The sequence below is a fragment of the Besnoitia besnoiti genome, chromosome VIII (genome assembly GCF_002563875.1).
Source record: "Besnoitia besnoiti strain Bb-Ger1 chromosome VIII, whole genome shotgun sequence".
NCBI classification, from domain to species: domain Eukaryota; phylum Apicomplexa; class Conoidasida; order Eucoccidiorida; family Sarcocystidae; genus Besnoitia; species Besnoitia besnoiti.
In genome coordinates this window covers 1,797,142-1,898,894 of record NC_042363.1, presented here as the reverse complement: position 1 = coordinate 1,898,894, position 101,753 = coordinate 1,797,142, and the positions used below count along the sequence as shown (strand labels likewise).

The window sequence follows — 101,753 nt, the reverse complement described above, 5'->3', positions numbered from 1 at the left end:
GTTGCGAGGCCGTTGAGCTGATTAGACGCACATCAACAGGCCGATGGCTATGTATGTTCCAATGCAAGACGGTTTTTGCCCCGTGTCACTGTGCTGTGGATGGAAGGTTGCGGCGTTTCACGATACTTGTTCGGCCCAGCATGTTGGTGCTTAGATAGGGAAACAGAGCAGCATGGCTACGGATGGCTATTAGCACATGCTGCAACACAACGGCACCTCCCAGTTGCGTCTGATGGGGGTTGACGCGCCCCATGAAGGATGCTGGGCTGAATACGCCTGGCGAACATCACATAATCCTCTTGCGCCTTCGCAACGTTACTTAGAAAAGTGGCACGCTCTTACAGGAAGTAGGTACCACCGGGATTTGAACTTGGGTTTATGGATTCAAACTCCCGGGTGCTAACCACTACACTATGCAACCGTCTGTTGCCTTCAGAAAGACGGCTCTTTGGGGGTTCTACAAATACTCACGTGTTCGGAATGGATAGCCAGCAATGCGTAATTCAAGAAGACTATCGGCTTGATACTGAGCCAAACAGTCTCTGTTTCACAATGGTCTAACATCTGTGCATGCGCTCTCTGGCAGCGAACTGTAGCCACGTCCGAAGCAGCGCAGCGGGCAGCTGGCAAAAGTTACACAATCCCATCTAGTTGTATAGCTACTTACTATAGCCGCTGCTTCCTCGGTAATGTACTAACACGGAGACAGATGCGTTTCTGGGGCCATTTCATGCGGGTTTGATGGGACAGCTTCTATACACCCAGGTTCCGAAGTCGCTGCGACAGATGTTCACATTCAACCTGCGTCGTAGCTTCCCGTCCCAGTCATACTCGCGTAGTGATACACGACTACGGTCACAATATCGCATTTCTTTCGGTGAAATAAAGGACGCAGTGTGTCTACAAAGGTGGCTTGCACGGCGGCGCGCAAGTGGGCTACATCGAAGCAGCGCTGAACGAAGAGCACCTAGATGAGCCTGTGCGTCACGACGGAGTTGGGGACTCTGGGCGGACACCGCTGAAGTACGAGTATTTCTTGCGATTCTCATCGTCCAACCCTATTTTCTTTGCGAACTTAGCTGCGCCACGAGCCAAATCAGTGCTCTTCGGCTCATGCTGCATTTTCACTACGACGGAAGATTTTTCTAATCAGATGGTGGTTCTCGTTTTCGGATACTCGTTCACAGCCGTCTTCCTGATATGGAACATCGCTCGATATGCAGACACTAGTAGGATGTTGTTGCGCGGAAGCCGAATCGTTATCGATGCCCGGCGCAGCGCCGCCCGGTTCGCAAACCTGGGTATTCACCATAGGGTAAAGAAAGCACCGAGGTCGTTTTTCGTCGGCAGACGTTTCGCTATGAGGACCTGGCAGCTGTTTCCTGCGAGTCAGTTGTATGATACTGGGGACAACAAGGGACACATGCGTCAAGTTGGGCGGGTGATGGTGAACGAGCGCGCGGTTGCGCGGAGGAGGGGAAGGTCACCTGAGGGTCGAAGGGGGTGTTTGGGCGTCGGGATGTGCGGGTTGTACTGTCACAACGACCGGTGAGGGTAACGCCTCGCTGTCACTCGAGTGGGGGTCGTCCGTCAGTGGTTGGAGAGGCACTGGCCTGGTTGCCGTCGGGAAACTGTCGTTGGCAGCTTGCCCCGTGCAAGGCCGCAGTCGCTAGAGGGGTGCGAACGGAGGTTTGCCCCTCTCGGGTGATGGTGAGGAGCGTACCGCCTGAGGCTGGAAACAGAGCAGGGAAAAGCTCCCGCTGTGGCACAGTGCCGGGATCACAGGTCGTCAAACCTGAGCGGTTGCAGCAGGTGAAGGCTCGCCTCACACTGTCGTCGTTCGTATTATTTATTGTCTTTCTTTTTGTTGTTTGCGTCGTTCTTTCTTTTCTCTCGTCTCATCTTCACGACCCCTTGGGTCTGGAGTTACGTAAGGAAATTGCTGGCGTTAGGTTTCTCTCTCTCGTCTAGCTTCCTACCGCTGAGGAATGGCAGACACATCCCGTCTTGGGGGAACGGTGTGTCTGTCCGTGCGTGGCGTTCCATCCCAATGAAGGCAACCGTCAAGCCCCCCATGGAAATCGTGCGCCATCTGGTCTGCGCCCTGCTATAACACCAAATCCAGCCGCCTTACCAATACAGTTGCAGGTGTCTTAGATTTCGTGTCATTTCTGGATCGGGTAATGTGGCAGGCACGGTGAACACGGCCACGCATATACGCGGAATACGGTCCTCCCTCTTCTGCGATAGCCCCGCCCCGGTGCTGCGAACGGTGCAGCTGGCTGCGCTTTTGGAAGTTTTCGGCTGCAGCTCCACTTCGGAAGCTTGCGTGCCCATGTAGTGTCGCAAACACACATGTCAGCCCGCAGCAGTGTCTTGGCTTCTTAGCTTGTGCTTTGCTAAGATACTGGTTTTCCCGCGTAGTTACGCGAACATATCGATATTGGTTCTCCATGGTGGCCTAGCCGTCATCTCTTGCCTCGTAAAACAGTGGGTTTTACAGGAATGGGAACCAAAGCCGTCCACGGGTGAGGCGTCCACCTCATGTTGCGCAGATCTCACCAGTAATGACTGTACCTCTATCTTGTAAAGCGTGGAAGGAACGAGTCCTAGCAACGGTAGTATACACAGCGGATGACTGGGGTCAGTGCCAGCCTTGCCTGGACTGCATGGCATGGACTACTAACAAGATAGTGGATACGCAATTTCCTGCTGAAAGCTCCGCTGCCGGAGCAGCAAAGCGGTGGCCGTATTCTCAGCAGACAAGACCCATAACGTCCATCAAACACCTGCCGTCACAGCGTAGCAAGGCCATACTGTCATATAGTAGCAGGGTGTCCTTCAAAACTGAGGAAATGGTTACTTTTTGACACACGGCCGGCTGCCTTTCCCTGGTGCCATGAAAACCGACCAAGGACGTCTGCTGTCACCTCTCGCTGATTAAAAAAAGACCTTATTGGATCACACGGAAGCGGGCACCACAAAACACATTAGGACTAGCATACTCTCTCGACATGACATGCAACCCCGCCACATTAGCCGTATGACATCTCCCGGTCTCAACTACTTTTTCATGTCAGTTGCCTCTCCACCCTTGATGAAGGTGTGAGTCCTGCGCAGGAGCACCTTGGCACCTTCGCCGGTCTTTTTGATGGCTTTGTACGCCTCCTGGAGGGCGGGGAGAACGCCAAAGACTGGCTCATGCGTGAAGGCAAAGCCCTTGTATTCGTCGTCGCGGCCTGCGCCGGACCTAGTCTCCTCGCCTTCTGCCTGAGGGGCTTCCACAGCGACGTAGGCTACGCCGCTTGCGCGGCGACCGCGTTTCGCCTCGACAGGCTTGTAAGTTCCCTGCCTGAGCTGCTCGAGTAGGACTTGTTCGAGGGTTGGCTGGCGAGCCATTTGCCACGCCATGGGCAATAGGAGCGGAAGAAAGCAGGCGACGATGGTGATGGTGAGTCCCAAGTAGTAAGGGGCGCACAGGGAAGTGAGAACGAAGGTTCCGTGCAGCATCTCGGCTCCGACGACGGACAAAAACACTTTCCAGTATGAGATGATCACCCAGAAAATAAGCGCCGCGACTAGCTCCCCCACGTGGACGATCACGCCTATCACCGTCCACGTGTTGGTCATCAACGCCACCACGCCGTTGGTAGTGATGACGTAAGCCAGCTCGACAACGTGTGAAAACGAGTCGAACTGAAGCGAGGTGAAGCCGTGAGACAGATTGGCGTAAGGCGTCCACGCTCCGACCACACTATAAATGGTGAAGGTCAGCTGGACGACAGCCACCCAGAAGGCGAAGGCCAGCCAGACCAGCAGACAGTGTGTGCCGTAGCACCTGTCGTTTTCCGGTTTCTTGCGATGCTGGAACCAGTCGTTCAGCACTGAAAAATCTAGCCGGTCACAACAGCACGCGAAAGGGCACATGAGGAGCCTGCCGAGTGCGAACCCCATACGAGACACGGGGTCAAGAATCAGGTAGTTGATCCACGTCCGCGCCTCCAGAATCCTTCGACTGGTGTAATACGGCCAAAACGTGGACGGTGTGATTTCGTACAGCACCGGATTTTCTAAGAGGAGTTTCTGCGGGACCTGCCGGTCCAGGGTCACGAATGCCAGCAGAGGCAGACAGTTGAACGCGAGCGAAACGATTTGCTTCGTCCACTGATTCCAGACGTCCTGGCCGCTGAAGCCACAGAGGTGGTTCATCGCCAACGTGCACCAGCACATGACGGCGTTGCGGAAAATGCACGAATACACCAGAAAACAGTTGCGCCGCAGCGCCTCGCGCCCGTGAACAAACAGCAGATTTCGCAGGAACCGGAACTCCCCGATGGCAAAGTCTGCCGACCGCGCAGCTTGGAGACCTTCTTTGCCCGCGATGCCCACTCCGACGCAAGCGGCCAGGATCATCGCCACATCGTTCGCTCCGTCGCCAATCGCTAGCGACGTTCCCCTCGGGTTGAATGCGGAGTTCTGCCGCAGAAGCAAGGCCTTCTGCTTGGGGGTGACGCGGGAAGCTATCAGCGTGGACGCGTGCCGCGCCAGCGAATAGAACTTCACTTTCAAGAGGCGGTCCCCCATGATCTCCGCCAGCGCCGCACCTGTGACGGTTATACAAAACTCGCTATACTCGCGAAACCGCACGTCGGTCCCGAAGCCAGAGAGATTCGACAGCCCTTCAGGCATCCCGGGTTTCCCCGGCGTGAACGAGGCGAGGCTCTCAGCCTCCAAGAAGGCTTCCAAGTCCCGCACCTGCGACTTGTGGCTGCGGAACCCACCGTCCTCCGCCAGGCGCTTCGCCGGGTTCCAGAGTCGCGACCTGGCCGTGAACCGCCTTCTGCCCTTCCGCCGCGAGCCCACCCGCAGCGCAGGGGGAGCGCTCGGCGACGACTCCGGAATCATCTCGCCCGCGTCGCCCGCCGACCGAGCCACTCGCACCTTGTTGCGCTGCTTCTCCCTCTCTTGCAGGCGCCCGCGGTGGCCTCCGGGGCGAAGTGGCTGACTCGCGGAAGCTCGAGAGGAGACGCATGGATCCGCGCCAGGCGCCGAGCCTGCCGGCGCCAACGGGCACGATGAGGCCGCACTCGGAGAGCGCACCATCCCCGCGCGCGGCTGCAGACGTTCAGACGCAAAAGCGAAACGCACAGACAAGACGAAATGCCGTCGGAAGGCATCTGCAGCTCCTGTCGATCTCATCCGACGCACCGCACCGCACGAGATGTAGTTCATCTTCATTACGCTTGACTAAGGCGGCGCGCATGCTGCACGACGCTAACGAAGCGATGCCGCGTCACTGCCACGCTTGCCTCCACCAGCAACACGGGACAACAGGCCTTCCAGCGCATTTGGCATCGACGGCGGGACACAGACTCCGACGACTGTGGTCTGAACCCGCAATCGCCTACGCTTTTGGCGCGGCTGCGGCGGGAGTGCCCGCGAGGAGAGATGCGGCGTCGATCCCAGTCGAGGAACGCCGAGCCCGCGCGGCTGGACGCTCTTGACGCGTCCCACGGCCGCGGCGTGCCAACTTCGGGGTCTTTCATGAGAAGCCGCGCCTAAAGAAAACGCAGAAAACAACTAGCCTGCGATATGCCACGCGGTTTCACTCCATGTCGTTTTTGCAGCTCTGGCGCTCCCTTCTTGCCTACTTTGCTCATCCCGCAGTCGCCTCGCCGTGTTACGATGTGCTGTGACGTCCACAGTATGGCAAGCGCTGAGCGTCACCCACGGCTGCTTGCGACTTCATTTTGCTCATGCCAAAGCGGACAGCAAGTCGCCACAAGACGCCCGTCCGTCTCGCGCGCGCCGGCTTCACTCGTCTGAGCGTGCGAGGGCTCCGAAGTCTTCGATGCTATCACATCCCAGTGGCGCACTGCGCCTCTACTACATCAAGCTGCATCGTGTAAGCCCTTTGGCGTGCGCAGCAGAAATGAAGACTGCCGATCCTCTGAGACTCAGAACATGTCAAAAATCGAGCTCCAACGTCGCCGTACCCTTTCAGCCGTGGCGTTTTGCTGGCTGCCCACGTCGCTCGGCGCGGTCGGCTCGCCCGCCGGAGATACCTGCCCTTGAGTGCCTGGCGCCGAGTGCACCACGTCGCCTGCGAGGCTGCCGGTTGGAAGCGGCTGGGTCAGGACGTTCACGACGGTCGCTGCGGGCGTTGGATCTTCGCCTGGCACCTTGTCTTTGCTGGAGCTTGGAGGCGCAGGTAGATGCGGCGAGAGCTCTTCGCGAGATGTCTTTGACCGCGCTTTCTCGTTCAGAAGCTCTTTGATCTAAAGACAAAGAGACCGCAGACGAATAAACCAGAAATGCGATGGCACGCCTGCGCCGTCGCCGAGCTTAGAGGTCGACCCAAATGCGCAGACATGCACATTCTAAGAGGATAAAAATGACGATACGCTCTCCCTCGTTCTTCGCTCAACTGGCAGTATTTGTAGTATAGTATATATGGTATATATGTGTATATATAATATATATACAATATATTCTGCGCCCAGTGCACCTGATGTACGCCTCTACTACACTAACGCCGCGAAAGGACATACCTATATATATACACGCATATAGATGTGTATATATACGTATGTATCTACGTATGCGTGCATAGATGCGCAAGATTATGCACGCCTGTGAATATGTCTAAGTGCAGGCATGCGTGAGATACAAGTTCCCCTCCTTCACCTGCGAGGCAGTGCCCCTCTGCCCCGATCCTGCCCTCTGTGACAGCGTGCACCCATGCAGCGGGTCGCTCACCTCTTCGTCTTCGTCCGGATTCATCCCGAGGTCTCCCCAGTCGATTTCCGCCCACCACTGGCTGTCACGAACGTCCTCGCCTCGGTAGCCCAGGAGGTTCGCCATGCGGCAGTGACGCTGCCGAAAAAGAAAGAAGAGAATCCGAACTCACCGCACAAAAGCGTGTGCCTCCAGACGGGCTCCCGCTTCGGCCTTCATGCCGACTCCAACGCCCCCCCGGGCAGTGGACGTCCTCCAGACAGACAGTACTCACAGAATACGTGCGGCAAGCGCTCACCCGACGGGCATGCTACACAAAGCTACTCTTCTACAAGCGCATATGTGAACAATATACGCTGATGGCGAAAGGCATGCAGGCGCAGGTATTGATACAGACAAAGGCACCCATGGGCGTGTATAGAGAGCGACGCGTAAATTGTATTTTTAGTGTTCCACTTCCCGCTAGCGAAGATTCCCCTGACGCCTGCGGACGTACTTCGTGCTTCGAAAGTTGGTCTAGGATCTCGGCTTTGCTTTTAGCGTCGATGATTGCGTTATACGCCGCCTCGGTAATCAGATTTGTGCTGTGCCCAATGTTGATGGCCGTCTCCAGTTTGTCGCCTGCCGATTCGTTGCACAAAAAGATGGCAGACACTAGTGGGAAGCACACGCCCAGCAGAACCTACCTCTACGGGCTGAGCACCCACGCCCTGCTGTCGATGTACCACACATGCGGAGAACGCAGAGCGCTGCCAAACGAGCCTCAGTAATTTCCTACATCTTACTCCTCTTATAGAAATGTTTCGACAATTTGAACAGAAAACGTTTGGTTCGCGAGAGCATCCGGCGAACCACGACACACGTCTTCGGCCTGCGGAGAATGAACGCAGCTGTCACAGGTGCCCGCTGGTAGTCAGCGACCTCACCTGTTAGCACCCACACCTTCATTCCCGCGGTCTTCAGATCCTTAATTGTCTGCAGCACACCAAGACGACCGGAAAAAACTAATTAGGACTTCGCTCGCAAAACGCTACGACATGCTGTGTTTCAATGGACATATTCGCCACCTCTCCGCCGCGGTCAGGCGCAGAGTTGATCGAAAATCGCTACTCATCTGCGGATCCAAGTTTTCTGGCAGTTTTCATGACCACCATGGAAAGTGCACCGAGTCACGAGACCTGGCAGACGGATGCCCATACAACACATCCGGCGCAACGCGTGCCCTCAACCGAAGACTGGGTTCCTGTCCTCAATTCGTGTCTTGGAGAAGAGTCAACGTCGTGACTCTATTGGCGAGTCGGGGGGGACGAAAGCACAGGCCACGGCGACCAGCCTACGGCGAAGGGGCGCCGAAGCGACTCACGCCCTGAACGTCGTCCTGGAGCTTGTCCTCGATGCCTGAGCAGCCCACGAGGCGCAGGTCCTTCTCTACCATCGCGATGCAGTCTGCCACGGCTCGCTCCTGCTCGTCGCCTAAACAGAGAGGGAAAAACGGGTCATAACCAGGCGCGGTCTCCCCAAGTTGGCACGGCCTCGTGAGGCCGCATGCACCTACGCCTTCTGCGGGCCAGTTGGCTGTAGGCGATGTGTAGACAGTCCTGGGGGAGTCGTGTGTACTCCCAGCCTAAAGTCAACACCTGGTGCGACGCGACGATTCGGCGTGCATTCGTGGGCGCAGACAGGCAGAAGCAGGCGTTCACTACTCTCGATGCTGCAGACTCCGCGGCCGCTTCGCGACCCCCCTTTCAACTCAAACCACTCTGCCCGTGGCGGGCGCGAATGTTCACTTTCAACAACGCAAATAGAGGCGTGTGCGGGTGCACAAAAATGCTTAAACGCCGTTCGGAGCAAAAACTGCACTCCCGCATGCAAATGCTGCTGCAGCATTCAAATCGCGCATGTCCGCCTGCGCACGTATGTACATATACACAAATATATATATATATATATATGGGACTGTATTTGTATGCACACGTATGTGAGACTACGCACGCAAGGGCGCAGGCAGATCGGCGTGGGCGGAGTCCGCCCAGCCGCGGATCGGCTCCACGGAATTCCCGTACACTGCGAGCCCGTCTGCTTGCTCACGTGTTCTTTTCCGGCGCGGACGAGCCCGCAGGCCTCATTTACAGCTCATTTCTTAAACGCACTACTGCCTAGAGTTTTTCCAAAAACTCCCCGTCTTTTTGTGCGGCTTTCGGTCCTACCGAGGAGTTGCTGCGCTGCAGTGAATTTCTTGTGGAAGTCCTCGTAGAGCCCCGGCGGCAGGTAGCGGTAGCCGAAGACCAGCGTGCGCAAGCCGGAGCAAGCAAAGCCATGCAGCTGCGCGTTGATGGCGGCCAGGTGATCATCTTGTCCAGGCTCCGCGACCTGTTGGTAGCGAAACAGAGTTTCGTGCAGACATTCGAGACCCGTGGAAAGACAAGACCACCATGGAGATGCAGAGTCGTCGCCCGCACAGTCCCAGGGCCAGATGCGGAGGACGACGCTCTGCGTCGCTTTCACAGCATAGGGAGCGGACGCGCAGAGTCCACATGTACGCGCCGGCACTCCGCATCTGTGCAGAATTGGTCGCTCTTCCATGTTCCGAATTTAGCCCGCGAGCCCTCGCCTGCGACGGAGAAAACTGCGTCTTGCGGACAGGCGATGTCCACCCGCGCAGTTTTCCTCGTTGGCTTACCGCGATCATCTGGGTGTCGGCGCCTTTGCAGAGGAGAAGGTGGCGACCATCGAAGCCGCGCGTGATGACGCTCATGCGCTTTCGGTCGTTGTCGAACTCGAGCACGTCCAAGATGTTGAAGGACAGGAACGGCACGGCCGCGTGAGAGACGCATCGGCGTCCCTGCGAGACCCCGACCCCATAGCCGCCCGCTCCACCGTCCTCCCGCCACCAAGCCTCGGTCGGCGCTGCACTGGTAGGCGATGCGCCGACCGCGCCATGGCTGCCCGTCTTCCTGTCGTGCCTGTCCCCCGGCGCGCCCTCCGCTGCGTCCCCAGCCATCGCCGGCCGTGAGGTCTCTTGACCGCTCTTTTGACCGTCGGGCACGTCGAACTCGAACGACGGCGAGGCACCCTGCGCCGGCGCCCGCGCCGCTTGGTGTCGCTCTCCAGCGATGAGGCGCTGCGCGCGCTCCAGCTGCTTCACAATGAGCTGCTCAGTCATCTCTGTGAAGTCGGGACTGCGCTGCCGCCAGCTGCCAGACGCCTGGCTGGGGGATGCAGGGGTGCCTGTTGGCGGCTCTGCGACGTTTGGTGCACTCGCACGGGCCTCGCGCGCGTCACCCGGCGAGCTCTGCTGCCGCATCTCCGCCTCGCGTTTCCAGCCCAGAAGCAACTCAACCATGAAGGACGAGGTGAGCTCGAGCTCCATGTCCAAGAGCGAGGGGCGCGCGGCGAACTCCAAGCCGAAATAATTGCACGCACTGATGAGGCACAGCTCGTCCGGCGAGCTAGCGTCGTACTCGGGGGGCTCGGGTTCGAAGTCGCGGAAGGCGAAGCCCGAGGCCTCGTCGAACCACGCGGTGCGTCTCGGCGAGGGCGTAAAGTCGTCGTCGCTTTCCAGCCGCGAATACTCAGTGTATGACGCGACCATCCGGCCGTCGCCTGGATGCACGCCTGACAGGCTCTGGCTCCTCCGCATGTGGCGGAGCGTCGACCTGCGTCTCGTCCCCGTCTCCGCGTCCACACTCCCTGCGCTGCTGCAAATCGAGAAGGCCGCCAGCGTCGCCAGTTTCGCACCCTGCCGCTTCTGGCGGGGTTGTTCGCTCGTGGTTCGCAGCTGCGTCTTACCGCGGCTCAGGCCGCGGCCGCGGCGCGCCTCCTCCTCGCGTGCTGCGGGCGCTTCGCTGCGCGGCAGCACAGTCGTGGTAATGCGCTCCATGAACCCCCGCGGGCTCGGGGCCTTCGCGGCCTCCTTCTGCTCAGCCTTCTTCTCGCGAATCAAAACTGTGTGGCATATGCCCATGATGAGGAAGAGGTGTCTCGCACGGTCCAGCACCGGCGGCGGGGCCTGCGAGAGGCGCCGCGAGAGCATGCTGCGCCGGTGGGCGTCCGCCTTGAGCTTAAACAGCATACACAGACGCGCAACTCGACACGCGTAAGCCAGCCCGAGGAGTCTCAAAAGGACAGCCGGAAATGCACTCGCCCAAGACCAGAATGGTCGCTAGGCATGTCTACGAACGCCACTGGAACCGGCCGCCGCACGTGGAGCCTAGATGGCCACCGGCGCTCGCCTGCGCGCAGAGAGTTTCGGGCACGTCTCAGCCTGTTCACGGCGGGATCTCACAGAGGAGTGGGACAGACTGTGTGTGAAAAAGGCAGCAGCAATCTTGGGAGCCCGCGCTCCCGCATGCGCAGCCGTGTCTCCTTCGCCTATAGTTGTATGTTCGACCTCATGCATGCATGCGAGAACAGTGACCTCCTGGCAGGCACTTGGGGGCGAGGCGCTCGCGCGCACCGCTGCAGTGGGAAACGCGCATGCGTGGCCTCCTCCGCACCTGTCGCATTTGTTTCTGAAACGCGCGGTCGGTCACGTTCATGCTGGCGCGTTCGTCACACCATTTGTCCATGCCGTATTCGAAGCTGTGACCCAGACCGACGCACTTGAGCTGCATCAGGTTCTTCGTCAAAGTTCCCGTCTTGTCGCTGTACACGTGGGTCACGTTGCCCATCTCCTCAATCAGCTGAGGGCACATGCGCAGGCCAGCATGCAACAGACACGCCGCTCCATGGCTTCCCTCAGCGCAGAGCTCCCTGGGGGCGAGAGGACGGCGCCAACCTCAAGCGAAAATGTCCAAGGGGCGCGGCGGCGGGAGGAGGGCGGAGGCGGCCCCAGCGAGCTGCCCAGAGCCCGCTGGGCTACCGCGCGGCACCTTATCACGCATGTGCCGGCGCGCACAGAGCTCGAGACACCTATGCATGCATCTGCCTGTTTGCGGACAGGGTGCATGCTCACCTGTTCATGTCCGCATATATCACCAGGCCTACGCGTCTACAGAAATGCCCACGTCTCTACGCACACAGCTATACATGCCGGCAGACGCCGCCACGCGTCGATGCAAAGAAAGGGTGCGCCCCCTTCAAACGCCAAGTGCGGGTGTGAACGACGCCAGTCGCTGCGGCACACCTGCGAAGCCTGGCTGAGGGCGTGGCGTCCCGTCTCAGCACTCTTCATCTGGTCGTCGAAGTTGATAAAGAGGCCCTGAACGAATCTGCAGATTTCCCAGAGCATGAAGAGGTCGATGGGGACGAAGGAGGCGAAGACGAGGAAGGTGGCCCCAAAGGTGATGCCGAAGTTTTCCAGGGTTGACACGTAGTGGCGCAGATCTAAGTAGGTCGCGCGGTACCCCTGCGTCTCAATCCAGTAGATCGACATGAACGAGAGAAGCAGCACAGAGAGGACTTGGACGAGAATCATCACCACGACGTGCGAGCTGTAGTTCAACTCCAGGCGCGACCACTTCTGCATCGACCCCACGCGTCCGTTCATCATCAGCCGCGTCTGCTTGCCTGAAGGAGTAACACGCAGCAACCCACACTCCACAGAGGCGAGTCACAGAATGCAGCACCGAAGCAGAGCACGCCGGCCGGACAGACCCACGCTGCTGTCGGGTCGCTGACTGAGGCAAAGAAGCGAAGCAGAGGAACCCCTCTGTAAGTCTGGGGAGTCTACGATTCAGTCTTTTCTGGGCCGTAGCTACGAGCAGACCTCCCATACACAGACGCCAAACGGCAGCACGCGCAGCCGGAAACGAGTCCGCTAACGGCATGACGAAGAACAAAAAACGCAGCAGACGGGAGATCCTTCTGGAATAGACGAGAAGCGCGAGTATGAGAAGTCAAGCAGACTATGCGCGAAAAAATGCGGATAGTTTAATCCCGAGAACGGGGCGTGGGCTCCACTCGGCAGGGGCCAGGCGCGCCCCGCAGAGAGGCGGGGACTGTAAAACGCGTAAAGAAGCGCCAGTGGCAGGCGAGATGGCACAGCCGCTCGCGTAAGAATTCAAAGTCTCTCGAGCCCTAGAGGGTGGAGTCGAGCGAGCGAACGAAGGAGGGAGGGGCGCCAGCGGCGCACGATGGCCCTCGTCTGCATCGAGTACATGCAGACCCGGCGCTAGCTTTCACCCGAGATCCACGTGCAGAAAGTCGTGGAGAGAAGCCCGCTGCATCCGTCCACCTTCCACCCTCAGCTCCGCGCTAGTGCCTGGTCTCCTCGCTCACCTGCATAGACGACAGCGCCGTACGCCCACTTTGTTTCGACCATGGAGGTGCCTCTGAGGAGGAGTTGTTTGAAGCTGAGCGCCGCTTCTTCCTCCTCCTCTTCGCGGTCGACCGGGGCCTCGGGTTTCCTGCTGCGCGAGCGCCACTTCTTCGCCTCCTTTTTCCACTTTCCCACGCGGTTCCGTTCGCGGAACTCCGCACTCGGGTCCTCGCCCCGGTCCACGACTCGCGCGCCGTCGAAGCTGACGGCCTGCGCTGGCCTCTCGTCTGCGCTCTCCGCTGAGGAGCTGTCGGCGCTGCCGCTTGCTGCGACGGCCGCAGGCCCTTCGAGGCTGGAGCGCCTGTCGTCCTCCGCACCCAAGCCCCCCGACGCAGACGAGGGCCGCTGGGGGAGCACGACGTTGAAGGCGACGCGCCGCCCGGCGCCACCGCTTGTGTCGTCGGCATGGAAGCTCGTTGCAGCTGCCTTGTGCGTGTTGCTCTCCTTGCGGTCGACCGCCGTCATGTCGCGGCTCTCGCGACCTGCGCCTCTGGAGCTGCGCCGCCGGCGCCTGCTCCCTCTGGCCGCTTGCTCTTCGCTCTCGCAGTTCCTCAAGGCGGGTAGAATGACCTTGCCTGTGAAGCTCGTGAGGTTGTCGCACACGGGTTCGCAGAGGAAGCGGACTTTCGCTTTTCCAGCCGTCTCGTCGTCGGCGAAGATGCGCGTGAGTTTCGGCAGACAGAATCGACTCTTTACGTTGCTTTCGCCGTCCACGTTCTTGGTCTCCACGTTGCAAATGCCAAAGTCGTGGGCGCAGTTAAGCAAGACGAGATCCGCCGGGAACTGCTCCCCCGCAGTGATTTTCACCACGTCGCCGACGCGCACGTGGCGCCACTGCTTCTCAACGAGTTCGCCTTTTTCGAAGACCAGCACGCGCTTCGAGTTTTCTTCCTCGTCGCTTCGGTGCCGGCCGTAGTCCTCAAAGAACTCTTTCACAACCGAGAGCCCAATGATGATGGAGATGGGGATCAGGTACGTCGGCACGCCGCCCGAGTGACTGATGGCGGGCACCAGCTGAAGCATTGCAATGCAGATGAAGTAAAAGTTCGAAAAACGCGTGAGCTGGTAAAAGAGCACGAGCGGAAAAAACGACAGCAGCGAGTACTTGGCCGTGTGAATTTCGTTGTCTGACCGAATGCCCTGCAGGAACGCCCCCCCGGGGCTCTCCGGCAGAAACGCCTCCCGTGGTTTCTCGCCGGTGTCGGCGCCGAGGAGCTGCCGCTCAGCCCCAGGCGTTGAAGAGGCCTCAGCCGCGGCGCCCTCCTCCCCGTAGGCGCCCGCCGACTTGGCCAGGAGTCTGTCGCGAATGAACCCGTCTTCGTGTGCATCGTAATTGGTTACGAAAAACACGTGCTGATTTCGACGCGCTTGACGCCGACTCCACCACCTGCTAAACCGCGGAAAGAGCCGAGCCAGAATCCCCGAGGCCCCGCGCTCGGACGCGTCCTCCGCCACCGAAGAAGCCATCCTCCGCGGCAGCGAAAACACGAAACGGCCTCACAGTCGCGCGAACGACCTGCGGCGCAACGCGAAATGCGGAGACGGTAGCCAAGAGATATGCATACGCGCATCACAGAAGAGGAGGAGGAGAGCAAGCGAGCGGAAGACACCGACCTCTGGTGGTCACCGACCGTGGGTGGTAAGAGAAGTCCGGGGCAAATCAGAAAGCTGCCCTGGCGCCGCAGCGCACAGCGGGAAACAAATCAAGCGAAGCAACTGGCAGTGACACCTGCATGCATCTTCCCCACTCTGGACTATGCAGAGGGAACAAAGATCGAATACACGCCGTGAACTATCAGTTGGCGGCCGCCGCCATCGCGTGACCGCACCGGTCGTTTACGGGTGAGCGTGGGCACAGACACAACGAGGGAGTCAAGAAGCGAAGGAGACAGGATAGAAACCCCGAAAACCCTGAATACCTCGAGCATCAGCTCCCTGTCTTCCTCTCAGATCCAGACGCTGTGGAAGGCGTCCAGCGCTGTCGGGATAGCAGAATGAAACGCATGTGGCCTCGACTGCGTAAGGGGAAATCGTTTTTTTCCAACGGAAACCTTCACCAAAATAAAAGGAGGAAAAGAGTGCTCGCCACACCGGCCGCTGTGTCCTCGGGAAACAAAATCGCCTGCTAGAGCTTCGCCTTGGACAGGAAAAGTGAGAGAGAGTCTACACACCCTCCACAACGACTTCCACGAGGCAAGCGGCACGCGGAGAAGACAACGAAATGACACAGGCAATACCGAACCGGGCACGGAAAAAAAAAAACACTGTCACACGTTTATTTTCGCATATAAATCCGAGTGGACACCACTGCTGTAGTATCCACTGAAAGATGTGCATACGCGTGTTTCCACGTCACCCGTCACGGATAAGTTTCCGCCTTTGCAGAGAGGCGGTTGGTGCGAACACAAATGCTGGCACCACGCTCAGGCAGCAGTGTACGAGCTTATGCGCAGGTATCACATACATTCATGCGGCTACGTCCGCAAAAAGAAAATTGTCTGCACATTCGTGTGCGAAGACGGCTAAATCCTAGAGTGTGTCAAAGACTATGTTGGGGACTGGGCACACTATGCTGCATATGCACAGGGCACGCGTTGAAGCCAGTTTGCAGCACGTCGCTCCCTGGAAAAAACATGTCTAGCTCGAAGACGAGAGCTTGAAGCGCTCTTGAACTGCAGTAAACACGCCGGATCGGAACCGTCGCTGTCGTACGGCCTTTCCTGCGCATTCGGTGTGGTTCACCCTCTGTAGAAATGACCAGGGGGAAGCGGAGCTGCGACGCCCTCTGCGGCATATGTGGTTGAAGTGAAGATTCGAGGGAAACGCGGATAAACAATTGTGTGAAAACCTCAAGCACTCTCAGCCATGACGGAAAGCGGGACAAAATGAGGTATAGGACAATCCCTCTCTACAAAGAAGAAAGCGAGAGCTCGTGCGGATCATCAAGCCGGAACACTGCGCTTGCAGCAACAGATGCGGCGGGAGAAAGGGCGCCACTGCAGGGCAAGAATTACCTCTTTCCTGTCAGACAGGTAAACAAAATCCTGCCGCACTCTTCCAAAACCAAAAAAAAACAAACTTCCATGAAGTACAGTGCGAAACTACACGCGTTGAATGGCAAAAGTGTGAACAAAGCGGTATCACATGGAAGAATAGTGTACATGCTAGTGTGTCCGAATAAGCGTTGAGGCGGGCTGCCGGCGACTTTGCCGGCGAGGATAAGATACGGCACATGTGTCTGCACAACTCCAACAGCAGTAAACACGGGGAAGGGACGTCATCATTAGAAAAGTTCTGGCTTTCTCATGAGAGCAGAGGTTTGTCAGAATCATAAAGGCTGCTCCTTGCTACAGAAATTCGAGGGCGATGGGTGACAGCGGGTAACGAATGCCTTGGTCCCCGGTACGCATTGGGGCCCCTTCCGTGACAGTTCATTTGCTTCGTTGTGCAAAACCGTGGTGCAGCTAGTAAACGTCTTGATGGAGGAGACGCCGGACGAGCAAAGTCAGGTCCAGCGTTACTTTTTCGATTGTTCGGGTACTGGCAGGAGAAGACTTGTGCTTGATTTCTCGTTATCTTAATTTGCACCTGCACGGCGGGGTGCTGTCCACGTTTCAGCAGCGGGCGCACACGACTCTTGACACCCGCATTCTAGTTCACACAAAAATTAACCGCGAACAGATTATGGTCTTCGTGCATTGCAGGCACCCAGCAGTCGTGCTTATTTCAGGGAAAACTTTATCTCCGGTTGAAGATGGGGGGGGGGCACGTTGCCGCGCGTCCGCTCGTGTCGGGGCGATTTCACGAGCAGAAGCCACATACCGTGTTCCTAATCGTAGGGGGTACCACCACGAACCAGCATGGTATCTTCCATTAGTGTCGCACGAAAGAGGTGGCGTCTCGCAAGACTAGACTACAGCAGCGGGTCAAGGACCAGTGGAGGCAGAAGTAATGGTATACTGCTGTTGCCCCAATTGATCGTCTACCGGGAACTTCGGTTATATTTATTGAGTAAAGGTCGCTTCTTGGCACCGCAGTAAGCACGACAGCTTGACAACTACAGTTTTTTTCTCTTTTGTACGAGGGAATCCGTGTTTTCGCTGACAAGTTTTTTTTTCCGAGCCCCAGGTGTGTAGCGTGGATCACAGAGTTCGTTGGACTGGCGGGCTACGACAGTGTTCCGAAGGGGCCGGTAAGCCCAAACAGTCAGTTGTGGAGTTTTGACATCAGTATCCGACCACGCTGTAACAAATGTCTGGAATGCAATCGTAGGCTATCACTGCACAGGTTGCTCATCGCTCAAAGTTGTCCGGCCTTGTCACTCTGCATCAGAGGACCGTGCCGGAGACCAGCTAGATGCCGTTTGCAGTGCAGTAAGGCGCGGTCAGCAGTGTGTCTCATTTCACTGGTGCCAGCCAATTCGCGGTTCATGTTACACATGCTGGTTCGTCGGAGGGCATCTATCGGCATCATGTTCAATTTGTGAAGAGAGAAAAGCTCTTCGTCGCGTTCTGCGTCTGTCGAGCCACAGTTTCGCGGGCCTCAGAGGAACGTATACGAACCGCGACGTCCAGCGTTGACTCCGACAGCGTAGGCGGTCGGTTCCGCTTTTCGTGTACCTTGAGAGATAAACCGCTGTGCTCTGGTACGGTTGCCCGTAAATATACGCAAATGTTGACGAGAAGAAAACTGAATTGGGCCGTCTGGCAACGTTGCCGCGCGCATCCTCCTTGGAGACTGTGTTGCAACTTTTCCGGCACACGCTCTGCTGGCCATGGAGCGATGACGGAGGGCGGCCTGGCCGCAGCGAGTTGTTTGCGCTATCCCTCATCTTTTGTTTACGTTTTGGGTACGATTGCTTCTTGGTGAGCATTCCAGTGAAACATCACCTCGCACCTAGTTGGTGATGCGCCGCATCCACTATATGTGCGCTCCTTCATGAGAGTAAACGGCGCTAGACACGCCTTGCCTATCTGTAAGTGGGAGTGCTGCTCTATCGTGCTGACCTAGCTCACGCGTCTGTGTCACCTCTAGTGAGTGAAAGATGTTGTATCTTTTAATCTGTACTCTGCATGACGTGCGACCCCCGAACTATATGACCAGGGACGCCTCTCAGTTGCGTTGATTGGATGAGGCTAAGGCCAAGACTCATTAGCAGCAAGAAGGAAGGTGCTTCCGGCATACGCTTTATTCGGAATGCTGATCTGTTGTGTTTTCGTGGGGGTCGCGCTAGTGGGGTTCGCAGCCCTCGGGGAAGGCATTCGGCGAGCAGATGTTCTCACGACGACTTCACCAGTCCCGGACAGGCAAGCGGTTACTCGCCGGCGGAGATGAGCCCTGTTCTCTACCTCACCAGACCCCCGCGCCCTTACAAGTCCTTCGTTCTTTCATGCTCCGGCGGTGCCTTTTGCTTTTCCGTTCGTATACCGAATAGTCGAACAGGCTCCTTTGAGGCGTCAGGGAGCGAGAGATGCCACTAATAGTTGTTTTGCTATGGATAATGACTCCGCATGCTCCGACCGGTCAGCGAGTCACATGCTCAGCAGGAACATAATCTACAATATCAACTCATTTCCCTCCGTATTCGTCAGGAAAGAGAACTGATATGTCGATGCAATAGTGCTCGTACAATCAGCGATTATGAAAACCGGGTGGGGAGCTAAATGCGTCCTACTCGTTTGGAATGGTACGGCCCTCGCCACAAGGCGCAGTCCGTTACTCACGTACCCCCCAGAGCGTTGCACGCATGTAGTACGTCTGGGGAACTACGTGCCAGTGACACGGCTGCGGACAACGGTAGAAGCCGAACAACGGATGCAACTACAGGAATGCCCCGAAGACAAAGGAGGGGACGACCAGAGAGGTCGAGATAATCAAAGTCTGTTAACGGTGCCCATGAACAACGGGGTGCTTTGGAGACCTGTAAATACAAGTAGCGTGCACGTGGCGTCGCATAACGACACGCAGAGGTGTCACGGTTAAAGGTATAAAGTTTGTGTGGAGCACGAGTGTCGCATTGCCAATGGGAGAATGCCAATCGTTGTTCGCACAACGGACACACGACCTCTGGATTTCATCTTGAGATTCTCCACCTCGCATTGCCATACTTCCGTACGTTAGTAGACGCGCGGATATACCTGTTGTTGCCGGATCCACGTTAACTGGGGACTCCTTCGTAGCTTTCTGCGGAGCCGAAGGCCAGTTGGACGGATGTGCATGTATACATGTGCAGGGATAGCGGATGCGCACGGAAATTTTGGAACACTGTTTCTCATATATAGACACAAACACGTGTGGGTAAGGGTACTCTTGAGAATGGACCTCCGGCAAATGAGATGGTGTGGTCGGCAGCAGGCTGTGTTGGCGGCTCCCAAAATGTAAAAACGGCTCGCGACACTTTTCACCGGTGGCACGACAGGGCCACGCCGGACAAAAGCCACAATCGAAACAAAACAGGGTCACATAGTGTTAGCCAGCGTCGCTTGAGTGTGACGTCTTCCATCGGCAATCACGCGTTCCACGGTCACCTGCCTGACGGCAAGTTTGCCAATGAACCGGAGTCGTCTGTACAGATTCAGCTTGCCCAATGCCATTAAGGCACACGAACTCCACGCGCCCTCTCCACAAAAAACATATTTTCTTTAGACTTAGTTCAGGCCTCGCCTGGTGCTTCGGACCGACCCTAGTTCCTAGCATGACTCCGAGGCGCAAGAGGCCGCCACAAAAGCGCCGCAGGACAACATAATCACCTTGGAGTGCAGAGGAGACCTAGCGGTATTCAAATTGTTGGCTTCGTTAATATCTCGGCACCTTCTGGTGTCATGAGAATTGTGTGTTCCTGGAGCGCGCGCAATCAAACACAGACAAGAGAATCGTGCGGGTAGAATCGACCACCGTCGAGACGCAGGTGTGCAGCAATACCATGTGGTATCGAAAAGAACTTTTCGAAGCCTGTATTGTTCTTTACAAGGCCGCCGCGTGCTAATGCGGCGGTACCCTTTGAGCAGAATGTACCTGTAAGCAGTCTCCTGCTAAAAACTGACTTCGGCGTCTCCTCTCCGCCAGGGTGTCGTCTTCTGTTGTCATGGAACGCTTGCGGAGTCTTGGTATACGGCCAGTGTGTACTGATGACATCATGAGGCGTAATACGGTGTAGTGTGCATCTTGCTCACCAACGAAGACAACGAGAACGTTCTGCCTGCATTGCAAAGCGAATAATACGTCCCTCCTTCGGAGTAGGCTTACGAACTGCGCTGCGCGGCTGCAGTCTTGAGTCACGATGGTCCATCCGTCCTTCCACGTGTAGAGGGCAGGGGAACCCTCACAGAGGATCGGCTCTGGAAGGCACCGGAATAAAGAGACATAATTTCCAGAATTAGAGAAAATATGGATCCTCGAGCGAACGCTCCAATATGGGCAAACAAAGAGACGAGGCGTTTTCCAGCGGTGGTCAATAAATTCTGCAGGCGCAGCTCACCAGTCACCGAGTGGCAGGTCTCGCAACTGCTGGAGGGTCTATATCTCGAACGCCTTGAAACGAAGGGCGCGACGACAGGCGCGCAGCTGTGATGCTCGTGGCATAAACATACGCTGGAGGTGCCTCACACGACGCCTGCCTTCAGCGGGCATCACCGTCGGTACCGCGGCTTCGCTTACCGATGGTGAAAGTCTGACCGACGCGGAAAATGCCCTCCGTGTCGTTCGCTGCAAAAACACACCCAGCGTAGGCGGACGCGTTGCGCGTTGCGTAGTTGGAACCCGACACCTGCGTCGGAAGGACATCGTGTCCGTGATTGAAAAGAGACAATCCAATACAGGCCTGCGTCTGCGATGTAGTTCTACATCTGCCGACACAACTGCAGCGTTATATTCAACCGGGAAAGAAGTGCTTGAAGAATGATCAGTGGTGCATGCCATGCTAGCACATCTAGTTCGGTGGCTGCAGACGTGCCTGATGTCTCTCATGACGGTTTCCTCCGCAAGCCAGGCCAGTTCGGCCTGTCTCGTATGCTCATCACATTCCACTCCCTGCACAGTGCGACGCGCCCCGTCCGCTACTCCCGTACCCCTTCGCTCGTGCCTCTGGGTCTAGTGAACCGGCCAAAAGGGGCAACCAAAAATGCTATAAAACGCAGCACGAACCCTAAACCCTAATCTGAAAATGGAGATATGAGGGATGTAAGCATTCACTCAACTCCGCTAAGCTCAAAAGGAGAGTATTGTGCACTACTGCGCAAGAGGAATCGCAGCCCCCAGGAATCGGCGACTGACGGTAGACGTGGGAAATCAGCGGGGGAAGATGCATTTTTCTTCCGATGAAGTGGCCGCAGAACTCGAGGACTACGGAAAAACCCTTCTGCTTTGCGTGTTGCCTGCACACATAGACATGTCACCATGGGAAGTGCCTCACGTAGCGAATCTGTTTTTTGGCTCGCAGTTTGCGTATCCCAAACAGCTAAGAAGCCCAAATACATACCGCGGTGTAACAATAGAAAGCGTAGAATTCAGTGCCCAGTCAAACAGTCGACGCGCGGCATCCGATTCGAACTGATACGAAATAGACGGGACACATCACGTGCGTGCCACTTAGGCCGTAAGCAACGCACTAGCACCTGCCATCGCGGCGCAAGAGAATGCGGTACGCTGCAGCGCCTGAGAACGGTATGAGCGCAGCAACATGGTCATAGTGAAGCTCTCTGACATACATATGGAAACCATCACGAACTACGCCCCTCAACGCGACGGGCGAGCAGTCGCTGCCGATCTACATCAAAGGCCTGCTATCCAGTCACACTCGTTGCGGAATACGAGGAAGCGCGCACACGCCGGTAAAAAACAGAAATCACCCTTCAGTTCAGCAGGCTCCCCCAGACGAGTAGCGTTGTCACCGCAGCGGCTCCCGCATCCACATGTACGCGTATATTCTCCCACGCAAACATTACTTTTTTTCTCCACTTACGACACGATGCGGCCAACCTCCTTGATGGGCACGCCGGGTTTGATGAACTCGATCGCTTCATTAAGGCACTCCTGAAGCACGCAAACACACAAACGGCGCAGAGTACGTCTTCCGTACATCTTCACCTGCCTCCTCTGTACCTGTCATAATGCGGGGTGGCTGACACGGTGTGACGCCAACCGGTACGGCAACACAAAACGCATCAGGGCAGCGTTATCTGTCGAGGACGGCGACCCTAGAGCCGCAGGCAGTTTCAACCGGTTCAGCAAGAGACGAACGCAACCGCCCCTGCAGAAAAAGCCTGACAGCTTGAAGTAAAGTCGATGTGAGGACCGACGCACGCCCGCTTGTCTCCGATATACCGTTGTCCCTCCTAAAACCATGCTTTCGAAAGCAGCCGTTGAGTGCGGTGAAGGTGGAAGTGAACTGCACGGACGACTCTGGGTGTTCCTCTCAGACCTCAGGGGCCCTAGATCACCCAAGACATGGAGGCATCTCGTGGTTGCATCGAGACATGGGTGAGGCGACCATCCGATTGTCTTTGCCTGAGAGTCATCAATGGTGCGCTGCGCGATGCTGGCAGAGACAGGCGAAGCAACAAAGACAACAGCAGAGACGCGGCGGACGTACCTTTGTCGTCTCGACCAGGTCGCGGTGGACCGGGCTCACATTGCCGACCATGGCAGTGCCCGCGCAGTCGCCTGAGAAGAGAGAGATCCACAGCGAAAGCCCGAATTAGTGAGTCACTGCCAGCAACTCACAGATGCATACGGCGTGTACGCATCCGCGAGCCAGTCGAGCCGCTAGACTGCTGCATCCTCCACTCCAGTCGTGCTCCTCCGAGGCCCGCCAGTTCGCTGCAGCCGGCTCGAATACGTAGGTCGTCCGATTGGAGCGCCTTTCATAGCCCGAGCGCCTCTGCGCGCTGTGACAGCTGTCCGCAGAGGCAAGGCAGTAGGATGGAGCCGCATGTGCCTGGGCTGTCCGTGCCAGCGTCTCACCGAAAAATCCGTCGACGTAGGCAGTGCAGTCCAACGTGACGATGTCGCCATCTTGTAGAGGACGCAGATCCGGAATCCCGTGGCAGACCGCTGCGCCGTCAGGGCCACACGACGCACCAAACGTACGGCTTGCAGGCATTCACGAGGCGACTAAAACGCTAGTGAAAGCAGAGAGGAGTCGCGACGGTGTTTTCACACTGCAGAGAGCGTATATTCAGGACGCATGCCGAGTGGGCTCCACGGGGCCAGAGACACTCTTCTACACGTCGCAAGTAGCCTACATACGTGGCAGAAAGTGAAGTCGCGGGGGGACATCCCCAGTTATCTCCCGGACGGAGCAGAGAGGCGTCGCGGGCCGTTCGAGTCGAGAGGTGGCACGGAGTGGAGGCTCCGCCGAGGCGAGAAGCGCACGCACGCGCAGCGTCTCAGAGAGCAGCCAGTGAAGGGCGTCGATCAGTCGTTGACCGTAGCTGCCAATTTCCTGCGTTGTCTCACCTTCGTTGACAGACGCGCAGACCGCCTTTGGGAAGTTGTGGAAGTTCACCGCCGCGGGGTAGGCCCCCACACTGACAATGTACTCATGCACGATCTTATCGAGGTCCTCCGTCGTTACGCCTGCGCGTAAAAGGGCATACAGCACACACCGAGGATGCGCTGCGTCCTCGCCCTGAGGCCTCCGCACACGCAGACGCGCACCCATTCCTGTGGGAAGCATTCCCCTTGAAACAGCCGCCCCTCCCTTGCGGCCGGCATGCGGCTCACATGCAGCACAAGCTCAGAAGCAGGGTCGGACCTGCACCCCTTGCACGCGCTGCGCCTGACGGTGACAGGCACCAGCTGTGCCGCAGGCCCCTTCAAGTCTCAGACTTTGCAACCGCAAAATAGTGCGGCGGCCGCAGGAGCACAGACAGCTGCTCGGACCTCCGCCCAGGGCACTGGTCAGGGCCTCTTCTCTTCTTGCTGCGCAGATCATACTCTGAAGCGGAAAAACATCAGGCTGAGAAAAACTGTCTTGTTTCCCCACACATTAAGACAACGCTGTCCAGGAGACGGCCCTACCTTCTTTGGCAGCTTCGAGGCCGAGTTTCAGTGCATTCGCTGCGACGGTAGCGGCCGCGCGGATCTTCGCCAGCGCCTCAGGGGTCTGAATCTCTCCAGGCTCGTCCGCCGCGTCCAGGTGGCTTGCTGCGCTCGCGTTGAACCGCCTGGCGTACGGTGGGCGAGGAATCGAGTCAGGAATCGGCTGAGCAGGGAGGACAGCGTACTGACCTGCATGCATTCAGTCCAAAGAGAGGGCGTGGCGAGCCTTGAGAATGACGCAGAAAGGCCCCCCCAGAGGATCATTAAAGAGGCGACCCTTCTGTCGCCATGGAGCCGTCACGCCGTTCGCGGAGACGCGGCCACCAGACGCCACGCCGAGCACGTGAATGCCGGTGTGTAGCTCCACAGAGCAAACGCGGCGTCTCGTCTTAACAGAATCTTCAGGCTGGGGAAAATGCACAAAGCGGCATCCATCACTCCATGATCAGAAAGGAAAGATGAGCAGCGGGGGCGGAGAGGGTTTCCCGCGACGCTTCGCCGCACATCCCTCTTGTTCGAGTCTAAAACAGGAGATAGGGGCGACACGAGCAGCAGAGTCACTCATATGTCGGCACGGCGAGTCCGACGGTCTGCGAAGCGATGTGAGACCACGGCAACCGGAACCCTGCGGGTGTTGAGGGTGGAAAAAGCGGTTCCAGGCATCCGGGGGGCAGGTGTGCGTACTCTGTCGCTCTCTCAGCCCTACCCTCAACAAGAGTTTGGGGGAAGCGTCGTGCACGTCGCGGGTCTCTCTGTAGAACTAGTTTGGGCGTGAGGATCGCCCTGGGCTCAGACTTGTCCGTGTCTTTGCTCGTCGTCGCAGAGGTAGTCGCAAAAAACCGGCAGTGGCCTGTAGAGGTTTGCCTAAGGGTGCTGCCTGCGCCCTTCGTCTCGAGCGCCGAACGTGAGAAGCCAGAGACAGCAGCCTCACGGCCACTGGATGCGCACGCGGCACATCGGCGGGACGCTTTTCGCCTTCCTCTCTCACTCTGCTTTTCAGAGCTGAGCGGCGAGGAAACGCTAAGAGGAAGGCGCCTGCCGCTTGCTAGTGAGGGGGCGCTGAAAAATTCGCCGCCGGGGAAGGAAGCTCTGTGGCTAGGGGGGTTGAAGAAGCTAGTGGAGAGCCCCGTAGCAACGGACTCTGATGCGCTATTCTTCAGACAAGCCGGGCAAGTTGCAAAGAGTCGCGATGGCGGCTCGGCGCGCGACGGTGACAAGCAGCTCCGAGCGAAGGGCGACCTGGCGGAAGGCTTGTTCAAGATGGAGGCCCCTGTGGCCTTGACGAAATTCCGCATTGGGTTCATTTCGGGAAAGGCGTGAGCTGGAGCAGGCGATAAACCCCAGTAATATGCTGCAGACCGCTTTATTTACGAGAAACCAATCATATCTGCCTCTCGCAGGGGCATTCCTTTCGATTCAAACGCGCTGTCGGGTCAAGAAAAGGACCCTTCGGTGCCTCGACCAGTGCTCGTCGTCAAATACCGACACGTCACAGGAGTTACATGAGTCGTCTCTGCCTCAAAAAATGGCTTTCCACCTTTTTTTCCGGTGTTTGGCAGGCCGAGGGTGTAGTGAAGACAGGGCTCTCTTGCTCCCGTGTCTCTTGCGCACGCAGCAGTGTGCATGTATCCAAGAGGCTGCGACTTTTCACAGCGCGGCGGCATGTCTCCGGATCTGTGTGAATTCGGCAGCGGAGTTGAACAGTCTCCAAGGGAGAGTCGTTTTTCCGCAGGGGTCTGAGCCGCCAGGATGTGGTGGACGGTTTCACCGCGTAAAAGCCTGCGTCGACGCAACGTTTCGTGTCTAGATGCAGAACGCTGTCAAGCGCTGCATTTGCGGAACCCCCCGTCCGTTCCTTTCTGCTGTGCTTCCCATGTTTTTCAAGTGCCATTTGCCGTTTTTTCGTGTGAAGGGCGAACTGATCCCTTCGAGAAGACCATCTTCTACTCCGCGCCCTTCAGTAGATCCTAGGGTCCTCGCACCATAAAGCCTATCGACACCGGACGCGGTCCAAGTTGTGCCGCCCAGTCTCCGCCCTCATTCAGCGACACGAAAGCCGGGGCGTTTTCTGGTTCTTGACGTTATTTACGCCTTTCTACTTTCAGACGCAGGCTGCATGAACCTTGCGCGTGCGGCTTCTGTCGCTTTTGGCGTTGCATATGGGAGTTACGTCCATCACTGTGCGTAGTCCCTCTGCGCTGACCGCTAGGTCTCTCCCGTCGGTCTCCATTACCGCGTGGCGCCCCCCGTACCCTCTTTTCTGTGTGTTCTCGCTTGTGTATCTTCTGCTTTCCGGTGTGTTGGACGGAAGGTGCGGTAGAATCAGCCAGGCTGTCTCTGCAGGCCTGCGTCCTCATTCCACCTCGCCAGTTTCCATGATTCGTCCCGCCATCCTCAACACCGTTGCCTGCAGCCGCTTCTCTGGAGTCTTTCATCCGTTCCCCCGCCTCTCCTTCGCGCGGCTGAGCCTTTCAACTGGGGAGACGCTCAAGATCTCTCCCAGCTTTCTGACGCCTCTCACAGGCCGCTCTCGCGTGTACGGCTGCCGTCCGAACGAGGTAAACGCTTCTCGCCGCTCTCCTCCCGCGTCGTCTCCTGCGTGCAGCGAGGCGTTTTCGAAGTTCAAGTTCACCTTTTTAGCGCTTGCGAGCCCTCCGTCTTCAAACAGGCGGGTACTGGCCATTGCTTCCCTTGTGTTTTGGAGCGGGTGCAGACTGCCAAGAGGGGTCGGATGCGTCTGCTTACCTGCGCCCTCGTTTTTGCAGACAAACGCGCGCCGTCGCTGGATATCTCCGCGGCACACCACCATGGCAGCAGCAGGCAACGCGTCGGGAAGCTCTGACGGGGCCTTCTCCGGCAAGCCAAAAATCGTGAGTCTCGAGTGCCTCTGTGTGGCCTTGCTGGCGCCAAGGCTTGCCGCCTCGTGTGGCGGTCTCACTCCGGAGCCTGGACTCGCGAGCGCAGAGCTGCAGGCGTATGTGGTCTTCGAGCGAGAGGGGGCGGGGGCCCGGGAGTCTTGAGGCATGTCGCGGTGTTGGTTGGCAGTCTGTTGACTGAATGCCCCGCCAGGGGGACTGGTGACAGCGCGCAGACGCTTCCACCCCCCCCCCCCCCCCCCCCGCCCCCCCTCCAGCCTCGCGTATAGAGAGCGGCTGAACGATTCGACGTCCATAGATTCATCGTGTGGCTGATGCCACAGCTCGTGCGTATCCTAGAAAGCGCGCGGCGCCGCAGCGCTGAGCGGCGGAGGACGGTGAATGTGCAGCGTGTGGAAAGTCTTTTTTTTTCTTTGCGCTTGAGAGGTCGACCTTCTTTCTCTGTCTCGGGGGCTGCTCCGGTTTGCAGGTCTTCGTGCTCGGCGGCCCAGGCGCTGGCAAAGGCACCCAGTGCGAACTGCTGATGAAGCACCACAACGTGGTTCACATCTCTGCCGGTCAGTTGCATGCGTGATGCATAAGACACGGCGCTGGCGTCGTCGCTGCGGATGCGGAGGCGCAGCGAGCGGCGGGGCCTCGCGAAAAAGTGAAACGTGGATGGCTCGTGAAAGCAGCTGTGCTATGAGAGTGTCCGCGCGCGGAGACAGAGGCACTGAGACGGGCGGGTCGGGTCGCGCGGCACTCGTCTGGATTCTCTGGAGGATGTCCTGCAATTCTAGATCTGAAAACTAACCGCCCCATCTTGACTGCCGCAACGAGCGTCCATTCCAACTGGAGGATAGGCATGCGAAACTGCGTTCAGCGTCTATTCGATGCTCATGTAGAGACTGAACGGCGTTAGGAGACTGGCCTGAACCGCCATGCGGATAAGCTGCGTGGCGAGATCGCACTGGAGAAGCTGGACTCTGAGCTGGTCGCGGCTAAACCGTTTCGCGGCTATGTGAAGTTTTGGTGCGCGGCTTTGCAGGCGACTGTCTGAGGGAGGAGCGTCAGAGGCCCAACAGCAAGGATGGCGAATTGATTCAAGAATGCATTCGAGAAGGTGCGCGGCTAGGTTTGAGAGCGCAGTCTTGCCCCTGGAGAGTGTGTAGTCGACTTTCGCGGGCGTCCAGGCAGCGAGAGGGGTTTTAGGGACCGTACGCCTATTCAGAATAGCTGCATTTAGGAAATATGCATGGAAAAAGCCGTGGGATTGTCAGGCGGACTGCTGTCGGTTCTATTCCATCGAGCAGACTGATGGGGAGGTCGGGCGCAGAAGGGTCAGTGGTTTCCGAGTTTGAGCGCGTGACTGCGCGGTCATGCTGCTGAGCGTTCTGTGTGTCGGTTGATGGCGCGAGTCAAGGGGCGCGTGGGGACTGCGGCGAATCGTCGAAATGCGCTCGTTGTGTTGTTGGCTTCCCTTGTTCACAGGTCGCATCGTTCCTGTGGAGATCACGCTGACCCTGATTCTCAAGAAGATGCTCGCCCACGGCTGGGCGCGAGTGTTCCTGATTGATGGATTCCCCCGCAACCAAGATAACTTGGACGGCTGGCTGGCCTTCACCCGATGCGACAACCTGGTGATGAAGCTCGAGCAGATCAAGGGCACGAACCCTGAGCTGACCCCACAGTGCGACAGAGTTCTCACTCAGCTGACAGCAGCCGAGAAGACCCCCCCTGGGGGGGAGGAGGCGACGGCGCAGCAGGCGAACGGCTTGGACGCGGAGGACAGCGGAGTCGACGTCTCCTTCTGCTTGTTTCTGGACTGCCCCGAAAAGGCGATGGAGGAACGCCTGCTGGAGCGAGGCAAGAACAGCGGCCGAGCGGACGACAATGCAGCGGCCATTCAGAAGCGATTCAGAACTTACCAACAGGAGACGATGCCGATCATCAAGTTCTTTGAAGCCAGAAACAAACTCAAGCCTGTTGATGCAGCTCAGACTGTCGAGCAAGTGTGGGAATGCGTCGATGCGTTGTTCAAGAACCTGTGAGTCAGCCTCCGCTTACGCGCCCGCCGGTGCCCGCTGTCGGGTGGGGCCTCAGCCGCGCTGCCGTGTGCGTGAAAGTGTATCCAAGCAGATAGTGGCCTGCCTGTGTACACACCTACGCGAGCGCATCAGTTCTGCGCTCGTGGAGACGTGAAATGCAGGCATATTGAGGTAGCTGGAGGCTTCTCTCCTGAGGCAGGTGAATTCTTGCTCTGGGTTCTCAGTCGGAGTGTGTCTGTGGATTGGGTTCACGAGACCGACACAGAGTCAAAACAGTGCGTCCGCGGCCCCTGCAGCTGTATGAAAGACCCGAAAAGTCCTCAACACTCGACTTCAGTGACGGTCGAGGACGAATGAATGCGCGATTCTTGGCTGTATGGAAGGGCGCCGGGTGTGGTTCTCGGGGATTCAGGGGAATGGTCAGAGGTGCGTGCAGCGGGCGAAACCAACTAGCCCCGCGGACGAGCTGACGAAGTGAGAACTCCACTCCACCCAGGTTAGACGGGCACAGGATGCCCGAATTCGCCTAGTGTATTGCGTGATCGAATTTCGTGTGTTTGACGTGTGCATTGCTCCCACGTGTTTGGCGCTTCTTGGCTCACGACTGCCGCATCGGCTCCACTTTTCAGTCATTCGTTTTTTCGGCGGCGCCGAGGAAAAACGGCAGAAATCACCGGGACTTGTACCGACTTGAAAAACATTATCTTTCATGAACACACGCTCTTGCAGACGCACGGCTCGAGAGCTCGCGGGCCTCCCTATCCAGCGCACGTCAGAACCGGTCATGCTACGCATCACGTGACTGAGAAAAAGGCTGCAATTTGTTAGTCAGCACTGCCCTGTTTTCTTCGCCTTGACTAGGTGGTCACTGCTGCCGCGTCAAGGTTCGAAGCTGTTTGGTCCCCGTACACCGATTACTATGTCATAGAAATTCTATATCGCCATCGGGTGAGGCAGCTCTGTTCCACCGTCAGATGAGCACCGAGAGGGAGCACTTTCATATATCCCCGTGGAAAGTCGATCAAACATGTGTTCCTCAGCTTAGGTACGTCATCTGTCTCTTCCGGTTGCTTGTCCAGCCTACATCCAAATCCAATGTCGCATCAGACTTCCAGGTGACCGTGTATGTCTCACTGTATTATGGAAAAGTACCACATGGCTGCGCACGAACTCATGCCAGCTATCGATATGTATGGTCGCATACACTTCGCTGTTCCTGTCTCACCGGTATTACTGGTGACATTCCTGTTTCGGTGCTTCAGACGCCGGCACGTCAGAAATGTATGGGCTTTCACCGCCACGGTCTGTCCGCATATCGGTAAGGTGCCTGGGAAAATCCCTCGCGCGCCGTCAAAGAGAGTCGGCTGCAAATGGTGTGACGAAGCCTTCGGTTGGCAAGAGCCACTCATGCAGTTCGCGCCGCGAATCTGGCGGAGAAAGCACCAATTTCGACAGGCCCGCGTGAAACGAAAGTCCGCCAACTCCCAACTGGGGGCATAAACAAATTAATTGAATACACGCGCTTCAACCATCTGCGGTGGCTGCATGGGGGATCACGGACCTGAGAGTAGGCATCCAACAAATTAATTGAATACACGCCTTTCAACCATCTGCGGTGGCTGCATGGGGATCACGGGCCTGAGAGTTGGCGTCCAGCCGTCCCTGTGCTGTACTGCGCCAGAGCGCACCGTATGAAGATGCTTTGCGTGTACGGCCCCCATGGCTTGGGCGCATGGCGCCGCACGCGGCACATTCTTGCTCGACTCTCCCTGGTTCTCACTCATCTCACTCAACTTCCCTGATCGTTGCGTCCCTCCCGGGAATTCCCCTTGCCATTTCCGCGTGCTTTCCCCTACACATTCAGAGCCTGCTGCCGCCCCGGCAGGCTCACTTCCGTTCTCCGTTGGACTGGAACTTCACAACAAACGGCTCCGAGTTGCACGCGTGTGCCGTGCGACCCCAGCTGCCCTATCTCCATCCGCGGCGAATGACTGTAACAATACTGCACATAACTATATACATCGGTGCCTCAAGCTGGCACACACATCGCACATTCGGCGCGACGCGGCGAATCACACGTTGCGCAGCAAGCGGAAAAGTACATGAATGGACACATTCCATCCAGACGCGCCCTCTCTCGGCGTCGCGCAGCAGCTCACCGCGCCCCCAGCCTCTGGAGAACGGCATGAATCGCCCTTAAGTCCTCAGGGCTAGTGCCGCAGCAGCCGCCGACGGCCGTGACTCCTCCTTCAAGCCACGCCGGGACTCTGCGGGCTAGCGGGTGGTGCACAGTCTCCGCGAGGTGATGCGGGCACCGTGAGGTCGGCCCCAGGCTGTGTGTCTGGCCGTCGCAGGGCTTCGCCGCCGCAGCGCACAAGCACGGCGAGCGCTCCACCAGATCTTGGATGCCTGCCGCGGTCTCGCCCTCGTGGTGGTGCCTGGGTTCGTTGTTGGGGTAACACAGCACGTGGCAACTCCGCGGATCTCGGGTCTTCTCCAGCGCCGGCGCCACGGCGTCGAGCAGCGGAGGCGTGCACAGCAGCGGGATCGTCGCAGATGTCGGCGAGCAGTTCACCCCTATGCCGGAAATCGAGCTGTGCGGCGCATCCTCCTGGACAGAAACAGAGCGCGCAGGAGGGTGCGGGCGGGAGTGGGCTCACAGGCTCATGAACGCAAGCGCTGACGGCGGCGGCAGACGCGAGATTTCGCCTGCCTCGTCCTGGCTGCTCACGCCCGTCCGCGGAGCAAGCACGCCGCCGCACGTGAGCATCTGCGCGTGACAGCGCGCCGCTGCCCCGTCTCTCTGGGTCAAAACTCCTCGGCGAAAATGTGGCCTTAGAGGCACTGGGCTCTCGGAGACTCACCCGCAGAACATCCGCCACAACGGACCGGAAATCCTCGCCGCTGGCCAACTCTGTTCCCGACCTGCTCGCACCAGACCCCAGCCGAAAGTTCAGAGTCGTCATCCTCACCATTCGTCAGATTCCCGGCTGTCAAAACTTGTGCGCAACGGCTTCGACCCGGAGTCCTGCTCGGCGAGCCCTCTGCATGCGGGAAGGCTGCGCTACAGGCCCCCGGAGGTCTGGACTTTCACGCACATCTAGGCGGCTGGGGCGACTGTCCACACTGGCGAGCAAGAAGTCAAATGTCTCAGCGCGAAGGCGCCATTTCCCCCAGCGCACGCTGCCAGAGAGCCACCCCCCCCCCCCCCTGCTCGCTGCCGCTGCAACGGTGACAAAGCACGGAAAGCGCTCAAACAGGGCGGCGCAGTGCGAGCATCTACGGTAGTGCACGACCAGAACGGGACATGCACTCGCCTCCGCCTGGCTGGCGAGAAACTGGAAATGTAGTCTTACTTGCATGTGAACGCAAGCCAAGACCGGCCGCGAAACGCTGGAAACTCTCGAAGGAGCGACACAATCGCCTGAAGAACGCAGCGTGAACACGCAGAATGAGTGTTCAGCAAGCCGCTTGTTGAAAACTGTTCACGAGTGAAGTGCCTCTTCCCGAGTGTCAAAACGCCAAGACACGCGTTTAGCAGTGTTCAACCTGCTGCGAACGAGTCGAGGCAACCCTCCGCCCAACACAGGCGACCAAAACGACAATGGACGGTAGGTCACCGCGTGTCAGTGCAGGCAAAAACGTCGTGGACGACGCTCCACGCTCGCACGCAGCGCTTGTTCGATTCTCAGCACCGCGACGCGGGGCTTGGATGCAAGAGACATTTCCAGGGAAGGGAGTAAACAGATACTCGCCTCTGAGTCCACTGCAGCATGTTTCGGTGCACCAGACGACAGGGGTCTCCAGGCGATACATGCCTTCGCGACGAGACGTGAGGAAACGCAGGGAGCACATCCGATTCAAACACTATAGAGGTTAAAAAATCCCAGAGATGCGTCTCGCTGCTGCGACGATCTGACTCACCTTCGCCTCACAACTCTCCGGTACGGTCTCGAAGACCACTCCGCCGATGAGATGCTCCACCTGCATGGCAGCTTGCAACCTGCGGCAAAAACAACGCACCAAGACACCAGAGACTTTCGTCACAACGCAGGCGTGGACGCACACGCGCATACGTCGGTCCGTACAAATCTATGTATATTCAAAATGCAGGTATAAATACAAATATATATATATATATATATGGGCCGCAGATTGGGCGCCAGAGGCACGGATTTGAAACCGCGTCCCTATAAACAGTAATCTGAAAGGAGACCACCACATGCAGCTGCATGTGCGGTGCCACTTTGCTCCTTCCCGCGGCAGAGAGCAAGGTGCAAGCAGGCGGCCGGAGGAGTCCAGGGCGCGACGCCGACAATGTCTCGTGAGACGAAGAAGATCGCTGGTGGCCGCCAGCTGACTTCGCCCGCGCTGACCTCCATCGGTGGTAGTCTTTGAGGGCGGCCTCTGAAACGCCGTAGTTGCCCCGGTACTCTGCGCCGCCGCCAAGAGACGCGCCGTACGAGCCGTTGCTCACAATGACCTTGCGCTGCGGGCAGCAGACCAAAAGAAGTGAGTCATCTCAGTGAAACGCGCGGAAACAAACTGCAGCTGCCCTTCACGACTCTGCGCGCCCCCGAAAAGTCGCACCACTTCCGTGCAAACAGCTGAAATCGCAACACGACAACGGCAGGGGGTGCTCACCTTCCGCAGTTTCTGCTCTGAGACGCGTTCATCGCTGAAGCGGTCGCTCTCCGCTTCGCACAGCTCGCACGCGCCTGCGCAGCTCGTGGACCTTCCCTCGGGGCCGCTGTGTGCCAGGTTCTCCTTCTCCTCGTCTACGCTGCCGGCGGGCAGCGCGCCGCTCGCGACCAGCTGTCGAGCTTCGTCCGCGAGGATGATAGCCAGCTGAACGTACTCCGCCGCTTTACTCGGTGGCAGGCCCATGTGAGCAAAGCCCGAGAGAGACGCCTGGAAAGAAAATCGAGGCGCACACACACCGGGACAGGTGCTCAGCTCTTTTGGAAGTCGTTGGCGACCGGTTTTGCAAGCACAGCCACACCGAAGAGCCGCTACGAAGACTGCAGCAGAAGACCTTTTTACGCGTCGACGCCGGCGCTCGTTCTCACCTGATAGGTTGCAGTTATCGCGACGTCCGCGCCGGCCTTGAAAAAGTCAAAATGTGCGCGACGAACGAGTTCCGGCGACTGGATCACAACGCACAGACACACGCACACGCGAGACACACGTTCCGCGCGCGGAAAAACGCCTCGTCGACGAGTAGTACCCGCCGCGGATGTAGAAACCCTCCAGCGCTAACGCCACACAGAAGGGGGGCACTGTCGGACATCGCAGCAGCCTCGTGTTTACCCTGCTGGAGCGCGTGCAGTTGAGATTCGACGCCACGCTGTGAAGTTCACTCAAAGATGACCGCCGCTGCGTACCGAGATAACGGCTCTGCTTGCCCAGAGCGGATCGCCCTTGAACTCTGCTCCTAGGGCTCGCAAATGCGTCCCAAGTCCTCCATCGAGAAGAATGATTTCCTTATCTGAGAATCCTGTTTCCGCCATTGTTAGTCGCAGCGACTTGGCCTGTCTTCGCGTCCGCGGTATGCCGGCACTGGCGCACACAGTCCTCAGCAGCTCCGTTTAGGGTTTGGGCCTGTTACCTGAATGAGTCTTTGGGCTTTGTCTCGAAGATATGCGGACAGCGTGAAGGAAAGGACAGTTTCCACTAAAGAAAAAGAGGCAAACGCGCATGGGGGAATTTTAAAAAATCTCGGGAGGAACCTCATTGACACCGTCCGTGTTTCAGCAGTCCTGAGCGGACGGAAGTGGAAAACGCCACAAGAATCGCATTGTCCCGCCTTCCGACAAAAAGAGAAGCAATCACAGTCCCAGCGTGTCCGTGTCGAAAGTCGCAAGCATGCTTTCGCACCCGGTCTTCCCAGACGTCGCCGAAGAAGAGGGAACGCAACCAACTGCCACGAGGGGAGGGTGCGGATTTGTCGTAGCCTCACGGACACTGTCAGGGGTGACTCAAATGATCGGCGGGGTCAGTCCAATTCCTTTCGAACGCCTCTTCACGACGGCTGCACCACAGAGGGCCGCCGGCACAGCGAGCAAAACGGACGCATTTCTCCCCGGCACATGCAGGAACCGGTTTTTGTCGCGCGTCTCGTTGTTGTTGTCTTGAGGGCTGGTGAGATAACGGCACTAGAAGTGGAAGTTCTGACTCGCTGGTCGAGAGTCGCAGATGCGGTGGTGTGCATCAGTTGTGATGTCATTTTTGAAAACCCAGGCAATGGATTCTCGCGTCTCCCTACTCAAAGGGGCCCTCAGTCATTTTACTGAGAGTCGCACTCGAGTCGTCTGTCACAACGAGGGATTAGATAGACACGCTGCTCGCCCTTCAAGGATTTTTTCGCGCAATAGCATATTCGTAAGGAGTACGTGAGAATGAAATCAGTTCGTCTGTGAAACAGGCGTTGGCTTGACACCTATGGAGATCCGACGCCAGTAGCAGTACGAAGGGCGCGTGTCTGTTGATGCTCTACGTTGATACTGTCAGCTTCAAGAGGGAGACCGTGTGCAAACCAGAGCAGCGTAGTCTTCTCTCAGCCCGGCAACCTCTAATAATAGCTGCTGTCCGTTGTGCCATTTCCAGAGGGCAGATGTCGGCACTCCGTGGGGCCACCGGCAAAGTCTCACACACGAGAGCCAAAACGCGTGGAAGGATCCTCATGTGGTGGCGGGTGTCTTGTTCCTCTACGACGTGAAACAAATTCCAGGCCGCAGCGCACCGATGGGACCCTGATGACCATGGGTAACAGCGGCTGGCTGAGTGTGGAGAATGCGCCCATACCCCGGCTCGTCTGCTCGGTTTTCGTGTGGAGAGGCCCCTACGTTCGCTTTCTTTGTCCGCGCAGAAATAGGAGTCGCGCACTTAGCGCGGATGGTATGTATTCCTTGTACCTTTTCTTCGTTGAGGTCAGACCATATAAGGTCGTCCGTGACATGCATCTACTACGGATGTAGCGAAGCGGCTCTGTCTTGCTAGTAATGACAAATACACCACTTTACTGTTCCGGTATAATGCTTATGCGAGGGGGATCGTCGACAGGTAGTATTGCGCACGTATACAGGGAGTCAGATCAGCATCTACAGACAAGGAAACCCTCGCATGGTGGCGCAGACACGTTGTGCATCGGTTGGGGCCTGCGTACACATCGTCGTTTCCTGTGGATTTTCTGCCGTCCGGTAGACTTCTTTTCACACGCAAGTCCACTGGCAGCGCGCCGAAGTTCGCGGATCACGACTTGAAGTTGGTTCACCGCGCATGTTCGTAGAGCGTGCCTCAACAGGAAGACCTCAGTAACTATGATGAGCAACAGGTATCTCAGCCACGATTGCAGATGAGCTCAGCGTCATCCACGTGACGTCCTCGCGAACCTAGACTAACATGTTTTCTGCGGTGTCGATATTGGTCGTATCCGTATCACAGTCTCTGATAGCCCGTCAACTACATGTAGCCTAGGCAACCGTGTTTCACCGTTCGGAGCGATGGCTGACGCGTCCAGGAGGCCCGCTGCTTTCTCAAGAAATCAACGCCACCTCTGTCCCGGCATGAAGAGTTTGTCTTCCGTCACCGTAAGAGGACTACCGCCGCTGATACTCCCACCTTGTCCGTGACGAGTCGACCGAGCGATCAAACACGAACTCTTGTATGGACTGCCCTGACAAGCTTATCCCAAGTCGGTCTTTTGCACGCCAAGCACTCAGGACGCTCCACGAAAAATCTGGAAGATGCACCCGGACGGTAAGAATGTCCGAGACGAATAGGCTGTTGATTCTCAGAAACTGCAGTAACACCCAAAGGCATAGAATACTCCAGTTCGATTTCGAAAGCGTGCTTTTCGTCTACTAGGCAGCCCGCCGAGCAGGCGCCATATTCGGGTATTCCAGTCGCCCTTCGTGTGTGCGAGTGTAGGGGGCTGTCGGCGCTGCACCACTGTTCGGCAGTCTCTACGCATTCATACTGTCAAATCCCACAGCTGCACCCTCGCCAGTTCCTCGCTGGAGGAATATCTTGATTTCCATGGGCTCATCCAGCGGGATAAGTGTGCTGGTCGCTGGAACCACCGCAACCGCTTTCACGTTCTTCATCATATCGTAAAGCACTCCGTAGCTGGACAATTTCTTCGTAACGGTTTTGCCGGGGTCATCAAGGGGGTTTTCTAAAATGAGGACCTGCACTGGAGGGGCGCCGCTCGCCTCGAAGTTATCCATCAGCATGAGCTTCGACGGGTATTCCCGCGTGATTTTCAAGAAGGTGACCCACGCTCCACAATATTTCTCCGTGTTCTGAAAACAGGAAAACACAAAACAAAACACGAAGACAAAGTCAACCGCGCGCCCTCCTACACAGTGCGGAGAACCCGTACGCTCTTCTTACAGGCCCGAAAGAAACGCCCCTCCTCCCCCCGGCACCGCCGTGGCAAGCAGTTTTCTTTCGACACAGCAGTCCGTGCAACAGTTCACTCTCTGTTGCCACATTTCAGAAAATGGCCGCGAAAGCCGTTCATCTGCTCCAGCGGTGAGCACAAGCTGTACATCCAGAGCCTAGGAATTCACCTATCGGAAGTAACAAGGAACCGACTCACAGCGACGCCGACATACCTGCGCCTCCTTTGTGAGAACGCACTTCCCCTTGTTCAAGTTGAATTTGTGACCGGGGACTTGTACCAGAGGCCGCAGCCACGCCACAGCGCCTTCCACCGGAACGCGACTCCACTGGGCATACAGGGAGTTAGTTTCCTGTTCGTACCTGAGCACGCGGGGACAATCCACACCAGAGCTACACAGTCAGGCACGGTTACCCGTCGACAGGGGAGTGCGAAGAAATCGTGTTCGCGGCGGGTCACACGCGCAAACGAAGGCTCGCTTTCAAGATGAACTGGAAGTCGGAATGCACGAGCAGGCCATCGCCCCGCTCATGAGCCCCCAGCCACACATGTTGTCGTGTCACTGAACATATACACCGCCTCCGCCACATCACATCCTGCGGACAAGAGCACCCCCTCCCTCGTCCAAAAAAGCTGAAGGCACGAAGGCTGATAAGCTTACACCAGATAGGCACCGGAGCCCAGCTCGGCCTCGATAGGAACGGAAGACCGTCTGGCGTGGTCGGACTTGGGCAGGGTCATGGGAACAGGAGCAGGCGGCTCCTCGCGCTTCGGAGGGGGCTTGAAGACGCCCCCCTTGATGGGGGCTCTCTGGGGTTTGGATTCTTCCGCTTTGCCGTCTGCCGCGCCTGACGGGGGGGTGGCGGTGCTGGCTACGTCATCCGATCGGACATCGACGCGGGATTCCTCGCCACAATGTGCGTCAGCTGGTAGCGTGGTGATCTCCGAGGACTGGATGTCCTCGCGGTTGTCCGCGCAGCAGCACGAGAACATTTTGGAAAAATAGTCCGGAGCTCGGAGGGGTTGGGCTTTTCCGCCAGTCGCACACTGGTGCTCGTGCCACAGTGGGGCAGACAAACATTCGCAATGCCTAACGAACAGGCGCTTTTTTTCTCTTTAGAATGGAGCCCCCGTGGAAACGCTTTCACATTCCGGGTTGCAGCCCCGTGCCGCCTCCTCACGTAATGCAACGACGAACGGCGGAAGCCCACGAGCTCGAAGTCCACCCTACTTGTGGCGGAAACTGCGGGAGACGGACAGATGCATGAATTTGAGGGGACAGTTTCGGCAATTTTTGCAGAACTGAATTACCGATCCACGTAAAAAGAGGCTCAAGTTCGCTGTGTCGTCGTATCCCTCTTAATGCGCGAGGAACACGCGGGAAAATTGAATGGAGCGGCGAAAAGTCGGACAAGCCGAAGCCCGCGACAGTCGTTCGGGGATAATGGCACGCGGTTTGTTTCGAGTCCGTGAAATTGACGCGCCGGTAAGTTTTACGTTCCACGGTCGGATGACGAGCACACAAGTCGTATTCGGCACAGAATCATACTAGAAAGGGAGAAGCGCGAGGCTGGCGTAGACGGACGCCTGCGCCGCGAACCGGGTTGCCGTCGATCGCGCCGTGCTCCCACCTCTGCGCCGTCTCCCCGACGAACAGCGCAAGTCTATTAAGCTGCGGTTGTGCAAGATGAAAACAAAGTCGCTAGCTTTATTGCATGCTCGGTTCACGCACCGACGTGGGGTTTTTCGGCGACTCGCTGTGCACACTAGTGATGCACTGCGCAGCGCCGCCACGACATACGGTAATGTTCGTCCGCCGTACCAGTAGTGTGAACGGATTTACACAACCAAATCGTAAACCCTACACCCACTTGTTCTCCTTCCCGTTTCTGAGGCATCTGCACCAACATCTAACACGGCACGAGCAGCGTTGGGATCTTCGGCCTTGGTGCTTCTAGGAATATTGGGGCAACTTAACGTTTGAGACCTCACGCTGCGCCGTAAAAGCAAGAATAGCTGACGGCGAAAAAGAATCACGACCAGCAGCATAGGACTGTGGATGGACTCCAAGCGGGCTCACAAGAGGGGCAACTGCATATTTTGTTTGAGCGGAACGCCTATTGGATCACAGACACCCCGTGCAGCAGCCCTGACGCTTGCTCTTCTGCGGAATACGTCATTTTCTCGTACGGGGGTTCGTATTTCAGGGCACGCAGATGCGAGTCCGGAATAATACACATACGCTTGAAGGTTTCTGTCACGCAGAGGCCAAACTTCAGTATTTTTGGCGCGGTTGCTCCCCGCCCCCTCCAACGCGGTTGCGTACGCCGAGATACCCGGTTACACGCTGCAGCTATTTAAGAATAGGAAAGCACCCGTGGTGTTGCATATCGCATTGTGGACGACTAGGCAGTTGAAGGCTGGTCCCTCTCGAATTCAGTCACTTCGTTCCATGTATGCATGTGTTGGAGGCCGCGGCACCTCAAGAGAGTCGGCTACGCCTGCCCACCGCGGCGGACTTTACCGTAGCCCCTTCCGAAAGCCGTTTTGCTGTGGACCGATCCTCGCTCAAAAGTGCAGACACACGCGGAGCTGGTGTGTGCTCTAACCACGACACTCTCGCAGGTAAAAAGATCTCGGCAGCAGCTGAAGAATACGGACTTTGAGTGTAGAAGCAGGACACTAAAACATGTCTGGCCGGGGCACTGCGTTGAGTCGCTGCCGACCCGCAGGATACCACGTAGCAGAAGTGCCCCGCTGTGCCTGAGCCCTCACTGACACAGGCGTTTTTGCCACAGCGCGATTTTTGCAGCGCGGGATTCAGCGGGACCAAAGAGCTGCAGTGCCGCAGAAGGGTCGACACACGACTTCGTGTGTCGCCAGGCGAGAAGCCCGCCATGCCCCACGCACGCTATCTGAACACGGCCTCTAACGTCAACGTTACGAATGGATAAGAATAGGAACTTGACGCTGTTCAACTGTCGGCCCCTCGAGCACCTGCAAGAAGACGGAATTTGTGCTTCTTGGTGATGGACGGGGATTCTTCGAGGTGCTTGATACTGCTCAACTCAGTCCGTTACAAGCGTGTTCATTACGCGTTACTGTTGAAGCCGATGACGAAAACCGCAAACTCCGACAGCGATGCAGCTTTGGACGAGTTTGCAGCAATGTGAAGAGGCACAGGGCCCATCGATACGAGAACGTATGGCAACAAAGCCTTTCCTCCGCCGATTCCAGTAGCGTTCCAAACACCGCGATACATCGAAACCCGTAGAGGCTGTGTCACAAAAACACCGAGCTAGCCTTCTAATAGATCCACCTTTGGAGATGCCATGGACACCGAAATATACGACCCCCCCCTGCCGCGTCCCTGCTTCCCAGCTGAATAGCCACATGAACCTGTTTCCCGAGCTTACTGTACGATGAAAATGCACCAAGTGGCGCCGTTTGTATGCGCGCAGGCATGCGCAGCACCAGCAGAGCATCCCCAGACCCCCCGCCAGCCCCCCCCCCCCCCCCCCTCGCCCCCGCACACACGAAACACAGCACACCGAAGAGAAACGCTTTCGTCACTGGCAGACACGGGAAATGCAAGAGTCTGCAAGGCGAAAAGGCCTCAGTCAGCTTTCGATTTGCTGCGACTACGAGGAGAACAGTGGAGGAACAGCCTCTGCCCTCAAAGTGAAGACACACGGAATCGAGAGACCGCAGTCCACAAACAGCAAGGCAGCACCAACAGCGGATGAGCGGCCCCCAGCCTTACACACACGAGCTGGTCTTCTGCCGCCGACGTCGCCCACGTCCCCCCCTCCCCCCCCCCCACAGACTTGGGCGTTCCGCTGAACCTTTCTCGCGCCAACGCGTCACACGCTCTCCGAAGAAGGGCAGCCGGCGTTCCCATCCCTTCGCGCCCCACGGGGAATTAGAACAGAATACCAAGTTCTTTGCCGAGGCGGGCTCTCTCACGAGAACACTCAACTGACAAAAGATGTCAACGACGTAAAACGCCACTAAACTCAACCGCCGTGTCCTAAAAAGACTCGCCTGCTCCTCACAAAATGGGTGGAGCGCACGCACGAACGACTCCTCGCGCGTCAACCCCGTATTTGATCTCGCCGGCGTGTCATACACCGCTTGGTGTTTCCAAGCCATCAGATGAAGTCGCCCGTACTTTTCGTCAGATCGCCTGTCGGTAGGCTCCTTCAGTACCCGACTCCAAAGTGAGCCTTGTCGTTCTGCGTGTAAACGAGCTTGAGATCAGAAAGCAGCATGACCAGCAACAGGGAATACAAAAACGACAACAGACTCCCCAGCTCCAGAGCTCTCACTGCCCAGAAATATCGTCGCGAGTTCTCGGGGTACCCTGAAAAACACAGAAAACCGCACACACCAGAGAAACCAGAGTGCACGCCTGCAGCTTCCAGCATCCCGGATACGGTCCAGCCCGGCCGAAGATGCACATAAGCCGCGCGAAGACCTTATTCATCTGCGTATGCGCTGCTTCTTCGAGCGCGAATGGAACGCCATCCGCCCCCAGGCAGACAAACATCTGCAGCAAAATGCGTCTATCGCGTAAAACACAAAAAAAATGCAGAGTCGCGACCGCGTCAGACACGAAGCGCTCTGAGAATTCGACGCTGTGCTTGCCGAGGGTCAGCACTTACGCAGGCTGAAGCAGAAGGCAAGGCAACCGATGGGCGGGAAAACAAAGGAAAGCAGCAAGGCTAGCACCACCCCCATGATGCCGCTCTCCTCTTTGGCTTGGTCCTGCGCACCACAACACCCCGCACAGTCAACTGCAATCGCGAGTCTGCACAACTTTGCAAGCGAGATTCGACTCCAGCAAGAGGAGGGACGTCCCTGCGCAACTACGGCGGAGCGGACCTCAGGAGTTCAGGGTGGGGCTCCGCCGCCCGCCGTCTGGATTCAGCGCAGTGTCGCAGCGCGAGGTACTGAACGCGCTCTCCCGCATGGGCGGGACAGCCGCACGCCTCTCACCTCGGTTTCTTCTGCGCTCGAGTCTTCTAAGTCAAGCTGAGGCAGTTACATCGAACGCCGGTGTACGCAGCACGGCAGCAGCGACGCCAGCGCACTCGCAGCTAAAGCCAGAGTACACACCCTACGCGCCCCCACTGCGCCACGCGTTTCCCGGACAGCACGCGCAGATACAAGTCAACCCGCGTCTGCGGCATGCACCTTGACGATACGATGTGCAGCGGAGAACGCCGTGGAGGTCCATCCGTGAAATATGAAAGTCCCCCTCGACAACAGCCTCGTCCGCCATCGGATGCACGCCAGAGGAGCTTATCACCGACGAGTCGGAGCGGGGCAAAGTGGACTCCGCTGCAACCGGGACTCCCCTCTGGGCACGCGACAGAGCTGTCTAGCAGTGAACGGCGGGCACTTTCTTACCCCTCCAACGGCGAGCGAAACGTCACCGCTGTCCTCGTCCCCATCTTGTTTGTCTTCGGCTTTAAGAAGCGGCTCCTTCTGCTGTGACTGAACAGGAAAAAACAACAGCGCTCACTGCGACTCTCGAGTAGTTTTTCTCCTTTTACCACGCGCCTCGGTTTCGTGCAGTCTACGGCAGGTGTCGCTACAGAGCAGAGGAAACGTCGTTACCTTGCAAGAGAACCTCCACAGAAAGTTCCCGGTTACAGTCCCGCCAAGACGTGTGTGTGAACCCGCCAACAGACACGTCACCGATGAAACGGCAAGACAACCCGCCGTGGAGGATGCAAAGGAATAATTCTTCATCCAGCAATTTACGCACCCCATCTACAGCACAGCATCATTCGTGACGGCCAAACGGGACACCACAGTACTTTTCTTGAATGAAAGACACCTTTCGAACTCCTTTTTCTCCGTTCAGGATCGGCACCGACCAGGCAGCCACGCAACGCGGAGGCTCGAATGCCACCAAAAGGAAATTGTTAGTGCACTGCGCGCGAGCGCACGTCAGTGCGGCAAAGAGACAAAGCCTCTCTGCCTCGAGAATTCGAACTCTAAACCCCTTGAGAACGAGAATACACAAACAAGTGGCTGGACAAATGTCAAGGGGTGAAGCCGCCGACTCCGCGGCTGCCTCCTTCCCCGATAAAAAAAATTAGAGGGCGACAACGGAGGGCTGAGCCCGCCCTTTAGACAGTCAAAGCTGCTAACCTCTCGTGTTGGCAGGTCAGACCCTTCGTGGTTCACAGAAGCGTCTGCTGGCCCCGCAGGCGCGCTATCCGCAGCGGTGGCAGTGTCGAAAGCGGGACCGGCTTCTTGGGGAACGTGTTGTCCAGCAACAGCATCAAGAGCTGCTGCGGAAGCAGCCACTGCGCCGTTCTCTGTCTGTAGATTCATCTTCAATACGAAAGTTCAGGAGACGTGGCGCCGAAAAGCCCTCTCTGGGGGGGGCACAGCGCATAGGGGGGGAGCACAGCGCTATTAAAATGCAGATGACCTCGAAGCCGGCGATCGAACGGTACCGCGCTCTAGCAGTCCAGCTCACTAGTGACAGGGTGTTGAAAGAATGCGATAAATGCGCGGGAAAAATCCCGCTCACGACACAAAGCAGCTGATGAAAAACTGTTGCAATTGGCCACCGGTTTCTGCTCCGCTGCGCAGCGATTTTTCGTTGAAGGCGCTGAGAGTTTCGCTAACAAAAATTGGAGGTAGCACGTCCCTTGTCACAAAGAGACTGAAGGTATTCAGCAGGACAGCGGAACAAATTTGCGAGGCAAGTCCATTGCAAACGAGATTTAAACGGTCCAGACACGCACGAGATAAGCATTACGAAAAAAAGCCGTTCCTCTGCATGCTTCAGTCCGCGATTTGCTTTCGCTGACTGGGAGCGCCTCAGGCCTGGTCAAAGCAATGGCTGCGTATATCGGGGGAAGGCTAGAGCCCGTAATAAGCAGGGGTGGGTGATATTCTCTGATTGAGTGAATCAACACGTCTACCTGTGTGGGGCCAACTGCGAAAAGGACCAACCGCTCCGTTCAACTATGACGGTGCACCCAAGAAGACAATTTTTGTGTTGCACTTCTCTCATGCCCCTGACACAGGTCCTCGAGCTTTTTTGCATCCCCTCTCGAGTAAGGAGCCCGACTCAACCGTGCCGGCTAGACATGAGGGTGACTCGCGAGCACGCGTTTCAAAGACAAATGCATGCTAGTCAAAAAAGGGAGGTAATACTGTCCAGTGGAAATCGACGTCTCTTGCCTACGCTTCATATCTTGCTTCGTCTGCGCCCCCGTGTCGACGGAGATTTGACTGGGTGTTACCTCAAAGTGGACGCCCAGCAGGATTGCAGTCTTCCAAGGGGGCGTAGCGGCTGCTCTTCTCGGGTCTTAGACTTGTCTGTATTTGGCTCGGCGACGCAGAGGAGAGAGAGCGGCACTTTTAGGCAGATATCAACGCGTTATCGCCCCGTTTGGCGTTTGGCGCTGCGACGCCGCTGCAGTTCGTGCTTCTTCAGCCCTCGCTGCCTTCTCGTAGTCGGTCAGGCCAGCGTAACGGCATTGAGAGTATCGCAAGGCGCACGCGTGCTTTCATAGAACCCGTAGCATGTCTAGAAGGCAATGCAAACGCATCTGACAGAGCTGGCTACCGGTGCTAGAGAGCTCACAGAGGCATCGCCGTCTGAAAGTATATAAAAAATATATGAGACAACAGGGACACAGAACGTAGCGGGGCACGGTCAATTGCCTTCAGCATCTCAGAGCTTCTGGCCCTAGCCTCCGACACGGCAGTGTAGATCGAAATGTCCACGTATAGTTTGGCGGCACGTTTGAGCTCCCGTTGTCAGTAATTTGCTGTTCACAGTGATCTTGGATGGTGTTCAGCCTCCAGTGACTTATTTGTTCTTCGGCAGATAGCTTGCTCTGCTGCTCTGGGATCGTTTCAGTTCGTAGGCCGTCATCGAACTGTCTCATAGCACGATACACCATTCAAAGGGCTAACATAAATCCTGCCGGATAAAGTTCCTCAGGCTTCAGCAAAGAAACACGACCTGGCAGCCACGCGTTTTCTAGGAAACGCATGGATGCAGGGCAAATGTATCAAACCGCACGGAAGTAATGTGTAGGCAGCTTGCGCCGTCTGGCAACTGTTCTGCCTTGGAAATATATACGGAGGAGTCCTTATCTTCGGCGAGTCCTCTTAATGTAAGCCAACCGTCAGAGGAATGAGCACTGCCAGAGAGCAGAAGACGATCCGCCTCAGCCGTCTTACTTTTTCAGCTCTCTCTCAATAGAGTTTCATTCCGTTAGGTAAAGGCGGTAAACGTGCCAGGAGGAAGGCAGTTTATGGGTGCCCTGGCCATGAGACGTTCAGCGGACTGGCGTCCGGGGTGCTTGCGCTGAACGGCGGCCTCGACCATGTATCTGCATGTCTTGTTGTCAAACAGCAACACCATTGAAGTACTTACAAAAACGGTAGCTGTGACCTGCCACGGTTTGTCCACAAGGTCCCACCAATATGGGAAAGAGAGCTGATGAGATTAGAAGGGCGGTCCAACTTATAGACGACTGCACATCCCGCGCCGACACTTCGCCCCCTCTATCGAAACCCCTTTCATGAAAACAAACACTCCGTATCTTTTGGAGCAATCCAAAGCCAAGGAAGCCGACTACGGCGGAATACTAGTAGGGCAGTACGTGGCGTCGCAGCGTGGGCGCTCATACACCGAGGTAGGATGCTCTGTCTGTTTTTTCACGGTCTTGTGCGAATACGGCTGGTGACGTTTCGAGGCCGGATTTACGAGCTCTTCCCTTGGCAATGCTCCCACGAGAAGATGCTGATGCTGATGCCTTGTTCACAAAATGCCACTTCCGACACTGTGACACCACACAATCGTAGGCCAGCTGCTGAGCCGCCGTCACACACTAATGTGCACGCGTAACAACCACCAGCTGGTGTCTCGAAGAGATGAAGTGACAAAGAATGCGTCACCCCGCCCAAGGCGCAAGGGGCCGTTCCGCAATGTGTGTCTCGATGCAGAATCGTCTGCCCGCAATGCTCTAGTTTTTTCACAGTGCCACAGCTGTGAGTATCTTTCATGCTCGAGGAAGCTGAACGCAAAAACCCGAGAAAATGCATATTAATGTACTGTATATTGTATTCCCTCTGACGTTTTCTGTGTTGTAGTAGAGCGCCGGTGACGTGTCTTGCTGTGCTGTTCCCTGGGAGTCAGGGTTGCGTTTTGAGGGAGCTCGAATGGTAATGCGCATGTGTTAGAAGCAAAGGATAGCTGAGCCTCCGACAAAGGCAGCATGAGCGATGGAAGAGACTTCTCTCACGTTTTCACCTTGGTACTTTTCAGGGAGCGTCGGGAATGGTTTCCGAAGTGGCACGAATTTGAGCTGTGCACAGAGTGGTTAACTCTCTACACCTCGGCGTCGGCGAGTTCCTTCCTCTCGTCGGGTGCCGCCTGCTTTTAAAGCTAGAGGCCGCTTTCTCCCGTGTAGTTTCCTGTGTCTTTCGGATTTGCCAGATGGCTCCCTGGCTCTCTTTCAGTGGGCGCAGCTCTTACAGAGGCGGCCTTCCAGCGCCGACTTTCGCTGTGTGAACGTTCACTCCCTGCAAAGTGGTGGACGGGGAGGCTATGGAAGGCCCCTGCGCGTAGGCCGCTTAGCTCTTGCTGAACGCACCGTTCGCTCGAAGATGTCTCCTTCCCTCTCCAGCTCTCCGCTCTCGAGTTTTCCAAGTCAGTGTCTCGCGTCCCTCCTCGTCGAGGGATACTACAATGGATGTCGTGTTCGAGTTTACGCGCGTCGTCATCTCCGCCGTTAGCAAAAGATGTGCCTGCACCATCCTCGAAGTTGCCAGGCAGAGCCCCCGGTACGTCTCTTTCCAGACGGTCTTCCTCCATGCTCAGCGATATCCAGAGCCGCTGCCCGCCGTCTCCGAACATGAGAGTTGAGCGCTAGAAGCTGTAAAAGGGCCTCTCTGGTGCGCAGTGTCAAGAGCTGCACACGTGACCGTATCGCCGAACGAGAAAGGAGCCGTCTGCTTGATAGCGGAACGGCAGATTTCACCTGGGATTTAAATGCACACGCGGTTAATCCTCCCAAATTTGTCCTCACATGTTACTCTGGCTTCATGCGGTCCATTTCTCTGGGCGCCGACTGCCAAATGGGCGCTGTTCCTCGTTCATCACCTCCGCTCGTGTTAAGAGAAGACTACGTGGTCACTCCTATGGGGTGGCCGTCCGCTGCGCATCGCCGCGGCTGACGACAGTGACACCCCGTCGATCGCCTTTGGCATCTGCATGGATCTGTTCCTGTTTCCGTGCGTGTGAATGTCGCTTGTCGCTTCTCTGCAGCTACAGCGGGAGGCTGATTGAAATGGGCCAGGCGACCAACCGAGCGTACGTCCACCTGAAGTACTTCAGTGGGCGATTCCTCATCCCACCCGGATCACCTCACTGCCACGCCAGACAGGCGGCCGCCTCCGCGTCGCAGGCCGCCCACGCTGCGCAGGCTGCAGCCGCTACGCCGGCCGCGGCGAAAGCCTCTCGCCCAGCCACTCATAATAGGGCGGACGTTCTCGCCTCTACGCCCCCCCTTACCCCTACTACCGCTACTCCTCCTACTACCCCTCCCCCTCCCCCCTCTGCCCCCCCTCTTCCTCGACGACCCCTACCCCCCCTCTCCCCCTCTGCCCCTACCCCGGCCCCTTCCTCGTCGCGGCAGGGCGCGGCCGAGTCCGCGCAGACTCCTCCTGCGTCGTGCCCGCAGGCGAACCACGCGGACGCGCCGGCGTCCTCCGCGTCGAGTGCCTCGTCTCCTGGAACCTCGTCCGCAAAGGCCTCCTCTCCATGGAACCGGTCGGGAATGAGAATCACGCTCAACGTCAAACCGCTCGATGAAGACAAAGCACTCGAGGTGCGTGCGAAGCGTGAGCTTGCTGCCTTCTTGAGGGTGTATGGACATCCACTGCCCAGACGGCCTGCGCAGCCTCTGCCTTGATGCCTTTGCCCGCGTACGCAGTCAGACAGCGCCAAGTCGGTCATGGGGCGACATTTACGAGCTTCTACCGCCTGGAGATCGAGCCGCGGCGGCTATATGTATATATGTGGGACTGCGGCAGCGCTCTCTTCGCGAGGCGCTTCCGTGCGCCTGTGCGCTGGCGGTCCTTGGCGACGGGGTGCAAAGTCGTGTTTGTTGTTGGTAGCTTCGAGTCTTTCCTCAGAGCTGGATAAGACATGTTTTCCCTGCGTTGCAGGTTGGAGCAGAGGCGCTCAGCGACGGCATCGTGATGCTGGTGATGCTTTGTCTGGTGACTGTGGGTCTGTACATTCGGCGGCTTTACGCTGCGCGTTCGGAGGCGAAAGTCCGCCAGCGCGAAGAGGCACTCCGCGAGCGGCATGCAGAGACACAGCGGCAGCTGGAGCAGGTCATTTTCTTCCTCCAGCAGACCTTCCCGGACTTTGAGCTGTCGCAGACGACGGCCGCTGCCGCCCAAGCTGACGCCACGCTGAATCTACCTCAGCAGCCTCCGCGTCCTCAGCAGGAGGGGGCGGTCGCGCACCCTACACGATAGCTGGGAATCACGAGGGAACTCGACTTCTGCTGGGGTTCCACCCGACTCCGGCATTCATCTGAGCCGTGTATCACATACTGTGGGTCTACGCCCCGTCCTGCCGAGAGTGGCGGCAGCGCGTTCAATGCACTCGCGCTTGCTGACCTTCCTCTATGGCGCTTCATACTCTGTTTTTTTTATGAGCAGAGGTTAGCCTTCAACTTCTGCCCTACTGATGGTACGATGAAATGGCGGCCAGGTGCCAAGGGGGGGGGGGGGGGGGGCAGGGGGATGCAGACGACCCCCCGCACGCCGGAAGAGTGAGGGACGGGGGGTGACTCGAAAGAACTCAAAGGTGAATCACGAAGTGTAAAGTGATGTTTTCACGTTGCCAAAACAGGCTTCACTGTTTCGGTTCGGGGAAGTTATTCCAAGGACGCGGCATTGAAAGTGCGTTTGAGAAGGGAGTGTGGTCTGGAACCGGTACAGACATGCCGGATATGACCCCGTCACAGATGACTTTTTCTAAGTATTTCCAAGAGCGAAACAGTGGCGCGCAGTCCCCGAGTTGCCATACACTCACGCAGGTCAGCGAGTTGACGCCGGGAGTTTGCGGCACATCAACCGACAACAGTGAAACTACAAGATCATCTGCACTCTCCAGAGTCAGCGCCAGACTACACATGCGGCATATTTCTTCATAGTAGCGTGCGTAAAGCTGTTCCAGCCGTAGACAGAATGACATACCACTTGTACAAATTGCCTATGTGTCAAGGTCCTCCCCCATTGACGAATGCCGTTGCATACTTCCCAGTAGACTCCATGTGACAGAGCGGCCTGAATGAGGTTCCCACGCTCGTTTCGCCGGCTACAGCTGATGCAGCCTACACCTAATATTTATTACAGTACACAGAATCGCTTCACTGTTACATCAAACACGTTGTATTCACCGAGTCAACAAGGTACCACGTGTGGCATACCGGGGAAACGAGCTCGACTGATTCAGGTATTTGTAGGTTGTGTAAATTGACTCTAGAAGGCAACTTAGAAATTGAGGAGACAGAAAAAACGAACTGTTTGTCAAGACACTTAACTCTTCTTGGGGGTGTTTAGTCTACGTTCAAAGAAGTATCGCAACAAAGACCGAGTACGGGCTGCCGGGTGTGCGCTGTCTTGTCTGTCGACGGTGTATCGAAAACCCTGCGCAGCTGCAATGCCCCCCGTAGAGGACTCAGGAGGGTTCGCTCGCCTATCTTGGGAGGCGACCTCACTCGAATTCGCAATGAAAAGAATTTTCCAGGGTTAGCTCCTTGCAAGGGAGTATCTGGATTTCCTCGCGAACACCGGTGACCTCCCTTCCCCCTCTCCCTCGTCCTAGAATCTGCAAGGCGCTTGCATGCATGTCTTTGATGGTACGTGTGCAACTACCCAAGAAGCGCCGCTTACGGGAGCCACGCGCGCAGGGAAACGAACGCCGGTGTGCCTCCGTGGTGTTTTCCTTTGTCGACTTCGTGTTTTCCTCTCTCTGCATCTGCGACATGAACCTCTGCAAGTCTATTTAGCACCGTCTCCGCCACTGGCTACCTAGGCTGTGGCGCGCCGCGCGTGGTTTATCTGCCGTTGTCGCGTTCTTCTTCAACACTAGCTTGGCATTTCGTTGAGTTATCTGGAATGCGGTCTGTACCTTCGCGATTGGAACGCTGTGCTTGTGATTTTTGTCAATTTCGGTTTGCACCTTTCCGTGTGCGGCCGCATTCGGCCGGAGGCTTCAATTTTCCAGGTCTCGGTCTCGCAGCCGGGGCTATTTTTCTCAAGAAACTGTCCTCCTGATAGCGACTTCGCTCTCTTCCTCTTTCTTCCTCCGCCTTCGTTTGTCTCTCCGTTCATTTGTGTCGCTGCGTCGTACCCGTTTGCTCTGGTTGCTTGACTCGCGCGTGTGCGTCTTCGTTTCCGCCGGGTTGTCCCCATATCTTTCTGCGCTTGTTGGAGCGGAGGCTCAGTTCACCTGAACTCTCACAAGTGTCCGCTGAAAAGGCAACCGAGTTCCTTCCCACTCTCTGCGCCGCACCCAGCTCGCGGCGATGCAACTGTAGTTTGTGTCCTCTACGTGCGACCGCCGCTACAGGAAGTCTGGGCGTCCTTCGCCAGGAAGCCAACAGTGTTTCGCGAAAGTCTCTCCGTGACCGGCAGCTCTGCGGTGAAGCGGACTCTTGATCAGGCAGTTTTGGTCTGCCTCTCAGTTAGGTGTGGTTCTTCTGCCTTGGTGAAGAGCTCTGGATCAGGAAAGACAGAACTGTTTTCCTGTGACGGCGAAAGTTTCGCCAAAACACTTCAAGTCCGTCCGGCCAACGGCTTCACCACCACCCGAGGATTACCCACTTGCTCTACGCGGCAGGCCTCTCCTCGTTTCTCCATTTCAGACGCTATCCGGCATCTCGAAATCCGAGGAACAAGAGCCGCGCAGCAGGGGCTACGTCTTACCTCGAGACGCAGATTTCACCAGGCACAAGATTTCCTTTGGTTCGAGACCATGCGGGCACCGGCTGTCTTCTCGAGGCTTTTCTGAGTCCTGCCCGCGGTTTTGCAGCCCGCACGCGAGTTACTGGGTCCGCGAAGGCGCTCCTCCTGTCTTCCGCGGCGTTGCCACCGCACCGAGAGCCATGTCGCTTTCCCGCGCGTCGGCCGATCTGCGCGAGGGGCACCCTCTCCCTGCTTCCTCTCTCGCCAGCGCCTCCGCAGCCTCTGCAGAAGCGTCGCCGGCGGACGGCGGCGACTCCGGCGGAGCTCCTTCGGCTTCGTCTGGCCGCTGCGCAGAAGGCTCTGCGGCGGCGGCGCGGCAGCCGCACCCGTTGCTCCACGCGGTCGCCTCGTGGGACGCTTTTACGCGTCTTGTGCTGTCGCAGCTGAGCCGCCCCGCCTCGCGCAGATCGGCCGACGCGAACGGATTCAGGACCTCGCTGGCGCCGCTGCTGCGCAGTCTGCCGGTATCGTCGCACCGAGCTTTGTGGCTTTCCGTCGTCAGACTCGTCAGGGCGATCCGCCGCCCGAGCCGAGTGTGCGCGGTTCCGCCGGCGGCGGCCGAGTCCCGCGGGCCTGCCGCGACCTTTGCCGGCGCGTCTTCAGAAGAGAGACAGAGGGGGGGGGCGGCCCCCGAGGCAGAGACGTCGGGCGAGGGCGGCGACGTCGCGGCCGCCGAGGCAGCGGGCGCGAAGAACGCCGACGCGGTGCTGTTTTGCCGATTTTCTGCGCTGGTCCGCTTTGTCGGCGCCTTCGTTGACTCCCAGCTGGACGCGCAGTCGCGGAAGAAGCGCTGGCCGCAGACTAGCCAGCCGGAAGGCGGCGCCGCGCCCGAGGCGAGCCCCGTCTCCGCGAAGCAGGCGAAGAGGGCGACCACCGCGGGAGCCGCGGGAGCCGCGCCGGGGGAATCTCTCGCGCCTCCCGAGGCCGACGGAGGGTACGCACCGCCGCTGGAGCTCTACGTGGTCGCATCGTTCTTAAAGAACAACTGCTTTCGCCTCCGCCCTCCTCCACAGGCCTTGACGCCGGACGGCCGCGCAAACGACTCCGGCGCCCCCCGCCGGAGGCCGCAGGAGCTGCCCGCCAGCGCAGTAGGGGTCTCGTCAGACGATGCAGCGCGAGAAGAAGAAGCTCTGGCCGTAGACGAGCCTCAAAGCATTACGCACCCTGATGAGCCTGAAAACAATGCAAATGGCGAGTCCCGCGAGGCACGTACGGGAGACCCAGATGCAGGAGTGGGTGCGTCTCTCGGCGCTGGGCGAGCAAGCGGACGTGAAGGAGACTCGCAGGCCGCCCACGCGGGAGAAGAAGAGCTCCGGCTTCTTCAGGGCAAAATCGGCGAAATCGTCACCAAGCTGGTCGTGTTCGGCCTCCTGGTCTCCGTGGCGCCCGCGGTCGACGGACGGCTGCGGCGCCCGTGTGAGACGGGGGAAGGCGCTGCAGAGGGCCAGAAAGATCATGGAGAGATTCAGCTGCTGCCTCTGCCCGCGCGGCAGTCCTTCGTGCTGTCTGCCGTCCTGCACCACCTTCAGGGGATCGCCGCCGCCACACTTGACGACGAGGTGAGACGGGTGAGGGGGAGAGAGAGGGTTTAGGGTTCAGGGTAAAAAGGAGTGATGGAAAGAGTCGCCTTCTTGGGTATTCGCGGATCGAAGTAGCTACTCTCGCAAGTAAAGGGCAAGACACAGACGTGTGCAGTCGCCGCCTGGAATCTTGCCATCGACCAGGAACGTGAGCATCCAGAGAAACGCTTCAGCGGAGGTGAGACGCGCGACGCCGCTCGCTGCAGTCTCTTCTCAGCCTCGGCAACATGCGAGTCAAGTCGACCCTACGAAGGAAATCACCGTTTTTTTCTCACGCTCTCCATTGCGCCTCTGCAGGAGCTCCGTCAGCGCGTCCGCGCCTTCTCGCGCTTCGTCCGCCGTCCGCACGTGGCTGCGTCGGTGGAGCGGGCACTGGCGGCCGCAGGTCGCCTCTCCGCGACTGACCGCGCCGGCGCAGAGAGCCGCGGAGGCCGCGAGGCGCGGAGAGATGTTTTACTCGAGAAGGTGCTTCTGCTTCTGTTGCTGCTGCTGCAGCCTCCACGGTTCGCGCTGCTGCAAGACGACGGCGCCCAGCGACTCGTCGCCTCCTGGTGGGGGCGTCACAAGTCGCTTAGGCAGCTCCTCTTCAACGTGAGACACGCCGCCTCGGCCTTCTTGGCCTCGCGCCTGACAGGCGGCACACGAGGAGGGAGGGGGGGAGGGGATATTGCGAATTGATTTACCTGTTTGTTTATGTTAGGGCTTCGCGGGCGACTGTAGGACTGACACGTCGATTCAGACGAAGCCTCTGAACGCCCGGGTCCGCCGCGCTGCCCTGAGGCCGAAACGGACTGCGTTTCGCCTTGCGCGCGGGGGAGCGTCTAGGGATTGGGGCGCGACCTTCTGCCTAGGCGCCGTTTGGGTCCTCTGCCTGTGCCTTGTGTCTGCAAAAACAGAATCTCCTCGGCGCTCTGGAAGACGAAGGCGTCGCGCCGTGGCAGCTGGAGATTCTCGGCAAGTTCTTCTTCCTTGCCGTGAGAGTAAGTCCGCGCAGGAGCAGCAGCCTGGAAACCCGCGGAAGACGGCAGGCAGCCTCGAAGGGCCGCCGCGGACGTCTGAGTAGGCGACTGGCTGCATGCTGTAGCGCCACAGCCATGCTGGCGGCGGACAGACGCGGGGCTGTCCCCCTCTGTTGCATGCACGTAGCGCGACAGCCACGAAACCCCGTCAGCACCTGGACTCTCTGCGCTCTTGGCGGCTTTGTCTCTCTCCTCTGCAGCTCTCTCTCGCGTCTGCGGCGCCGCCGCTGACTATCGAGCTGCAACAGCTGCTGCGCGCGTGCGTCTCGTCGCCGCTGCCGCTCGCGCACCGCTGTCGAATCTGCCTCGCGCCCTTCTTCCAGACCCCCAGCGTCCGGCGCGCAGGCGCGCTGGCGGACGGCGGAGAGGCCGGAGCGGCCCTGGACGTTGTTAGCCTCGCCGACGTCTTCCTGTGGCGCTCACTGAAGGTCAGTGCCGACGTGGAGGGGCGGGGGGGGACGGGGGAGTAAGCGGAGGGGGAAGGAAGCAGAGGGCGAAAACACGTTTTGGGGATAGCCAGAAACCCTAAACCCTTTGCGGCGTGCATGCGGACGCAGCTGGGGGATATTTTCCAAACCCCAGACTCTGCAAGGCAGAGATGCCGGCGGGGCTCGGAAGGGGCCACAGCTGCTTCCGCAGCGAGGCAAGCGGTAGAGTCTCCACCGCTTTGTGCGTATATATATATATATTTCCTTACCAACAGTGGTGCAGCAGGTGTGTCTCTTGTTGTGGAAAGGCGACGTAGCGTCCGCTTTTCTAAGTAAAGGCTCAAGGCCCTTCAGGGATCTAAAGGTGCTCAGGGTCTAACCATCGGGTCATGCGGGTCCTCGTATTCAGAAATAATCTTATTTCCAAAAGTTTCAGATCGCCCAGGTTTTTCTCTCCGCTCCTGTTCTATCCTGTCTCGCTCTTCAGAGTCCCAACTGGCGCGTGCGATTCAACGCAGTCTGCCTGTGGCAGCTTCTCTCGTCCTCGTCGTTCGCGCTGCAGCAGCAGCATCCTGAGTAGTAAGCGGTGATCTCTGGCTCGGCCTTGTCTCTATTGTTCAGATCCTGTATTTTTAGAGTCTATCCGGCTGTCCAGCAGGCATGCGCGCGCACCGAAGAGCGATGCGAGTGACTGCAGGCCTTGCGTGCGGCGTGCGATGCGTTTGCCTCCACATGCAGTTTCCTGGCGACGCTGAAGCAGACGCTGGAAGATCCTTCGCCTTCGGTGCGTCTGGCTTCCGCCGCGTTCCTCTCTTCTCTCCTTCGGCGCTGCTGCACCACGGCGCTTCCGCCTCCGGCCGCGCGCGTGCGCCCGGCGACCGGCGCCGGCTCCTGCGTCGGGGGCGAGCCTGACCGCGACGGTGTGTGGCTCCTGTCTCCCGCGGTGTTTCCTTCGCTCCTCGACTTCCTGCTCTCCGCAGCAGCGGACAAGTCGGCGCCGCTTGTCCGCGTGCAGGCGATCCTGGCGGTGATGGGCGCCGTGGCCAGCCCCACGGGCGCGACCGCCGCCGAGGGCTTCGCAGCGCAGACTCTGCAGGCGCCGGGCGGGCGCAAGGCGACGCTACAGCTGGCGGCGGAAGCCGGGCACGCCGCGGCGCGCGAGGCGATTCTGCAACTGGCTCCGCGGCTCTCTGCCCTCGTCCACGACATCGCGCCGAGCGTCCGCCTCGCCGCCGCCATGCTGCTGAGCGAGGGCGAGCGCCGCGGGCGAGGCGCTGCCGAGCAACGAGCTGCGGCAGCAGAAGAGGCGCCGCAGAGAGACGAAGAGCAGACGGCCTGGGCGTGCGACTTGTGGGGCAGGCAGGAGGCCGGCGAGGCCGAGACGCAGGAGAAAGCAGGGCCCGCGAGGCTCCTGCAGGACCAGGTCTGGGCTCGGTGCACACGCGACTTCCTCATCGGCCTGCTGTCCGAGCAGCACGCCGACCTAGTCAGCCGCTCTGCGTCCTCGCTGGCGACGCGGCGGAGCCACGCCGCGCGCGACCCCTGCCTCACCGCGCGAGCTCTGCTGTCCGCTGGGCGTCTCGAGGAGAGTCATGGTTCCCCGCCAGGAAAGGCTTCTTCGGGCGATGAGGGCGACGGCCCCGCTGGCGACGAGTCTTGCAGCGCCCCACAGGAGGCGCCGGCGGACCCGGACTGCGGCCGAAAGAAGCGGAGGGCCTCTCCCGCAGTTCTCGCCGCGGCCACGGTGCGCGCGACGGGCGACGCCGAGGCGGGCGAGCATGCGCCGGCTGCGCTGTGGGATGCGCGCGAGAAGCGAAAAGCTCTTCTCGGCGTCGCCCCCGCATCATTGGTCCACCACGCAGCAGACCTGCCCGCCGCAGGGCCCATGGAAGTCTCCAGGCACCTGGCGACGGGGCTTCTTTCGCAACTCTTCGAAGCCCCGCTCCAGGAACAGGTACGCTCGCGCGGCAGGCGAAGGGCGAAGGAGGCTTGAGTGCGGTGGAGGGTCTCATCGCATTTCAAGTGGCTGTCGCCTCCGCACAGACGATCCGCGGTCCAGCAACTCAAATCGAATGCACAGGGACATTATAGTTTCTCAAAGACTGAAAAGGGACGTGGCGTTGAAGTGGGGTCGCGCGTGTTCGGCGCGTAATCGAGGGGGGGGGGCGGGGGTAGGCCTGCTTCCTGAGACGGCTGCCGAGTCCGAGATAGAGGCAAACCGGTGCCCTCCCCAACCTGAATCCGTCTCTGCCTTGCGCAGCAATGGGCTCCGCGCAGCATTCCGCTCTCCTCCGAGGCGGGTGGCGTTTCTTTTTGCCTCGCAGGTGACTCGGGTGAAGCGTCTCGCAGAGCAGCACACGCCGCTGCTGTACGCCGTGGCCGCCCACGTCGACGCCTGCGCGTGCGCCCCTCCTCGCGGCGCAGCGGGCGGCGGCGGGCCCAGGCCACCCGGGGCATGCGCCAGCGACGCCTGCCTCGCGGGCGTTAGCTACGTCGACCGCTGCAAGCTCGGCGTCGCACTCTTCGCGCAGGTTCGTGCGGAAGTCGAGGCGTACGAGGCGGCCAAGACGCGGGCAAGGCAGCGCCGCGGGCCCGCGCCGAGCGGAGACGCTGAGGCGGAGGGGCCCTGCGAGGCGGGCGAGCCCGAGCCATGCGCCGCAGGGCGCGAAGGCGCCGCGCCCGAAAGGGCCGCCCCGTGGTACCGCGGCTCGCTGCTGGTCGCGTGGCAAGCGAGACTGGCGCTCGCCGCGCAGCTCCTGCGCCCACACTGCCGAAGGAGGGACAACAAGCTTCTCAGGGAACAGCCGCTGCTCCGTCGCTTCCTGGTCAACAGCATACGGGTGAGATCGCGATTTGCTTGCTTACAAGCAGAGAACGAATCGGCTTTCCTCCGGCGGACAGGAGGTGTGCCGAAGGGCGTTCTCGCGCCTCAGGGCCTAGCCAACCGCCCGTCAATACGCCGTGCCTTAGTCGCAATCATACCTTTACTCTTACTCCTACGACCCCTCCCCAGTTCTTTGCGAGTCCGGATCTGCGTGGACGCGGTGTTTCACCCACCTGTCGTGGCGTGCCGGAATCTCAGGGTAGGTTTTCAAAATAATTTCTTGTATTTTTTTCAACGTTGTCTGCTGCCCTCAGGAAGACGACCTGCTGGTGTGTCTGCGGAACCGAAACGGCGCCGCGGTGCTTCAGTACAGCTTTTGGAGCTTTTTCGTGTCTCTCCCTTCCTGCGTGCTGTTCCCTCCGGCGTCCACGGGCTCGAGCGGCGCCTCTCCTCCCCCAATCGATCTCTCCCCGGCGTCTCTTCTCGCTGCGAGCGCCAGCTGCGCCGAGGAGACACATCTTCCTCCTAGCATTCCGCCGACGGGCGGTGGGGCGCCCGCTCCAGCGGATGTCGCACAGGCTCCAGTTTCAGCCGGCGCGCCTCCTCTTGCGTGTGCATATGGCGGAGTGATGGCGTTGCTGGTTCAAGAACTTTCACGCTTCCTCGACGGATGGAGGTGTGCCTCGGTTTCCGCTCTCGGCGCCTACACCGCCGCCCACGTCTGCCACGCAGTCACGACACCACACGCTGCGTCTGCGCAAGCCTCGCTCCGCCACGCCGAAGAGGCACTCGCATGGAAGACGAACGGCGGCCTTACTCTTTCGCGGGAGACCCCTCTGCCGGTGGCGGCCCCCAGCGGCCGCGGGCGCGGAGGAACTAGAGTTGCCGGCCTTGCCTCCGGTGCCGCGGGTTCGTCGGCGAGCCCAGCGAGGCGGCACCGAGGGATGAGACGCCTGGCGGAGACCCGAGACGTTCCGGCGGGCGAAAATGAGCCTGCACAGGACGAAACGCGCGCCGAAGAAGAGGTCGCCGTCCGCGCGGGAGTCCGCCGTCGAGGCGCCGCGCGCGCTCGCGCCTTCGGAAGTCGCGGAGGAATCGGGAGGTCGCCGGCGGCCAGCGGGGCCCTAGATGAGGCGGAACAACGGTGCAATAGAAGAAGGGTTGCTGGCGAGGGCGAGTCGGCTCCGTCAGGCGAGCTTTGCATTAAGTCTGGCAAGTCTTCGGCGTCTTCCCCGTCTCAGCTCGACGCAGAAGACCATGAGGCGGGGACCGACGGGGCACGCCGAGGAGGCGGCCGCGCGAGCTTCTCGTCTTTGCCTGCGTGGCTCCGCTCACGGGCGGAAGCCGAAATCGACGCAGCTCTGTTTGTTGACGTACTTCTTCCCTTCGTGCTACGCGAGCCCCGCCTCCGAGCCTGGTTTCTCCCGCAGCTCTGGCGGCGGCTGCTGCCTCTCGTCGCCACCCTCGAGCAGCAGCGGCAGCTCCTGGAGCCTGAGGCGTCTGTGCCCCCCGCATCGCGGCGAATGCAGGCACGGGCGGGAGGCGCGGAGTCGGGGCGCCTTTCAGTCGAAGAGATGAAAAACGCGGCAGACGCCGAGGGCGAGGGGATCGCGGCAGGGCCCGCGCCGCCGCTGCGAAGGAGTCAGCGGGTCGCCGGCGGAGGCGCGCTCAGCCTTGACAAGGCAGGGGAGGAGACTGGCACGCGGACGACGCGCCGGAGGAATAGACGCACGCAGAGCCTAGCATCCGACAACAGGCCGAACGCGGCCGCCGGCGCCCAGCAGCACGCGGAGGAGGCAAGTGGTGACGCACGTCGGAGCCGCGCGGCACAGAAGGGGGAGCGGGCGGATCCGCAGAAAGGCGAGGAGACGGATGAAGGCCGCGCGGAGGACGAAGAGGCAGAAAGTGAGACGTCGGAGGAAGACCTGTACGAGGAGGAGAGAGAGGAGGACGATCCGAATGACGGGGACTTCGAGCTGGGCGCGGCGCCAGCCAAGAAACGCCGCGGAGGCGCTTCCACCGCGCCCAAGAGGAAGAAGCGAAAGGTGGGTGTCTCCGCCTCTGGAGCGGGGCAGGACACGCGTGCGTCGCGTGACACGGAGTTTGAGAGCCGCCAACAGCAGTTCTGCGAAACGCTGAGGCGAGCCCTAGTCCCCCGCTGCCTCGCCCTGTCCCGCCTGGGACTGCCGGTCGAACCGGCCCCTGCGGCCGCGCCCCAGTCTTCAGGCGCGCGTGTCTCCTTGTCCTCTGTTCCTCGTGGAGCCTCCGCCGCCCCCGTGGCGGCGCCCGCGCTCGTGGCGGCTCTGGAAATCGTGGCGCTGCTTCGCCACCTCCCGGGCGGGCGGGAGAGCCTCGTGGCCTTCGAGCTGCCGTCCGGCGGCGCGTACACCGAGGAGGCAGCAGGCGGCCCCGCTGAGGCTTCAGGCCACGGTGGGGCGCCGAAAGGGAGCGACGAGGAGGCCGGCCCCGCCCCCTGGACGCCGTGCGACGTCCTCCTGCACGCCAGCGTCGCCTTTCTCCGCGCGCTTCGCGAGCTTCTGCGCCGACCCGCCTTTCACGCTCCAATCCACTCCAGCCTCGTTAGGTCGCTCCTCGGCCTCGAGCCTCTAGGGGACGCGGAGAGGGGGGGCGGCTCTCCATCGCACGAGGACGCACCTGCCCCGGATGCGCCGCAGCGCGCCGAGGAAGAACTCCGTCTTCCGCTTCCTCTTGAGATCTTCGTCGTGGCGGCTCACAGCCATCCCATCTCCTCCTCGCGCCGGCGCGAACGCACAGTATCCGTCGGTGACACGGTGCTGACGGCGTTTCCTCGGGAGCGCCTTGCCCTGCAACGCTACCTCTTCAAACGCGCCCTCGACCTCTTTTGCGGTCTGGGGCAGCTCGTTGCAGTGTGTCAACCCCCCAGCGCCGCGGGGTTGCCGGTGAGTTGAACGCTTGGAAAGCGTCGACGAACGAGGCCGGCGAATGAGGCAACGGCATCCTGCAGCGCGGCGCAGTTGTATCTCCATCCTGCGGACGAATGCATGCGCTCTGCTCGTTTCTAATGTAGCGTTGCCGAGGCAAAAGTGTGTCTGAGTTTCTGCGCTTGTGAGCCTTCACAGGTGGTCTCATTCGATTGAGTTTGCGGGGTGCGTGGAGGTCTCCTGCTGGCCTCTGTGCGCGTGACGCAGTGCAGAGAACGCTGTTGTTGCTTGTCTGTGTTAATCTGCGTGCGTAGGCCGCCCTGTGGAGCCCGACGCTCGTTGAGCTGAGCAACGTGCTGGCGCCGCTCTCAGCCGTCGCCGCGATGAACTCTCGCGGCAAGCCAGAGGGGGTCGCCGCGTCGGTTCCTTCGTGGCTGGCGAGTCCGCGCCACGCGCAGGACGGAGAGGCGACGCCGGAATCCTCCAACGTCGCAGCAGAGGGCCCCCTGGTGCCTCGCTGCCACCAGATGTCTCTGCCGATCAGTGAAGGAAGCACCACCGACGCCCGCGTGCCCAGCGGACTCCTGTATCAAGATACCGGTTTGGAGGCAAAGGCGGCGGCGCTGAAGCCGTGGAGACGCAACGTGCACCTCGTCCTCGAGATCTACGGGTGAGCGTCGCACGCAGCAGCCTAACCAGGGGGAGGCGGGGGGGGGGGGGAGGGGAAAGTGGAAGCGAGGCGGAGGCCGCACCACCATGTGCCACACGCTGGACTCGCCTGCATGCCTTTTTCGCTGGCGGGAGAACGGCTAGAGTCTCTTGAGCATTCCTTTCTGTTGTTTGCTGATGCGCACTCACTCAGAGTCGTCTGCGAGCACCTCGCTTTTTTCTTCTCCGTCCCCGTCAACGGGAAGCTCCAGCAGCCACGCAGCGTCGTCCAGGAGACACTTCTGTCGAGCCGAATCATGGCGGGGCTTCCTGCGCTCTTGGAGGCGATGTTTGCTTGGGTGGACGTTTTCGGAGGTAGGTCGAGGGCGCTATCTCTGTCGCGAGAGTGCAACTCTCCCACCCCTTCCCCCCCCCCCCCCCCCCCCCCTCAACCACCTCAGAGGAGCATGCGCTTTGGTTATTTTGTGAGGCTCCTGCTTTCAGACTTGCCGGATTCATCTCCGTCTCACAGTGTCGTCGTTGCAGCCTCAGCGATTCGCGGCAGCGGCGTTCCTTTTGACCGCTTCGCGTTTCACCTGGGCTCCACGTCGTTGATGTCTCAGCGGGCTCGCGTTTGCTGTGTGGTGTGCAGCGACCTCGAACCGCCTATCGGCGCTCGCGCGGCGGCAAGAGACTGCGGGAGTGGAAAACGAGGCTGCGAGGGAAAAGCGAGGCACGCAGCCCAGCGCGAAGAAAGTCGGCGGGCAAGAGCCGGCCGCAGCCGAGGCCGCCGCACACGACGAGGTGGCGAGTCTCATCCGCATGTCGTGGAACAGCGGCGCCCGTGTGGGTCACGCGGTCTGCGATTTTTGGCAGGATGTTTTATTGCAAAATGAACTGGGGAGGAGAGCGAGGAGCAAACGCAGCCTCGCAGGCGGCAGTAAGATCTCAATCGTGGGCGGGGAGGGTGTCCGCAACCTTAGCGTCAGCGAAGCTGTTGAGCGGTCGGCCGGCAACAAGAATGCGGCGCCAGCGGAGAGGAGCGAGGTCCCTCAGCAGGCGGACCTGCAGGGTCAACCCGAGGGGCTGCCGAGAGAAGAAGAGAGGGACGCGGCGGGCACTGGCGGCGAAGAGGTGAATGTGGCGACCGAGGCGGCAGGGCGCCAACGAGAACGAGCTCGAGATAGCAGAGAGTCTGAGTGGTCAGAGATGGCTGCAGCAGAGGAGTCCGCGATACGCGTGTTGCGTGTGCTTCTGCTGCGCGGGGTATCTGGAGGCATCGAAACTGCGAAGGTTAGCCAATGCGAGAGTCGGCGGTACGGCCGTGCGCTTGGTCGTGATACCAGCAAGCTTTTGTTGGGGGTGAAGCTGTGGTGAAGAGAGATTCAGGCTCAGCGCCGAATTTGGCATTCCTCCCCCGGTGCCCCGATTGTCGCTTCATGGTATCCCGCCAGCCGCATCATATCGCGACTTCAAGCCAGTCTTCCGCGTTCAGACGTCATGGCGGCTGACGTTATGGCTTTCGGTTGTGTGTTGTCCTGTGCTTTCGATTATCCTTCAGCTGGCCTCGCTGATGTGGCGTTTTCTGGGGACGTTCCCTGAAAGCGCCAAGCTACGTCGCCTCCTGCGCGAACTTGCTTCTGACGGGTCGCACGGTGTACAGGCCGACGGCCTGCTCAAGGCGCTGGCCTAGTTGAAGTAGCCCGAAATCGCCCCGCGACAATAGCAGCACAACAACTATGCTGTGGTTGTTCCGGCGACGCGAGGGTTTGACAATACAACGCGAGGTGCTACCGAACAATGGCACGAGGCTTCGCGTGCTCGAGGTTCCTCAGGTGGGTCTGGGTTTCTCTCGCGCGACCTCAATGAATCTTCGCGAATCGAACAGAGAAAGGCGCAATTCGTTTTTAGTCCGTTGCTGCATCTGGAGTTGTCCGCGCTTGAAAGTTTCGACAGAGAAGCAACAGCCTGTGCAGGCCGTGGCACTATGCAGAAAACGGTGCTGTGAGTACGTGCCGACAAAGCACAGGCGCATCCCCTGTAGGGCTGCGCCTGCTGTCACTAGCAGTTCATGAGAGATCAACCGGCGTGATGCTTTGTCGCGGGCGCCCGCTGTGCTGGTCTGCATATCTCTACATGCAACTGAACATTCGTAGAAATCAACGAAGTGCCAATGAAGTCACCGCAGTACGCCTTTCCGTTTACGCCCACCCGAGAGGCTGGACCTTCTACCTTCGGAATGCAACACGTCCTCAGGGCACCAAGAACCGCTAGCAGATAGTCTGTGAAAATGCATGCGCCGGGAGGTCTATTCTAAAAGCCTTGGAAAAACAGGTTTTTCAAGCAAAACAAGGGAGCGGCCGTATTGCTTGTGAAGTGCGATCACTCAGGGCGGCGATGAAATGCGGCGGATGCTGCAGGGAGAAGTCACACAGGCCATCTCTTATCCCTACGCTGTCGTCCGGTCGAATGTTCTTCGCCGTGCATATATATTAGGTGTTAGCGAATCTGTTATTTTGTTGCCTGTCTTGCTGAGCGGCATCAACCTATTGCACCATAGCGTTTCATTATTTTCAAATAGGGTTAGTTTGCTTCGTACCAATGACAAGAACGCTGCACTTCTAGGTCAGAGGTAAATCTGCAAGCACAATTCAGGAAGCCACCCTGCTGGAGAGGCACCCGCTTACCCGCTGGCAGACATGCTGTGGCGTACAGCCCTCGCTGGACAAGGCTTTAGGGTCTCTCTCTATCGAGACTCCTCGTGTCGTTCTTCCGTGAATAGTTAACGGTCATGACTCTAGAAGCGCGCTGTATCTGTACTACCAACTCAGCGCAAAAGAACTCTTCACAGACAAGAGCAATGGGGTCGCGGCGCTGGAACTGCGAACGCTACCTTCAGATTGCCCTGACAATTACATCTGTGGGCGGGGAGCAAAAGTGGAAAACATAGATTAATGACAGTGAGAACCGGACAATAGCGTCGTCAAGTTTACAACACTACGGGAGACTGGGAACACGTTGAGGCAGTGACATTTTTGCCTTCTGCGTTTTTACGGTCCGAAGGGGCGGATCGCGGCACAGATGCTCAGACGGCTACGCCACGGAGAGCTCGTGGGGACGGCGACACGGCTGGCTCATGCGTCAGCTGGCTCACCATCGTGGTGATATCCTCACTCATATCAGAAACGGCGTCGTGGAGCCGCTCAAGAAGATGTGCAATACTCTCTTCTTGCCCCTCAACAGCGCTGGAGTCCACAGAGTTGCTCTGCGTGGCCTCTTTCCCCCCAATATCCCTGCCGAAGAATAACATGAACAGCCGCGCAAGCCTTAGGAAGCAAGACTCTTTTTTGGGTGGTTTTGACATTCCGTCTTCTGTCGTAGTGGTTTGGGAAGACTTTGACGTGGTGGTTGTGGTGCTGGATGTCGTGGTAGGCGCCGTTGAAGTGGTTGTGCTAGTTATCGTTGAAGTGGTCGTACTGGTTGTCGTCGAAGTTGTAGTGGTCGTGGTTGAAGTAAATGTACTAGTTGTTGTGGAAGTTGTCGTGGTCGAGGTAGTTGTACTTGTTGTCGTCGAAGTGCTTGTAGTCGTTGTAGCGGTCGTTGTAGTTGTGGTGGGATCGGCCGTGGTTGTGGTCGTTGTTGTTGGTATTTCGGGAAACTCAGGGAACTCGGGGAAGTATGGCTTCTCGGGGAATTCTTTGGGTGGCCACGGCTTGTTCGCTGTGGGCCCTCTCAACCAGAAGTCGGTCGAAACAGCGGTTTCGTCAATGTACTCCTCCGGAATTTGACTCAGTATTGCTGTCGACGAGTCGCTGCCGCCTTCTGGAAAGTGATCAATAGCCACGTCTTCAACTGTCACTTGAGGGACGACCGACAGGATGTTCCATGTGTCTTCAGTAGCAAGAACAGGCGTCCTCTGGGCAACTGCAGGGACTGAAATCAAAGTAGCTGATACAGTGATTGCCAAAACAGCTCGCCGAGCTACTGCGTGTCCTCTCATGCTTGCGGAGGGGAGATCAGGAAGTGGTTGCCACGTCGGGGTTCGAGTAGTGCCGCGCTGTTATTGCTTACGCTTGACCTCGGCTTGTTACAGAAAGATGGATTGTCGGCCGCTGACTGGCAAACTGTCACCTGCTGTCCCAGAGAGCGCGCAGATAGAGAATAAAAATGCCACAGGTAACGTCACCTCCCGTCCTATGCCATCGGTCGGCTCCTCCAGCTGATGAGGTGTAGCGACAGCGCACGCGGAATGATCAAGTGTCGCTAGCGTTGACCCTCGGCGACGGGTCGACCCCGAAGTACACCTACAAAACGGTCGTTTACCTGATATCACAACTGATAAATCAGTGCTACCCTGCGTGCTGGATGAAATCTTGTGATGTATGCATGGAAAGCATGCCTCTAGCAGTTTACGCCGCTTTTATGGTGTTTGAGTGAGCTTCACCCATTCGGGCCACGCTCTTGCTGTTCGCGTGAACATCTGGCCGCCTTAACGGCCGGTGCCTCGAAGTATATAGCTGGCGCTGGACGTTTCCATGCTATGGAGAAAGAAGATTTCGTTTTCTGTAACACCAGCGCTCCCTGTCGTGTCAACGCGTTCACCTCTAGTGTAGCAGCCACCAGCGAGGGGTACGCATATGAATATGAGCCGGTGGAGCTTTCGACAAGCAGGAGGCCTTGCTGAGACCGCATGCGGCTCTGGTTTCTAGGTGCCTGTCTTTAAGAACTGCCTGCCGCTGCTAGGTCGGCTGAGATAGGCTTGATGTGCGCGCCTCGTGAACAGGCTACCTCCTGTGACTGGTTTGTGAAAGGCAGCACGCTGGCCTGCCCAGCTGTGCTGCTTAGAAATACGCGCAGTTTTACTTATTCATAAACGTTTCTGCACTACGTGCGTTACACGCAATCTAGACCAGAATAGTCTCTATGTGGTATACACCTCGATGCGTGTCAAGGCATTTGAATCTGCGGTACAGCCGGTGTAGGCTGCCAGAGTTCTTGTTTGCCCTGAGGACTATCTCCGGATTGCATTTGAATACGCGACCGCAGAAGGTATGTTAAATGGAGACACCATGACTCGACTATACAACAATGTACTCGCAAAAACAAAGATCAAAACTGCGAGTGTCACTACACCCGCATTCATAACCTGTTCGTGCGCGCAAAAGACGAAAGAATCCCTACTGACAATTGATACATGGCAGAACGGTCGGGCCCGGCGCGCTTGAACGCCGCGAAATATCGTACGGCAGCCGATAGAGCTGTTATGCGCGTTCTTTGCGCTTAAGTCAAGCGTGGCTTCTGTATTTAGTACGAACCCGGTGGTTTCTCTCCTATATGCATACCTACAGCCTCGGTCACAACTGGCACCCACGCATACCTGCAGAGGCCCAGAAGCAACAGACACAGAGAACACTGGCTTGTGATCCTTGGTACTGACTGCCGCTTGGCACACTCTGCTGTTTCACCTTGATGGCTGTAAACTGGTTTGTCAGTGGTACGTTTGTCCTTCAAACGAGTTGCGAAAAGTACGTGGCAGTGATGTAAGCCAGCACATTGTCGCTCGTGATTAAGACTTACTTTGCGCCAATAGCACTAAGCATGGAGCTCAATAAGAGCGTCTGTGCGACGAGAAACAGCGACAAGACGATTGTCTCATGAGTTGTCCCCGATGCTGTGCGCGAGGCACTGATGCCCTTGAAGTAGATCATGCTTAGCGTGTACTGAAGCATTGATAGTATGAGAGCCTGTGCACGCATACACAGACGAAGCCGTCATTCAAGCGTGCCCGTAAACTGCCTGCCGCTGGAGGCGACCCGTGACAAATGAGAGCACACTCAGGTGATTGCCGAAGTATATGGCCTCCACACTCCTCTCCTTCCCCGTCCACTCACGAAGACGCTGTGGTGAGCGACGAGACTAACCTGCACGAACACTTACGGTCATAGTATGATGCCGAAGGAAATACGATGGCTTGAACAATTCTCTCTTCTTGATCAGGAGGGTATAGGGCGCGCCAAACGAAAGTAGGGAAGCGCATGGAACCCTGCTATATAGCTCCACGCACTTGGCCGCAAAGACCCACAGGGGGGCGACGCAGGGCAGCATTGTAGTCAACGACGGTAGAAACGTCTGCATTGTACACATCGCACACAAGGCGCTTACGTGTGACAATCCTATTGATGCGGGAGCCGCAGCTATTTGATAGCCGGAGCTAAAAGCGCCTTACCTGAAGAAGTTCAAGGTTTGGCACCAGATACATCGCTGCGGCAGCCATTCTTTGTAGGAATGAAGGGAGCCGCTTGGGGAAGTTTGCGGCTCCTGTGGCAGCCCCAGTGGCGTCCACCCTTGCCGGTTTGCCACTTCCATCTTTCGCTCTGATGGCAGAAAGCCTTGATACCCGGAGGCTTGTATCTCGGCCAGGAGCTCGATAGCACACTGCTGAGGTGCTGTCCTTTCTTAAGCTGGGATGAGCGTCTGAAGGTGCCCAGTTGAGCCATGATATTCGAGCCGCTGCGCGCAACGGTACATTCCGTGTTGCTAAGGAGTACCCTGTAAGAGGTACGCGAGAGTGATGTAGCTTTACCAAAGCATGCCTGTCGGGGCTAAAGGGAAGAGCAGGGACTGCAAATGTGGACAGGAATGCGTACGGATCCGTCTCATATATTTTCCGTGGCGGCGAATGAGAAAAATACGCAGCCCGAAAATTATCAAACGAGCGCCTGCTTGAACGTTGTCCCGCCCGTGGATCCTTCAGAGTCGCCGAGATAACAGTGCGTGGCTTCATAGAAGGAATTCCTGCGTTTGAAAGCGGTTGTGAAAAGCGACCATCAACGCACCGCCCAAACGAGGTATGGGCGATATTGGATGAGCAAGGAATAGTGGGAGGGCAGTTCATGCTATAAGGATGGGATGCAGATGCTCCACCGGATGAGAACACCAACGCCAGGACGATGCAAATGGTGGTGAGCGAAAGAAGGCCCAAGGTCGCCATTTTGCCACCTCTGGCAAAACCGTATTAAAAATACATAGAGTCGTGACTTGATAGCAGTCAACTACGGTGTATTTTCTCCGCACGACAATGCACCCGTGACAATAGCACGCCGGCTGGTGCGGACGTGCTTGCGTAAATGCATCTGCATGAGCCTATCTCCACACGTACACTATTCAGGTAGTTCTCACCCACAAGACACCCCTTTCTCGGAAGGCATCCACGAAGCGAGGAGCAGGCTGACTCTCTCTCAGACATTTGCAGCTGGAAGTGTGTGAGTGGACGGACTGGGAACTAGAGTGGGCACCCTGGAGACAGGCACGTGCGCGCACAAGGAAAACGACAAGCATAGGGTGATCTTGGTCAACGAAAGGCCACTCGAGATGTGCCGCCCTGATTTCAAGGTGATTCCCCTCCACAGCTAAGCACAACAGCAGCGCAGAAAAAGGACGTTGTACATCAACGAAGACTCATAAGCGTCACTCAACTGTGGCAATTCACCCATTCGACGAAGGCAGCCGCGGCACGTGAACAACGCCCGCATGCACGGAGGAAGACACGGTCGCTGTTTTGCTATGCCTCTTGCGTGGAAATTCGCACCACACTTTTCAACAGGTCCTTCAATACCAGAAAAAAAACGCACAGGTACGCCTTCTGTTCGGAGAAGAGTAAGCGGTACTGCAGGGGATGAGTAGTTATCTTGAGTCTTGATGCATCCTCTCAGGAATAGCACACCCTTTAGCCGCATGCAGCTGCCCGTCCCCCAGCGACAGCTCCCCGAGCGCTGGGGGCCGTGGCTGCGGCGCAGACAGGTCGACCGAACAGAGACCTTGGGGAGGGCCCCCAAGGCACGGTCAAGCGCAAGGCTCCGCCCAGTAGGCTGTTAGTGCCCGTTCGCCTGCGCCCGTTGTGGTGGTAGTGCATGCTCGGCAATTCGGGCATTCCCTCGCTACTTCATATATTGTAGTTTACTACTTCATTGTCTTGAATCAAACTTTCTTTCCAATGCAGCATGTATAGTGCTCGTTCGGGACAGTACGGCCCGGTGTGATCGGTGTGCGTTTCCGCGAGGCGGCACCGCGTAGGAATGGGTGGTTGATTAGAAGTGACAGTCTCGTTTTTTTCCTGTATCCCTCTCGTTTGCTTCCTCGCCAGCGGCACAATGGCGCTTTCTGGCTTTGTTGCCGAAGCCAAGAGCGTCAGGCGGACAGAAATCCGTCGAACTGCGGGGCTGGGCACTTGGTCAGTTCTGGTGGCAGCACTCTTCCTGCTCTTGTTGAGCTCAGGAGTCAAAACGGAGCATTCCCTTTCTGGAAATTTCTTACCAACAGGGTTGACTTTCGGTAACGCGGAAGACCTGCCACCCAATTATACGGACCTATGGACTGACGAGCTATTCGAGTACTTCAGGCCGTACTTCAAAAAGTACATGAAAGATTGCCCGATTTATTTCTACCGCCGTGCTTGCGGAAAGGAATTGAGGGGAAATGTGCAGGTAATGGTGCCTCTGGGACGATGGAACCTGGGGAAGCTGACCTCCGAAGACAGAGTGGAGAAATTTATGCTCTACCTGAGATTTGTCCTTGAGACATTCTGGAGAAAAGCTGTCAGGGACTACGAAACGGAGCCAAAGCTTGTGTACATTATAGATATGACATATGTGTCGGCCTCCCATCTTCTCTACTTGTGGAGTGGCTTATTACGGATGTTCCAGCTCGCTGGCCCTACACTGAAAAACGCTTCTGGCAAAAGCTGGAAAAGGTCATATATTGTCAATGCGCCCTACTTGCTGAGCAGCCTCCTGGATCTGCTCGGAACCTTTGTCCCATTCCGACGGCATGATGTCGTTGTGCTCTCATCCACCGACGGCGATGATGCCAAGTTGATGCGGAAGGAACTTGGAGATAAGTGTCTGTGGAGGGGATTCGGAGGAAATAGTTCCGTTGCTGTCGACGGCGCAGACACGCAGACAGCCATCGTCCGTTTTATCGCTGGTGGTGACCGTGCCGCAGCTGGGCAAGATGCGCAGATGGGCAACGCTGAAGGCACTGTCAATGCGAACACCCCAGATCCGTCCCAGCAAGGTAATAAACATGCCAGCGCGAACAGTACGCAGGAGGGGGAAGGCAGCCCTATGGGGCAAGGTAAACGGAGGAGCACCTGGAGGACAAGGACAATATTTGACGCAGTCCGCGTGAAAGCGGTCAGGAATGATTCTGCCGGTGTAGAGGTGTTCGGAGCTGACGAGAAGCAGTCCTGATCTGCCTTCGCCTGGTTCAGTTCCGCACTGTTACATTTTGACAGTGATAAACATTGGAGCGAATCCATTATTTGCATGGCCCTGCGTTGTGAGGGGACGCCCGGTCCATGTTTCGGGCTGTTGAGATATTTACGAGGTTGGGCCTGTTTTTTGGTATGTCGTTGAAAGCGGAGATCGAACTCCCTGTGCTCGGGGTCGTCTTCTACATGTATCCACCATGTCAGCACAATGCCATTGCTTTTTGATGGGCTACCGGACGGTAGTTAGGTTTCTTCCTTGCATTGGTGCGGTTGTGTGCGGCATTTGCCAGATGTGCCCCACGATTCCCAAGCGGTAGTGCAGTGCGTGTCGCTGGTTCCGCTGGGACGGTCACTGGAGGCGAGGAAGGGATCAGCCGAAATAGGCAGATACGTTCCGTCGTATATTTCTTGAGACTCAAGGATTCATACAGCATGCCCGTTATCCCGTTTGCCAGACCGGAACCATCGCCACCGTGACCCCGCAATGACGTGTGTAGAAGAGTTCGCGCACTTTTCAGACATGCGTTGCCGCTGCAACGGCACTAGGAGGTGGTCAGCATGGCTCTGTCGTATGGAAAGACGATTTAGATTACTGAGGCTCTATCATGACACCACCGGTTGGAGAGTATTGATTTAATGGTGAGGTGAAAACGGATAGCAATATTTTTCCCGCGTTACGCTTCCGAAGCATGAGCCGGTTGTAATTCAGAGGCATTGGCCGCAGCAACGATCTTGACCAGCTACCAGAAACCAGCCGACAAACGTACATGTATTTCGCTTGAGGGGCTGAAAAAGTGGCATTCGCCACTAGTCCCCACAGGCGATCCCCTCTGCGCCAGATGCCGGCACGGAAGTGGCTCTCATGGGAGAAAATAATAGAACAGCCACCAAGTGGTTGTCTGAGGCGGTAGGCGGCATCACAACCCGTTGCAGCTCCATTGGGGCGTGCCTATCTTTACGTGAGCACTACATGGCAGTGGCATCACTCCAGATGCCGTCGCTGGAAATGCATTCGAGTGTCGGCGCTCGGATTAGGATGTATGATACGGGGTTCTGCGCAAGAGCCCGGTCAGCGCTCCAGGCAATAAGCATTACAACCACTGAAACACTGTATCTGGTATAGATACGACTGCTTCCGCCGTTCATTCCTGCGGCTCTGGTGTCAACCGGTCCGAAAAGCATATGTTACTGAGGTATAAGTCTACCTCGTACGCACTCAACCGGTAACTGTTGAATAGCCGATAGATTTGACCACCAGATCCTGGTTCGCGGGAAAACTCAAACGAGAAACAGTTCAGGCGGGTGATGAAACATGAGGCATCCTTCGAAACGGGTACTCAAGTCTCAGTCGGGGCGCCTTTTATGTGACATCCCCATTTCAACAATATATTGCCTCACTGTCTGATGGTTCAGGACTATGCGCTATACACTCAACTGTCTGTACAGTCGAGGAGCCAAAAGCAGACTCGCCTGCGATCAAGCGCGCGTGGCGGGTCCACTACAGCGGGTGTGGGTCCTGTTAATCCAAGATGAGGAACTCCGTGGTTTATACTCTTTTGTTCGTGGCCGCTGCCGGTTGCTCAGCTACTGCTCAAGTTTCTGCGCCACCAACAATGCAGCCACCACAGCTGCCCCCGAGTGCCACCGCTGCAAACCAAGCCGGTAATTAGAGCCCCTTCCTCAAACGTGGATTTCTGCCCTAGATAAAGATTGGACTTGCGCTTCAGTGAACCCAAGCAACCCGCTCAAGAATGCGGCAGGTACCGTCGATTTTCCTGCACCCCTAATCAGACCTGTCATGCACTTGCGAATTCAGCGGAACGTCTCGACTCCCTCACGAAAGGTGTGCTCAGACACATAACCGTGGCCTAAACACTTCTCAGTCTCCTTGGACGGACACAGGTCTCGCCGATGCCATGAAGTCGAACCCGTTCTTTCAGTTGACGGGCTTGTCAATGCAAATACGCGAACTTGCTTTAACAAACCCTGGTAAGAGGCTGGCTTCGTATGATTGCATAAAATGCCTGGAGTACTGAATCAAATTCTCAGACGCCATCAAAGGGGTGGGAGTGTACGTAGTGAACGCACCAAAACCTTCCACCGAGACTGAGTAAGGCGACTTATTCTCAAGATCATTGCTAGAGCTAAAGCCACCGGTGTTGCCGCAGGAAAATGTCTAAACTTTTCGCCGATCAGGGCGTTGAAGACATTCTGCAGGGCGTAGAGAGCCCCGCCGGTGGGACATATACAAGAATGTTTTGCGTAACTGACGTCTATCGGGCACTGCCACAGTTAAGATGCAGAGGAAAGAGGAGGAGGTTAGTAGATAAGGATACGTAATTCGTTATCAAGAGCCGGGAATGTTTTCCACAGGATGCCAAAACGGAGTACGAAAAACTCATGGATCCGGGAAACCAAGCGGATCTCCAAAAAGCCCTTCCGCCCCAGGCGAGTTACTTGATACGTTAGCGGCAGTCAAGGCGCTGATTCCAATCGTGCGGTATACAGGAAAGGTTGCGGTATGACCAACAAAGGATAGGGCAAATCAAGAACCAGATCTCCGTGTATAAGACGAACGTCGAACGGGCGAAGAAGGCAATTAGGTAACATGATCTCGCGAGAGGACGTAAAACATCGTGCCAATTACTCTTCCCCAGAAAAAGTGCAGAAGCGCGCGAGCAGTAACGTGCTCTTGCTGAATACCCTGAGATTCTCGGAGTACCTCCAGGCGCCTCATACGCGTGACGCGGAGACAGTAGTCATCTAACGAGCGATGACGGCGGTCATACACTGGGGTTCGCCCGCATTGCTCTTATCTGTAACGTTCGAAGCCTGTTGATGGAGAAGCCGATCTTCATATGATTGGCAGAGACAGAGAAAGCGAAACAACGACTTGTGAGCCGTGGAGTCTACCAGCACAAATCTACCAGCACTGCCCAAATGCATTAGTTCTTGCCACACTGGGTTTCCCCGGTCAGAAGCTGACCGTATAGATTGCTTGACGGACTGTTCCTCACTGAGCAGCGTGCACGGGGAGGAGTTGGGCTGCAAAACCTACTTTTGAGCGAACTACGGCGCTCTAGCTATGCGACTGCAGAGTCAATGGCAGAAACACCCAGCTTACCTCCAGGAGCCGAGGCAGAGCAAGATCTCCCTGAAGCACATTACATCACACGGACTCACGATGTGCTAGAAGACATGTCGACACAGAGAAGTTCCACTCGAACCTGTAGAAAAGATTGTGACCGTACCGCTGGACACCAGTTATCCGCGAGTGCGTCAAGGCCGTTGTGGCCGATACCTGCACGTAAAGAAAGACGCACAACCGTACACCATGTCCCAAATGCAGTAGGCAGCTTGCTATTTTCGCAAGAAGGCTACAGACAAAAGAAGATCTCTAGCTCTCAAACTTGTCGCAATGCGGCATAGTGCGAAGACTAGGATGCAACTGCTGCTTGTCTTTTACCAGAGCTCCCGGTGCTGGAAGTGATGCGTGATAGAGAATCGAGTATTTCTTTCAGCGTCCTGCGAGGAGTCGAAGGAAAGACATTGGAAGGACCGGCAGACTGAAGAGGCAGAACAAAACCGAGCCTCCGCACGCAAGAATGTAACTATGAGCAACTCTCTGCATGGAAAGGACGGCCGTTTACCTCTCGCCGTTCACTACATTGCCTTCGGTATTCTCTCCAAGGCGCTGAAGGCACCGGGCTATCGCTCGGGTTTGAGAGGCTTCTGCGAGCTGCTCAATGAACATGAGATCGATTTCTGTAGCACCATAGCTTATAGTCCGCCGCGCAGCTGCCTTAACCTTCCCCTTTGGATGCAGACAACCTTTCGAAGATAGCAAACAACACAGCAACAACAACATTGATCACGGGCATGCTGGATAGCAGTTTTGCAAAACATGCTCGGGCGAAACAGCACACTTGTTCCACTAAGAATGCAGACCAGTTGCTTACCTCGCTCCAGGATTCGATGCCGAAACTGTCCAAAGGCGGCGTCAACCGTGTTCCCAGGTGTCTGAGCCTGAGCGCATCCGACACACGCTGACAGGCAGGCAAATAGGCTTCCGGAGTCACCGTTCCCGATGTTGGGAAGCAGCCGAGGTTTGTGTTCCCCTTACCGTTGGACACTCGTTGTGTGTTCCCACGCTTGCCTTGAATACCGTGGCTATTTCCTTTGCCTTCTCCGTGACGCAGTATGCCTGATAATTATCCATCATGATAACGTTATCGGCAACTTCGAAGAAGTCGCCACTGCCGCCAACAACGATGATCGTCGATACTTTGTACTGGTTGACCAACGGTCTGATTTTGAAAAGGAAAGGCGTGATTGGTTCTTTCTCTTTAGCTGAAATTCGCACAGTGTCGCCACAAGACCGGGAGAATACATAGTTGGCCGACACCGATGAGGCCTGTGGCGCATACGTAGCTAACTGGAAATCTTACCGACGAGCGCTTGCATTCGCGTGTCTCGAATCATGAAGTTTGTTGCGCATGTGTCTTCGTCCACAAGCAGGGTCGTTGCCCCTAACTCGAGGGCTTCAATGATGTTGGCAGCTTGTGACGTGCTACCAGAGGCATCCGCCGAGGAAAATCGTTCCGTGGATTTGCCGAACGGCAGATTACTGATGAAGGGGCTTATGTCTATGGCACACAAAATCACGGGGACAAGAAACATTACAGTTGTCATCATTCTGCTGATATGGTGCAGATATGGGACATATGGGCAGCGTGCGCCGGAACTTACCTACAGAAGTAACCGCCCGCCCGTCTTCAGCACGAATCTGCGACAAAGTCACTCAACAGACTTAACAACCGAGTTGACAGACAATACTGGGCATTGCCACCCGCGTGGTAGTTTTGAGCGCTGTATTTCCTCATTATGCTAAGCTGCTGTGTTGCTGTACGATACGTTCGTTGGCCTCACCTTCACGGCTCCTGGATCAGTGACTACGAACTCGCGTCCATCACCGGGGATCTTGTTATACACACCCCACTGTAACGCTTCCAGAAGTGTTGACTTCCCGTGGAAGCCTCCTCCCACAATTAGGGTGATGCCAGCGGGGATGCCCATTCCTCTAACTGCAAGCACATGACACAGTTCAAACACAGCGGTCATCGCGCCGTGGGCTACCGCGAAAGCCACGCGGGGTGGATGGCAAAGCCGTGCCTTACCTTGACCGCGATTTGGAAGCTCGATTTGCACTTCTAAGGAAGGTGGCGACTGAAATAAGACGAGGTGGGCGTCCTGAATAAATGTTGAGAAGATTACAATGTCAGCAGCCGTCGGTTCCCGCATGCCAGCTGCAGAGTCAGCGAACACGCTCCTGTGAGAACAGCTGCCGCGCCGAGGCGAGCACTGCATACCTGCTGATGCGTAAGAGGGCGGTCGTCAACCCCGGAGCGGCGAGGCAAGCAGGCGCCGTTGATTACGAATGCAACCAGTCCTTTGGAAGCTAGACTCTTTCGCAGGTCTGAAGAAGTCAAATAACGCAGGCTTGCTGACACCTGTAGCCAAGACCGAGTCTACGCGGCTGAAAAACGCCACCTGAACTGTCACACAAACCACGTGTGTGCTCCACTGTAAAGCCTAAGAAGGGCCTTGAGTTCCAAAAGCTAGTTCACGAGGACTGTGCTGCTACACCTGGAGGTGGTACCAGGACGGTGTCTCTGCAATCAGCCGCCGCAGGCCGCACGGCCGCCTCATTCGTTCGTGGACTGCGCTGCATCGGCCAGCGTATTCCCCCTTTTTAGAGATACGAGGGGCGCCTCGCGCGGTCCCAGAATGCAACCTACACTCTTGGTCTTCTACGCTTTGGACGTGGGCCTCCACCTCCGCTGCTTTCAAACTGGAATAGTACATAGCTGCGCGTGCCACTGCAGGAAGGCGTTCGCATAGAAGCTGGGCTGCCCGCCGCCCCTCAATCGACCGACCGCGAGCCTGAAGATCCACAAACGCGCAGCACACAGAAACGTTAGGGAGCCACCTGAGGTGCCCACTGCCTCCTTTCCCTGAAGACCAGGCGCACCCTTCACGGAGCCGCGCCGGAATCTGATGTACAGCATTACTTCAAACCTGAAGGTCTTAAAGGAATAGATGCTGCCATTGTAGTTAAACACCATATTTCACCAGAGTTACAATGATTCGCTTCCCTCTAACAGCGTAGCCGGAAAAAATCCTTTTGTAGTTCCATTACTTGAAAACACTGAGGACGAGTTGGTTCACAGACTAACAGAGCTAACCAGAGTTAGCCGTCCTTTTTCGAAACCGGGACTCATGCAGCAGGCCGCCCTTTCCCATCTGATTGGAGTCACGGAACCGTACCGGGAGCGAAACGTTGCACCGGGCCTCGATGGAGTCCTCTGTTATGATGATCGATGTCCGCCGCAAAACGTGCTGACTCGGCTGGTCAATGCGAATATCCCCTCCCTGCAAGCGTCGACAGACACCGGAGACAGAACGCAGCAAACTAGGTGAAGGACGATCAGTTCCAACGAAGAAAAAAGAAGAATGGGAGCAGACAGGCGACGGAAAGTCGAAGGTGCCCTGAGTCTTCGCGTTATTTATGCCTGTCAAGGCTCAGAACGCCGGCCGTCCGGGGGCATGTGTCGTATTTCGATGAAAGTCTTGCTGCAAAACGACTCCGCAGCAGACGCGTCAAACTGCACGCGGTCGCCTACCTTGCTCCCGTGCCAGCCGCCGCTTTCAGCCGCTTGGTCGATTCCCGATCTCCGAATCGCTTGGTGAAACGCGCGAGTGAGGAAATCACAGAGCGCAATGTTTCTTATCTCGCTCTCGAACAGCCGTCGAGGGAATCTAAGAGACACGGCACGCAGGACAAACAACAGCATCGTGCCACTGTTCTACAAAGATGTCCTCCGCAGTACGACCCGAGAAATCACGCAACGCGAGTCAAGCCTTCAAAAATGCACGCGGCGAAAAAATAATTACAATACGAAAGTACAGGTTCAAACAGGCGTCGTCGACGGAACGAGCCCACATATTGTTTCCGACTTCTGTCCAGTTCGCTGTCTGGGGGTCGCAGAACTCTGGCCGTCGCCTCTATTTAAGACTCTGCATCCCTGCTGCCCTTGTACTCACTGCGCATGCCGTTGATGGATGCGAAGACGAAACCTGCTGGGCGGCGCGAACGGGTCTGACTGCACCCTGAGGAATGAGTCACCGGCGATTCACACAATGAGGCGCTTCACTTCGTTTGGTGTTCTGCGTGCTTCCAGACTGACAAACAGACGCCGCGAACCGCTGAGGCCCATTGAGATGTCGCCTCTAGAAGCCAGTCTCCTGGCTGCTCCATATCTACGCTCGCGCGGCCCTTGGCTGGGCGCTGGCGCGCACGGCTTGTTGGTGAAGCGCGTGACAGGCAATGAAGCCAATATGGAGACAATTCGTGTGCTACGTGGGACTCTGAACCCTTTGGCGTTCTCCACGAATCGGTGCGACCCTCCGGCGCTTCTCTCACTTGTCGATGAACAGCTGAAACTCCTCAAGTTGCCACTCGCCAGTCAGGTCCTTGTAGGCAGGATATGGCTTTCCTGTTGGCGCAGACAAAGATGCCCGCGTGAAAGAGCGGCAGCGAGCTGAGACAGTGTCTTCGCGCGCGTCCTTGCGCGCTCATGTCTGGGCTACCTCTCCTCTCCGCCTGCCCCCCCCCCCCCCCCCTTCGCAGTATGGACGCACAAACAGGTGCCCTCCGCACGAAACGTCTCTCTTCGCAAGAACATGTGGGCATGTAAGCCCACCTTCGAGTCGTTGAAGCTCAGCACGGAGGCCGCCTCCTCCAGCAGTTCGGGGCAGACTCGGCGTTCTAGAGGCGGCGTAGCTGTCAGCGTCCTGTAGCAAGGAATGGAAGCCAGAGATCGCCGGATCCGCGCAAGAGGTGAGCAGCCGATGGCAGCATCGCCTGCTGCAGAGGTCCCGGTCTTTGACAAACCCATTCGACGAGGCCCCACACAATAATACCTCATCAGTCAGCCTCAGAGGCCTCCACAAGAGACCCCGAAACCACCAGACAGCGGCAAACGCCTCTGAAAGGCAAGCAGAGTTTGCAGCCGCACTCATGAGTCTGCGAACTTCCGCAGCGTGTGCCTGGCGCACCAGGCGAAGAAAACGTGGCTTTCTTACATCGGTGAAGGGCCGGTGACCGGAGCCATAGAGCTCGTCGTTTTGTCGCCGCTTGTTCCGCCCGCCTCCTGAGAGAAAAATAGAAAATAATATATAAAAGGACGGTGACGCATCTTCTCCTGACCGAGGAGGCTGCCCCCCCCCTTCACCCCCCCTCGCCTCCCTCCCAGGCGACCCACGACTTCTCCAAGCCGATGCGGCTTGCCGATTCGTGGGCGTTTCCAGCACGAGGCCGCCACAACTGGAGAGCGCTCACGTGGCAGACGACCGCGGCAACCCTCCCTGCGATCAGCGACCTGCGTTCCCCCTCGCAAATTATAGATTTCTTCAGCGAAAGGCGCCTACCGTACAGGGCTTTGTAGTAGGCGCCTCGTCCCGACTGCGCAAGAACACGCAACATGCCCGCGTCATCATCGCCTCTGTGTGGAGCGCAGCATCAACCATCGCGTCGCGAAAAAAAGACCGACCCTACGGCCGAGCGGCTGCGGATGTGCACGCCAGCCCTCGCGGCGACCCCGCCGTTTTCTAGAAACCAGACTGGACAAGTGCGTGTAGGGATTAGGTGTCACCGTGGGGATGAAGCGCTGCATGTGGGCGCCTGCCCGCCCTCCTCGTTTGCAAGGACGGGTCGTGGACTCTCGATGCTTTTTTGGCTCGCATTGCCATCCCAGCAGCGAACGCGTCCACCCAACGAACGCGCCACGGAGAGACTAGCCAGAGATTACACCAAATGCAGAGATGCTTCTGCGCTGGAGTCTGTAGTAACGAGAGCGACATCCTTGGTGTTGACGGGCGCCCCTTTTCACCTACCATTGCGGTTGTAGCAGCGCGTGTGCGAGTTCAGGAGCGACGCGATACGAACTGGCCGGCGTGCTTTCGCGGCTCTTTCAATGTGGTTCGCCACAGAAGACGAAAAACAGGTCAAAAGATTCAGCCTGAACGCCCAAGTCAAGGAAGACGAGCCAGCCCCAGCGAGCAAATGTGCATGTGTTGCCGCAATGCGTGCTCAGGCGAGGCAGTCGTACAAGTTCGAAACCAAAACGACCACACACCACCGTAGACCGCGATAAAGCAACTTCAAGTGAAGTCACGCGTGAGACTGAACGCGGAACTGAATGCAACTGCACGCGGAGCCCACCAAGCCGCCTCTCACGCCACGCAGACACAGAAGCGCCGGATCGACTCAGCCAGAGGAGACATACTCAGCGGGGTCGCCGTCAGGGGCGGAGACAGTTTGCCAGCAGAAACGCGACCTTCGACGCCAGTCTTCCTGGACAGCCTCTCAATTCCCTCGAATAAAACAAGTGCGAGTTTGATCGCGTCTCCAGTTTTCCTGGTTGGTTGTTGCGCCAGCACGCGCCAGCCTCGATCGCCGCATGTGCCGCATGTGCGTCACAGCGAAGCTGAGAAGACTCCCTCGAAAAGGAGGACAACAGGCACAGGCGCTCGGCGGGGGGGAAGATGGCCTTCCGCCTTCCACGCCGAAGAAGAAACACGTCTGAGCGTTGACGCCCTTCTTCACCTGCCGTCTCCATTTGTGTCTGTCTGGTATTGCTGCTGCTTCTCTAAAAGTCTGTGATTTTGCCCCGGGTGTCGTTTTTCGACGCGTGGGGTCGCTGCCTGCAAGAGCGAACGAAGTGGAACGAGTGTGAAAGGGAACGCACGCTGACGCAGCCATCGGCTTTGTAACTTAACGGATTTCTTTAGACTTCTGTCTCCGTTGGAAGACAGATATCCTGCTTTTTCTAATGTCTCTGCGCTCCTTCAACTCGTACGAACTCCCGCGTTTCCGCGTCTAGTAGCAAGGCGGCGGAAGCCATTGGCTCAAGCGCCAACGGGCCCTTTGCTTTTTTTTCCTTGTAGTCTCGTTCCATCAGTCTTGCTCTTTTGTTTTCGGCGCGCTCTGTCCCGTGAGCATCACGCCGGCGTTTTGTCTGCTCTCTCCCTAAACCTGGCGCAAAGTCTGTCGTCTCTGCATCGTTGCATCTTGCTGCAACCTCGCGAGGCCCTGAAGAAGGCCAACCGCGTAGAGTCGAAAACGCTCCCGTTGCCGGTCACCCGTAGAGTTGATTGGTTCAGTACCCTGCGTTGCGTGAGACTCGTTTTGCGGACCTGATCGCCGGCACGTCCAGCGACTTCACCCAGAGTGCGCGGACGGCGCTCGGGAAGGCCATCATGAGCATGGCGTCGGCGGCGAGGCTTCGAGAACAATGCGATGACCGCGCGCTGCAGTTGCACGCTGCTGCTCGGCTGCAGCTGCTGAGTTCTCCCAGTTGACTGTGTCTGCCCCTGACCGCGGTGCCGTTTCGGCGCGTCGATATTGTATCTCTGTTTCTGAATTCGGTCTAGGTCTTTCGCGGCCCTCTCCGCCTCTCGGCGTGAAGCATTCCGCTGTTGCGTCGGCCTGTTTCCGTACGAGGACAGATTCTGGCAAGATGGCGAAGTCGTCTTTGCCTTCCGCTCTCCTGCCTAGCCAGGGGAAACCTGCAGGTGCCTTCTCCGAGCTCCTGTACCTCCCGATCAAAGATACCAACACGCATGTCATTCTGTCCGCAGCGCCTCCCCATGAGCTCTCCGCTCCGTCTGTTGGCGGGGCGGCCGCGGACCAAGAGGCCGGCGGCCGCGACTCGGAGGGCGACGTGCCCAAAGGGGCGTCGGTTTTTGTAGACGAGTCTGAATGCCGCTTGATTGGCGAGATGCTCAAGAGAGAAGTCTGTGTTCTGCATCACTGGCTCGACTGCGCGCTGCACTACCACGCCAACCACAACGTGTCCTCCTTTCTTTCCATCCTCCAGGACGCAGACTACTGCGCCAACACTGTGCTGTACTCCAACAGCGACATCTCAAACCAGCCTCTCGCCGAGCTGCCTCCCGTGCCCCCGCTCGCCGCGGCCTCCGCTCGCCTTGCGGCCCCACGGCGGGCGGGCCGCGAGGGCGATGATGGCGCGTCGCCTCCTCCGCACTGCGAGGGCGCCGCCGGCGCCGCCGGAGATGACGAGATCGCCGCCGACGCCTTGAGGCCTGGAGAGACGTCTGCGGGCGGCTGGGACGGCGACTGGCGCGTCCTCATCGACGCCGCGATGGCCGCTCACCACACGCACGCGGCGCTGCGGGCGCGGGACCAGGTCACGCGGCACGAAGAGCTCTTGAGGAGCGAGGAGTGGCGGCAGAAAGCGGAAGCCGCGGCGGGGCTGCCTGAGGCCTCGCGCAAGAAAGGCGGCGGCGTCGACGTCCCGCTGCTCATGCGCAAGGACCCGAACCTCCTCTCTATCAACTGCGCGGCCTTCTTGAAGATCGCCAAGGCTCTCATCCTCAACGTTGCGGCCGCCACGCCCCCCGCGGTGACCAGCGGACAACTCGCCGGCGTCCCGCCCTCCGTCGGGAGCGCGGGTGCGGCACCCGGGGGCGTCGCGGGGCGTTTGGGCGCTGCAAACGCCGGCGACGGCGCGCAGCTGTCGCAGTCTTTCGCTGGACTGCAGCCCCAGCAGGAGCAGCTGCTGCTCCAGCGACAGAGTCTGAATGAGCTGAAGGGCGCCGAGGAGCTGTTCCGCTTGGCCGCGGTGCATACGCCGCTGCACGCGGCTCCTTTGCTGGGGTTGGCGAGCTGCGCGGTCTACGAGCGCCGATGGGAGGACGCGTTGGTATACTACTGTCGCTTGATTGCTTACTCGCCCCCTGCGCCGCCTGCGGGAACACCGCCTTCGTGCGACTCGCCCGAGGTGCGAGCCCTCATTTCGACCGCGGCAGGGTCTCGTCTCTCCGCCTCTTCAGAGGCAAGCTCGCAGTCGGCGGCGGGGGCTGCTTCTGGGAAGGCCCGTCTCTTCGGCTTCTGCCCCAGACGCTACGCCGCAGATCTGCGTTTCGCGGCAGGCATGTGCTTCCTGCGGTTGTCTAGACACGCAGAGGCGCGCCGCGCCTTCCAGCGCGCAGTGGCCGTCGACCCCTCGCACCACGGGGCTCTCTGCGGCATCGCCCTGCTGCTGCCCGCGAGCTCCTCTCACCACGGCGACCAGCAGCAACTCCTCCTCGCTGCGCACCGCCGCGCGCCTAGTGAGGCTTCGATTCTGCTGCAGCTCGCAGCGCGCTGCTTGCTGGCGGGCGACCTGAGGCAAGCGGAGGGCTTGCTGCGCGTCGCCCAGCCTGCACCCTTCTCGCTGGAGCTGCTCGGGGAGCAGCGCTACCTGACTGGTTGGCTGCTGCAGCAGCAGGGCCAGACGTGGCGCGCGGTCGGCGAGCTGCGGCGCGCGCAGCAGCTGCGCCCCCACCACCCGGCGACTGTGTTTCGTCTCGCGCAGTGTTTGCTCTTGTTGGGCGGCCTCGAGCGCATCAAGGAGGCCCAGCTGCTGCTGGAGAGCCTCCTGCGGATGCTGCCGCGGAACTTCGAGCTGCGCCGCCTCATGGGCTGCGCGCTGCTTGCCGAGGCGGAGCTCCGGGGCTTGTGGGGAGCGGCGGGGACGCCGGGCGACGGCGACGACGCGAAGGCCACTGCAGACAGCAAGGCGCAACCCGAAGCCGCGAAAAGAGGGATACCGGGCGGCGCAGGTATCACGGAGTGTCTGCGCCTGTACCAGCGCGCGCTGCAGGAACTGAGCAAAGCTGCCGAAGCGAACGAAGACGACCCGGTCACGTGGATGCTCCTGGCGCGATGCTACGAGTCGCTGGTGGTGACCGGGCAAGACCTGCGCTTCCAGAGGCCTTGCTTGCAGGCGTATGAAAAAATCGTCCTCCTTGCCGTGAGGCAGCTGCAGCAGCACGGAGGCGGCGAGGCCGCGCGGGTGTCGCAGGATGTAGAGATGGCGACCGGCGCGATCAAGGGAGAAGAAAGCGACGCGACCAGCAGTGCAGGAGGGATTGAGGCAGTGCTGGCAGGCCGCGTCGCCTTGCCCGAGGGCGTACCTCTCGAACTCTTGAACAACATGGCCGTCCTGTATCTCGCGGAAAACCGTCCCAAGAGGGCGCGCGCGCTGCTTTCCCGTGTGCTGGAGCAGCTCTCGGCGAGCGACGGCGAAAGCCAGGACACCTACCAGCCCCGAGCAGAGGCCGCTTCCGCGGACCGCGGAGGCGGAGCTCAGGCGACGGCCGGCGGTTCGTCTGGCAGCGAGCCTGGCGCGGCCGACGGCGCCCGGTCTACCGCCGCCCTAGCCTCCGCGTCGAGGAGCCGCGGGGCGGCTGGCGGTGAGGGGAAGACGTCTGTGTTTGCAGCGGCTTCGATGTGTGCGTTGCGTCAGCTGGTGGCCTTCAACCTCGCGCTCGTGCTGACCTCTTTGGGCGCGTACAGCTCGGCTAGCGCGTACCTCAAGGAGTTGTGTGGGTCGCCGGCGTCGTCCGCCGCGGCGCATTGTGGCTCAGCTAAGGCGACCGCGTCGGTGTCTGTGCCTTCCGCGTGGCTGCTCCGCGCGCGGCTGGCCGCCGAGCGCGGCGACGTGCTGGCTGCCAAGCGCCTGTGCGAGGCAGCGCGGGCGACGGGCGTCGCTGCTGCGCTCTCGGCGTTCCATCCTGGCGGCGCCCGCGGAGGCAGCGGCTCGCCGGACGCCGCGCTGGTGCTCGCGGAAGTCTTCGCCGGCTGCGGCAAGATCGAGGCTGCCCTGGCGGCCGCCCAGCGCGTGGCTGGCCTCAAAAACCGTGCCGGCGAACGCGACCCCTTCGCGCTCACCTTCGTCGCAGTCCTGCAGCGCCTGAAGGCGAAGCGCCTGCTGCAACAGCAGAGCATCGAAAAGTAGGCGACGTAGGACACAGTGTGGCACCCAGGCTGAGAAGCGGGGGCCGGCGGGGCGGAGGGCGGGGGGTGGGGAAGCGAGTGCGGGGGAGGTGCAAAGAAATGGCTTCCTGGATACAGCGGAGGAATGTGCGAGTCACACCAGATGCCGGAGGGGCTCCACGGCGTAAGCCATACCCCGGCGTCAAGAGGTTGGAAGGCTGCAGCCGCGGCCAACGCGACCCCGATAAATACGCGTATATGCAGCACGACACGTGAGACGCAGGCTGCCTTCCGTGAAAACGCTGCGTTCCTGTTGAGCGTCGGAGTCGCTGGAGAGGCGTCAACTCTCATGTGTGCATCGGTTGAGAGGAGAAGGGATGTTGAGCTAGAAGTCAAGTTCCCAGCCCCCCTTCCCCGCTCTTCTGAGGCGCACGCGTCACTCTTCCGAGTGACGCCCAGCGGTCTTGCTGGCTGGGCTGGTGTGTTCATGGCGCTGCGCTTCTGGGCGCTCTCTGGCGTTGCTTCGTAGGGCAAACGCGGCGCTCGCGGAGTCTCGCTACTTCTTCACTCTCTCTCTCCAGTCCTCCTTGAGCAACTGTCACGCAGCGAATGGCCTCGCGGTACTTCTGGCTGAGGAGAATCTCACGGTACGTCTGTCGTTCTTCCACTCTTGCGGAAAGCATGGGAGACAACTGGCTTATTTCGCGATTGGCTGCCGCGGAAGACCGCGAGACGCCGGATAGTTCTTTGGAAATGCGTATAGATTTATCGGTACACGGATTCTGCGGACTGGCAGCAACTGGCAGATGCGGCGTCGCGGGAATGAAACGCGGAGAGGGGAGGGGGAGGGGGGGGAGGGAAACGGAAGTGCTGAGTGCATGGCTGGTGTGCAGACGCAGTCTCCGGTTTTTCGCTGCATGCGTTCAGAAAACGGCTCTCAGCATGCTGCGGCTTTTGCTGGAGTGTGCGGGGTGTAACAACGAGTTGAAGGCGACGGTTCACACCAACTGCGGCCTGCTCCTGGCGGCGCTTGCCTTGACTGAGCGCCCGGATATCAGCCTGGCGCAGGATGTGTCCAAGGCCGACCATCAGAAGCTCCATCGCGTAAGTGCTGCCCTCTGGCAAGCGCCAGGCAGGAGGCCCCCGCACACCTTTCGCTCGCGACCTATTTACTTAAGTCGTAGATCTATGCGTGGTAAATCTGCGTACTTGAATACGCTAATGCATATATATATATATATGTATGTATAATATATGTATGCCCTCGCGTGCTTTTTGCGGGATTTTAGGCTCGACATTTTCGGGGCTGGGCTGCGTCCTGCAGGTGAGGAGGCGCTGACGCTGTATCTGTGTCTTTTCTCGCAGGCTTTCCGGCATCTGATGATTGCGCTGGAGGCGTCGCCTATGCAGAAGGACCTCTACCTCCTCATGGGGCGCCTGCTGTACGACTGCGTGGTACGCTTCTGGGATCCTGAGTCTCTTCGAGGGGGGGGGAAAGGGGGGAACAGGTTGCGGAGGCAGACGCTCTGGAGCGCCTGAGACTTAGGCTTGTTGCACCTGCCGGCGGCTGAAAGCGCCGCGAGCGTTTTTCCGTTGTTCAATCTGACTGTCTGGCTCGCCGAGAGGCCGCGCTCGCCTGGAGGGTCGTCTGCTTGCCTGCGCGTTTTCTTCCCTCTTTTCCCGTGTGGGTCGTCCGCTGCTGCGTCTTCCTTGCTCCGTGGCCGTGAAACTCGCCGACTGGTTCAGTTGACGCCGCGTCAGCCGCTGTGCGTGCCACCTCCCTTTTTTGCATTTTTCGCAGAAATTCGACGCCGCAGTTCTCGTGCTTCAGGCTGCGATGCAGCGGTGGCCGAACGACCTGCGCGTGGCGTACAACTTGGTAGGCAGCGCGGCGGCGTGGCGGCGCGGCGGCGTGGCGGCGTGGCGGCGTGGCGGCGTGGCGGCGGGTCAGGGTTTAGGGTTCAGGGCAGCAGCCTCAGAGTCCGCGGCGAGGCGTGGCCTGGTGCGGCGGCGTCCTCGTCTCAAGTTGGCCCCACCGGCGAAGGGCGCACGCGAACAGTGTAGATGCTTGCGCTGCATGAATTTGGCCTGTGGAGGCGACTTGGTTTGCAGAGGGAAATGCTGACTGTTGACTCGAGTGCTTCTGCGTGTGGGGGGCTTGCCAGGTTGTGTCTGGTTTAGGACCGATTCGCGCGTCTCTGTCTCGTGAGACGCGGCTGGGACGCCGCTTTGTTCGCGACTTGCACTTTGCGTGCACCGTGGAGTTCTCTGTCTCCTTCTGCGTTGTCTGCAGGTCGTGTGCATGGACGCGCGCGTCTGTAGCGACCTGCGTCTGCGCGACAAGATGCAGGACCCGCAGGTGATGCGTGACCTCCTCTGCATGTGTCAGGCGAATGTGCAGCTTCTGACCCGCCTGATGCACGCCAAACGCAGCTGGGGCCACCTCGACCCTCACACGCTGAAGCAAGTTCGACACGGTGAGTCCCCTCAGCCGGCGAGTTCGGGCTGCAGCCCGTAGCCGCGGGGTCGCCTGACTGCGAAGCAGTTGCCTGCGGAGGGAGAGAGGCCGCAGCACCTCGCGGAGGCCACAGACGCCTCCCACAGAGGAAACGCAAAAAAGAGGAATTAGGGGAGGGAGGGGTCTGCGCGGCGCTAGAACGCCACAAGCAACGCCGTCGGCTTCCGGAGGGATCACGCTGCCCTCGCCGGACTGCCTGTGGCAGCAGAGAGGCCTAGGGATACACCGGCAGAAGTGCAGATCTACGTCCGTGCAGGCATGCGTCGCTCAGCGTATCTGCGCACAAGCGGCTCCGCCCCTGAGGGAAACTAATGCTGTGGACTCCTGCGGGACTCTTTGGAGCACCCACTTGACGCTTACGCAGCTGAACAGGCATCGATATGCGCCTATAAATATATATATATATATATATATACGTGTGCATAGATATTCGATCAGCGCACCAAACACAAACGTCAAGCCTTCCTTCCTCGGTTTCATGATTCTGTTTCGTCGCGGATATGCAGGACTTTTGCCTCCAAGCGCGCTGGGGAGTCTGGAGTCGAATGCCGCACGCTCGGATGGCAGAGTGGCAATCGCGCCTGAGGGCGCAGAGGAGCTCCCGAGCCTGCAGCAGCTCGAGACGCTTCTGCTGAAGAGCAAAGACAAAATTCTGCCGCACTTGACGAAAAGCCTGCCGCTCATTGAACAGAACTGGAAAGAGCAACGGGTACGACTTGCATCTGCAGACGCTCCAGCAGCGTTTTACTAAACTTTGTATAAATGTGTATGTTCATATACGGCGAATGCGAAAGGAGACCGACTGGCGGTCGCCAGCTCGTCCACCTGTCGAGCGAGAGTGGCATAATGACTCATGCGTATCGCGTCTTCCGCGTGCTTCTGTCTCGGAGCAGGGGGGGGGGGGGGGGGGGGGGGGGGGGGGGGGGGGGGGGGGGGGAGAGGGAGGGAGAGGCTGGGGACATGATTTTGAAAGGAATCGTCATTTGCTTTCTGTGGGTGTGGGTGGGGCTTGCTTTCGCAGGAGCGGCGCGAGGCTCAGCGGCGCGACCAGGAGGAGCTGCGGCGTTCGGCGCAGGAGAAGAAGCAACAGAAGCTCCTTCAGGAAGAAGCAGAACAAGAGAGGCAGTTGGAGCTCGCCGAGCGGCTGATGCGCGAAGCCAAGGAGATTGCGGCGACGCTGCCTTTGAAGAGAGAGGAGGAAGAAGTCGGCGGCAAGAAGCGTGGAAAGGCCGCGACGAGCGAGAAGAAGAGGAGTCGTACCCAGGATGACGACGATCGCGAATTTTTGAATGACGAGGGCGACGAGGACGACGACTACAGCGACCCCGAGGTGGATGGGGGTCGCCGCGAGGGCGAACGGCGAAGGAAACAGAGAGAGAGCGGCGACGATGGCGAAGAAGAGACTCGACGGGACAGGAAGAAGAAGCGCCACCGCGAGAAGAAGGAGAAGAAGAGGAAGAAACAGACGAAGGAGAAGAAAAAACAACGCCACCGCGGAGAAGATGAAGACAGTCGATCCGAAGCGCCAGACGAAGACGAGCGTGAGCTGAGCGAGAATGAACGCGGTTTTAGCGAGGAGAGGCAGGCCGGGCAACAAGACGCGCCGTCGCCAGACTTCGAGGAGGAGGGAGAGGCGCCTCGGCAGGCAGCCGCCGAAGTCAGGCGACAAGAGGGAGGAAGCGTGGAGCATCCCGATGCCGTGGAGACCCCGGGTGTTTCGGCCGAAAGGTCGCCTGACCACGATTTTGTTCATGGGCTCGAAGAGGCTGCACAGCGCGGCGAGGCGGAGCAGCTGGGGCAGGGGGGGGAGGACGACTACGCGGAGTTGAGGGACGAGGACGGTGAGTCAAGGGACGAGGCGCGGAAGAAGGCCAAGAAGCATAAAAAGGAGAAGAAGAAGCGCAAGAGAGAGAAGGAGAAGAAGAAAAAACACCGTCGTCACGCAGAGAGTGAAGACGAGCGCCCCATGGCAGAAGAGGAGGAACTGGAGGAAAATGGCCAGTTCGGTACAGAGGCGCAGGGAGAGCTCGATCAAGAGGAAGAAGAAAGGACCAAGAGAAGGCGCGTGGATGAAGAAGGAGATCAAGAGGAAAGCCTAGAGCACCCGAAGCAGTAGCGATGTGATTCGAAGCCAGACTCTCGTCCGTGCCCGGGACAGGGCGCCCACCCTCCCTGTAACCGACAGACGCCGCACATGGATGCTGTCGGTTTGTGAAACTAGAGAAAGCGATCCGAGTTGGCGCCGTTTGCAGGCGCGACCTTTCCGCCGGAACACATTCGACAGGTAGCGCATCCTCGCTGCGCAGGGTTTCTTGGGGCGCTGTCAGCGGCGCTCCGCGACGGCCTGTGTCAAATTCTTTTACTGATCTCTAGTCCGCCTCTCGAGTGACTTCGAGACTGTGGTGTCCGAAATCAGGTTCTCTCTCAGCGATCCGAAAAGAAAGCTCAGGACTATTTGCGTTGCTGATTCGTGTCACATATAGATGCGATTACCGGTCTCTGCGCGGCACCGCGGTTCGTGCCCTTCTTCGCTTTCGGGCAAGCCCTCAGCGCACACACTCGCTCGTCTTAAAGGCGGCACTTTGCCGGAAGTTACCCCTCAGATGACACTTCACAGCGCCAACTTACCAATTTACAAACGACTCGTTTACACGGGATGTAGTGAAACCGGCAGCGCACCCGATCTATGAACCGTACTAATCCCCCCCTCCCCTTCCTCGTGGCTTGAGTTCGTCGTGAATGCTCGTTTGTCGGGTTTGCAGCTACCCTCTACATCGAGTGCAACTCCTCGCGACATGCCTCTGCGCTCAAACTAGCTGAGTCAACGCCTCTTTACGAGTTGAAATTTCAGGCTTAGGCTGCGTTGCGGGGGGGCGTGTACGGCTCGCGCAATTGAGGTTGCGCGACCCTCTGTGCCGATCTGTGGTGCAGTCTATCGAGCCCACCGGCCTAAATTTCTTTGCAGAGAGCTAATGGCGCGCCCGCCAAACTGTGCCCCGGAAAGCCGCAGGGATCCTCTGCAGCTAGGTCCTCTACGCTTGTGGGGGTTGTGAGGCGAGCCCGCGCGCGGGGCTAAGGGCTGCATCCAGACCGCGTTTTCAGTTATAAAAAAATGCTGTATCAGCATTCGGGCATTCCGAGCTCGAGTTTCAGATCCCCTCCTGCGCACACCGCGCCGAGAGCAACGTGGAGACAATGCGCCTGGCGATTTCGGCGTCGGCGTGACCGACTGCGTCGCGCCGCTGGTGCTGCCCTGGGGATGCCGTGAGAAGACGCCTGCGTGCGGCGTCTGCAAACGTTTTTCTAGCCCGTGGGGGGATCCACGGCAGCGTGCGGCGCCACAAACAATTCCAGATGAAGAGTCGAGAAGAGATTTCGAGACAACAAAGGGAAGAAAAGGGCGTGAACCACCAGAATCAGTCGAGCATGCGTCTGGGTTGACAGCAGTCTGTAGGAGCAAATCACAGCAAGATGAGCAAGTTTCACGAACAAGAAAACTGTGCTGTATTCCCATTAACAAGAGTGAACGAAGGAGAAAACAAAGCCTTAAGACAAGGCCGCATCGTCCACAACCCGGTAGCGACCTTTGTGCCATTCCGCCAGCAGGTTGATGTGGAACTCCGCCATTTTGACGCCGAGGTGCTTCTGCAAACACCAAAAAGCAAAACAGCCACAGAGGCGAGACTTACACAGCCCCGCGCCGATGACGCGCGATTTGCCACGATGGAGGGCCCCGTCGGTCTCTGTCGAACGAGGCGTAATTCTCGCCACTACCGCTGTTCCAACGCAGTCTGCCTTGCAGATATCTGTCGAATCTGCAGTTCTGAAGGCCGTCGCTACGCGCGCGCCGTCCGCGAAGAGGTATGCAGAACTTACGAGGATTTGTGCCTGCTCTGGGGTCAACGGCTGGCCCTTCTTGCACACCGTGTAGTCACCCAGAAGAATAATTTTGCCGTTCTGAAGACAGCAAATGACACGACAAAACGGCGCCGTCAAAACTCACAAAGTGTGTCCTCCCTGTCGGCGAAGCAACCGCCGACGTTCCCTTTGAAGCGCCCGCAACGACGATATATGGATATTCACGAATATAGTTTTCGCTGTAATAATGATTATGATATTGAATTCAGTAAAAGTAGAAATTCCAGAACACTGTTTATATTAAAAAAAAGACCCTAGAGATTTTTAAACTAAATTAGTAGGTGAAGATCCGAACCCTAGCGACGCCAGCTAGAGTTTAGGATTTAAGGTTTTCCATTCAACTTCACGGAACGCCAGTGCACGCATGACCCCCCCCCCCCCTCCTGCCTCCGCCCCACCTCGAATCCGACGCCGCCCCCGAAGGGGCTGAGTTGCGTGGAGAGCGAGCTGGCGCGTGCGGCGGAGTCAAGCCTTCAGCGTCGAGCCTACCTTCAGAAGCGTAGGGATGCCGAGAGACCGAAAGCGCTGCTCCAGGGAGTGTGGGAAGTGCGCGAGAGCGTCAGACCCCTCCTGTAACGACCAGAGACACAGACGCCGGCGCAGCTGACGAAGCGGTCTGAGACCCGCACGAAGGAGGCTGCGTCTGGGCGGGACGACCAGAGTCTCAGTGACGCGCAGTGCGCGGGGACTCCCTCCATTGCAGCAATGAGACAAACTGCTTCTTCGTCTCACGCGTGAGACGCCACCCGCGTGCATCGGTCCACAGACTCTGGCCGCGCTGGCAGCGCGCCGGCAGGAGTCACAAACACGCGCCCCTCGACGGTGCAGTCACGCCAGTTCCCCGTCTAAAGACGGTGTTGCGCGGCCGTTTGTTTCGCGGGCTGACCTTGAGTTGCAAGTCTTCTGTGGCAACGAACCCAGCGCGCGCAAAATCCTTCGCCTGAAGCTTCTGCAGCTGCGGCCGCAGCTTGTCCATGGGGTGCTTGCAGACGAGAAGCGCCCGGTGCCCCGTGAGGTGCTTTGACAGCTTGTAGATATTCGGGAGGCACTCCGTGGTGGCGCTGGTTCCCAGCGCGCGCTGGATGACTTTGTTTTTCCCATAAAAGACCCTGAAAGCACGAAGGGATACTCCGGGAAAAAAACTGGATCTCGCGTGCGCACTCGGCTGTGTATGCGAACGACGCAGCCATACAGCGCTCAGCACCTTCCGCGTATGCGGATAAGCCGGCAAAAATCGCCAAAGGGCGCAGCAAAGATTGTGGGAGAGTTGCCTCAGACCACCACGTGCACAAGGGCAGGCCCAGCTGTATGCACAGATCGACTGTCCATCCTCCGCAGCCGACCAAAACGGCTTCCTCCAGTCGGCGGCTCAGGCCAGCCGACAGCCAGGGAAGGCCACGAAGTCTTGGAGCAGGAGCTTTCAGCTGCTTTGTAAAAGGAACACGTTTCCAGTCTCCCTTAGCGCCGCCGAGGCAGGCGAGGTTGCTACAGCTGGCGGCCTCTGAACCGGCGCGTGCGGCGGCAAACTCGCCATACAGACATTCCATAATTCATCGCACAGAAGTACTTGCCCCGCTAAAGGCATCGCCTGAGTGCTCCACAAGCGCGCGGACGACGCGATACCGCCGCCAGAGAGACGCTGCTTGCCGGGGTGACTCGGCACCCACGCGCAAGTCGATGTTTCTAGCGGGAAGGCGTCCTGTGGGCGCCCCCAGGCCGGGAAGCCGAGGAAACGAGCGGCGGGAGGCTCGCGCAGGGGCGGCTTGTGGCTTACTTGCCAGGCTTGATGAGGTCCCTGACTAGCTTCAAGAGAGAGTTTCTTTGATTCACGAACTCGACGAGGTATACATGCTGGTCTTCCTCTTCACAGGCCGTTCGCACGCTGTCCATCCACTGCTCCTTCACCTCGCGCCCGCTCTCCCCGCGGCTCTTGTGCTTCTTGACTTTGGTCAGGGAGACGACCTTGCTGCGTTTTGAGACTGGCATCTTGTACCCTCGCGTAAGAAAGAGGCGAAAGCTCCACTCTCCAGTCGCCTACTCCCTGGACACTCGGGCGCAACGAACTGCGCGGGAAGCGCCAGCCAGATTCAATGACGCCGTGCGACCGCAGTCCAGTGCTGCGCGGGCGAGAGATTTGGCAGTCTCACCAGCGCCGATCGAGAGGCAACAACTGAAAAGGAAAGCGTCTCGACAGTCTATGTTGCAAGCTGCGAGAGCCCTGTACGGAATTTCTACGCGCGTCGGAAGGGCTCGCGGGAGAAAAACGGTCTGGTCAAACTCTCCTGATCCCCTCTGAAGTAGTTTTTTGAAACAGACTACCCGTTTAGGAAACAGAAATCGAACAACGAAGGTTACGTGCGCGTAACTTTCCGTGGCCGTGCTCGAGGCAGGAACCCGGGAGAGTACTGAATCCGCGTTTCTGGCGAGTAGCCCGGATTCCACGCTCGACGCGGCTTTCGAATGCCGCGCGGTGAACTAACTACAAAAGACGAGTGACATAGTCTGCCTGAGTCCTGAAAGTTCACAGGAAATCTACACTTCGAGAATCAGCTGGGCTGGGTAGGAATAACCACGAAGAAAATACGACACCGAGCCAGGACTCTGCTCTCCGGCGTTCCAGCGTCTTCCTGGCAATATCACACACACAGGTCGAACAATCGAACAAGACTGGCCTCTCTCTACACTTGACGACGTTGTAGAACAGTGGACGCGGAAAAAGGCACAGGCGCAACGTTTGGCTCACTCGCCTCAACATTTTTTGAGTTATAGAAGAAACTGTGGCGCACAAAGCCCTCAAATCATGTGGGGCATAGCGCGCATGCAGAAAAGACCAACGGCATAGTTGCAGTACGCTATCGATTGTATGTGTTGCATGCGATGGCGCAGGTCACAAGATTAAGAAAAACGCCCGTGAAAGTGGCCATTCGTCTTCACCATCAGAAAGACATATGTTTTCTTTTGAAAATAGTTACTTTTGAAGAAATTGGACTGCCAAGGGACAGAGCAGTTCGCAGCTACAGATATCTGGCGCTAGCAGATCAGGGCTTTCCTTGCTGGGGTGGCGTGGCTTTACGAGGGGAGTTTACCAGGACCGGGCATGTTCTCTACTGCCCTAACGAGCATCGGCTCAGCAACGTCAGAAACTCACTTTGCGGACGCAAACTCATTCCGTCGCAGATGGTAGTTGGTGTGTAGTTTGCCAGGTGTGAATGTTTTTCCATTTCCTCAGATGGCAAGTTCAAAAATTCCTAATCGTGACCCTTTGCATCACTACCACGTCGGCGTCACGATGGTCTGTTTTAAGCCCACAGCCGTCGCCCACGGGCCGCAGGTCCGAACTGTTCGTATCGAGAAAAGACCGAAGTAGGAGGTATCGAGGCGATCTTTGGCTTCCGTCATAAGAAACAATCGTACTCACTTCTACTCGCAGAGAACTTTTTCATATGCCGGCAAACAACCCGGCTTGAAATTATGCAGTTCACGAGTGTCTCTGAAGACACTGAGACACCGTTCCCCTCACATATACGCAGACCCAAAATGCTCGCAGCTCAAAACCACTGTATCCTTGACGGGCTCGAATATTTATAACAGATGATACAACGTGGCCGGTGCCATCGAAATGGAAATCAGCTGTCATGTGCAGTTCAAATGGAAACAGTACCCTGAGCGACAATCTGTGGCCTGGTAGTGCGCAGCGCCACCTCGGGTTGCTTTATTCCTGAAACCACTGTCTTTTCTGGTGGTTGGTCGCACTGGTCGTGAGGGGCTGCTTTATGTAATCTGTCGACACATGCCGGCCTTTTTCATGCCAGACACTTGCGATCCTTCCGGTCTTTCGTGTCGGTATGTGCAGAGCCATAGCTGTGCGCTGTGGAGCCAATGAGAGCTCAAGAGAAGCAAAGACAGGCATCCACGGCAGATCGCCATGACAGTCCAATTTCTCTTTTTTGCAATTGGAGGTCCCAAGCTGACTGGCTGAGTGGAGTTAGAGGCTGAGCTGACTCTTCCGGCCATGCCGTCTTCCCACCCGGCGATGCACTGAACTACAACACGAGTGAATTGATTCTAGGAGTTTTGAGCGTACGTTAACACACGGTTGCTTAGTTCTACAGGCCGGATTTTCCGCTTAGAGTGCGCCTGTCCGCGCCTTGAGCAGGTGAAGACGAGCTGCACAGCGCAACTCTCGAAAAAGCGGAAGCATGCAACGCGAAAAAATTGGTCAAGAGACCCGAGCCAATGTCTGATACTTCTGAGGGTACTGGCAGTTTCACACTCCACCATCAAGGCGCATGCTAGTCACCATTTATGTGTTGAAGTGTCGCCATAGCCGGCGACCGTCAGTTGCTTTTGGCATGGCTGCACAAGCATCGACGGCCCTTTTTCTGACTCTCACACTCAAGTACTTAGCCGTCATCGGGCGCTCCTGCGCTTGTATAGTTGCCCGAACATTCTCCGTCTACAAGCTCGAATACCGGGGGCGCACCCTGCTGTGAGCAATGGGAAAACAGGGGCAGCGGCCGCGTTGCGTTGGCGCCCTACGTGACTATGAGCAGCAATGCTGGTGTGTCTTACCCAGGCCGACTGCCAGTGTAACGGTCATCGTTCCAGTAAGCAGTCCAAGCCTGCGTTGTAGACAGGGGAATAATGTATGCTTACTGCAGTGGCTTGTGTGTGCTATACGCGTGTGGTCGATGACGCGTCAAATCTACACAAAGTCATGCTGTGCTCACGACGATGCGAGGTATTTCCCAAGGCAGTTCCGCCTTCACAGCCACCGACTAAATCACCGAAAAAGCAGGGTCTATCTCATGTGGAAAAACGCAACTGATCGTAGAGGCGAGCAGCAAGGGCAAGGGAAGGAACACGGTCCCGGCACCGCCCAGCCAGGCAGAGACAACTTCTGATCGAGCAAATGTGCCAGAGCCAGATACGTAAGAAAGCCCGGTGTGATTCGATGCCGACGCTGTGTGCAGGTGGCGAGAAATTGTTTTTTCCGTCTCGCGGGTCAGTGAGGCCCCCTTGTACTTTATTGTCAGAGGCTGACGGCCACCTCACAATCCGGCTAGCGCCGGAGAGGCACTAGGCCGCACGGGGTTCAGCAGCCCCTGTGCCGCTTGCGGTTGCAATCCAGACGCAAGATCCTCTACAATTTCCGAAAGAGTCCGCCCAAGCCACCACTATGACCCACCCGCCTTGCAGATGTGCAGCTGCTGTAGCCTTGAGTCCACGCGAACGATGCGTGGTTCACAACTACTCCTCTGACCGGTGCTCGTGGCATCTGTAACACAGTTCCGCGCAGAATGCATTGTGCTTGTGTGTGTGTGAAGATGCAGGGACGCCACTTGCAACAGCGATTGAATTCGGGAGACAATACGAGTGAAGCGTTGCACGCGTAAGCCATCAACGCAGCGCCGCGCAGAAGGAACTTCACAATAATAGCCTACATATCCTACTGAGTCTGGGCGCGGCGGGAGAGCTGCTGTATCGAGGCGACCCGCTGTGAGGCAGAGCCCTGGCAAACTTTTTCGAATTTCTCGAAGTGCTCCGCCTCTTCAAATGGTCAGTCGGTTGTCTTACTTACCACCACGTTCCAACAGACCCCGCAGCAGCCTGCAGCTTTGTGCTGAAATGCCCCTCCCTTACCTTCGGCGGCGGGCCCCACACATTCGGCGGCCACATGAAAGAACACATGTACGTGAGAAGGTATCTCTGCGGTTGCCCGTACCTTGCTCACGCTGTTAGGCTTTGAGTGCTGGGGCTCTGTGAAGTGGAGACTTTTGTTTCGATCTGCACTGTTGCCATCCACGTGTTTGAGGGAATTAACGAAGCGCGGGAGGCGCTGGACAGTTGTCTGTGCCATTTCTTCTTGCCAAGTGTCCGGCGCGCGAAGAACCCCCCGCAGCCACCACCGATACTGGTCTACAGGAAGCCTCGTCGCTTTCATCTCCATGCATGTGATTGTAAACAAGAGTTTTTCTACCACTGAATCCTGACTTGGATCTGGACACGGCGAACTACACGCTGAATGGCAGCCAGCAGGCGTAGGCCGTCATCTCGCGAGTCCGATATTTGCGGGTGCTGGCGCCCGTGTTTGGATGAAATCCGCAAAGGCTAGGGTTATTTAGACACGGGAATGATTACAGTTCTCTTATACCGGGGAAATTCTGTCTGTTCCGTAGCTTGTGCTAAATTCTTCCGGCTTCACCACCGTCAGCGGATGACTCCGTACCACCACCGCGTGGGTCCGGCCCCGTTTTAGCCTGAATCACCCATTCCCGCCTACCGATGCTCGCGGCTCTGCTTCGAAATAGCGGGAAAATTCGGTACCTCGCGTCGTGCGGTTTGAGAATGTCCGAAGATGCTGTACAAGACGAATTTGTGTAAGTTCTACTTGAAGGGCACGTGTAAACGTGGCCACAAGTGTTCCTGGGCACATGGCGAGAAGGACATTCGCCCGTTCCCCGCCTTCTTCAAAACTCGCATGTGCTACAACTGGATCTACTTTGGAACATGTGATCGGCAGCCCTGTACCTACGCTCACTCCCATCTCGAGCTGCGAGGCTCGGGCAAGGCTCTGCGGCTCTGCAACTACTATTTCCGCGACGCTCACTGTCCCAAAGGCGCAAGGTGCCCGATGGCCCACGATGTGAACCAGCTGGACCCAGCGATAAAGAATCTGCCGCCGCTTCTGACGGACTGGTCCGATAACTCCCCCTGCCAGGGCCCGCCGTCTGGCGGAGGGGGCTCCAACGCCGCTTGCAGTGGCGCCCTCCTCCGCGACGCAAACGCGGTCACACAGCAGCCCCCTTCGCTTCAGGGATGTATGCCACCCGCGGGCCTTCGGCGCCCTTCGGGCTACTCTTTGGCAGCCCAGCTCCCCAATCAGCAGCAGCCTCCACCGAACCCTCAGGAGCTCCTCAGGCACAACTTCACCGCTTCGCCTCCCCCCGCCCCCCACGCACGCGGCCCTGTCTATCCTCAGGGGCCTCCTCCTGCAGGGAACCACCTGGGCGCAGGTCTGCCTACGCAGAATGGCGCCCCCTCGCCGCACCATCACACAGTCCAGCAGCTGAATGCAGGTCTTTCCCTTGATGAACGGCTGCCCATCGCCCACGGGTCGCACAGCGGCGGCGGGCCCCCGGGGGGGTCTCCAACGTTCTGCCCACCGACGCCGGCAGGCCCTGGCGCCGATGTCTATTCTCCTGCCTCTTCGCGCCATGGAGGGCCTTTCGTATGTGGAGGGGGCTTGGAGGTCGACAACGGGTCGCGAAATTTTGGAGCGCCGCCTGTTCAGCTCTATCCTTTCGGCGGGAACAACGGCGCATGCACCCCTGCGAGTGGTCGCGCAGGCGGCGTCCGACCCTCGCCGCCCAGGCTGCTGGTGGGCGACGGGAGACACCCGAAGCAGGCAGGAGGGGCTCTCGACAGCTCGCCCTCATCGCTGGATCCTCCGCCACAGCCTCCAGCGCCACAGAACGCCGGCGCGGCCCACGGGTCCGGTAGCTCGCGCGATCTTCTGCCTGGAAGGGCGCGCGCCCCTGGCGCCACTTTCGCGCCGCTGCGAGCGGACCCGCAGACGAACGCTTTCACTCCGTCCCTGGAAGGCGTGCTTCGCGACCCACACGGCCCAAGAGGATCGCTGCTGTCTGACACGTGGATGTGGCATCAGCAGCCCTCGGGGTTGCCCGTGTCGCCCCCTGCCGACGACGGGAGCGGCGCGATTGAGGCCGCCACCTGGTCGGCGCCGGGGCCGTCGTCGTTACTTTCCGGAGTCGGGGGAGACGGGGCGTTTTCAGAGCCAGGCACCCACCGGCACGGCCAGCACTCCCTTCTCTACGAATTTCAGCAGGGGGAGGGGAGTCTCAGCAGGCGGGGCTCGAACAGCGATTCGTACCCAGGCGGCTGCGACCCTTTTGATCACTTGTGGGCTCTCTTGGATGACACGCCTGCGCCTGCCAACAGCGAGGGACGGGGCGTGAGCAATGGGTTGAACAGCCGCTTGCTCGACTTGCGTTCATCCGCGAGACTGATTTGCGAGTCGGGAGTGGACACGGCTGGGGACGACGTTTTCTGGACAGGGAACGCGTTGAGTGAACTGATTGGGGCGGAAAAACGTGAGGCGACTGAGGGGTTCAGAGACTCTTGCTCAACCGACTGCAGCCAGAGCATGTGCCACAATCACCGTGTCAATCTGTCGAATCCGGGGACTGATGCCGCCTCGGAGGACGCGAGCCCCGGCTCGCTTCCGGCTGTTGGCGTGTCGGGCCCAAAGACCAACGACGGCGCGAGTCGGACTCCGGATGGGGGGGGCGGGGCAGGGTGTCTGGCAACTGCAGGTTGCCTCCCTGGAGCCGGCGCCTGCGGCAGGGCCGGTGGCGGCGCCTTCTGCTTTCCATCCAGTAATAGCATCAGTGCCGCAGCGTCCGCGCCAGGGGGCCCAGCGCCGGGTGCCAACACCCTGGTGACATCTGGCAGAGACGCATATCTTCCACAGACGCGGCATGTGCGACGGGGGTCTCCCGCGGCTGTGGTGCAGGCGGCAGGCTTCTCACTCATGCCTGGTGGCGGGGCTGCCCCTGCGGCGTCCGTGGGCGGCGAGCCAGGCCAGTCTGCGCAGCACGTCGGGAAGGACAGTGAAGACGCGGATGACGTGGCTTGCTTGTGTCCTCCAACGCTCGCCAGTGGGGGGAGGATGTGGGAGGACAGCTGCCGCACCACGACGGGCGGCGCGGGGCCGGAGGCGGGCTTTCGCGGTCACGCGTGCTGCAGTCCAAGCAATAGCAATAGAAGCTTCAACAGAAACTACAGCACAAGTCTCGGCACAAGTGGCGGCGGCAGCGACGTTGCGACTAGCGAAGTTTCCCAGCACGGACTCCGGAACTGCTTCGACGTGGTGGGAGGCGGCGCTCAGGGGCCCTCGTGCGGCTGGTCTCTGGGCGGCCGCGCCGGGAACGACGTCGTTGCTGATCTTAGCACATTGGAAGGGGGTTGAGTCTGCTGAAGAGGGCGACGGTGAACATCTCTCAGAGTTTGTACTTCACGCTCCTATCTTGTCTTAAAGCCTTTGGGTGCCAGCCGCGAGTGCGGCCGCCTCCCGGCCGAAATCATGCGATCGCGACCGCATCCTCAAGAGCGAGCAGCTGGGCGGGCATGACGCGGTGTTTTCGATGCGGGGGAAGAGGCACGATGCAGGGAAGCCGACAGGGGGTCTCTGTCCAGCCAGCGTGGCTGTCTCTGGTTTGGATCCCACCGCGCCAAGCCCGATTAGGAATTATCGATGCTTTTCAAGAGCTAGCAGCGTCGGACGGCAACCTATCTCTGCATCCTGCCCTCATGCCCGCCGCCGTTGGGGCGGAGCTGTGTTCTGTCGCACTCCACCTGAAACACCCGTCGTGTTGGACGTCGATCGCCCCTTCTTCCCCTTGTGTGAAGAGAGTGACGCCTGCGTCGTTGAGATGAGAAGAACAGCGGCGCCTCGCCTCAGGTGCCATTTCACACCGGGTCAACGCGCACCGCCCTAGATGAGGCCGCCATTCCCTATATCAGGACTCGCCGAGGGGACTTCGTCTTTGCTCTATTTCCCGGAATACCGGTGGACGAGGACCATATTCTGAGGGTGTTTTCAGTTGTCTTCTCATGCACGCTGCAGCACAGTCAAGACAAGACTCGCGGTCAGTGACCATGAATGATACATAAAGCGGAGGCTGGCGAGGCAGCTCGGCAGTCAGAAGACAAGACGAAGGCCTGGGTAGCTGCCCACATACGAAAACTGGTTGACATACGAAAGTGAGGGAAGTCAGCGCCTCGATGGCTCCATCGGGAGGGACTGGAACGGGGCTGGACTGTAAGCCGGTGCAGCTTGAAGGCGCCAGATTCGACATGTGACTATGTATCGTCTCCTCAATCACCGGTAGTATTACACGCATGTGGCCTCTGTATGAGTCCGTACACCACGAGGCTAGCCGTGTGTTTGCTGGCAGCCAATGCCGCGCGCAAGCCAGCGGGGCATGTTGTGAATCACGGTGTTGCATTGGGGGAGCATGATGTATTTTTTCGATTCTTGCTCGTCAGATCTTCCGGACTTTGGAACTGCAAGTCGTGTGACGTGCCGACAATTTCATATGTGGAACTGTGACATTCTCTGGTGTAGGCAGGTCGACGTACAGCCGTTCACCTGGGAACACCAGATGGCTCGCTCACGTTCCGCGTGGACGACATGCGTAAACTGGTGTGGCCGTGAACTGTCGCATATACTTTTTGAGGCGATTTGTCGGCCGTTGTTCCCCTCAAGTTGAATCCGGTATGCTGACGCTTTGTGCGGCCGCCATTCTCTAAGCAATGCGTAACCCCTGCCCCTTTGTTATGAAGAGCCACGTCCCGTAGTACGTTTGTGAAGAAATTTGAGGATTCACGATGTTTGCCGTCGTAGGGCCGCTTCCAGGAGTAGGTGCTTCATCGTCACGATGTGCCTACACCAGCGAAGTGCGCGTTGGATGTTGTGCGCGAAGAACTCGTAGGGACTAACTAATCTTGATGCTGGGCCCTTTGTGGCTGCACGAATATCTTCTTTTTCCGATATTGAATCACGATGAGACATTTGCAGAGCGCCGGTGATATATCGTAATACAGAAACTTGGCGGCGGACAGAAGGTGAGGGGCTGCGGGTCGTTCTATCCGAGCCGAATCGGCTGTTTGGGCTAGCGCCGCGTATTCGAGGTTACGGGGCTCTTGTGTACTTGCTATCTGTTTTGTAGGTGCCGTCGTGAGGGGAGATCCGCGGCAGTGCCTGTGTGGAACTTGTACTGAACGGTTAAGGAAGATGGGTTGTGTGTTATTTTGTGGCCATTTAAGGCGGGACTTGCGCGTTTGGCGAAACAGCTGCGTTCTGCTCGAAGCTGGTGACCGCGATACCGAGTGTTGAAAATATCACCGCGTAGAGGGGATTCTGGAGTTGATTCTAAAGGTCAGAAGCGAGATCGGTTTTTCCAGTAATTTTGGAAGGAACGCAATGTCTCATATTACAGCCGCTGGTTGTGTTTAGTCGTTCGCGAACGCCTTCCTTTCGGGAATATCTTGAATCATCTTGTGAGAATACATCTGAATGTGCTTGCGAAACTAAGAACGTTGTTATTGCAGAAATGCGTGGATTGACAGGGGCTGGAACCGCAGAATGGAGGAGACTGACACGCATCGTGCTCGTGGCGATCTTTCCCATGCTAACGCTGTAATCGCATGTTGGAAAGATCTCCAGTGGAGGCTCTTTTCGTTTCCGCAGCGACTGTTTCTGTTTTTGTCGTCGTGGAGGTGTCTCTGACGAGGGTTGACGGTTAAGAGCCAGTGCCCAGTGACGGAGGTGCCTCAGCTGCTGTGTGCACATAATATGCGTTTGTTGCGTGGCTGCGGAGCTACAGGGTCGGTGTCGCAAAAAA

General features: G+C 58.1%; 14 protein-coding genes across 14 annotated transcripts; 6 read left to right on the top strand and 8 right to left on the bottom strand.

The window, feature by feature from the left end:
- Window positions 1–3,063: 3,063 nt before the first annotated feature.
- BESB_083900 (uncharacterized protein) lies at window positions 3,064–14,464 on the bottom strand (the record flags this gene model as incomplete). The annotated part of the gene is made up of 12 exons (XM_029366740.1): window positions 3,064–5,115; window positions 5,409–5,558; window positions 5,997–6,278; window positions 6,760–6,876; window positions 7,235–7,359; window positions 7,665–7,713; window positions 8,102–8,211; window positions 8,946–9,108; window positions 9,419–10,798; window positions 11,235–11,420; window positions 11,864–12,246; window positions 12,958–14,464. 12 exons carry the CDS (start codon window positions 14,462–14,464, stop codon window positions 3,064–3,066), a joined length of 6,504 nt encoding a protein of 2,167 aa, XP_029217200.1.
- Window positions 14,465–19,775: 5,311 nt separating this feature from the next.
- Window positions 19,776–25,332, bottom strand: BESB_083890 (putative methionine aminopeptidase, type i; the record flags this gene model as incomplete). The annotated part of the gene is made up of 10 exons (XM_029366739.1): window positions 19,776–19,835; window positions 20,243–20,334; window positions 20,654–20,701; window positions 21,269–21,369; window positions 21,957–22,027; window positions 22,587–22,657; window positions 22,958–23,047; window positions 23,453–23,572; window positions 24,017–24,226; window positions 24,744–25,332. 10 exons carry the CDS (start codon window positions 25,330–25,332, stop codon window positions 19,776–19,778), a joined length of 1,452 nt encoding a protein of 483 aa, XP_029217199.1.
- Window positions 25,333–26,196: 864 nt separating this feature from the next.
- Window positions 26,197–28,943, top strand: BESB_083880 (UMP-CMP kinase; the record flags this gene model as incomplete). The annotated part of the gene is made up of 4 exons (XM_029366738.1): window positions 26,197–26,907; window positions 27,383–27,470; window positions 27,941–28,015; window positions 28,384–28,943. 4 exons carry the CDS (start codon window positions 26,197–26,199, stop codon window positions 28,941–28,943), a joined length of 1,434 nt encoding a protein of 477 aa, XP_029217198.1.
- Window positions 28,944–31,095: 2,152 nt separating this feature from the next.
- Window positions 31,096–34,450, bottom strand: BESB_083870 (homocysteine s-methyltransferase domain-containing protein; the record flags this gene model as incomplete). Its single annotated transcript, XM_029366737.1, has 8 exons — window positions 31,096–31,551; window positions 31,805–31,865; window positions 32,297–32,364; window positions 32,865–32,943; window positions 33,317–33,429; window positions 33,585–33,851; window positions 34,010–34,087; window positions 34,325–34,450. The coding sequence occupies 8 exons, from the start codon at window positions 34,448–34,450 to the stop codon at window positions 31,096–31,098; spliced, it is 1,248 nt and encodes a 415-aa protein (XP_029217197.1).
- A 2,454-nt stretch (window positions 34,451–36,904) lies between these two features.
- BESB_083860 (uncharacterized protein) lies at window positions 36,905–38,337 on the bottom strand (the record flags this gene model as incomplete). Its single annotated transcript, XM_029366736.1, has 3 exons — window positions 36,905–37,243; window positions 37,559–37,706; window positions 38,006–38,337. The coding sequence occupies 3 exons, from the start codon at window positions 38,335–38,337 to the stop codon at window positions 36,905–36,907; spliced, it is 819 nt and encodes a 272-aa protein (XP_029217196.1).
- A 3,209-nt stretch (window positions 38,338–41,546) lies between these two features.
- BESB_083850 (uncharacterized protein) lies at window positions 41,547–43,692 on the bottom strand (the record flags this gene model as incomplete). The annotated part of the gene is made up of 4 exons (XM_029366735.1): window positions 41,547–41,707; window positions 42,009–42,111; window positions 42,757–42,843; window positions 43,507–43,692. 4 exons carry the CDS (start codon window positions 43,690–43,692, stop codon window positions 41,547–41,549), a joined length of 537 nt encoding a protein of 178 aa, XP_029217195.1.
- Window positions 43,693–47,077: 3,385 nt separating this feature from the next.
- On the top strand, window positions 47,078–48,876 carry BESB_083840 (uncharacterized protein; the record flags this gene model as incomplete). The annotated part of the gene is made up of 3 exons (XM_029366734.1): window positions 47,078–47,172; window positions 47,657–48,218; window positions 48,559–48,876. The coding sequence occupies 3 exons, from the start codon at window positions 47,078–47,080 to the stop codon at window positions 48,874–48,876; spliced, it is 975 nt and encodes a 324-aa protein (XP_029217194.1).
- A 2,639-nt stretch (window positions 48,877–51,515) lies between these two features.
- BESB_083830 (uncharacterized protein) lies at window positions 51,516–62,470 on the top strand (the record flags this gene model as incomplete). Its single annotated transcript, XM_029366733.1, has 12 exons — window positions 51,516–52,934; window positions 53,253–53,546; window positions 53,852–53,935; window positions 54,175–54,402; window positions 54,890–54,981; window positions 55,141–56,356; window positions 56,727–57,242; window positions 57,541–60,147; window positions 60,444–60,799; window positions 60,992–61,152; window positions 61,430–62,070; window positions 62,339–62,470. The coding sequence occupies 12 exons, from the start codon at window positions 51,516–51,518 to the stop codon at window positions 62,468–62,470; spliced, it is 7,746 nt and encodes a 2,581-aa protein (XP_029217193.1).
- A 1,392-nt stretch (window positions 62,471–63,862) lies between these two features.
- BESB_083820 (uncharacterized protein) lies at window positions 63,863–67,051 on the bottom strand (the record flags this gene model as incomplete). Its single annotated transcript, XM_029366732.1, has 5 exons — window positions 63,863–64,725; window positions 66,120–66,154; window positions 66,355–66,521; window positions 66,715–66,906; window positions 67,004–67,051. 5 exons carry the CDS (start codon window positions 67,049–67,051, stop codon window positions 63,863–63,865), a joined length of 1,305 nt encoding a protein of 434 aa, XP_029217192.1.
- A 1,876-nt stretch (window positions 67,052–68,927) lies between these two features.
- Window positions 68,928–70,025, top strand: BESB_083810 (uncharacterized protein; the record flags this gene model as incomplete). The annotated part of the gene is made up of 1 exon (XM_029366731.1): window positions 68,928–70,025. One exon carries the CDS (start codon window positions 68,928–68,930, stop codon window positions 70,023–70,025), a length of 1,098 nt encoding a protein of 365 aa, XP_029217191.1.
- A 2,803-nt stretch (window positions 70,026–72,828) lies between these two features.
- BESB_083800 (putative ATPase) lies at window positions 72,829–78,590 on the bottom strand (the record flags this gene model as incomplete). The annotated part of the gene is made up of 19 exons (XM_029366730.1): window positions 72,829–72,937; window positions 73,292–73,346; window positions 73,512–73,570; window positions 73,696–73,876; window positions 74,005–74,071; window positions 74,169–74,395; window positions 74,494–74,691; window positions 74,795–74,831; window positions 74,975–75,129; window positions 75,223–75,295; window positions 75,415–75,521; window positions 75,844–75,988; window positions 76,373–76,477; window positions 76,729–76,864; window positions 77,150–77,215; window positions 77,529–77,601; window positions 77,809–77,899; window positions 78,191–78,258; window positions 78,536–78,590. 19 exons carry the CDS (start codon window positions 78,588–78,590, stop codon window positions 72,829–72,831), a joined length of 2,007 nt encoding a protein of 668 aa, XP_029217190.1.
- A 2,035-nt stretch (window positions 78,591–80,625) lies between these two features.
- BESB_083790 (tetratricopeptide repeat-containing protein) lies at window positions 80,626–88,522 on the top strand (the record flags this gene model as incomplete). The annotated part of the gene is made up of 8 exons (XM_029366729.1): window positions 80,626–83,906; window positions 84,418–84,535; window positions 84,816–84,992; window positions 85,254–85,343; window positions 85,690–85,767; window positions 86,182–86,365; window positions 86,913–87,115; window positions 87,428–88,522. 8 exons carry the CDS (start codon window positions 80,626–80,628, stop codon window positions 88,520–88,522), a joined length of 5,226 nt encoding a protein of 1,741 aa, XP_029217189.1.
- A 1,430-nt stretch (window positions 88,523–89,952) lies between these two features.
- BESB_083780 (mRNA turnover 4 (MRT4) family protein) lies at window positions 89,953–92,310 on the bottom strand (the record flags this gene model as incomplete). Its single annotated transcript, XM_029366728.1, has 5 exons — window positions 89,953–90,051; window positions 90,283–90,363; window positions 90,814–90,894; window positions 91,211–91,433; window positions 92,099–92,310. The coding sequence occupies 5 exons, from the start codon at window positions 92,308–92,310 to the stop codon at window positions 89,953–89,955; spliced, it is 696 nt and encodes a 231-aa protein (XP_029217188.1).
- A 4,372-nt stretch (window positions 92,311–96,682) lies between these two features.
- Window positions 96,683–99,316, top strand: BESB_083770 (zinc finger (CCCH type) motif-containing protein; the record flags this gene model as incomplete). The annotated part of the gene is made up of 1 exon (XM_029366727.1): window positions 96,683–99,316. The coding sequence occupies one exon, from the start codon at window positions 96,683–96,685 to the stop codon at window positions 99,314–99,316; it is 2,634 nt and encodes an 877-aa protein (XP_029217187.1).
- Between the last annotated feature and the right edge of the window lie 2,437 nt (window positions 99,317–101,753).